This window comes from Chanodichthys erythropterus, chromosome 9 (genome assembly GCF_024489055.1).
Source record: "Chanodichthys erythropterus isolate Z2021 chromosome 9, ASM2448905v1, whole genome shotgun sequence".
In the NCBI taxonomy this organism is placed as follows: domain Eukaryota; kingdom Metazoa; phylum Chordata; class Actinopteri; order Cypriniformes; family Xenocyprididae; genus Chanodichthys; species Chanodichthys erythropterus.
This window is the reverse complement of record NC_090229.1, coordinates 5,520,256-5,664,434: the sequence shown is the minus strand read 5'-3', so window position 1 is coordinate 5,664,434 and position 144,179 is coordinate 5,520,256. Positions and strand designations below refer to the sequence as shown.

The 144,179-nt window shown below is 35.0% G+C and overlaps 1 protein-coding gene and 1 pseudogene across 1 annotated transcript; both read left to right on the top strand.

The window, feature by feature from the left end:
* Positions 1-12,641: 12,641 nt before the first annotated feature.
* Positions 12,642-12,758, top strand: LOC137027442 (5S ribosomal RNA; annotated as a pseudogene).
* A 15,753-nt stretch (positions 12,759-28,511) lies between these two features.
* Positions 28,512-96,784, top strand: lrrtm4l2 (leucine rich repeat transmembrane neuronal 4 like 2). Its single transcript, XM_067395605.1, has 4 exons — positions 28,512-28,594; positions 29,352-29,518; positions 62,170-63,770; positions 96,719-96,784. The coding sequence occupies exons 1-4, from the start codon at positions 28,512-28,514 to the stop codon at positions 96,782-96,784; spliced, it is 1,917 nt and encodes a 638-aa protein (XP_067251706.1).
* The last annotated feature ends 47,395 nt before the right edge of the window (positions 96,785-144,179 follow it).

The following is a 144,179-nucleotide window of genomic DNA, read 5'->3' as shown; positions in this document are numbered from 1 at the left end:
TTTCAGAAAACAAGACTTAATATTTTAAGTCATTTTGCTTCTCAAGCAAATGCATTCTGATTTAAGAATATTTAGTATTGGAAAACAAGACAAAATATTTATATTGGAAATAAGTTTATGTCCATGTCCATTTGTCAACTGTCCATCTATAAAGTGAACGGTATGGAAATGTATGGATCACTGTCCCAATAATTGTGTTTCCTGTGGGACAAGAATTCAAGCAATGACAACATGTGGGTGTATCAATTTGCCTTCAATTTGGGCTTTTCTTGCTCGCTGTAATGATCTGACAAAAGCCACATTGAACCCAAACTGAGACAGATTATACCGCGCTGATGCCAGACAACAAAGATTGTAAAAACACAAGAGGGTCTTTTCAATCCGGTTATGACAATGAATCTGCCAAGTCATTATCTGACATATGCCCAGAAAGCGTTCATAACGTTCAGCTACTGAAAGGGGGAAGAAAATGTCATTTGGAATGCTGAATGTTGGAATTATGTCTTGGGCTATAAGAACACAACATGTTTGTTATGAATTCCCACCTTGCTTTAATAGATATAAATTGCAAAATGAGTCCAATTTATTCTGCATCAAGGCAATACCAGAGGCTTTGGCATTCAGTGAAGTCATCGGGCAAATCAGATAATGCCAGTTTCGCCTGCAGAAACAACAGCGACAGATTTATTTTAATGGAGTACTTGAATGAACAGACTTTGCAATAAATGCAACAAAATAACACTTTATTGGTACTGTGAGCAGCTATAGACTATTACTGCAACTCTTCTGCAGAATCAAGAGAACTTGAAATGCTCTCGGTTAAGTTAGTTTAGCTGCGTTTATAGAACAAATCGAATTTTAAAGCACACAAACCTGTTTGAACAGAAAACCACATATATAATCTCCTCAATATCTCAAGTGCTTCTCCTACACAGCAAAGAGATTAAATGTACGACAAATGACTCTGCTGTTCCTCAGAAATCTTTAAGAAGACCTATTATGCCCTTTTACAGAGTCTTCTTTTTGTTTTTGGGCTCAACTGGAACAGGTTTTCAAACACCTTATTTTCAAATATTCTCCATTGTTGCAGCTCCTCTCTTCCCAGTCTGTCGGTAACACTCTGTTGAGTTCCTGTCTCTGTGAAGCCCCTCCTTCCAAAAAGCACAATGTGCTCTGATTGGTTGGCTGGACCAGTGTGTTGTGATTGGTTAACTGCTTTGATCATGTTTGGGAAATGTCATGCCCCTTATCATAACCGCAAGTTTCAACACAAGTCCTGCAAAGTGAAGCCAAAGCATCCCCAGGTGGTTGGTCCCAGTATAGCTCATAAACCCCACCCTCTCCATGTAATTTAATGGGACATGAGACAAAGTAAACAATTAAATTACACTTCAAATATATATATATATATATATATATATATTTTTTTTCCAAAAGATGGTTTCTGTGATTTTAGGCAGTTTATCACACTGATGCAAGTTCAAGACCTCAGGGAGTTAAAATTAGTTTGATTTTAGTTAGTTATTTGATGCTATAAAAACAGGGGTGTGACATCATGATTGACAGCTGTGATTGACAGCTTCTCTGAGCGAGTAGTCACTCAGGCACCAAATGACTTTTTTGGGGGATTTTCGTGAGGAGATTGGAGCTTTAACTTTAATTTCTACATTTCGAGACCTGTTTATTTCACACCGACATAAGTTGTTGAGCAGTGCAGTAAACCATACTAACCGATTCTGGGGGAGTGTGGGCGGAGCCTTGATAGCGCACGGCTCCACTTCATGCTCACTACTGCACAGAATTAGGTCCAGAGTTCACTACCCAAATCAGCACAAGATGTCAGCGCTATATTGGGACATTTTGCGTTGTGGTGAGAAATCGAGTCCCCCTGGAATCGGGTCTCCTTTAGGACCCATTGGTTCAACAGACTTTTAGAATTTTTAGTGCCTGATTATAATTCCTGCAAAATCATGTTATGATTTATATTGTTTAAAATGCATTATAATGACCATTAATGTCTTTTAAATGGTTCATTTTTTAGGCATGGTTCTGTTTCCAGATTGTTTTATTATGTAATACATTCATTTTATATTTCAAGCATGTTGTTTGTGCACTTAATGTAATAAACATCATACAATAGTTAAATAGGTTGTTATTAGTCAAGACATCATGATATCAACTTTTAAACAGGCATTACCGCCTGGATCCTAAAGCAGACCCGATTCCTTCGGGGGAGGACTCGATTTCTCATGACAGCAGCTTCACTTTTCACAATAGAAAAGAGTGGAGGTGCGTCGTCCATATTTTTTACAGTCTATACATAGTAATAGTATACATACTAACACAACTCTATTAGGTCACGCCCTTTTTGTTACGTATGCCGTGGGCTGGAATTATTTAAATGAGGAATATTGTTCATTCCCGGAGGAAAACTCAAAACATTTATATGTCTCAAAATCTGAATGTTAATTTAATCACACATGCTGTGTCTTCCATCTGAGAAAACAGTTTGCAGAATAAATTATTCCATTCTGATTTGAGATAAAACATTATGTACGGAGGTTTAGCTCCATTTTCTGTTGATTTTTCAGCACAGAGGAAACATTTCTGATTGAGACTGAACATTTAAGACCTCAACATGTTATCTTCTTTCATTCTGATCCCTAAAGCCGATGAAGTCATTTTCTGATCTGTTCCACTTCATTTGTGGCATAAATATAAAGCAATATCTGTGAAAGTTTCATTCATTCGTGTTATTGCAAATGTGATGTCTTAATTAACTTGATTAATCCAAATGCAGTTCTTTTCTACAAAACAAATTCCACCAAACAAGAACAAGCCATTTTTAAATTGATTGCAAAAGAGAGGAAGCTAGTTAGTGTCCTTCGAAAACTGATATTATTGTTTTTTGTTTGTTTGGTTGGTTAGTTTACTGAGGAAAGCATCACTAGTTTTATGAAAAGACATTTCCTCACACAACAATCGCATGACAACAGTTCAGGGATTCTGATCTGCTGTGAGTTTGATCTGAATTTTCTCTTGTGTCTTTTCTCCTCTGGCCAACATTTTCATCAGTTCCACTTAATGCCTTCGATATACTTGTGGAGCCGGATCAATTTGACCTCCATAAGCCAGCTGGATATGATTCCATTGACCCTGTCTCTCTGAAAAATTGTGTCTAATATGGTTTTTGTGGCAGCATCTCATTGCTGTAATCTCTTCTATGACATGACTGAAGGCCCCGGGGCCCTTTTCTGTTCTACCTTGACGAAGTTATCTGTCATTTTGCTCTTAATTCCAGTTGTTATGAATAAGTGCAGTGGTATCAGGGTAAAAGACCCCCAATCAAATTCAAGATCTGAATGACATCATTGTATGACTCTTGGCCCAGGGTTGGCGTACACTGAGAAAATCATTTAATTTGCATACACCATCAGAAATGCATTTTCATCCACCCTTCCTTGTGTCAAAATTAGTTTTGCATTTAAAGTAATACTCCAAAGCTCTATGCTGTGTCATGCCACAGAAAATAATTAACTTGTTCTTCAGTTTATATAAAGAAAAGAAAATGAATAGGCCAGACAAAACATTTTAATTAATATCAATTAAACTATAACCACAGAGGTCTCCCGAGCTTTTCCAACTCTCTCATCCCTGTCTCGACAGTCAGCTCAGGTCATTTTTTAAAATGGAGAAAGTCTGCCATCTGCTGTTTCATAAGAGGAACTGCAGCATTTTAAATTTTACTGTGTATCTGAAGTGGAGCATGTTTTAATTTTATAATGAAAGGCACTTTATGTAAAACCTAAACTGTATAATAGTGAAAAGTTTGGAATAATTAAGATTTAAATAATTATAATAATAATAATAATAATAATAATAATAATAATAATTTATTTAGCATATTAGAAAGGTTTCTGAAAGATCTTTTGATACTGAAGACTGGAGTAATAATGCTGATAATTCAGCTTTAATCACAGGAATAAATTACAGTTTAATTTAAAAAAAATAGAAAACAGTTATGTAAAATGTAACAATATTTCACAATATTACTGTTTTACTGCATTTTTGATCAAATAAATGTAGCCTTGTTTAGCATTAGAGACTTCATTCAAAAACATAATAATTAAAAATAATAATAACAAAAATAATGACCGCTAGTTTACATACTCGTTATTTATCTATACAGTAATTAGTCCTCAAAATTATGCAATAACACAGATTGAAGAAATGTTAAATCAAACATGTATCATAAAAAATAAAAGTAAAAAAAAAAGTCCATAAAAGTATCACATATGACTAGTGCGTGACAGTTTTCACTGTTCCCATTTAAACCCATTTATTTGGTGAAAGAAATTAGGTTTTTGAGCAAACTACTCCTTTGATAAACTGAGAATACTCTGATTGTAAAACAGATTATTGGTGCTGATTTAAAGGTACAGTACACTATGTAGCCTGTGTCAAAGTGGACGGAGCAACTTTTCTCTATTTACGTACATGACAAGACGCGCATGGGCGAGTGACGTATGTTGCAATTTCCAGAGAAAAGCATCCCTCCTGGTGTCATGAGGTATTGAAACCCCCCTAGGACCCAGACGGTAATGCCTGATCAAAAGTTGTTATCCTGGTGTCTTGACTAATTAAACATAGGTTACATTAAGTGCACAAACAACATGCTTGAAATGAATGCATATGTAATGCATAATAAAACAAACTGGAAACAGATATTGGAAGCAAAAAAAATATACCTAATATAAGCTAAGCCAGCAAACTAATCACGTAGATGTATATGCTAGTAAGCTAACAAAAAAAAAAAAATGAGAAAGGAGAAATGCTTGATTTCACAATCATTTTTTTGCAGGAATTATAATCAGGTGCTAAAAATACTACCCAATAAAAGTCTGTTGAACCAATGGGATCACTCTGGGTCCTAAAGGAGACCTGATTCCTGGGGGGGGACTCGATTTCTCACCACACCGCTTTAAAATATAAACACTTATACCAGGCTTACCATAGTGAATCAGGGTAAGACATAACACATTTGGGAAGAAGTATTGATGATGTATTGACTCATTATTTATTTATTTATTTATTACAAAAAAAGTCACAGTGTACCTTTAAACATAAAGGAGCTACTGACATTAAAGGTTCAGTACATGTAAATGACATACAGTGAGTCTCAAACTCCATTGTTTCCTCCTTCTTATGTAAATCTCATTTGTTTAAAAGACCTCAGAAGAACAGGCGAATCTCAACATAACACCGACTGTTACGTAACAGTCTGGATCATTAATATGCACGACCCCAATATTTGCATATGCCAGCCCATGTTCAAGGCATTACACAAGGGCAGCCAGTATTAACGTCTGGATCTGTGCACAGCTGAATCATCAGACTAGGTAAGCAAGCAAGAACAACAGTGAAAAATGGCAGATGGAGCGATAATAACTGACATGATCCATGATATCATGATATTTTTAGTGATATTTGTGAATTGTCTTTCTAAATGTTTCGTTAGCATGTTGCTAATGTACTGTTAAATGTGGTTGAAGTTACCATTGTTTATTAATTTTCATTATTAAACACTTGCAGTCTGTATAATTCATAAACACATATAGCCTCAAACTCATTCAGAATCAAATGTAAACATCCAAATAAATACTATACTCACAGGAATCGATGCATGCATGAAGTATGCATGACGAACATCTTGTAAAGATCCATTTGAGGGTTATATTAGCTGTGTGAACTTTGTTTATGCACTGTATAACTGCACTTATAGTCAAGCGTTCGGGAGGGCGGGGAGCGAGAGATTTAAAGGGGCCACAGCCTGAATCGGTGCATAGTTAATGATGCCCCAAAATAGGCAGTTAAAAAAATTAATTAAAAAAAAAATCTATGGAGTATTTTGAGCTGAAACTTCACAGACACATTCAGGAGACACCTTAGACTTATATTACATCTTTTGAAAAGATGTTCTACGGCACCTTTAAATTCTTGAGGGATGTGCTACTACCTCTATTATCCACCAGAGTGCACTAAACTCCAAAGTTTAAAAAGCTCATACTTAATAATCCACAGCAACAGCACTGAATATTTCAGATTAATTTATATTTATTTAGCTTATTTAATGAATAAATGTGGTAAATATACAATCAGGCTGTTTAGCTCCAAGAGAACATCAGTCCCTTGTCATAAACATATTAATCATGTGCATTTTGATTTTCCCAGCACAGAAAGCCTTTGCAAACAGCATGATTTTGTATGCCCTTTTAACTCAATAAGGACTGCAGAAATGAGATTGATCTAATTATTGCTGCACTCATTGATTTATTATTATTTTCACATTCAACACCATATTATTCAGCTGTACAATTAGAGGCATTACTTTCACAATTACATATAGCCTATATAAAATGTATCCAGTCTCTCTCAGTAATTACAGACACAATCCCTGTGGAATTACCAGAGGTTCAGTGTATCTCTCAAGGGCACAAAGATGATGTTTCAGAAATGTGGACAAACAACAACCCAACTGTCATTTTCTCTAGATTTACTTTTGATTATGGATAATTTAGGTTTAAATTTAACAACTAATCAAGGTTTAGATTATATATAATCCTTTATTCGCTCTACTATTATTAGGCAATGTTTTATCCACAGCAGCGTCTGATCCCTCTGAGCTATTGACATGAACAGAAGAACAGACTGTAACCTGAAACATCCTTTGAGAATGAAATACTGATTTCTTTCTTTCTGCCTTTTTTTCTTTCATTCTACGAGTGGCACAGTCATTTCAGCGCTGACACATCTCAACCTTTTAACCCTTTCTTTTCACAAGCAAAGAAAATGCCATATTGGATTTTCGACACCATCAAGGTTTCTCTTTTCATGCCATCTAATTTTCGCCCCAAGCTTTGATCAATTGTTATCACATTTCTTGATGATGAAATAGAAGTGAAGTTCACGTCGACCGCGCTGTTCAGACCACAAGCTCTTTGTAGAGCAACACTTTAAACTAACAACAGCTTCTGCTACTACAACTAACCCAACAATCATCTGCCAGCTTAAACCAGCCCCAAACTCACATAATGACAGCTGAATAGGACACAAACAACCCAGAACAACTTCTGTGCATTTTATGGAATTGCAAAAACCCGCTCCAACCTCACATTCATTGTAAACCTGAATAAGTTTGCAAAACTCAAAAAATGTGAGGTCATTATATCCTTTTTTTTAAGTTAAGCAGTTCAGTGTTTAAGTAGGCATATTTCAGTTTTGTACTCATACATTGTAATTGCACTTAACTTGAAATATTTGAGTAAGTTAATTCATACACCAGGAAAGGTCCACAAACCAGGACTCGAACTTGGGTCGCCCGAAACGCAATGGCGCTATATGTTGGCGCGCTGCCCATGCGGCTGTACCGCTGAACCACTGATTCGAAACAAAAGATTTGTAAAGCTTTGAAGCTTCATGAAGCAGTGTTTTGAAATCGCCCATCACTAGATATTGTTGAATAAAGTCGTTATTTTGTTTTTTATGGTGCACAAAAGTATTCTCATCGCTTTATAACATTAGGTTGAACCACTGTAGTCACATGAACTTTTAAATATAACTTTAGTACCTTTCTGAGCGTTTGAAAGTGTAAATTAACTTGCTTGCAATGCAGGCCTCACTGAGCCATTATTTGCATTATTTTCAACTATTTTCTGTTTGAAAACATTATAAAATGTAATTTATTTATGTGATCAAAGCTGAATTTTCAGCATCATTACTCCAGTCTTCATTGTCACATCCTTCAGCTGATTTGCTTCTCAAGAAACATTTCTGATTAATATCAATGTTGAAAAAAGATTTTGTGGAAACCATGATTTTTTTTCTGGATTCTTTGATTAATGAAACTTTAAAAGAACAGGATTTATTGGAAATAGAAATATTTTTTAATTATAAATGTCATTACTGTCACTTTTGTTCAGTTGAATGCATTCTTGCTTAATAAAAGTATTAATTTCTTTCTTTCTTTCTCTTTTCTTTCTTTCTCTCTTTCTTTCTTTCTTTCTTTCTTTCTTTCTTTCTTTCTTTCTTTCTTTCTAAATTAAATAAAATGAACACATTATGTAAATACTTTCATGTGGCACATTGAATAGCCTTTTTCCACAGGGAAAAAATGTGCAATCTTTATGATTAACTCAAGTCCTCAAATGTACTTGAAATGAACATATCTGTTAACCTCTTCATTAATTCTGACATTATATGGCTTATTTGGTTGAAAGCTGAGATTAAGGTGATCTCAGTCCAGATATACAAGCTTCATCTGATTCTCATAAATGTATAATTATAAACATAGGAAACGGAAACAACACCTATGCCCAGAACACCAAAACGGAACACCATCTGCCTTTGATTATAATTACCTCCATCATTCTCCATTTCTCCAAAAACACCTGACAGTGAAAACTTTCAGATTCATGAGGTAAACAGTCTGGATAATGAATGAGAGGTACATTGGAAAGCATGCCAATGTGAGAAAGTCAAAAATGCAAGCTTGTTAGGTTTGTAAGGGATTGGGATAAGGATGTGCGGAGATGAAAGAGTGGGAGCAAGCCGTGGGAATAACATTGGATACGAGCTCTACAGTACACAACATCACAGAGCTTTGTCAGGACACATTCTACAGTTTCAGCTGCACATTGGTTCACGCTATTAGCAAGTTGTTGTAGTTGTTTTCCCACTCACTTCTAGAAATGTCATACATTCAAGGTCTAATCAAGGGTTTTCTTGTGTCCGACTGATGTAAAGTTTTTCTTCTTCCTGATGGGTTTGGATGATTGCAACAGACTCTGATTGTAACAGCACAAATCTGTGTAGTGTAACCCCTCCGGTCCTACTCACCCCGCTCTGCGCGGGCCTCGAACCTGTCAGAATTGTGAGTTATAGTCAGGATTATGAGATATCAACTCAATTCTGAGAAAGAAGTCAGAATTGTGTGATAAAATTTCAGAATTGCGTGTTATAAAGTCAGAATTGCGAGTTAAGTCATTTTGCTTCTCAAGTAAATGTAATTTGAATTAAGTTTTTTTTTATTAATTATTTATTTTATTTTGCAGTGTGTGAATTGTGTTCAACACAGCAGTAATCTCTATGCATATCTTTGGTAATTAATTAATATAGAAAATAATTTTCCAAACTGCAACTGTGTAACTGTAACTTTCAAACTTCCCTTGCACTTACAACGTTTATGTGGCTGGACTTTGTGAATGTTAAGACATACACTGTAGCAAACCTATAGCGACAAGCTGACATGAGACTAGAGTGATGAAATCACTCACTAACCTTTTATATATTCATGTCATGACCTTGTAAAGTTGGTGAACCTGGGAAATGAACTGTTTACACAGAGAAAAACTTACCCACAGTAATGCATAACCATCTAAATAAGCAGTCTAGCCACTAAAAGGATCATTTAGACACTTACAGTACAGCTCAAATAACACATTTTTGTTTTGGAGGAATTCATAAGTGCTTTAAACAAAGTGCTGTTACAAAGTAATTATTTGGAATGTTGCCCTTAGACTTCCATTATAAGTGCATTACAAAAAAAACATGATTTTTGTTTGTTTTTACAATGATTCAAAATTTTCCGTGGTACCCGGCAGACATCCAGCATTTATGAACTTATGCATTGTTGCTTACCTTAATGTTTTCAATAAACAAATTTATAAGCAATTATGAAGCAGAGACTTTGTTTTTGTTTTTTTATAAGGCTTTGGTGGTATTTAAATGTCATCTGTCTATTTACATAAGCAGACGACACAAGTGATGAAATAAATAACTAAAAGTTCTCTCTCAGTTACCTGTAGAGAACACCTAAACATTATAGATAATGCATGTTCTGCGTCTAGTGGAATGTCTTCAGACAGATGAGGTTGTGAAAATTTCATCAGCCATTAGAACAGACATGAATGAATGCTTCTATATTCATGCAATATGCACACAAATAATTTCTGAATAAACCACATGATAATGTAGAGTGAGAATATTAGGGAACTCTTTTAAGTCACAAAAAGTAGCTCAAACAAAAATGGCAACGGTTACACTTTATTTTGATGGACCACTTTAGACATTCTGCTATAAGGTGTTGGAGTTAGAATAAGTTGACATATAGGCTACTTGAAAAGTTACTTATACACTCTAAAAACTGCTGGGTTAAATATGGACAAAACCAGGGATTGGGTTGTTTTCACCCAGCCATTTTTTTTTCAACAAATTTTGGATTTATTTTTTTAGCCAACAATATAGTAATACAGTAAAAGGCATGTTTTTGCTCACTCCCAAATAGGGGTAAATTTGTGGGGTATTTTAAGCTGAAACTTGACCAGACCAGAGACTTATATTACATCATATGAAAGAGGGCATAATAGGTGCCTTTTAACCCAACCTGCTGGGTTTGTCCATATTTTACCCAGCTTGGGTTTTTTTAACCCAGCATTTTTTAGAGTGTAGTCAGTAGAATGTCTTTTTGGAGGTGCTTTTTGAAGGTATCTTAATTGATTAGCATATCCTGTCATGCCATCTATAAATCGCTCATGTGGGAACTGTTATAAGATACGGAGCCAGCGAATATATGCTGCATGAAGATAAAACATGTATAGTTTAGTTTAATTACAGTTATAACTTATGTTGTCATCTTGCTTTTATGACATGCCATTTGTGTTGCAGTAACATGGCCTCACCCCTTTGTTGTGTGTTCTCAGGGGCGGGGTTTATGTAAATGTTAGGGTTAGTGATGTCCCCAACCCAGGAAGATGCTTGTTGTAGTCCCTACCAAGAACATATCTCACTTTGCATTGAACTTTGAGCATCTTAACTTTGCAGATGTTGTTTATGCTCAAACAGCAACATTACACACTAACTAAAGTTAAAAAAGTGAAATCATAATCAACCACAATCTACCCTTTAAGCTGCATCAATGGAAACCACAGCAAAACAAAGTTAAACTTACAGTTCTGCTAAATTATTATTTTTTTTTTTTCTTATACTTATTGTATTTTTTGTCTTCTTTTCCAGGAAAACTATCTAAACAATCTTAAAGCAAGATACATTTACTTTAGAAGCAAAATGTCTTGTTTTCTGAGAAACTGCTCAAAATTAAAACAATTTATGGTTAAAACAAGAACAAATATCTGCCGGTGGGGTCAGAGAAATAATCTTTGCTTTCCTTTGAATTAAGTTTATTTTACTGGCTCCATTGGCAGATATGTATTTTCTTATTTTAATCATAAACTCACATAGGCCTAATTTTGATCAAGACCTTATATAAATATATAAGTAATTTTGCTTCTCAAGTAAATGTACCTTGATTTAAGAATGTTTAGATATTTGTACTGGAAAACAAGACAAAAATACAAAGTAAGAAAATCTTTTCTTTCTTTCTTTTTTTTATCTGTACCTTCTTACATGCAACTTGGAACAAAATTCAAACTCACAAATAAAACACAAACAACAAACACAGCAGACTTTAAGCCACTAATCTTGCAAACTTTGTCAAATCCAGCAACTTGTTCCCACTAACTTTGTGAAACACGTTGCAAAAACTCTAAAATTTAAGTCACTGAACTTCTTACAATATTCTCTCAATATCATGTTTGCAATCATGCTCATATTGCTCTTGTGATGTTGCTTAATTATCTCATACAAGTTCTTTTTTGCAATCATATCTTGAATTTTCTGGAAATTTTGAATTAATTTTGGCCATTTGACATTTTTGAGAATATCCTGCATTCATTTCGAACCTGGCACCACAGTAACAGAAGAAATGACATTAGAAATAATTTACTAATTGCATTTTAAGCAGTAAGTTTTACATCAAATCACATTAATGATGTTAAAGGGTTAGTTCACCCAAAAATAAAAATTCTGTCATTTATTACTCACCCTACAGAAGCCCTGAACCGCAAGGTGAAAGAAAAAAAAAAAAAACTTGGTGGGTAGGGGGAAAAAAAGTAAAACGTATCTCGTAATTTTCACATATTAAGTTGTTATTTTAACATAATAAATAATTATTACGACAATATCTTGTTATTTCAAGATATTAAGCCGTTATTTCGACATAAGTCATTATTGTATTGTCATAATTGTCTTAAGATGGTTCTCGAGTACTACAACACTAGTGCCAAGAATCCCCAACATTAGAGTCTATAATAAAAGAGGAAGAAAAAGAGAGGGAAAAAACACCACTGACATTTTTTCTTGTCAAAATGAGTTTAAAATAAAACAAAATAATAAAATTAAATATTATTATGTCAAATAAATAAAGAGTGTTTTCTCATAAAAATGCATTCATTGAATCTTCCTCATCAGGGAAAAGAAACAAACATTCTGTGAGAACTGTGCAATTTCTGAGGCTGAAAAATATTGTCAAAGCTAAAAAAGGTAAGAAATAAAATAAGCCTCTGATGCCGTTGCTCTGAAATCTCATTCAGTACATTTCAAATGTCACACCAACCAATGATATCACTGCCATCAATCGGCATTGACCAACTATATCAGAATGTGATATGAGTTATGGTGAATGGGATTTTCAGCGAATATGACAACATTTCTGTTCTTCTTTGCACAATGCCATCAAATGACTTCAAACCAGCAGCCATATCACCCTGTAGCCCAAGACTGGTTGCCCACTGAAGCTAAGCAGGGCTGAGCCTGGTTAGTACCTGGATGGGAGACCTCCTGGGAAAACTAGGTTGCTGCTGGAAGAGGTGTTAGTGAGGCCAGCAGGGGGTGCTCACTCTGTGGTCTGTGTGGGTCCTAACACCCCAGTATAGTGATGGGGACACTATACTGACAAAAAGCACCGTCCTTCGGATGAGACGTTAAACCGAGGTCCTGACTCTCTGTGGTCATTAAAAATCCCAGGATGTCCTTCGAAAAGAGTAGGGGTGTAACCCCGACATCCTGGCCAAACTTGCCCATTGGCCTCTGTCCATCATGGCCTCCTAATCATCCCTATACACTGATTGGCTTCCTCACTCTGTCTCCTCTCTACCAATAAGCTGGTGTGTGGTGGGCGTACTGGCGCAATATGGCTGCCGTCGCATCATCCAGGTGGATGCTGCACATTGGTGGTGGTTGAGGAGATTCCCCCTTCAATATGTAAAGCGCTTTGAGTGCCCAGAAAAGCGCTATATAAAAATGTAAGGATTATTATATATATATATATATATATATATATATATATATTATAAATGGCTGTTGCACAGCAGTAACAAAATGGGGTTTGGAATGAAGTGAGGATGAGCTCTTTAAAACATACCTACAGTATAAATATCATGATATACTGTATGTCTCTCTCTCAGATCTACAGTACAGCTACTCACCCACATATGAAATTGTGAAGAGCACTCAAAGTCCTGTGCCTCTGATTTTAATGCTGAGATTTCAGAGCTTCTTAATTATGTTCCAGCGCACAGATTGCACTAATTCACATCATTGTGCTTGAATCAGCAACCGACTGCGATCGTCCTAGGCCTCTCAACCTTCATTTGCTGTTTCCTCTCCTGCAGGCTGTTTCTCTAATGGAACTAACGCAGTCCACTAATACAGAAATCACACTGCACAGACTACCAGATTTTCATTAGGGCTGTATCGCCTGAAATGTGAATACTTTTTGATTGCGTGGCTCAAATTCTGTTCGGCTGGAAAAGTTCTATGTGAAGTACAGATAGGGTAGATAGAAAGCAGCGTGTTTGACTTACTAAACAATGCAATCTTCAGCTAATCAACTGCTGATGTGCTTGATAGAAGTTCCATAACGAGCATATAAAATTATATATTATGATGCTTTTGCTATACTATACAGTAATTCATAACAGCCTTAGTCCCTTCAATGGCCATACTGTACAAAGCACACAAAAACAGCCAAATCGACAGGTTCAGCGTGATTGGCTGGCTTTGCACAACGTTGAAAACAAAGGCGCTTTGGAAACAAAAGACAATTCTGTGGTCAAACTCGAGAAAAATTAGTGACATCAAATCTTTGAAAGAAGCTCAGTTTTATTTAATACTTTTAGCTATAGATATCCATGAGCAGAACTGCATGTTTTTACTGTAAAAAAAAAAAAAAAGAAAAAAAAAAAAGTAGTTTTTTTACACAACTGTTCATAACCAAGTTACATTTACTCATTTAGAATGTGCTTTTAGAAAATTATAAATGAGGAATATCACAAGCAATACATCATAAGAGCCAATTTTTACATTACACTACAAATTCAAAGGCCCGTTTACATCAAGAAATGGTATCGGAACAATTTTCACTCAGAAATGGCAAAGAAATGTTAAATAACACATTGACACAAATTACTATGATATAATGTTGGGTTAAAAACAACCCAAGTTAGGTTAAAAATGGACATACCCATTGATTTGAATGTTTTAACCAAGTGGTTGGGTTAAATGTTTACCCAAACTGCTGGGTAGTTTTATTTAACCCAACTATTGTTTAAAAATTACTGTATGGCAGGCTTAAAATTAACCCAAAATAGGCTGGAAATTAAAAATCAAACACATAATCAAAAAAATGAACATTTATTAATAAGCTATTTAATAAATGTTTATTGTTTAATTATTATTCATTAAACATATTGATAAATGTTCATTTCCTACATACTTTGGGTTCATTTCAAGCAAGCAATACAATAATTTTTAAACAATAGTTATGAGTTAAACAAAACTACCCAGGTTGTGCAAAGATTTAACCCTAAGCCAACTTCTGGGTTTGTTCATTTTTAACCCAACTTGGATTGTTTTTAACCCAGCATTTTTTAGAATGTACTGTTGCTGAAGCATTTTTGGCCTTGACTCTATTAAAAATGTTTTTCTGTCTATTGTTCCATCTGTCTTTCCATCTATCAATCTTTCCATCCATCCATCCAAATTTCTCAACATTTGTTGACAGTTGTTTATATACTGTAGTGAAAGTTAAACAAAGTGATGTCAGGTCCGAGTGTGGGGATCACATGCACCAACAGGTTAAACTTGAAATTTTGAAGTAGAAAAAAATAATATTTTCTAAAATGTCCTTTAATAATCTTTGGTCCGGAGTTTCTGAATCAGATGCATTACGGTGTATACTGTAATGCAAATATTGGCACCAGGGAATCAAATAGATGCATAATATGAACACTGCACACTGAATTCCTTTTGAACATTATAGACTAGAACTCTCATCAGAGTTTTCTGCTGGAAAAAAATAAGACGGCAGCTATGATGGTGCCATGACAGCAGGTGCAGTTTTCAGATACAGACTGGCTGAGATGGACAAGACCAGCTGGACTGCATGAGTTGGAAGCACACCAGAGCTGCTCGCTAGTATGTTAGTATGATGATGCCATCTTCAGATCTTCGATCATTTACTGATCAGTCATGGCTTGCCTATTGCTCTGGGTGCTGGAAGGCAATAAGGTTATATTGAGGATTTGATGTAAAGCACATTGAATGCTCATTAACTGCATCCGATGTGTAATCTGATGTGTTGACTGTCAATAATAATAATGACTAAAAGCTGACAGTGGCTAATGAGAATATGGAAGGATATTCTGAATGTACTAAACATGTGGCCTTGACTCTATTAAAAATGTTTTTCTGTCTATTGTTCCATCTGTCTCTCCATCTATCAATCTTTCCATCCATCCATCCATCCATCCATCCATTTAGCAGATGCTTTGGTAACACTATTTTGATGGTTCACTTTAGATATTCTAGTAACTATAAGTAACTCTTTAACTAGCAGTCATTAAAATATTAGTAGACTGCCTGCTTAAAATCTGATGACACTTGTTGATGTTGATGTTCCACAACAGACATTCTACTGACTCTAAGTTACTTTGCAAGTACATGTTAACTTATTCTATTAACCCTAACAGTCTACTAATACTCTAATGACAGTTAGTTGACATGTAGTTGATAAATTACTTATAGTTAGTATAATGTCTACAGTGGACTATCCAAAGTTACTAAATGCATAAATTTAAAAAGGAAATATACTCATAATTTTTATATTACATTATCGTCCAGTTCTCTACAGTGGCATGAAAAAGTATGTGAACCCCTTGCAGAATCTGTGAAAATGAGAATTATTTGAATAAAATAAGAGGGATAATAAAAAATGCATGTTATTTTTTGTTAGTACTGTCCTGAGTAAGATATTTTACATAAAAGATGTTTGCATTTAGTTCACAAGACAAAACAATAGCTGAATTTATTAAAATAACCCCATTCATAAGTATGTGAACCAATAGGGGTGAAAACTTATTTTGATTTTTTTGACGCACCAAAAATATTCTCGTCACTTTATAATATTAATATTGAACCACTGTACTCACATGAACTGATTTAAATATGTTTTTAGTACATTAATGGATCTTGAGAGAGGAAGTGTCTTTGTCCCTATGCAGGCCTCAAGGAGCTATTGGATTTCAACTAAAATATCTTAATTTGTGTTCCAAAGATTAACAAAGGTTTTACGGGTGTGGAACGGCTTGAGAGTGAGTAATAAATGACAGAATTTTTAATTTCAAACTAACCCTTTAAGACCTGACGCACGGATCCATTATACTGTTTCACATGCATTTTCTTTCTCAACTGTTTAAAACATAACTGACTGTGTTTATGTGAATAGTCACCAAGACTGGCATTTTTTAATTATTTTGTGTGTATTTGACTGTTTAAGTGCAATAAGCAGTGAAAAAGGACTCCATTTATTACTGAGAGGCAGCTTTATGTGCACACACTTTGGGTTTGAGCACAAAATCTGCAGGAATGAGTAAAATTATGAGCAATATGAGTAATCCAACACTGAAATTCAAGCCCTGTAACACCAACAATATTCTTCCAAAGCAAATGAAACGAGTGAGTGAGGGGAGGCGAGTTTGTCTTTCGACTCGCTGTCAGAGAGAGCAGAGAGCAAGTGAAGCTGGTATGGTGAAGCGTTTCACATATTTCATATCGAAAAATGTATATTTTTGACAACACTACATTGCATAGTTTATTATTTCAGATGCCGTTTTAGAAGACTACAATTGAAAAATGTATGTATTATATATAAAATTCAACCCACCAAAGTGGCTAGTAGAAGTGACTGTTAAACACCACTGCTGAAGTACACTTGCATTTGGCAGGTTGCCGGGTGTTAATGTCAAGTCCTGTGTAACCTATATTATCGTTCAGCTCTAATATTCAAAATGTGACTGTAAAGTATGAAGATATTAATATATTATAAACATTAACATCATGATTGAAACAATATATTTTGTGAAACATGCTATACAAAATATATTATATTATTGAGTTGAATAGTTGAAAAATTTGGTCAAATTGGAAGAAACATCTGGTCATGTGATTTTAAAAACAGCTTTAACTGTGAAGTAACTTAATCATAATTACAAATGCATTTGCAAAGGTGAGTCACATTAGATTGATTGCCAATTAGTAATTACCATTAGTATCTGTCAGAAATAAAAGAGGTCTGACAATTAGCATTTAGATAAGCAAGCTTTCGAGTTCTACAGAAGACAAATAGTCTGAATAGAAAAACATGATTGAATAGCAGGTGCAGCGATCAGAAAAAAAAAAACAAAAAAAACACACTCTTTTATGGCTCAAGGAGAAGGTCTTCAAAATGATGTGTGCAATTTCTAACCATAGACAAGCTGTGTTCAATAAAAACAAACCATGGTCACGAACAGGTATAAACAGACAGGGTATTGTAGAAAACTAGGACTGAATCAGTACTGATATGTTTAGTATAAAAAAAAAGGTAAAAAAAAAAAAAAAAGACATACATGAACCACTTGGTTCTAATCCCAAAACAGAAAAGACATCTAACCATTAAGGAGCACAAAACCTGGAGCCCTGGGTAAAACGATAATGCATTTGAGTCATCCTATTTCCTATACCTCCATATGAGTTTAGGATTTGGAAGAAGCCATCATCACAAAATGCAGACTTTTTGTGCAAAAAGACACAAAAGAGAACTCAATTCAGTGCTTGACACACTTATCATTGAGGTACACTGTAAACCCTAATGCTCAAAATACTTAATTCGTTTGAGTTGACAAACTTAAATTAAACAAATTAGTTCAGTTAAATTAACAGTTATGAGTATTTAAAACTTTCTTTTACTTTTGAGTTCACAGCACTGACATATTTCAAGTAAACTAAACTGTTTTAGTTGCAGCAGATTTCTAATTCCCAGCATGCTTTGCATCAGACTGTCTAAATGTTGAAATAAAGTGTTATTTTGTGTGTTTTTGCATAAGATTAACATAGGGAGACATAAGTTAGTGTTTAATGTTGTGTTATGTTGGGATTGACAGGGGGTTCTGTTATGTTAGTTTTGTAGGGTTACCATTCTGGTGAAGAGTAGACCGTGTGGTTAGGTTGAGGATGGGCTGCAAAACTTTTAAGACCACATATACTGTATGTTGTTTGATTATATACATGCAAGTATATATTGACAGTCTCTTTGATAATTATAATAGCATGTGTTTTTTGCTAACTAACATTTAACCAAGATTTGAATGTGATGTTTATGTAAATTAACTATAGATACTTGAGTAGGGCGAGGCTGAGAACTGTGGGAGCGAAGGAATGCCAGTGATGTGATTGTTAATGAGAGACACCTGTGCACCACACTAGCATTGCTCCACTTCCATGGCTCTCGGCCCCGCCCCACTTGTCACAAAAAAATTAAGTTCTACTAACTTAAAAAAAATAAGTTAGTTAACTTAAATGTTTTGAGGTAATAAGTTTCCTCAAATGTTTTGAGTATTCTGAACTTATTGAGTTTTACAGTGTACTATTATAGTTTTTGTTTAAAATTTTGATTAGATTTGATTTTCAGTTTTTCTGCTTTCATTGTAATTTTAGTTAAAAGTTTTAGTAATTTTTTGTGTTTATGTCTTTTAGTTTTTGCTTTTAAATGTCTATATAGTTTTTTTTTTTTTTTTAGTTATGCTATTTTAGTACACCAGGTTAAGCTAAAGTTGGAAACTAGATTAAATAAAATAAGTTTACATTTTTTATATATTTATTTTATTTCAGTTAACTTTTATTTCAAGTAATGAAGTTTTTTTTTTTTTTATGGTTTTACGTTTAGTTAACTATAATAACCCTTATACCTGTAAAATATATAGAATAATGTGTCAAATAATGTTCTTAGTCTTTCCTTCTTAGTCTTTTCCTCTCCTGTGACAAGATACAGTAGTTTACTATGAATTAAATTAAATTAAATTAAATTAAATTAAATTAAATTAAATTAAATTAAATTAAATTAAATTAAATTAAATTAAATTAAATTAAATTAAATTAAATTAAATTAAATTAAATACAGTTTATTGTGTAAACAAAATAACAATAATAATGACCAGGAAAAAAAAATAAATAATAATTATAAACCATCCCAAAATACACTGTGACTCTTATTCTGAAATGTCTGCAGTCTGTAGCAGGCTGCTCATTTAAGTTCAGATGAGGGAGATAAAATTCTCTGTTCTTACAATCGTCTAAAACATACTACCATATAAACATTGTCATAATTCATCAACATTAGCCTATAAGCAATTGCTTGGCATAAATGTGTGCTATTTATTGATTGAGAAGCAGTGCTGCTGCGGGAGCCTAGAGCGCTCAACAATGTCGCTTTTTCCCGCAGTTAGATCATCAGGTTACACTTCAAATGTGTGCGTCTTCCACACAGGACAGCAATCCTGACTGGATGTCTTCCCAAATCATCCCTCTCTATCATTTTCGTCTTGTTGTCGAGTAGATTTTAGTCCTAGTTTTAGTCATTCGAAACAGATTTTTATTTAGTCATCGTCTCATTTTCGTCCGTGAAAAAATGTTGTTGACGAAAAATATGAAGAAATTATGTGTCAACAAAATTAACACTGCCTAATGCAAAGTATTACATTTATCCTTCAGCGTTTGTGCTACTGACATGAATCATACCTCCAATTATTTGGCCTGTTGAGGAGAGATGTGTCATTACTAACTATTCTAAGTGATTAGATATGCAAGAGTTAGAAAAAAGACGTGACTACTCTGAGTACATGACACTGAGCAAATCTTAAAGCATAATTGGATAAGTGCTGCCAATCATGTATGACCTTAGAAGACAAAACTACGGTTTGGAAAAGCCTTAATATGCTGTCATGGTAGACAGTAAATTTGTATGGTCTTTCAAACACACACACACACACACATTATGAGTTACCTGCGTTGAGTCCGACATAATGAATCCAAAAAACACGACACAGCGAATGCCGGTGCGGTGGTAAACACTCGTTTTCCAATACTCGTGCACGAGTTTTGGGGGGCTGTTCTTACGCATGCGCTCATTTCAGAAACTCAGTAACAGTCTTTGGATTCTCAGTCGACGAAAAAATCCTCTCTATCACCTTTAAATCAATATATTGTTTTATGTAAATAAGCAAGGAGGGTGATTCTCACATCATTTTGTTGCGAAAACTCAAAATCTAGTACTCAAAAGTCTTTAGTATGTGACAAATTTAGTATGTGGTTTATGTCATTTCAGTGACTTTGTATTTTTTATTTTTACTAACCACACAAACTTAGTTTGTGCTGAATACAGTGTAATAAGACTTTAGCTATTAAAATGGTTTAAATTGTAGTCAATAATTTTAATCTCATTTTACATCACCAAAATGATATATTTAAAAGATTTTTTCCTGTGAAAAAAAATTCTTCATGGTTTAAAATAGCTTGAATGTAACCCTATACCCTTGCCTCATTTAGTATATGCGGATCAATGAATATGCAAATTAGGCCCACCTCCACTCGCTCACGCCAGCTCAGAGATCCACTCGGTCAACTTACTGCAGGCTAAATGCTGCACAATGTCATCGCTCTTTACAACATCGGACACATAACGGCAATTCATATGATTAGCCTTTTGTTTGACTGCGTTATCAAATAGCTAATAATGTGTTGCTAATGTTACACAATGTTACACAAACCATGCTAAAACCCGCCGGCACGTTGATGTGATTGGTTACAAGATAGTTTGTGACCTCACAAACACCAGCGACACCACTTTTTTTCATTGCAGTTTTAAGGAGAAAATACACAGCAATGGTACTGACTTATGAATTTATATATGGTTTGTCTTAAAGCAAATTAAAAACAACATAAACAACATTTAAACTTGATTTTCACCACAGGGGGTCTTTAAGAAACTGAAATGTCAGCACATGTCAAAACATCTCCAAAAAAAACACCTCAGAATCCAGAGGGTCTAGTTTAGATTAGTTTAAAAATGAGTCCTATTGGTCTTTTATTTACTGCCATGATTAATTAAAAGGATGAATCATGCACAATAAGATCAAGAGCATGTCAATTTTAAATGTCACATTGAACAAGTAATTCCTAAAGTCAATATTTTGTGCTAAGGTCTTAACTTTAACTTAAGAAAGCATAAAAAGTATCTTACTAACTTAATTATAAAGATGTGTGCTCAAAGCTCACAAAATATTCTCACTTAACTCATTTTCACATCCTGAGATTGGTCCCTTTGTGAGATCCAGTCTGTTTTCATAGTATTTAACTCGTACACCTACATGAAGGACTCACAACCTACCATCTGCTACAAACTGTGAAAATAGTTAGGTTGAAACTTCACATAATTAGATATTGGGATGTCATCAAAATATGCTTCTGAGCCATTTCACCACAGAACGAGACCCTACCATCTGTGAGGATCACGTCACTTAACCAAAACTGTTCCAGGATAAAAGTTTAATTCCAACTCTATGAAGTGTATGATCTGGAAAATATAAATTATAGAGTGATCACCAGCTGAGCGGAGAACAGACCAAGTCCAAAAATCTCCCAAAAAATATGACGGTTGTCTTTGTTTCTGAAGCCTGTAATTTTCAAAACATTTCAATTATTGAGATCCAGGCTATTTTTCATTCTTTTACCATACAAAAAAACCCAATGCTCGTCACTTCGTCATTCACTTTACAATACATATGATCAATATATATATGAACTCAGGCAAAAATGTTGGATTTTTTCTTTTTGGTAACACCAGCTGCGGCTTGTTTGTAAGGGCAGAGCTCTACCAAAATATTCATCCAAAATACAGACCTCTATATAATTAATTATAAATGTGTTCAGTATTCTGTAACATTTTTTTTTTTTTTTTTTTTTTTAATGTTAAGCCTTCATGTGAGCAGGACATATTAAAATTTAAAGGGGTCATAAACTGCATGGTTTTATAACAGGGGTGGCAAATTCTGGTCCTGGATAGCCATAATCCTGTATAATTCAGCTACAACCCTGATAAAAACACACCTGCTGCACTGTAGTTTTCTAGTAACCCGTCAGACTTTGATTAGCTTGTTCAGGTGTGTTTGATTAGGGATGAACCAAAACTCTGCAGGACTGTGGCTCTCCAGGACTGACATTCGCCATCCGTTTTTTCCTGTGGTGCACTTATAATTTTAGTATGATTTTTGCATCCAAAAATGTCATAGCTTAGAAATAAACTTTTACAAACGTAAACATTTTTCCTACTCTGATTTTAGCGCTCTGTTTGAAGGGGCGTGTCTGCTGTGAGACCCACTGCTGTGATTGGCTAACACCTTTGCATATGAAATAACTAAGTATTATATGTGGAACTCTCTCAAAATCTTTTAGCACGTTTTCACTATAAGGTAAACTAATCATGCAACGAGCATTACATTTAGATCTATGACATTATATTTAGATTGTGGCATGAAAAGTTTCAGTGATGAGCATGTGGCCGATCGCAGACGTTTTGAGCGCATGAAGGCAATGATCTCGTCATTGCTACTCAATTTCTGCACTTTCACAAATGCTTTCAACATAACTAACAGTGCAAACTCAATGTAAATAAGAGATGCATTGATTATAATGGGAGTTTTGGCAAGAGCCCAGAACTCAGTCACTGATAAACTTGCGCCGTTTGATTGACAGCTCCAGCGATTGTAAGTTACGAGTTACAAAACCTTTGTGAATAACATTTGGAGACAATAAGGCAATTCTGTGCATGTGTACTTAAAGCCTGTCAATCGACATTAGAGCGCCACCCTCAGGCTGAATAACGCAACATCTGCCAAAAGTGTTCTGCTTACTTATATGTATGACTGTATACTTATATGTATTCACATTATATTGCAACTTTCTGTAAAGCGTCCTTGGGTTCCTGAAAGGCACTAAATAAATAAAACATATTATTATTATTATTATTATTATTATTCTGCGTGTGTTCAGCGATTAGAATATAACAATGTTTATCATAAACTAGCGCTAAGACCCAGAGTCTGCCCTACCTAAATTTACAGTCAGGAGCCGCTACTGGGTAACACTTTATTTCAATTGTCCACTTTAAACATTAGACTACTAACTACAGGCTTAACCCTTTAACTGCCCGCTCGACCAAATGGTAGAGCACATTTTGAGTCACTATATTTCACTGAGAGGAGTACCTAACTTAACTCAAGCTGATTGAGCCATCTCTACCATCTGGTTGAGGTATGTTATGCCACAAAAATCCACTAGATGTCAGAGTGTCAATCAACAGCACTTGTTACAACACTTCCTCAAACATGGATGTCAGAAACAAAGAAATCACTCCTGCCATGTGAACTGTTCTTGGTGAAAAGTTGCAAGGTAAGCAAATTTTTTTGACATATTACACTGTAAGAGCCCTAACTTTAAAAAATTATGTTACTTGGTGCCATGAGAAAACTTTAGTATGTTTCAAATAATTTTTCAAAAACATGCTCAACCAAACGGTTGATTTGTCACTTAAAGGTAAATGCAGAAATGTTTTCAGATCATCCATTTCTGCAGTCAGAATGGACTATTTGCTGAGAAATATAAACTTCTGATCATTATTAGCTATGAATATGACAGCTATTGTTATTTCTTCATGAATATGATGAGATAATTTCTTAAACATGTATTTTTTGCCACTTTTGCATATTTTTTTGATGTAAATATAATGAATTCACTGAATTAATGTGTGGAAATCATAATTATCAGAGGCAATTACTTCTTAAATGACATGCTGGTGAACTAACATTACTAAAATTGTAAGAGATTGTTACTTATTTGTTTGTTGTTGCTTTTTTTACAGTTACTAAATGGATGTCAACCATTTCTATGGTATGAGAACATGCACTCTTTCAGGCCCTTGTCCCAGAAAACCCCCCAGATTCTGATGCTGATCTCAGTGATGTTGATGACCCAATAGAGGATCCAGATTCTCACCCTGTCTGAGAAGAGAAATGTTCATATGTCAAAAAAAAAAAAGAGAAATCCTGTTGCACTACCACACGTGATGGCGTTTCTTGAATCATAAAAGCCTAAAATGCCATTATATTACTATCTTTTGCTATTTTGTGTTTAGTTTTTGAATGCAGAAAGAATGTAATATCTTTATTTTTGTTACTTTTAGTTATTTGTGTTATTTATTTTTGTTTATTGTTAAAAAAACAAGAAAACATGTAATTTTCTGTCATAAAATTAAAATCTGAAATATTTTATAGAATATTTCAATAAATAAACAAGATTCAATATATAAAACTATTTTATTTTGATTATGTTTTAAATAAATTAGTATTATAGTTCATATTTTCTGAATTTCATAGTATGTGTATGAATTTTTTTATTTTACCTTTAAGTGCCATCTCAACCATTTGGTAGAGGCCGATATTTTAAAAATTATGGGATGTATTGAAAAAAAAAATACAGTGAGTGTGGTAAATAGTGATATAATGAGATAAAAAATGCAAACAAAATTTTTTCAAATGCTTTTTTCTTGGTGGGGCAGTTTTAAGTAGCCTAACTTTGCAACTACATGTCAACTGGCAGTCATTAGAGTATTAGTAGACTGTCTGCTTAATATCTGCTTTATTTTGATGGTGCCCAACAGACATTCTATTGACTATGAGTAACTTATTTCTACTAACCCTACAGCCTACTAATACTCTACTGAGAGTTAATTTGCATGTACTTGCAAAGTTACTTATACAGTAGCTAGAATGTCCAAATTGGACTACTGAAATAAAGTCTAACCAAGGAAGTTACTTACAAGTGACTTAAATGGGAGGACAAAGGTTGTTTGGGACATCAAACATCATCATGTCGAACAGGTAAACTCATTTACTCACTATTACAGCCTCGATGCATTTTTGATCGTGCAAATTGCAATGCTTTCAATTTGTAGATTTTATAGATTGAACGAGTTGTTGGGTTCTTAGTGGTGGTGACGATGAAGTCACGCAACTCTAACTTTAGCTTTTTACTTCTGCTGATTTGTATTTAGGCTTCAGAAAGTGGTTAATTTAATTAATGTGTAAGAATCATAAACTTTTGTTTGTCACAGATTTTCTGCAATGATCCAAAATCCAATCGAATTATCCTACTGATTCTGAAGAATAAGTCTGAATTGTAAGTCTGATCACTTAGAACAGCACACCTTTCCTCAACAAGCCCCACAATGAGGTATCTTTCATCTCCATAGCACAAACAGTGTGCATCAAAGTGTGATACTTAATGGTTAGTATGAGCGATAGTAAATGATGGTTGCTTTAGCAAGCATCAAATGAGTGCATAATAAACGTCAACATTTTAGATGCTGAAGGCATTCTAAATCATCTTTGCTTTGATGCATGACAGATCAACTTCTCGGGCTGGAGAAACAGAACATATTTCACAATTCAACTGTCAAGAGAAAATTAAATGAGTTTGCTTGCTGTCAGAGTTTCCAACGAGGTTCTACACGGTTTATTTGATTAAATCCAAGAGTTTCTTTTCCAATACGAGTCTGAGAACTCCTCTGCTTAATGTTTAAGAATAGTTGTCAGTTCAGACTGGGCTGCTGAATAAATCATCATGATACAAGGACACAACCACAACTTTGTTTTACAAGGTAGAATGATTCCATATGTTATCACAGAGACTCCATATGCTGCAGTACCTTTATGCAATGTAATGCACAATACCAGTTTGTGAACCTCTGAACCTTATCTCAATTGACATTTCTGTGTTTTCGTATGAGGAAAAAATGAAAGTTTACACTTTATTTCAATATTCCATGTTAGACACTAAACTAAACTATAAGTAACTTTGCAACTAACTCTAATAATGTGCAACTATATGTCAGTTAACTCAAAGTATTAGTGGACTGTTAGGTTAGGGTTTGTAATTGTGTTCACCTACGCTGATAGAAAGCAATCCAAGGGACTTGTGCAGAAATCCTGTTCATGTATGAGCAAATGTATTAAAGTTTTATCATCATCAAGGTGATATGAAGCAGGGCGTGCCGAGAGCCATGAGCGATTGCAAACCCAGGTGAAAAAAGTACACTTCCATAATGTATTTAAAGTGCTCTATTTTCGTGCACTAATTTTGTACGTAATATACAAAAAATGTCTTCTTTAGCACCTCTTAAGATAATCTTAAGAACATCTAAATATACTTAACTGTGCTATTTGAGACACCATGGATACAAGTGGTAACTAAATACATTTTTTTAACACAACGATAGTATTTTAAAAGCAAATTTTAGTTCATATTTCATGGTGCCTCAAAATAGCATAGTTGAGTACACTAGATGTCCTTGAGATTATCTTAAGAAGTACTAAAGAAGAATTTTTATTATTTATTATTAAAGAAATGCTGATTTCTCTGGATTTAAACATTTTTGGAAACATTTGAGATAATGTAAGCAACAAAATATGTGACCCTGTACCACAAAACCAATCATAAGTCGCATTTGTAGCAATAGCCAACAATACATTGTATGGGTCAAAATTATTGATTTTTCTTTTATGCCAAAAATCATTAGAATATTAAGTAAAGATCTTGTTCCATGAAGATATTTTGTAAATTTCCTACCGTAAATATATATAAAAAATATTTTTGTGAGTGGATATGCATTGCTAAGTACTTCATTTGGACAACTTTAAAGGCGATTTTCTCAATATTATGATTTTTTTGCACCCTCAGATTCCAGATTTTCAAAAAGTTGTATCAAATATTATCATATCCTAACAAAACATACATCAATGGAATGCTTATTTATTCAGGTGATGTATAAATCTCAATTTCAAAAAAATGGACCCTGGTTTTGTGGTCCAGGGTCACATATATAACATTTTTCTAGTGGTGTTTGAATATTTTCAACTAAAAATCTTAACTTAAAACATATTGTGCCTTTAACCAGCGATTTTTCTTGACAAGCGATTTTTCTGTAAATTGCTTGCATTCAGAAGCTCTTGCAATATATAAGCCATGACCGAAAGCCCCACACCTGCAGCAACTCTCCACAGCGATAAGCTGGCCAGTTCAACCCCTCTCAAGCACTCCATCAGAGGATGGACAGAGTCAGCTGCCAGCTTCTTCAGATAGCAGTTCAACAGACCTGAAGTCAGAGAACAACACAGCTGTGCTCTCAGCTGTTCTCCAAAATCTCCCTGCATAACAGATCTTCAAAGACTGCCGTGTGCCGAGATATGATTAGTCTTGACAAACACTTCACTTTTCCAAGTCTCAGTAGAGCAAAAAAGGAGGTGGAGTTGTCTTTGCAGTAATTGCTTACTTTATTTGTGTGCTTCAAATGGTGATACAGACATGTTGGTAATGCAATGAGAGGTTTGCACTACTTGACACTGAGGTTTAAGTTAAAAAGCATGATGTTAATTAAAGTGAAGTATTTCAGATATTACTCTATGCTGAACACAGACTATTCAAATGCTAAATCATAAAGTCTTTCATGCATAAAGGCACTGTGAAAGGTACAAATGCATGAGGTTAGACTTCACGTGTAGGTTCGCCACTCAAGTTCTTATTCATAAAGGAAAAGAACAAAAAAATGTAGGCAATATTTCAAACAGTGATTTTTCTGTAAATTGCTTGCATTCAGAAGCTCTTGCAATATATAAGCCGTGACCGAAGCATTCCTCTGAATGTTGTCTGTTTGCAAAGAAAATCAAAGATGCCATGCGTTTATATAACTGCAATCCATTTTACCCTTTTCCTTAACACCTTTAATTTTGTTTTGTAAGAAGTGGAGGGTTTTTTCCCCCAGTTCTCTAATACAACCTAGTGGAGAAATCACTGCCATCAACATCAATTTCCCTCTTATAAACGTGAAAAGGATCGACAGTATTGACCTCAAGCATTGATTGTGGTTTCATACAGTAGCCTGCCACATACAGTATTTATTCCTTACCCTCTACGTATAACACATAACAAGTAAAAGCTTGTCGAATGCAGAAGGAAGGAAGGTGAAGGCATGCAATCATTGCCCAGATAAATGCCACCGGCTGACACCAGTGAAATATGGGCGTCATTACGAGCGCATGGACAAACGTGATTGGGCAGTGAATGTTTACGGCCACCCGAGATGACCTTCGTACCCTATTATCTCTCGGCCCTTACTGACAGCCTTGTAGAACATGGAGGCGCTGATGAGAATTGCCACTCAACGGGTCATAGCCTACTTCAGGAAAAACCCATCAGTCTTGTGGATAGGACACAGGTAAGAGGCACGCAGAGAGCGGCGCACGAGAAACATGAGTCACTCTGCCTCGACACGCCAGCCTGGTGCCGCCCGCTGCTCTGAGCTGTCTCGATTGGCACTGCCTCTGCCCCATGTGCCTCAGAGAACACAGCCAGGCAGGCGTGTGGAATAATGAACAACAGGCCTGTCACTGTTTCGGGACCTTAAATTAGCATTAGCGGAAAGGGCTTTCTCTCTCTCTCTCTATCTCTCTCACACACACACAAACACACTACGACTCTCACCGACTCCAAAGTGATGACTCAAGAGATGGCTGGTGTTACACCTAATTTACATGACTTGAACGAAATGATGGAACCCCCATTCCTTTTATAAATAACAGTGTGGCACAATGCAGTCCGCTGTCTTGCATGTTTACATTTTGACTCTTGGATTGTAGTCAAAGTGTCTTGGCTGAAATTATTTTTAGGCATTGAGGAGAAGTGCTGGAAACACATAAACTGACAGCATGAAGAATTTCTGGCCAGTGAAAAATAACAGAGATGATGTATCTGTCCTCTGAAACGGGTTCAATATTGTCCTAAATTTGAACGCAGGTAATTGAAGGAGATTCAGATTTTTAGATTTACTAAAGAAATTGTGAGTGATGCTTAAAGGGGAGTACACTGCTATTTCATGTATTCTTATTTACACTGTTAAAGAGTTGGATTCTCATGCTAAACATGGCCAAAGTTTCAAAACATGAGTTGGATGTATCTCTTCCAAATCCTCACAGGATTCGGACTGTTTTTTCGAGTATCAGCCTGAGTGATGTCAACAAGTTCGGAATTCCTTGTACGGGACCTTCTCCTAGAAGGACACACATCGACCTGAGCGAGAGAGCACGAGCACGCCCATCAATGCGTGTTCGGCTTTACCGAAGTCATCGGCAGCGCTGCACAGGTCACAGGATTGCACGAAATCAACAATGTCAACAAAGAACTGTGTTTTTGATTGTGAGGGAAAGGTAACCTTGCTTCCCAAAGAACCCAGCATTAAGTGGAGCTGAGAGATTTGTGCTCACGCATTACATTGATGCGCTCTCGATGTTTGTTATTAAAATAACCATAGAAACTGATAGTTGCAATCACTTTGTGTTGTTTAAAATGAATGGAGAATATCTGGTGGCTGCTCGAGCCCTCAGGATCGGCGCTTATGGTTTCATAAACAAGGCCCAGTTCTACACTGGATTTACAGATCATTTGAAACTGAAAGATGGAGCGGTCACAGCGATAATGATCCCGGTCATGAGTCGGAACCACAGGTGGTGAGTAAAACTGCTTCAAATGTCTGTTTTGTTGGCAATAGCATCTAAGTGCATATAATGTATGCAACACGAACATAGTGAATTCATAAATTCATTATTCATCATTCACACGATATATTCATTATAGTGATTCAAAAGTTATCCAGGGATAATGCAATGGTGTATTGTGTGTGTTTAAATACATTTGTTTAGCTGCAGACGATCGCTATGCAAAAGCTGCGCTTGCTCGTCACCCTTTAGCTCTGCTCACACGGCACGGCTCCAGGCGCTCGGCTGTTTTCGGAAATACTCGGTACAGTGTGTGTATCTTTTATAAATATGATTAAACTAAAGGCTTTTTGGCGATATGAAGGATGCACCACTACTCTATGAGACTGGCAGAAACTGTGTGTGATACCCCCCCTTTAAAGGGTTAGTTCACCCATAAATTTAAATGATGTTATTAATTACTCACCCTAATGTTGTTCCAAACCTGTAAGACCATCTTTGGAACACAAATTAAGATATTTTTGATGAAATCTGAGAGCTTTCTGACCCCTCAATGTAATCACCACTTCCAAGGTCTAGAAAGGTAGTAAAGACATTGTTAAAATAGTCCATGTGACTGGTTTAACCTTAATGTTACAAAGCAACGAAAATACTTTTAGTGCACAAAAAAAAAAAAAAGACAATAATTTTCTTCTTTTCTTTTACAATACTGGTGCACTAATATAACAATATATAACAAATGCACAGATAATCATGTTTTAATGTATGACTCATGAAGAACTAAACCATTAATTAATAATAAATAGTCTATATGTAGTTATGTGGTTGCTAGGATGTTTTGGGTGGTTGCTATGTTAAAAGAGTTAACCCTTAAGTCTTTGCGATGTTCTGACAGATATACAGCCACCATGTAGAGTTGCACGATTCCAGATAACTTGAGAATCACGATTCCTTTTTTCTTTTCTTTTTTAAATAGAGATTGCAAAATTCTCCCATGATTCTGAACAAACAAATAAACAAATAAAAGTGGTTCTGGCAAAATATTAATTGTGGCAAATATTAATTTAAATGAATGATTTAAAACAAATGGTTTGAATGAATGATTTAATGACTCACTCATAAATACTTCACTTGTTTCATTACTGGATTAATCAGTGTATTTTAAAGGAATCTAACAATAGTCAAGCGATTTTTGTCATTTGCACAGGGGAAAACTGTGTATTGATATGCTTGTGACCGGGCTCAGACATACAGTGACAATAACAGCACCATACATAATCAATTGGTAAATATGAACGTACACAAATGTAGACAAAGTGGAGGGCACTGAGATATTAAAGTTATGTGCTATTCCACAGGTAGAACAATAAACGCAGACAGAGCAATAAATACAAATAAGTGGCAGTAACAGATTCAATAAAGGGTAAATAGTGTTAAGGGTATTAAGCAGTCCTGAGGTACTGAGATAAGAATGCTGAGGTACATCGGTGTCCAAAATGCCAGTGTAAAATGTCGCAGAGCTACATGAAAGAATATAAAAAGAATCTCTTGAATGAATGATTCAGTGGCAAATACATGTTTTTAAGGATTAGTTCACTTCTGAATGAAAATTTCCTGATAATCTACTCACCCCCATGTCATCCAAGATGTTTGTGTCTTTCTTTCTTCATTCGAAAAGAAATGAAGGTTTTTGAGGAAAATATTCCAGGATTGTTCTCCATATAGTGGACTTCACTGGGGTTCAACGGGTTGAAGGTCCAAATGTCAGTTTCAGTGCAGCTTCAAAGAGCTCTACATGATCCCAGACGAGGAATAAGAGTCTTATCTATAGAAACCATAGGAACTCCACTATATGGAGAAGAGTCCTGGCATGTTTTCCTCAAAAACCTTCATTTCTTTTCAACTGAAGAAAGACATGAACATCTTGGATGACATGGGGATTAGTAAATTATTAGGAAATTTTCATTCAGAAGTGAACTAATCCTTTAAGTCACTTAACATCGATACAATCATTATTTGAAGCGCCGAGTTACTTTCAAAAGGTGATTTGCTCTATTTTGATCACTACCGTAGGCATCAGTGTTAATCTCCAAACTGTAAACTTTTATCCCAGTACTTCTGTGATAATTTGAATATTTGTAAATAATGATACTGTGTGGTTGAAAAGACTGTTTGTGAAGCTGTTTAATACCTAAACATGACAGCGGCTCTCTCTGGCTCAGCGGCAGCACCAACACAGATCTGAATGTTTGCTGTGATTTTGTCAAAGGTTTAATAGACACAGGAGAATCGTTGTCATTTAGGAATATGTTCGAATAGAGATTGTGATATTTTAATGATTATTCGTGCAGCTCTACCATAAGACTGTGTCTAAACAACTAATCTGACCAACTAAAAATTAGCCAAAGGTAATCAGTCTTAATTTTCAGATCCATATAAGACCAATCTATTTTATATATAACTGGTGACTAGTCTAAGCCGTTTATGCAACTGTACACTTAGATGTGACTCAAGTGAAGTCGATCTTTCAAAATCATTTTGTGGGATTCTTTCACCTGTAGTATAGGTAAAACCCACTTGCTTAGTAACTAAATGAGAAATTAAAAGGATAGTTCAACCAAAAAATATATACATTTTCTTTTCTTTCACAGAAGTAAGGGTAAATGCCTGAATTTTGAACTATCCTTTAACTGTATTAGAGCAGTATGTATCTCATGCATGATCTCAATGTATTCTCTCTTTTAAAGGATAAATAATTTAAACGTACAAGCTTGTAATAATGAAGGCGAGAAATATGAAATAAATTATGAATTATTTGCCGAGCTCAGTTGGTGTTTTAAAGCTGAGTTTATGAAGGACAGTGATATGGTACTATAACAAGCAATTATAGGACATTAAACTCAAGATTCGATGGATTCTCAGTGAGTGAGGACCTTTTTTTAATCAGTACGTTATTTTTACATTTGCTCTGCAAATGCGCTGTGAAGCCTTTGAAGAACCTTCTTGGTTCTATAGATTATACAATTTCAGCACGCTTGGAAAAACCATCTAGTGGTGACAATAAAGCAGCTTACATCATATAGGGAAACTTTAGAAAATGTCAATCCATTTCACTGAGATTCATACCTGCAGTGTTAGAATTCATCGTCAGTGTGTATGTGCAGCATGCTACTGTATGCTGGAGGGCTTACAATAAGGTAATTGACTAGTTTGCAAAATCATAAGATATCAAATGAGTTGGTTCATACAAAACAGATGCAAAATGTAAAGAAAAAAAATCTTTTCTAGTATGTGAAAAGGTGCCAATTTTGTGTGCGCTGGTTGATTGACCAGGTGGATGAAGTTCTTTGCCTGCATAACTCGCATAATTCACGTGGGTGGAATTTGCTGGCTTGAGCCGTGGCCATTGAAAGCATGTCATAGATGTGGTACACAGACATTAGAATGAAATCAAAAGAGAGACTTTTGTCAGATGGCATTTTACATCAGAACATGCATGCACCCTTAGACTCCATCTTGTGTTGTATCTTTTTTAATATCAAAGTCACGAAATATCCATCTAGTTTGAATTACATTGTGAATTTATGTTCAGGATGAAATCATGCAAACGGACTCGTCTCCCTCTTCGTCAGAGATCAGAGCTTCACGTATTTATTTTCCACTATGACAATGACATATATTATTCATACTATTCAAATCTCACAAGCAAGCTCAACAAGTAAAACCTTCATATTCGAATTTTCCATGTTTGTGTCCGTAAAGATGTTTGACGCAGTCTTTGTAATGGGGTTATACATCATTCTTGGCAATGCATTCCAACAGAGCAATCTATCACACAGAATTACGCTGCTGTATTATTTACAAACATATGATTTAAAAGTCTAAATTCCACCCAGAAGCCTGGCAGTTCTGTTTGTGCCATATAATTGTCCACGAGTGAAGCAAACAGAAACTTGGAGGGAATTTGCACAAGCTTCTTTATGGAATAATTGTCTAAAACTAATGCATTTTCTCTTTTAACATTTCTCTCTTAAAACTCAATGTCCATTCCATACACAGTCTTTACCTGGAGGAAGGAAACCTCAAAGAAATGGAATGATCAAATTCAGGAAGCTGAGCAGGACTTTAGCCAGAGGGACAAGTTCATGGTCAGGCTCAAGTTCCATAATCGGAATATTATTCAAGCCACAATGATGATCTCGGTGACATGAAATATGAGGTGCCAAGAGGTGAACGTATGAGCTCTAAATCATGAAAGGGGGTTTTCAAAGTACAGTTTATGAAACAATGCCTAAATAGCACTGTTCAGATCAGTCTGTTTAATAAAAAGAGTCTCATTTACTTGTTTTATTAATTATAAAGACTATAGATATTTTTATGGTTTCTGAAGAAAATGTTGTAGCACTGAGTTTCCATTATCATTCACTATGATATTCTGTAAATCTATAGGATTACAATTACATGAAATGTATAGACTATTTTAAACTGACTGTTTAAAAAAGAAAGCTGCCAGTATTTTTTTTTAATCACATGACCAATGCTATTTTCATCCTCTGATTCATCATCTTATAAAGGGTTTAAGCTCAGATAATCAGTGAATCGCTCTATATCAATTCATAAATTCTCATTAAACACCCACCCAGTGTGTTAGATGGCATCATCCTTCAGTGGAATTCATTTATAATATGATCTACAGCTGACAACACAAAGGAACAAGGCCTTTGAATTAAATAAGTGCTTGTATGAGCAGCCAAGAATAAACATGCCAGTATTAAATCCCTACCGACTTACATTGATATCTATGGAAGCTCATTTATGCCACTGAATAAAAATGGTAATTGCGACTTTTTATCTCACAATTCTCACTTTTTTTTCTCACATTTGTGAGTTGTAAAGTCAGAATTGTGTGATATAAAGTCGCAATTACGTGTTAGAATTGTGTGATATAAACTTGCAATTCTGAGAAAAAAAATCCCTCAGAATTGGACTTTATGACTCACAATTGCAAGTTTATACCTCACAATTACAAGAGAAAAAAATAAGAGTTGTGAGAAAAAAGTCAGAATTGCTAGTTTATATCTCGCAATTCTAAATTTATAGCTCGCAATCACAAGTCAATTATGAGAAAAGAAGTCCGAATTTTGAGAAAAAAGTCAGAGTTGCGGGATATAAACTATAAAATCTCACAATTCTGACTTTATTTCTCGCAATTGCGAGTTTATATCTCAAAATTCTGACTTTATTTCTGACAATATCTCACAATTCTATTTCTCGCAATTGCGAGTTTATATCTCAAAATTCTGACTTTATATCTCACAATTCTGACTTTATTTCTCACAATTGTGAGTTTATTTCTCACAATTCTGACTTAATATCTCACAATTCTGACTTTATTTCTCACAATTGTGAGTTTATTTCTCACAATTCTGACTACTTCTTGCAATTCTGACTTTTTAACTCGCAATTCTGACTTTATTTATCGCAATTGTGAGTTTATATCATGCAATTTTGACTATTTCTCGCAAATCTGACATTATGGCTCGCAATTGTGAGTCAATTATGAGAAAAGAAGTCAGAATTGTAAGATGTAAACTCACAATTGTGAGAAAAACAGACAGAATTGTGAGATAAAAAGTCCCAATAACTTATATATATATATATATTAGTGGTGAAAATAAGCTAGATATCACATAGACCTGAGTGTTGGCTGGGCTAATAAGTGACCTCCCCAGCAACCACATAGCAACACACTAATAGATCTCAGTAGCAAGCATGAAGCATTGCCTCAGAAACCTCCGCAGCACCCTAGCACTGCAGTGGTGAGTTTTGCACAGGTAAGCACCACTCATATATTCTTCAGAAAATGTAAAAAAACTAGTTTTTGGGTTATGGCTGTTAACTCTGATTTTATTACCTTCCACCACTCCAACAACTAAAATAGTCTAAAACATTTAGCAGTACATTAAATATCTGTATTGTGCAAAATCATTTGCTGGAATCTCTTTTTCTCTTCAAAACTCTGAAATCAAAGGAAATGTTCATCTAAGTAATCCAAAGCACTTCAATACAGCTGGAACATTTCTCAGAATGCACTTAAAAGTTAATAACAATTCAGTTCTGAATGTTTAACGCACTCTGGATTGCACCCAGTTGCTATTTCTATCCTTTATCTACCCTCTTATATCCTCTATCTTAAAGTTCAAATAAATGCTATTCTTTTGAACTTTCTATTAATTAAGGAATCCTAGAAAAAAGGCCAGTCCATAAAAATAGGGCCGGGTGTACTGTTAATATAAAGGCATTTTCCATTTACCGGTATTTAGAATTTTGCATGGCAGATAATTAACAATACCGTTTCCCTTTTTCTACAGATTTTGATTGCTTCAACAAGACATTGTGCTACTTTTGAATCACATGCATTTCAAGTTCAAAGCAAGACAAAAAGATGATGCTTGGAGATGCTATTCTTTCTCTAAGTGATTAGATGAACGTTTTTATGCCTGAGGGCCAAAATATCATACAGAATATCATAGAGACTTGAAAATGGGCTCTACTGACCTAGTCTAGCGAACAACCACTTAGCAACCAACTAAAACACCCTAGCAACCCTATAGCAAAGTGCTAAAAACCACTCACAATACTTCAGCATCATGGTGGCGAGTTCTGCACGGGCACACTGTTATAGATTATCTAGATTATTATTCTTTAACGTTCACTCCATCTTCCTTCTTACCTCTCGTCTTACCTCTGATTTTGCACATTTGAGCTAGTAAAAGATAGCCATCGCAACATATCTGCTTACTTCAGTTCATTTGAACTTTAAAACGTTTCTCTGATCAGAGACTAAATCGGGAGCTGCTGTAATGGGTTTTACAGCCATGCACTGAATGTGAAAATACACCCCCTGTGAGAGAGTCCGAGTACGAGGAGGAACACTGAGCTTGTTCACATTGGCTAACAAATGCGTCTATTCATTACATCAGCATGCAGAAGGGCTCAGATACAGCCCAGATTCTGCTCAGATACACACACACACACACACACACACACACACACACACACACACACACACACACACACACACACACACACACACACACACACAGTATGTACGCAAAGATGGTGTGTCTCCTGCTTTCATGGACTAATTTTTGTGTCCACATCATATCATGTGCTGTCTAATTTTTTAGATTTTTGTTGTTGTTGTTGTTGTTGTTGTTGTTGTTTGTATTATGAACACATACTGCAACTTTCAGACATCAAAACTCATTGTTATGATCAAAAGCATTTATTGAAAGTATAGCTGCAAAAATGGCATATTTAGTGCACCATTCTGACGTCAGACAGATGAATACATTAAAGGGGCTATATGTAGAATTCAGAAACCCTTGTTAGTAGCGACACCGGTGGCTGTTAAGTGAACTGCAGCCGGCAACTTATTGCTCGTGCTCGCACTTGTCCACACATAACGTACAAGACACTGATCCAAGGCCCTGATATACTCACGGTAAAAGTTGGAAATACATTTGCAGCGACAGTTTAAACATTTAGTTCAGAGAGCAAATTAGAACACATTTCAGTGCTGATTGTTGTGTGAATCTGTTACATTCAAAGACAGCATTTATGCATGGAGTTTTCTGCTGCTGTGCCTTTAAGACATCTATTTAACTCTAATGGTCAGCGAAAGGGTGGAAAATGGTCATAAACTATACTATGGATGTTTTGGCACACACAAAAAACTTCTGACATTATAAGTAAAGAAATGCATGACATTACCCCTTTAAAAGATAATGCCACCTCATTAATCTCCTCGACTCTGCCATGATTGGGAATTTCTGGCACGTTGTGCCACCCATAGAAGGCTAAAGCGATGCCACAGGGCACAGCTCCTATTGAGACTCAAAATTAAAACACCGGCCTCCCTCTGCCTGTGGATTTATGAGGAAGATTTCAAAGCTCAATAACTGTGTGCAAATGGCCAAACTCTCAAACTATTCTGCTTTATAGCATCATTTTAGCAGAGCTTGTGTGGTGTGACTGTACAGCCAGGCCTGTTCATGCAGCTCAGCTTTATCATTAATTCATTACCTGACCTTTCGGAGGGGTAGTTAGTTGCTCTGGGACGGTTCTAGGTTGCTACTTGCTACTCCTTTGAATTTAGGTCAGTATTTTCAGAAATCACGCTATGTCAGCAAAATGCAGAGGAAGTAAATTATGGTGGTTCAATCTATAAAGTACTTTATTTTAAAACTTGAACCACCACCTTAATATATATTAGATGTGTGACCCGTTTAAGTAAATAAAGTAACGTCGATGGCCGGGTGCGTGTGCGTCGCTTACCTGGGGAACACATGGCACCAGGATGCACTATGGGAAGAAGGCAAGCCGGCCGAGGCAGTGTGATGCTTTGGGAATCCTTGGGTCCTGCCATCCATGTGGATGTTACTTTGACACGTACCACCTACCTAAGCATAATTGCAGACCATGTACACCCTTTCATGGAAACGGTATTCCCTGGTTGCTGTGGACTCTTTCAGCAGGATAATGCTTCTGACACAAAGCACAAATGGTTCAGGAATGGTTTGAGGAGCACAACAACGAGTTTGAGGTGTTGATTTGGCCTCCAAATTCCCCAGATCTCAATCCAATCGAGCATCTGTGGGATGTGCTGAACAAACAAGTCCGATCCATGGAGGCTCCACCTCACAACTTACAGGACTTAAAGGATCTTCTGCTAACATCTTGGTGTCAGATCCCACAGCACGCCTTCAGGGGTCTAGAGGAGTCCAAAATCAAATAAAGACAACATATATTAATAATTTATTTTTAAATAAATATTACATAATGTATACACACTTTCTAAAAAAGTTTAGACACCATACATATTTTTTTCTGATTATTATTGTAAATATGTACATTAAATCTTTCTGTTAACAACACAACACAAAATTATTGGCCATTCATTAATGATTTCTTAGTCACAATGTGAAAACTGCAATGCAACACATTGCCTTTATGTGGGTTATTGCTTAGTTATTTTTCACCAAGGCTGAAATTAGCACTGTAGTTTTACACTGTTACACAGTTCTGACAGTGCAAATCACATTATAAGCTGTAGAGTAATGCCATGGTTCAGCACACTGTCATCTTATGTATAGTTACATGAAAAAGAGCTGAACCTATAGCCATCAGAGATACATAACATGTGTCTGAGAGACAGTACATGATGATGTGGTATTACTTACACTTTCAGTTCAGTCACAGAGCACCGCTCATATTAACCTACTCTTAAAGGTCAAACGACAAAGTAAAGATAAAACCACTAGACTGACATCTAACCTGGAAGAAATGGCCAAAAAAAGTCCACAAAGGCATTACGGGTTTGAGTTCAATTCCCATACCTCCAATTTCAGAACTTCACGAGTCGTTATTTGCTTTCAGTGGAGATTCTGAGTGAGCTTTTCTGAGAGTCTCATATGTGGGCGGACGGCAGTGAGCCGAAGAGGAGCCGCAAATACAACAGAACTGTGAAAAGCCCTGAAATCTGCACATGCACTTTCTAAAGAAGTTTGACATTCTGCTCCCGATGGTTACCTCAGAGAGGAAAAACAAGAGAATCACACTGGATTCAATCCATCAATGTGATGAAATCAATCACTGAAGGTGAAGTGTGCAATTTCTGCACCACTGGTGGCAACAAACAAACTTGGAACAACTCTGAAGAAATGTAAGTGGTGTTTGCCCATGCAAAAAGGACAAACAAAGATTCCAGTGTGTTGTATGCAGTTGCTAAGGTGTTCTGGGTGGTTGCTAGGTGAAGCGCATCCCAAGCCTACAGAATAGTCTAGTCTCCAGACATGGCTTCATTGCAAGTCTGTGAGAGTTACAGTGTTAATAACAATAACAAAAATGTTTTCAGAGACAAGACATACTCAGACCAGGCTTTCTCATTTGATTGACAGCTAGAATTAGCTGCCAGTGTGTATATATATATATGTCCTTGAGCAACGCTTCAGTTCATCAATTTAAATAAAAGATGGCAAACAGATGAAGACCATTTGATAGTCATCATTTCAGAGCAGTCCAGAAATCAAAGCATTTCAGCTGCAAGTGTGTTGTTGATGGGGTGAGCTATTGTACCATTTCATATTATGATTACAATAGCAAGAGCTGCATGCTAGAACATAACTTATTAATTTGTTCATGCTATACAAACAAACACGCCAGAGTGTTGCTGTATTGCACGCTCATAAAGGACATGACACATCAAGCGAGGCTGTCATCCACTCATTTCACAATATCCATGCAATGTATTCAAAAGGTTCTCCTCTTCCCCACCGCAACACAAGAGCAATGCTAGAATCCCTGTGAATGCATTAATGATCCCGTGGTTCGTTTAAAGCATATTGACAGAGACATTCACTGAAAGGTTAGCAAATACTGCATTGTTCTGATCAAACAGTTTGCCATTTACAACCTCACCAAAATATAGACTCACAAAAGCTGTATAAAGATATTCTATTCAAATGATGTTAGCTTTACTTCCAGGTTTGTGGGTTGACTTTGGAAAAATCTACAAGTTATAATCAATTAGCATATGCAAATCAATCCCAGGCTTGTTATTGCAAAATTACGTCCTTCATGCAAGTTCTGTGACATTTTCAAAGTGAAATGTCCAGTGAGTGGCACTAAAAGCAGGTTCAGTTTTATCTGGAACAGACAAACTCGGATTTGGCGATGTTAACTGAGCAGTAGGTTAATGAAAAGGTTCATCAAGTCCTCATGAAATCAAAATTGAAGGTTTTTTTTTTTTTTGCTTTGTTTTTGATATGTTAGCCTTACTGTTATCTATAAGCTAGTGTGCTCCAAACCAATGACAAATTTGCATTTAGAAGATATAAGCATTTAAAACATAGTCTTTCACTTCTGCCAATATGGATCAATAATTTCAATGACATCACACTGCATTTCAGCTTTTCAGATTTTCTGTCCAATCAAATGCTCTCTAGAATCTAAAGAGTCACGCTCCCTATTATAAATAGATGCTGAAGCTACAGCTAAAATTGGTCACTTATTCACTCATTTACTATTGTCTACAAGGGGATAGGAAATGATTTAGACAGTGTAAATATGCTTTCCATTGGGGTGAATGAAATGTGGTTTCACGTTAGTGTCATGTGAACCGCTGCACACAGTCTGATCCATCTATTTTAAAGCGAAATGGAGGAGAATAGGAGGATAAACAGTTAGAGATGAGAAGGAAACTAAAGCTTTACTGAGCTCAACGGCCCTGGCTGAGCTGTGACAAAAAACAAAACGCTATTGCCTATTTTTCCCTAAGGGGAGGAGCTGTTCGGTATGTCCTGTCTTCCTGTTTCAGTGGAAATGGCGTTAACACATTGAATAATGCTGTGCGTTTCAAGGCACTTCAGTGGGCCTTTAAAGCTCTATCGTGTTTGAAAACTACACTAAACCTTACCTTAAACCTAACCGATGGTGTTAGCAAAAGCAAACATGAGATAAAAACACATTTGCTGAAGAAACCATGACATTTTAGCTTTTATACATATTTTTCCTAACAAGAATATAGCGTTTTAGATTATGGGCACTTCCGGTTCGGGGAAGTTCCACTCAAAAAAAAAAAAAAAAAAAAAAAAAAAAAATGAAACAAATCATTTCAAATCATAAGGTTGCGTAAAGAATAATTGATGATGGCCCAGTGAATTATTAGAAAAATAATGCACACCCAAGGTGTATAATACCAATTATACAATAACAAGTATGATTATAGCAAGAGCTCTTTCAGTCGCTGAATTTTTTTCTTTCTTTTTTCTCTTTAACCTTTGAATTCTGCTGTAACAGTATGAACACAAACAAATCAGCTCTTCCGATTTAACTGACAATATATCCCATGTATAATTCACTGGAATGCATAAGAATCTCTTGATTTCTCTCCAAATCCTCACATCTCTTTCCAGGTTTGTTTTCACAAGGATGCTTTAAAATGTAATTGTCTCCCCTTTGCACTACTAATCTCTATTAGCAGTGTTTACTATTGTTTCTGTCAAAATTACAACTTTGAAATATTATCACTCAATGTTCCAGTTAATGAACATTTAAGGCAACGTGCAATACAGACATTACAGTGATATTCAATACGTCTGTATTGATGTGGAAATAATCTTTTATGGGGTTTTAATCATGGTCTGTTGTAGTAATTTGTTAATGCTTTTACACGTTTAAATTTACATTTATTAGTTGAAGCATGAGTTGAATAATGTCATCTCATTGTACCCAGTTTTTGAAAATGCATATTGCGTTCATAGAGCGAACCTTTTACGATGTTTACATCCAGAGTTGTGAATTTAACTTTTGCGCAAAATTGAAATATTGTATTAAAACATTTGCGAATAAAGCTCCGTTTCCATCCAGTGATAAAGTAGATCAAATTTTTATCTGAATCAATTGAGCGTATACGTTTTTTATGCTGATTTTTAAAATTTTGCTGTTTCCATCTAGCGTTTCTTTATGCAATATCCCAAAATGCGTATAAAAATATCTGGATGAAAACATAGCTACTTATAGTTTAAAGTTTAACTGAAGTTACTCCCATAATTTGCATCATGGATAACAACTCTTATCACAAATGCAATGCTGTACCAGTAGAGCTGCTGAACAAGTTTACTATAGCTATGTTTTCATTCACCTATTTTTATGCACATTTTGGGATATTGCATAAAAAACGCTGGATGGAAACGCATACATTCTAAAAATGCGCATAAAAACGTATGTGCTTAATTGAGGCAGATACATTTTTTTATGCGATACAAAAACGTGTGCATAATGGAAACGCATTTACCGAATAAATTCCTTGATGCGCATCAAAAAAGGCGTGTGACTTTGCGATGGGATGGAATAATTGGACTAACCAGTGCACCGATCTCGTTGCACAGAATCGGAAATGCCTGAGCAAAGTCTGTCAACAAAGTGGTTCAGTAGGTATAATGACCTCTCAGAACTGTCTTACACGACTGCGTCCCCAAACAGCAGACATTTGTCTCCGAAACCAAGATAACATGACTGAATTTATTGCATTTTATGCACACTCTGATGTGCAAGTATAAAAAAAATATTACATAGAGTGGTTTCCCCTAATTTTCTTGGTGATATTTAGCACCAGTTTATCAGGAAGTGACGATTTTGCTCTCTTCGACTCACTAGATGGAAACGCTGCTTTATTCCTAAATGTTTTATGATATTCCAATTTTGTGCATAAGTTAAATTCGCAACTTTGGATTGAAACATAATTTCCGTCAGAAAAGTCCAAACATCAAAATGCATTAGTTTACAAATCATGCACTGTGGTAAAAAGTGTGTCGAAGTCATAACATAGCAAGGAACTGCATGAAAGTACGTTTTTATTAATCAATAATATGCGTATGTAAAAGTTGTTGGGGTTTTACAGCACAAGTGTTCAATTCAACTGCAAACTGCACTGTAAAGGAATGAAAAAGTTTCCATCATTGATTGTTATTTTCCTGTTTATGAAGCTGCTTTGAAACAATCTATATTGTATAAAGGGATACTTTATAAATTGACCTGGCTTGTTTTGCTCTCCAATAGGCCAAAAGCATAAATCACACATTGTCTCAGCAAAAGAGTTTGTTCTACACCCTTAACCTTCAGTATCAAACTTAAGTTCATAACTCATCCCACATCTTTTATGCTATAAGCATGAATTATTCCTCAAATCATGCAGCTATTACTTTTCTAAGCAATCAGATATGCAGCTTATGGATAATAAACAGCTGAAAGTGCATTAAACGGATTGGATACGAGTCATATCTAGAGACTAGAATAGATACTGACCTAGCAACAACAAGAAACCCTAGCAACCGCATAGCAACCTGTCAAAACCACACAAGGCACCTAGCATGGCGAGCACCGGTGCTTGAACTAACATAACCTTATTCTTTCACTCTTCAAAATTTCTCACCGTCTGAAATCACAGAAGACTGGTCATTTAAGTCATCCAAAACACTTCATTAAAATATATCTTAGCTTAATATTACATTTATATCAGCTACAGAGATGAGTCAAGAGAGCTGTATGGGGTGATGTGGAGTGGTCGGTGAGTCAGTACTGAGAGTCGCGGTATGAGACGGTGAAAGGAAGTCTTTGAATCAGGTGCATTTCAAGGTTGAAGTGGGTCTGACAGACATTCATTTGAGATTAAGAATAAAACCTGAGGGTGAAAGAACAATGTCACACTGCTGGTGGACTCATAAAACACTCTCCTCTACATTTTTGAGGAAATTGTTTGATGTCTTCTTTTTTTAGATGTGTTACAAAACTTTAAAATTGTGCAAAATTTTCAAACGCCTCAAGACAAACTTCTGAATGATTTTAAACTCTAAATGTGGACTGGTCAACCTGAATGGGAATGAGTAATGTATGTTTGATTTTCTTACCTACAAAGATACAGTAAAATAAGATCTTTCTTTCCTGCCCCAACTAACCAAAAAAGAAGTCATTGTCAATGCTTCATTTATTCTGTAAATCAAATCACATCAAATACCGCTTTCATTTCTCAATTGTTTATTCTTAGCAGAAATAACATCAAATGTAGAGCAAAGGCAGTTCATACCAAACACAATAACTAATAATTGTTCTAATTCTATGAGAATAGCAACCATAACGATAACGACCCAGAGGAATGAAATTGTTGGAATCACTCAAAGAATGATCATTTTACGATAAAACGATAAAAACATTGACAGGCAATCAGAATCCACCCGAGTTTAAAAAGCGTGCGCATTTAAAGCAGAAAACACCATAACTGCGAGCGTGCTTGTAATAAACAGAATGTTCTCATCTGTTGGGGTGGAAGCTAATATAGTTATCATTATAGTTATGTTTGTGTGTGTGTGTGTGTGTGTGTGTGTGTGTGTGTGTGTGTGTGTGTGTGTGTGTGTGTGTGTGTGTGTGTGTGTGTGTGTGTGTGTGTGTGTGTGTGTGTGTGTGTGTGTGTGTGTGTGTGTGTGTGTGTGTGTGTGTGTGTGTGTGTGTGTGTGTGTGTGTGTGTGTGTGAACAGCCTTAAGTCTTCTGCTTTTCATTTGTTCCTCTGGTAACACTTTACAATAAGGTTCATTAGTTAAACATTAGTTAATGGATTAACTAACATGACCTAACCAGGAACAATACATGTGTTACTGTATTTACTAATCTTCATTAACGTTAGTTAATGAAAATACAGTTGTTCATTGTTTGTTCATGTTAGTTCACAGTGCATTAACTAATGTTAACAAGATTCTAATAATATATTAGTAAATGTTGAAATTAACATTAACAAAGATTAATAAATGCTGTATAAGTGCAGTTCATTATTAGTTCATGTTAACTAATGTTAACTAATCACCCTTACTGTAAAGTGTTACCGTTTCTCTTGAGAAAAAGACAACAGTAATCTCACGTGTCTCCTCTAGAGTTTCAGAAGAGATCTCAATAATGCCACTATACACTGTAATATATATATAAACTATTATTTATATAAAATTCAATCATATGTGATGTGTCCTACAGGGCCTGGGAATCTCCTTTTATTGTTTTTCATTTTAAATGATATGGTAATTCATAGTTTTTACTGCCAAAAAAAAAAAAAAAAAAAAAACACACATTTGACAGTAATTTTACTTTAAAATACATATAATGTATATATGGTATAACTTACAGTTAACCAATTAAGGTTTATACTGTAGAATTTTTATGGTCTTTTTCTGTAAAAAAAAAAAAAAGACATTTATATGCTCAAATATTCCAATATACCAAAGTCTGTGATTGAAAGTCAGAGATCGTACAGTTCTCAGTTAATATCCATGTAAATTTTACAGCACTGCACGCTTGTGTGTCAACAAGGTCTGTTTTGAGACTTAAAAACCATTTTGCATGAAGTTGAGAACTCTTGAGTTATGCACGAGCAATCTCTAAGCAATAAAATTTTCCTTTTTGGTAAATGGTTTGTACGTCTTCCACTTTGATATGTATTTTTAATTTTTTTTTTCCCAGAGAGGATGGTGGAACAAATTATTTATTTTCAGTGACAGCACAATATGCTTAAGGTGTCACAATAACTAAGCAATATGTCTTTCTTTTGGGACTGAGCCCAGAGTGCTGTCTAAAGTGAGAAATACGACGCTTTCCTTCAGATTATTCAATTAAAATGCAATTGTAATTTATATACATTTACATGGATTTATTCCACATCAGTGCCGTATATAACATGGCTGTGTGGCCATAATGTGGAAAAACATCACGAATATTGACAATAAAGTTCTCCAATCTCACATGGCCTGAATGAATCAACCGTACACTCTGGGTTGTTTTTTTCCACCCAAACACTGGGCTGAGCCAGTCAATTTCATGGGTTATTTTTTTCCATGGGTGGGTAATTTTTGTGTAACCCAGCTGTTGGGTTAGAGGCTGGTCAATCTCATTGACAGTTGAAACAATACACCCTTCCCCACCCGCAACAACCTGATGAAACAACCCAGCTATTGGGTTCAGTGTTGCCAAGTCTGCAGTTTTCCCGCAGAATTTGGCTACTTTAAAGGGATAGTTCACCCAAAAATGAAAATTGGATGTTTATCGGCTTACCCCCAGGGCATCCAAGATGTAGGTGACTTTGTTTCTTGAGTAGAACACAAATTATGTGTTTTTAACTCCAACTGTTGCGGTCTGTCAGTTGTATAATGCATGTCAATGGGAACTTTGTCTATAAGAGTAAAAAAAACATGCACAGACAAATCCAAATTAAACCCTGCAGCTCGTGACGACACATTTATATCCTAAGACACAAAATTATCCATTCTTGCGAGAAACCAAACAGTATTTATATCATTCTTTACCTCTAAAACACCACTATGTCCAACTGCCCTCCACATCTGGTTAGTGAGGGCTGAACGCGCTCTGACAACGGAAGTGATGTCTCGCACTGACTTCCGTCATCAGAACGTGTTTTTTTAGAAACAAAGACGCCTACATCTTGAATGCCCTGTCGTGTAAGCAGATAAACATCAAATTTTCATTTTTGGGTGAACTATGCCTTTAAAACTGTTGCTGTGGGTTGTTTTTCATGTCTGCGGGTTGAAGCGACCCCAAATAACATGATATTTAGCCCCTGGAATGCAAATTTTACCAGGGGAACCCCACAAAAAATGTGGATATTACCCTCCAGTATGCGATTTTTACAGAGGGACCCTCCAAAACTTGATTGGACTTGTTTTGGGCTGGTTTTGTGTAGCAATTGGACAGATTTTGTTGTGAAAACCTGGCAACCCTGGATGGGTTACACAGACCGTGGGCTTTTTGCATCCTCGTCAGGAGAGAGCAGATGACGATGCCGCTGAATTGGTGCTTTACTTCGGTAAAATAAAGGTTTGTATACATTTTATATCATCTAAAAAGTCTTTCCAGTGCTTTAAATCATTTTATTCAATGCAACCCTCTGCGCTTACAACAGGAATATATAAACACTGTAAAAAATGACCATGATTTTAACAGTAAAAGACTGTAAAAATGCTGCGGTGAAAAACTGTCAATTGGTTTACAGAAAGTTTCCGTACTATATATGGTAAATAACTGTAATAGATCTAACGGTACATTTGATGTAATTTTACGGTAATATACCATTAAATTCACAGTTTTTGGAAGGGAAAAATAACAATCCATTGTAAAATTTACAGTGAAAAAACATAAATTGACATTCCCACAATTCCCTGCGTGACACTTCACATTTTATATTTTTTCGTTGAAATAACTGTTTCTTCTTAGTTTTTCTCATTTTTTTTTCTAACCCAGCATAGAATGAAGTCTCAATACTTAGAACACATGTAATTCCAAATACTCTAAACAACTTGAATTCACTGGAGGTTGACTGGAGTTCATAGGTTCACCATGCCATTTTGAGACAAAAGCCATCTTGTTTCAGAATAGCTCGGCCTGTTACGCAGTCAGAGAGTGGTTTTACTGATAAATTGCATCTTGTCATTTTCTGAGCACTATTCCCCATTCATTGAGATTGAAAGAGATTATCGATTAGGTAAATGTTTTAAGGGTTTCATGATGTGAACCACAAAGAAGAACAAAAGCAAATTTGGAACAGGGCGTCTCTCATTTCTGTCCTTTCAGAACAAACCGAGTGAGGAAAAACTTGCTAAACACTCACAAGTGCCACATGAGGTCTTCAATCGATCCAAAAGACTCATTCCTGAGGTTCCATTCTCTCTTTCCTTTTGCCTGCCAGCAACTAAAAGCTTTCTCATCTCACGCTCGTTCCAGACTCGTGGCCCTATTCCTGCAGCAGTATCAGCCGCGGCCCGGCGGCTCGCCTGTCTTCTGAACCATTTCTTAATTACTTTCAGACGAGACCTGACAGAGAGCGCTCCCTCTGATTAACTGGACACAGCGAAAGTTAATACCTCCAGCTGCATTCATAAAGTCCATGAGGGGAGTTCTGGAGCATTGCATTGATATTGTTCTCCATGTTTTTCCATAGCTTTCCGCCATCTTGAATGAAGTGCACTCTTGTGCTCCCAGTGGGTCATTTTATGGCAAATCAGAGTTGTTTAAGTGGGTGAAATTAAAATACACGGTACACCCGCAGTCTATGCTGGAAGAGACTTTCAGAACGTACATTAACAAAAGGGAAACAACCTCCTGAATATCTTCATGCAGTGATTAAAGAGTGTTCATAAAGTCCAGCTGAGAAAAGTCTTCAAACAACTGTTGCACACAGGTATTGTTGCACAAGTTATACCAAAAAAGGGATAATTCATCATTTCCTCATTTATCCTCAGAGATTTTTAAAAAATCTCTCAATGTTTTTTGGTTACACATTATTTTGATAGTCCACTTTAGACAATCTACTAACGATAAGTAACTTTGAAACTACAATTAACAATATATTCATAGAATTGATTAATCTAGTTATTACTCATTTAATGTTAATTCCTGCAGTACATTTTGTTGAATTGAAAGTTGATGAAAAAGAATGAATTAATTTTTTTTTACAAATATGTCATACAGCTGATGAGCCAAGAAGAGTCTTTAAGCAAATACTAAAATACATAATGAAATAATGTGTATTACTTTAATAATTATTGCACAGTAGCACTTCAGACGACCTAATTTTGATTTCCCAAGTCTAGGTCCTTTTCTGATGCTGTTCACTCCCTCCTTTCCTATAAATTCATATCTTTAGTCAATTGTCCTATCCAATTAAAAGCCAAAAAAAGACATCAACAGCCTAGAGTTAAAATATGTAGAGAGAAACTGGCAGAAAAATAAAAGGTTATTGAACATCCAAAAATGCACTTCTCAGGCAGACAGGGAACTTTTGTGTTACAGAAACTGACCCTGACCTCTCCTATTTAACGGTTTGAGGTTTCATTATGGTTGTATAACGTCATACATTTTAAATGCTATGCATTCAGTCAGCCTCAGTAATCTTATGGAGTTGAGGTGGCGTTTACAATATTGTTTTTGACATTAAAAGGTCAATACACACACACACACACACACACACACACACCCCTGCCATATACTGTATACACACAAACACAAAACACACACAAAACCTTAGAGTATAACATGAAGACGCTTGATAAAGCAGAATAAAGTATGTATAAATGTCATGTCTTTCTCCAAGGATACCTTATTCCTGAATCAAAGACTTTTTAAGGGGCTACAGATTATTAATTCATGCTCACTCTATAGAGACGCACTAAAAAATGTTTAAGAGGCTTATTGAACAGGGGAAATAAACAGTAAGATGTGTTAACACTCCAGTAAATACCAAAGACGCATGAATAAAGCCCATACGAGTCTGTCGCCACAGGTAAAAAGAACTAAATGCTTTTAGAATCAATTCTCAATGTCAGTCATTGTCAAGAAAAAAAAACCTATAACCATAAAACCCGAATAAATCATGCACTGACAGCAGTAATTATGCAAGCGAACATTTTTTTTAGTGGTTTTACTGGCACATAGCTCATTTAAGTAATTACCCAGAGGTCAAAGCAGACAGTCTTGCATAAGCCAGGGCAAGTCGTTTTTTGAGATTTGGTCTTGTATTTTCCAGCGCTAATGTGATCAGAAGCGTCGGGATAAAAGTTATAGCTTATGGTCTGCAGAGCTGTCGGAGTGCACTCTTTCAGATTACAATATCAGCTCAGCGTGTTAAAGGTAGAGCTCATCTCTGCCTTTTCTTTAGGCACAAAAAAGAGTGGCTATAAAGATGAAAAATGGCATGAAAAGTAGCTTAGCTGTTAAGTCGGTGCTGGACTCTTTACAAAACTTCGCTGAGAAGAAAATTGATATCAAAATGACTGCTTCAAAATGTCATGCTTCATGATAAACGACCAGATAAATCTTTAAAACCCTTTCACGGCAGCGCCACGTTTCTTTTCAGTGACTATTAGGAAAATAAACTTCTTTTAGACGTTCCCGACTTTATAACCTTTACGCTATATTCCAAATATTGATGCTGTTTTCATTTTGAAACTCAGGAAGTGTTGTTGTGCTAGGAAACTTTGACTTTCCCCTCCAAAGAATCCTCCGGGAGCTACACACAGAGCGCTGTGTACTTCGGCTGTTGAAATGGGATGTATTTTTCACACAACCTGACATTTAAAAAACATATTCTTTAGGGATTCAGTACCCAGTACATTCTGTCCTGTTAATTTTGTGATTGACATGTATTAGTGCCTTTAATGTGAGGTTAGGACAAACAATTAAGCCAAAAATCAGCACTGTATTTTTAGATTAATCATTTTACACATATATATTTAGGGCTACTTGAAGCTACCTGAAAAATATGAACTAGTTTAAATTCAAAGGCATTTTAAATTACCCTAACCAAGAGTAAAGCAAGTAACTTGCCCCACACTGGACATCCTGTAAATGATCCCTCAAATCACGCTGAGAGGTTTATTCATTTCACTTTTGTAAACAACTGGACTAAAATGGGTGAAAAAAAAAAAAAACTCTTACATTGGAGGAGGCATCTGAGTATTTCCTAAATAACAGAATATCATATACATGCACAGTAAATTCAGAATGTCTGATCTGTGCCAAAAGGTATTGATGGTAAAAATCTATTAATAACAAGTAACCATATTTGGTCAGTGATGATATTAGTCAATCACTTTTCTTTATGATGATGATGATGATGATGATGAAAAATATATCACCTGATCACCTCCATTTCTGGCTTCCTTTTTGAAAAATTATGTTTTGGTAAACACTGTTACAATGACATACAAATCCAAGAATCAAGCTGACAAACTAAAGGAAACTCGGATCACCATTATGGTGACATTTTCAATAAAACATCAACATAAAAAAACATTAAACAAAACAAGGTGGAGCTCTGTCAATACAATTCAGAATTTAGGAAATGGCTCCCTTGCAATTAAAGTGTTTAAGACATGTTTAGACATTTATTTCTCCAAATTACATTTGACAGACTTTAAGCATGCCAATTAATATTATTACAAATTATCAGCCACACTGTTTTCAGATATAATAAACTTTATAACCAACCAAATTTGTTAAATTAAGTTAATTATATGCATATAGCCCACGTCTCCGGGGTTGTGTGTTGTGGCCAATTTAAACATTTCAATTGCAAGGAAGCCATTTCCTAATTTCTAAATTTTATCCACATTGACAGAGCATTGCTATGTGAAGAATATACACATTTCTTGTATATCTGATATGACGAGAGCTCTTTCAAGAACTTGGACTTTTCACAATTCTATTTCTGTTTCAACTCTATATACTGTTTACAATCCGTAATTCAAATTTGGGAAGTAAAAAGGAATGTAAAAGACATTTCATAAATGTTCCATTTACAAGGCAATTAAATTCTCAATCAATCATAGTAAAATCATATAATACTTCAATGATAGCTGCTGTCACTGTACTGATGATGATTGGTGATGAGCGGCATATGGTAAAATGATGCGCTTAAAAAGTTTAAGGGAGTTTATGAGGGTATTTTAGACTAGTTTTAAAGAATAAAATACATAGTAAATCTGTGTTTTCAGCAAGAAACTGAGGGGAAAATGAGCAAATAATGCACTAACGATAATGATTATGTATTTTCTCCCATACAGCTCTCTTACTGAACTTTATAGAACTCCTCTCATGGTCAATTAGAAAGCAAGCAAGCCTTTAAATCTAACAGCTGAGGACATAATACTGTAAACGTACAGGTTACACAACCATCATTTGATTTATACATCTATTATTATCTCTGCGACTGCACAGAGGTAATTCAATGTTTAATGAAGAAACTCAAGGGGTTGAGAATGAGTGTTCTGTATTAAATATACAACACGCATGCTCGGCCAGGACAAAGATATCACAGATCGTAATCAGATGAGTCATGGTATTATGACCTTTAAAAGTCATTTTAAACACATATTGCTCTGTATCAGTGCTGATTCTGGTCCAAACCAATGGAGCTGCTAATCTGTGATTAGCTGGTGAGTCAACAGCAACTCCTGACTTTGGCTGATGATGAGAGAATTACAACATAATTACATTTGACATTAATTAGAGATCACGAGAGCATCGCCTACTGTCTGCCAACAACTTTAATTTATTCAAAGGGTGATTCCAATGAAGCATTAAATAGTCAAAACAGTCCTCGAGGCACAGCAAATCGTTATAAAACTATTTCACTTTTGCATTGATGAGCGATGGTTTCCTTTCTAAACTTCTGCAGGGCAAACTTTAAAATCATATACTGTCATATAAAACTTCTGATATTTATAGTGCCCTCTGTGGAATCAATGAGAAATGGGTGCTTATTGTGCACAGACTGTCATCATTTACTCACCCTCTTCCAAACCCACGTGACTTTCGTTTTTGTTTGGTGGAAAACAAAAGGAGATGACTCTTTTGATGAACTCCATCAAGCTTTAAAATGGCAAAAGCGCCATGAAGATATCATAAAAGCAGTCCATGCTAATATTCCAAAGTCTTCAGCTTCTGTAAAATATCATAAAGACCTAAAGAGACGATGCAGATTTTGTGAATATCGTGAAACCTGAATAATGTTCTTCTGTCTGTTTTACAGACGGCACTGGAAGAGATGTGAGGTACTGTAAGATCAATGAGACCTCATTTACATGTCGTTCACTGTGTCCATCAAAACTTTGATATTTTAAACTTTGATTCAGCAACGGAGGGATCAGGCTTTTAACTTCCCCATGAAATGGTTTGACAAACTTTGTTTTCTTTCTTATAATGATCTCTATCCTGAAACAAGACGTCAGGATGAAAAACGTCTAAGACCTTGTCTTCTTTTCAAATAATCATTTGGTCACAGCCTGGCTAGTTGGTGGCAGGTGGACATTTTCATTGTAGAAAGTCAATGTCATATTCCGAAAATAAAACCGATCACTTATGTATAGTCTAAATTATGCAAGGGTTATGGAAACTCATCGACTCAAGTGATAAACCTACTGTATGTATCTGCTAAAAAGTGTTTTAGAGTAAGAAAAAAAGAACAAACAATTAAAGGGAAAAAAAAACAATCAAATAAGACCACAAAACATCTTGGCGAATAGTAATTATTGAATTAAAAGTAAAACATTATGACATACTAAGCCATAATGATGAGATGAAACATCAAAACTATGACTTAAAACTCTATGGCATAAGTTGAAATAACATTAAACGGACAAAATTCAGTTTCTGACATTAAAACTCAAAATTATGCCATACTTTAGCTATAATTATGAGATTCAAATTTCAAAATTATGATGTTTTGTAATAATCATGTCTTTTTAAGCTATAATTTCGATTCAGTATGTCAATTTCTACTTTGGCATTATTGCAACTTCATCTTTCATCTCATAATTATGACTTATATGACATAATTTGGATTTTTATGTGATAATCATGATTTATAACAGCCTGATTTTTTCTCTTATTTTTCTCTTATGTGGCAGAAATGAGCTTCCATATAGATATAAGTGCTGCTGGATATTACAGAAGTCTAACAAGATGGACAGTGATATTAAGTTTATATGGAAAAATATGTAATTACCATATCAAATTAAAAAATTCTCAATAAGGTTTTCAAATCAATCAGTAAAATCAAATGATATGAACCCCTATGTTAAAAGACAATTGTTGTGATTATATATATATATATATATATATATATATATATATATATATATATATATATATATATATATATATATATATATAATAAACATATTTCAGCCAATATAGGCTATAAATAACACAACAGAGGATAAGACTGACTCATGAAAACGTACAGTTCCTCTGTAGTGCCAATACTGTACAAGTTAACAATAGAGACTGATAAATCAACACTTGTTTGAGTTGAGAACATGCAGCCTATAAGCCACCAGCACAGATCTTCAATCATTAAACCACTAAACCACATCCACCCCCAGACGTGTGACGTGTGATCGCTGCTGCCCATCCGCGACGCTCCTGAAACGCTCGCAGCGCAACACTGTAACCGGTGGATGCAACACGTCCCTCAGACTCTCTGGTGCTGAAGCTGCGCGCATCCGGAAGATTCCAGCATCCCGCAACCTTTCTCATCTACAGTATGGATCATGATGCCTTTTATCGCCTGATGAAACTTCCCTTCGCTTTAATCATCACGAATTTAATATTCGTGGGGATCGGTAACCTGAGATACTAACGGTTTCTAGCTATGACTGGCGCGCAATTGCGCTCAATAAACTGACGCTTTCATTTAGTTGCACTTCAGCTTCACCAAAAAGCGCGGACAGATTTCTGGAGTGAATTGCTTGATAAACGCACAACTGGAGCAGAACCAGTGCCATGGGTAAGAACATAAATCAAAGAAACATTTCTGTTGGTTTGCTAAATGACCACGTTCGCGCATTTAAGTGCGTAATGCCATGGCATATTCGTAGCGCATGCAAACCATTGAACTTGAATCATCTGTTGCAAATGAGATAATTGTGTGTTTTTTTATTGATTATGGATTTGTGCGTGTGTTTTTTGCATGCATTTTGATGGTCAATCAATGTATCCATTCCTGATTTCAGTCATGATCTGTTCATTCATCACTAGACGTTTACGCAAACACCTTTTAATTTATAGTGAAATACGGAGCTAAAATGTAAAAGAGTGAATGCTTCTGGACTTTTACATATGAGACTTTATACAGAGCGAGCTTTATAATGCGATTTTTAAGATATGTATGAGAAATGTATTAAGAAAAGAATCTCTTTTCTTGTTTCTGGTACAGTCTTTTTTTTTCAGTTTTGTATTTTTCTAATTAATAATGGACACTGATCAAAAGGGGGGGAAAAATACTTTCTTTTCTTAACTGAGAACGGTGTTGCCCACAGTAACGAGTGCAGCAGTAGATGTTGCACATTATAGGAAAATGTCGCCTTTTTGCCATCACTAGTTTTTTTTTTGTTTTTGTTTTTTTGTAAATGATCCGAAGGCAAAAGGGTGACATGATCTATATTCATATACATTGTAACCTAAGAAACAGATAATTGTCCATATAGTATCAGTGTTTAAAGCTGCAAGCAAGCATAATAATACTAATTATAAAGAATGACCACAATGTTTCTTTTTGCACACCCTATCAAATGCTTAGAAATGCTTTATGATAGGTCTGAGTCAAATGGAAGCGTTTTACAGTGTTGGAATTGGTCTCTTGCTGGCAGTCCATTGGAACATGATAGACCTTTCGCTCTCTGGGCTGCACTCAGCAGTTGCTAGGCTTCACAATGCTAAATTTCCTTGTGCTTGACACTGAGGTCCAAAATGGTCTCAATCATCATTTGAATCAGTGGCCATGTTACAATCAATTAAGGCTGTGCATTAGAGAGCGCCTCCATCTGTGGACACTGCTGATTCTTTATGCTGCTTCTGAGTAAGGTATAAACAGGAGCACGTCCTGCAGTCCTGTGCCGGAAACGCTGGTTTGAATCCTGCTCGTTGTGGTGCCAGTTGGGGTACATGTGGTAAATAAGGTTTTGAACATTGTGACATTCTTTAAAGGCACAATATGTACGATTTTTGGATTAAAAATATCCAAAAACCACTAGAACAGTGTAATACTGTATATTTCGTTGACTTGTGTACTTACATAATCCCAGATGTGTCCAAGAATGTTTAAATCCAGAGAAATAAGCAATTTTAACCAGGACATGGACCGTGTCCGTGCGTCGCCAATCAATGACATCATACCTGTGTTAACCTCGATTTTTAATTTTTGAATCTCATTTTCTTGATTATATTAATATGATATTCTAATATCGATCTAACAGCCGCCAAACGAACGCTCAGAGTAATGCTATAACATCATTTTCAATACTCAAATGTATCTAATATGATAAACAGCGTTGCTTTACCCCACATATGCTTGACTGAAGCAGAAGCAGCGACTGTGTCATAATAAAAGTCCCGCTGCTGTCGAGACGTGTGTCGCACTCGTCTTTCATTAGCAATCACTCCAGCGCCTCGTTCAGCTCCTACAACACTCGCCCTGCTCTGCTTCATACTACAGTAACATTAATAATCGCATCTATGAACATTATGTTTACCCAAGTCCCGTCGGATTCTTTTGCATCAGCTGTGAGATGAAGACGACAACTCCCATGATTCCACACTGAATCTCTGTGTCATCACGCTACACATTTGTCTTGAATAGGCGACCTCTGGTGGCGAAAAACTACATATTGTGCCTTTAATCTATATTTTAGAAATAGTATGAATACTGCTTAAAACCAATTTGTATGGCTGAAGCATGATCAGCTTGAGCTAAACCTGTTATTAAAAGTTATTTCAACCAAAAATGAAAAGGTTCTCCTACAGAAACTACACGTGAAAACCAGAGAATTATACACTCTAAAAAATGCTGGGTTAAAAACAACCCAAGTTGGGTTGAAAATGGACAAACCCAGCGATTGGGTTGTTTTAACCCAACTGTTGGGTTAAATGTTTGTCCAACCTGCTGGGTAGTTTTATTTAACCCAACTATTGTTTGAAAATGACTATATGGCTGACTTTAAATGAATCTAAAATGAAATTAAAATGTTCATTTATTAAACACATTAATAAATGTTCATTTTCAAGATATTTTGGGCTCATTTTAAGTAAGCAATACTGTAATTTTTAAACAATAGTTGAGTTAAGTAAACCTACCCAGCAGGTTGGGCAAACATTTAACCCAACTGCTGGGTTAAAACAACCCAATCGCAGGGTTTGTCCATTTTCAACCCAACTTGGGTTGTTTTTACCCAGCATATATCAAGTATCCTTGGCATAATGTGTGGAACTGCTATAATGATAAATGAAGAAATTCTTTAACAAATACTCATTATCACTGGAACCATTTTGAGTCTCAGAGCTAAACAGTATAAAATTAAGTATGTTGACTTGAATAATACATTTTCAAACCACAGATATGTTAATGTGAGCAAGCACTTAACATATGCCAGTATAACTATGAGAAAACACCAGCTGATAACTGCATGCTCTATCAAGATTAATCTAATTCAATATTATTTACAAAATGCATTATCTTAAGGACTCCAGGGCAAAGAGGGGTTTCGTCCATATGGCACAAGTCCAACCACATTAGGAATATTCTGAAATTCCAGTCATGCACACCAAACTAGCTTTAATAGAGTATTAAAATAGGCACAACTGGTTATGTTGCCCAGACTGTACATGCAGCCACAATACACTTAAAAACATTCTTTATTTAATACATGAGGTATATTATTAGTAGTATTAGCATGAAGGATTCATCCATGATTGTTTCAAATTAATAATCTTTCAGAAGAGCTAAGGTGACTAGGCATCCCATTTTCCCTTTTTGAATCAATTTAGACTTAGAATAATGCTAACCAAAAGTTAATCTGTTAAAGGATTAGTCCACGTTTAAATTAAAATCTCCTGATAATTTACTCACCTCCATGTCATCCAAGATGTTCATGTCCTTCTTTCTTCAGTCGAAAAGAAATTAAGGTTTTTGATGAAAACATTCCAGGATTTTTCTCCTTATAGTGGACTTCAATGGTCTCCAAACGGTTGAAGGTCAAAATTACAGTTTCAGTGCAGCTTCAAAGGGCTTTAAACAAAACCAGACGAGGAATAAGGGTCTTATCTAGTGAAACGATCGGCCATTTTCATCCAAGAAGTACATGGACATCTTGGATGACATGGGGGTGAGTAAATTACCAGGAAATTTTCATTTGAAAGCGGTCTAATCCTTTAAGCATAGAGTAGTTTTAAGTTACTGTTATAGGTAAAACTGCCTATTTAATTATAAAATGAACAATGAAAGCAAATAATGATGGATTTGAAACAGCAGTTTAACTGGGATAAGCAGAGATGCTCAGGAGAGTGAACTTGACCTCCACGCCTCCACGTTTCAGTCCTCAAAAGCCTCCTCAAAAGGGAGTGTTTCAGGAGGGATGTAGTCCTCCACATCCTACTGCAAACTCACATTCACAACTCTATTCTGCTACGAAACTCCCACATTAAACCATCAAATCAATTCTGATGGATAAAATCATTTTCTTGTGTAGCATTGGATATCCTGTTTCACTAAATAAACACACACGCACTATGAAAACAAAATTCTTTGTTTATAGTTTCATGGTGGGAAAAAAGTAATTTACATTACATTCAGCGTATATATTCTACCTGGGATTTGAACCTTTAACCTTGACCTTGCTAGCACCAGTTGAGCTATGGTAATTGTACAGAGAACAGATGAGGTTGAATGCTTGTTAATGTCAGCCTCACCACTGACAAAAATAATGAAATTCTCAGAACCACAATATGTTTTCACCCTTTCCTCCGGCGAGGTTTAGTTTGCCCTCCACTATGTCTCTTGACAAGGCTTGTATTTCAATCAGATTATGACTGGATGACACACAATAGACTCAAATTAGGATTATCTACGCCCTTAAACAATAAACTGAGGACAGAGAGGAAAAACATTATAAAAAGTACAGCAATCTCCTTGCAGGGGCAGTCCATTGGGAAGGGTCCCTGTGGACTGACAGCCTGAAAAGAGAGAAAGAGAGAGAGAGAGAGAGAGAGAGAGAGAAAAAAAAAGAAAACTTAAATAAACCTCAATTGGAAAGTGTTGGCAACTCATTCGGTGGACTGGGAATTGAAGCTTGAGTGAAAGTTAATCTACCACAAAGCATGACATCAAGAAAGATCATTTAAAGTTTGAACTGGGGCTGTCAATTGATTTAAAATGTTAAAGGGGACCTATAATGCCCTTTCACAAGATGTAATATAAGTCTCTGGTGTGCCCAGAATGTGTCTGTGAAGTTTCAGCTTAAAATCCCCCACAGATCATTTATTATAGCTTGCTAAATTTGTCCCTATTTGGGTGTGAGCAAAAACACACCATTTTTGTGTTTGTCTCTTTAAATGCAAATGAGCTGCTGCTCCCGGCCCCCTTTCCAGAAGAGGGCGGAGCTTTAACAGCTAGCGTTTTCGGTTGCTCAACAACAACAAAGCTGGAGAATCTCACGCAGCCAAAATGAGGATTGTCAGTAACGGTGTTCAGCCTTACATTGTTCAAACCGGAGTCGACACTGATGGAGAGACTCAGGAAGAAGTTACAACTTTTAGAATGAAACTGGACGTTTCTGAATGGTTAGTGGATACATTTCTGTAGTTGCTGTGGAGTTGATTCAACTCATCCACTAGCATGTGCCGTCAGGTTCATCTTTTGTGCAAATCCTGCATTGAATTGACCCTCGTTTGTGAAGCAGTCCGGCGTAAAATGACGGCATGGCAACAACACTCTACTACAACAACTCTTCCTCTTCTCTGAAGCAGCCCAACATGGCCCGCCCCCTTTGTGGCGGCGTTTATGTAAATTTTGAGGTTTGTGATGTCACCAACCCGGGAAGAAGCTTGTTGTAGTCCCTACCAGCCGTTTGTTGTAGTCCTTAAAAAGTGATCGTAACTTTGCAGCAACATTGCACAATAACTAAAGTTAAAAAATTAAAATCAAAATCAAGGATTGAATTAATTGACAGCCTTAGTTTAAACACAAATGCATATTATATAGAGTAACTCTTGACCTTTCTCCATCCGGTGCATTTCTGGTGTTATTGGTTGTTGTTTTGTCCTTTAGATAAAAAGACGTCAGTCTCTGCTAGCACCGAAGATGTAAATACCCTTGTGTACCTGAAGAAACTGATAAATGTGGCTTGTCTGACACATTTGCTTTATTTGGTTTGTTACCCTGCTACATTATTTCTCAAACCCTCACTGCATTCATCTTATTTCTTAATCATCTCTTGCTGAGTCTGGCCCGGGTATTACTCTCCATGTCAGGGTAATGGAACAGTGCAGGATTCATTTGAAATATCAACTTGTCTTTTTGCCAGAGGAGATGGCAGCTCTCGTTCTCTCACACTCGTCTCCTCATCCTGATGTCGAAAGCCCTGTTAATGGCCTTCTGAACCACAGAAACATGAACATGAATGTCCTTGAATGTCAATTAGTTTTCCTTGAGCTTCCAAAAAAAAGAGGTCTGTTAAAAAGTGGTGGCGACACAGGTGAAAAGTTCAGAGGTTCTACATTCAATTATTCATATACAGTTATCTTGTGCATCATCAGATCAGAACTATGTGAGACATTGAGTAAAGATAGACAGGGAACAACAAGAAGCGACAAGATGAAACGGTGCTTAACAACACAATTTTTTATGAATCATGACCATTAAATTCATGATTGTGTATTGAGGAAGTAAATAGATCAATTTCTAAGAAAATCAAAAAATACAAATAATATGTAGCATGTGGACAGTCAAGAAAGTAAACATAAGGCTTTAAAACTCTCCCTCCATGCACATCGGGTGGCTATGCTTTTAAAAACAGCCTTATCTGCTCTTGATTTTAAACAGTTAAGTGAGAGGAAAACATTAAGCAAATCAGCTCTGTAAATCTTTAGCCTCTAATGACTCTCAAAGGTTTAATTTGCTCATTGATTTCTTTAACAGCCAGACCTGGAGATTGATTGCAGAGGTTCACATGCAGCATGAAGTTTTTTCCTGTTGTACCAATTTAATAACAAGCAAGAGAAAATGTTCCAATGAGTTGCTCATGAAATACCCTAGAGAAAAACCTATCCGTATCACAGTGAGAGTGCAGCTCTCGTCGAATATTTTGTCCCTGATTAAGAGAATGTGCAGTATTAATGGGTCATATAATTATTTTTAAAATGTTGCCTTCTGAGGCAGCTATATAAGCCAGTAGGGAATACAAACAGCCAACTTGGTTGTTGGAAGAATAACCACATTCTTATGGGTCTTTATCCATTAAGGTCATGTCGCTAATGATCTCTGCTGAAAAGGGAAGCAACGTCCTCTCAATACCATCTCTCTGTTCCAGTTACTAGTCAGCAGGAGATGGGTGACTGGCCTTTAGTCACAGAAATATATTTACTGCCCCAATAGGACACTATTATATAAAATTGATGAGTGTTTAAACCGTCTGGTATGCCCCATTGCTGTTGCACATCTCTTCTTGTTAAAGCATCAACGCAAAGCAGCAGAACAGCAGGGATCTTATTTGTCATGTGTTCCTTGCTAATGATACAAGCAAACTTTGAGACGGATGACCCTAATGTTGCCTTTCTCTCGCTCTTAATTCAGCATGACGCCTATGCATTCAGTGTTTGGCTGCTTTGAGCCACGTAGATTGTGAAGGCATGCAATTTTTAATCTCCAACATCAGTTAAATCTTTCAAGGGGGTGTACAAGGAACAACGGAGTGCTCTGTGCATATGTTAGACGTATGCTGATTAGCTCCGCTCTGATAAGTGGAGCTCATTGATATTTCCATTCATTTAAAACACTCTCTTCGCTTCCCACTCGCTTCCATTTTGGCTGAAACCCGGGTACATTAAAAGGTGTAGTGCTAAATGATGGATAATTCCACTCGAATCCTCATATTCAAATTGAGGGTCCCCAGTGCGTTTTTTAGATTTCATGCATTATGTCTTAATAGCTTGAAAACACTCGCCACACACTACCGGATGTTCTCCATCCATCACAGTCATGAATCGTTTTCCTTGATGATAAAGGTGAGGCTGTGCATAATGGATGTGCTGCGCACACACACTCTGTCACCTGCGAACCTGTGCTCTCCAGGGTGAATACTAAAACTGACCTCAAATGTTGTCTGTCTGTGTTCTGTCTGTGTCTCTCCACAGGGCCCTTACTCTGGGAAGGGCGCCTGTCATGTTTTCTTCTCCATGCTTCTGTTCTCCTGCTGCTCAGCAAGGGGGAGCGGATGTGCCCTGTGAGTTGCCGCTGCGAAGGCAAGATTGTTTACTGCGAGTCTGGCGCCTTTCAAGACGTCCCGGAGAACATCTCTCTGGGGTGCCAGGGACTATCCCTGCGGTACAACAGCCTCCTGTTGTTGCTACCTTACCAGTTTGCTCACCTCAACCAGCTGGTCTGGCTCTACCTGGACCACAATTCAATCAGCGTAGTGGATAGACTGGCCTTCCAGGGACTACGGCGGCTAAAGGAACTAATCCTAAGCTCTAACAAGATCGTGCAGTTGCAAAACGGCACCTTTGAGACTGTCCCAAACCTGCGCAACCTTGACCTGTCCTACAATCAGCTGCAGGACTTGATACCGGGGCAATTCCATGGACTTCGCAAGCTTCAGAATCTTCACCTGCGATCAAACAACATCAAAAACATCCCTGTCCGTACATTCATGGAATGTCGGAGCCTGGAGTTTCTAGATTTGGGTTACAATCGCCTACGGACTATCACTCGTACGACCTTCCTGGGACTGCTCAGGCTGACAGAACTCCACCTTGAACACAATCAGTTTTCCAGGATTAACTTTTTCCTATTTCCACGCCTCTTAAATCTACAGGCTCTTTATCTGCAATGGAATCGCATACGGACAGTCGTCCAAGGTTCGCCTTGGACTTGGCACACTTTACAGAAGCTGGATCTATCAGGCAACGAGATTCAAATTTTGGATCCTGCTATTTTTAGGTGTTTGCCCAACTTGCATACGCTCAATCTGGAGTCTAACAAGATCAGTAATGTGTCCCAGGAAGTGGTTTCATCATGGATCTCCATTAGCACGATCAACCTGGCAGGAAACATATGGGACTGCAGCTCTAGTATCTGCCCTCTGTTGTCTTGGCTGAGAAACTTCAGGGGAACTAGAGATGCCAGCATTATTTGCAGCACTCCCAAATCGCTTCAGGGAGAAAGAGTCATGGAGGCAGTGAGGAACAACTCAGTGTGTGAGGAGATATTCACTGTGGAACCTACCACGGAATTAACCCTTCTTTTGACTACTACTACGACAACTCTTTATGTGACAAAGCCACCCACAACCACCACTACAACCCCACACACCACAACTAGGCGGCTTTCCCAAGTAACTCACATACAAAGACTCACCCCAAAGGTTTTATTCCCTGTTCAGTCTGAGAAAGAATTCCTAGTGACGCCTAGCAGCCTACCCTTCACCCCCGAACCTGAGTTTGAGCATATGACCTTCCACAAGATCATCGCTGGCAGCGTTGCCCTATTTCTCTCGGTGTCATTAATCCTATTAGTGATTTACGTGTCGTGGCGGCGATACCCCAACAGCATGAGGCAACTCCAGCAGCACTCCATCCGACGCAAGCGCAGGAAAAAGACTCGAGAGCCTGAACATAACATCAACTCTCAACTGCAAGAGTATTATCTAAGCTACAACCATGCCAATGTAGAGACGATGGACTCTTTGGTTAACGGGGCGTGCACCTGCACCATCTCGGGCTCCAGAGAGTGCGAGGTATGACCTACCACTAAAAAAACGCATTCTCTGCACCGGGGAGTCAGAGGTAAAGTTTTTTTAAGAGCATGACTGCCCATAAAATTCTCTTCTCTTTGCCCTGTTGTTACTTTGAAATGCTCACATATATTTCACCTAAAAGGAATAGTTCACCTAAAAACAAAAATGCTCTCATTATTTATTCACCAAATCATTCCAAGCATGCATGCTGTTACAGTTTTTTCATATATCCCCAAAGGAGAATCTCGACGCAAAGATTTTTTTTCATACAATAATATTTAAGTGACACTCCATGTCAACTCCCTTCCCCTTATGTAATTAGCATAAATGTAGTCCATTTGACTTGTGCACTATATTCCAACTCTTCTAAAGCTTTAGCTTGAGGAGTGCACAAGTCATATCAACAATTTGTATGGTTTTGCCATTTTTATGGCTTAACAGACATGGCCACTATGACTGGTCCCTGAGTTAAAAAAATAAATAAATAAATAATTAAAAAAAAAAAAGGTACCCTCTGCACGTTCTGCAGAAAAATGACAGCATACAGGTTTAGAAAATTGTAAATAATGACAAAATGGTCCATTTGGGGGAGTGCTTGAGGGGATGGAGGGGGGGTGTTGGACCCCTTCAAAGATTTATACTGTAAACAGTCCACACTTCCCTTATGATCAACACTGCACAGGATGTTAGTCACTATTAGTGAAACGATGAAAGAAGTAGATCAGTGGTGGTTCACAGCAACTGTAAAGGATTGACGCTGCTCACTGAGAATTAAATATCTTATCGTGGCAGGTAACTGAGCAGCATTTAAGAAAGTCTCAATCTGCAAGGAGCCAAAGTGAAACAGGATGTTAGAGATCAGATCAATCAAGTTATATATATATGGCCACTAATATAAATATATATTTATATATACAGTATATAAAATTAGGGGTGTAACAGTACACAAACATGATGGTTTGGTACATACCTTGATATTCAAGTCATAGTTCGGTACGGGTGTGGTACAGCAGGGAGTTGAAAACTAAACATAAAATTGCTTATTTTTTCTTCTATTTTATTAAACAGGGGTTTATTGAAAAAAATGTGTCTCTCTCTTTAAATAAACTCAATTATAATTAACAGTTTCTTTGGGATAAAAAAAATATCTCTCTCAGCTAATGCTGTAAATTATACACAGGGAGACCTTTCTTGCACATTACTATAATATTAAAAAAGGTTACAATCAACAACAGAGCCTTAACTATTACATTCAGTTACTATTTATTAACACTCAATAAACAAAACAAAAAAATAAAAACATCAATTGCACATAAGGCAGGTTTTGCATTAATTTCTAAATCTAATTATAAAATTATTACTCCAATTCATTTTTGAATTCATTTACACAGTCACGGTCATAACTTGTTTTCATGACAAATTTAAACATTAAATAATTAAGACATTACTAACAGGTAAAGTAAATATAAGGAATATATAAGCTAATTTAGTTTTTCATTTCTCGTTAACTAACGTGCTGTGGACACTAAATGACTTGAGGTAAATGTAATGCTACATGAGATATTATTCTTAAGCTACTTTATTGATGTCGCTCCGCGGTTGAAACACCGGTTGAGAGATTACACGAATATCTAGATCGCCTGTTCTTCTTCTTCTGTACCTTTTCCTGTTGTGGCAGTTAGCAAACAGCGTTGCATTACCGCACACCCCTTATCTGGATTGGAGTGTAAATCGCTTGTGACTGACTGTATTCGTTGTCTGACTGTAGGCACCGAACTGTGATGTCTATATATAAACAACAGGATTCAGTCACATATGGAAAGTCATATTACTTATTATAACTGATAAATAAATGACTAAGACTCACTGGTTTTAAGTGAACTATTCCTTCAAGTTGAAGTTGATGGAGCTGTGTCACAGTGGGTAGTGCATGTGCTCATAAGGACACAGGTTTCTACACTGACAACTGATGTGGAAAAGTTGTAAACAAGTTCATCCTTTGACCATCATAGTAGTTCATTCAATTTTTCAACCCTTGAGTACTTTTAAATTGGCCCTATAATTTTCTCTTGATGGTCTCCCTCAATTAAACCTAATTCATAGCTAACAATCCCAGCAGAGCTCTGTCATCTTTAGTTGCCTTACAGAAACTAAGCATTTTTGACACGAAACAACACTCACAATGACATTATTGTGAGTCACTATTATAAACCTTGTGTTTATCATGGAACAAGAAGGAACTGAAATAAAGTTCAGTAATTATGTACTTAAATTACGGAGCTTTATTTTACAAAGCATTCTTTTTTTTCTAGATGCATTATGCTGCATGACTACATTCTTTGCCCTTTACCAGTACCAGCTGTTGGAAATCAATGTACATACTCATGTTTTCCAACACCTTCAATTATTACAGTCTTTTAACTCCTGCTTGGGGCTGCTACAGTACATCATTCATTTGATCACTACTTTGAAGCTCTGCATTGTAATGGGTCATTGTGTATTCAGTTTTGACATTTAATGAGCGGGAGTGCTCATTTATGCGTGTTATTATTTATCTTTTTGTCAAATTGACCTGGCTCTAGTTTAGTCTCTGTTATTATTTTGGGTGAAGCAAAGTAATGAAAAGTTCCCTCATAAAAGCTTTTAGAAACCTAACCAAAAACTGCATGTCATTTTTGATGGGGAAGACATACGCCCTAATTGTAACTAATTTCACTTTCTGTCCCACCTCGAGAGAAAAGCACAGCAATTGTAGGTCACACTGGTTGATCTGTGCACAATCTATCAAATCCTCACTGTACTGTATCTTTCAACACTTTTCTGCCTCAGTCTCAACTGAGCGACCATATTGATAGGGTCACAGAAAGTAGGGGGGTAAAATGCAAATTATAAAAATAGGCTTATCAATTTAACATATAAATTTAGTGTAATTAATAAGTAATGCAATTTATCATGCCTCCTAATACTCAAGTGAATTCTGTAATGAGGGATTTTTTTATTATGGAAATTCAAGCCTGAAGTATCTCAGTCTGCAGTCAGTCCAGACCCGTCTGCTACTATTAAATCCTACATAAATAGCTGCTAAGAAATAATTGCTTTGGACTTTAGGTCAGGGTTGAACGTTATTTTGACGATCCACTTTAGACACTCTACTAACAAGTAACTTTACAACTACATGTCAACTAACTCTCATTAGAGTATTAGTAGACTGTAGTAGACTGTTAGGTTAGGGATTGGGTTAGTTGAATAATTTGACCGTCACAATAAAGTGTTAGCGGATACTAAGCAGACAGTCTACTGATACACTAATGATTAGTTGACATAGTTGCAAAGTTACTTATTGTTAGGAGAATGTCAAAAGTGGTCCATTGTTTTGAAATTCAACAATTATTTTAATTTGAAGATTTTTCAATCAGTTCTGAATAATTTCATGAATTAATTGGCATATCATAATTTGATTAAATGAATTGCCATGCTTAAATTTGATTCACAGCCCTAATTAAATGCAACGAACCACATAATTGTGCATAGTTAATGCAGGACAATAAATAGGTTTGTTAAAAGGAAGGAGAAAACACTTCCCTTTTCAATCAAAATTATTCTATTTTGGTGCAATTTCATATGTGTATTACAATCCAGCCAAATTAGATGCTAATATGGCCAGAAGCTTGACATGAAAACCACAAATACACTAAAATTACACTCTAGAAAATGCTGGGTTAAAAGTAACCCAAGTTGAGAAGGGTTGAAAATGGACAAACCCAGCGACTGGGTTGTTCTAAAGCAGCGGTTGGGTTAAATGTTTGCCCAACCTGCTATTGTTTAAAAATCCCTATATAACTGGCTTAAAATGAACCCAAAATAGGTTGGAAATTAAAAATCCGACACATAATTACTAAAGGCAACAATAATAATCAAAAGGTGAACATTTATTAATAAGCAATTTAATAAATGTTTATTGTTTAATTATTATTCATTAAACTTATTATAATAAATGTCCATTTATTAAATATTTAATAAATGCTAATTTCCAGCATATTTTGGGTTCATTTTAATCAAGCAATACAGTAATTTTTAAACAATAGTTGGGTTAAATGAAACTACCTAGCAGGTTGGGCAAACATTTAACCCATTCGCTGGGTTAAAACAACCCAAACACTAGGGTTTGTCCATTTTCAACCCAACTTGTTTTTTTGATTTTTTGTTTTTTAACCCAGCATTTTGTACACATTACCAGGTAAATGTCTGCAGAGAGCATAAAACCATTGCAAATCAGAAGATATTTAGAAACCAAAACAGCAAATTGTCCTATTCCTATCCCATTCTTGATGTCAAATGCAGGGAAAACAGCTGAGATCCACTGCCTTTACTTGTGTCACCTTAATGATGAAAGCGATGCTACTGGCTTGTCTCCAAAGTGCTGATGTGTGACATTCAGAGAATGTCACATTTTACTGTACTTGATAATTCCATAAAGATGTCAATCATTTCCCCACCAGTCTCGAAAGCTCCCAAATTATAGAAATATAGAGTGTGGCATATGCAGTGTGGCATTTAGAGCTTATATTACCCTCTCATGGATCAATAAACTGCATCATTCATCCATACAAACATTTTGGTCTAAAACATATCTGGTTTTTAGGAGGCTTGGATATTTTAGGACCAGTACTAAAGAAATTGAAGGCAGAATACATTTTGCATGTGGGTAAACATCATATTCACATGCTGTTCATGTGCTACTTTTTCAGTAGATCTCCCTTACGGTTGACAGTTCCCAAAGAAAAAGCAGCTGTTGGTCGTTTATGTTTTGATTCATTAAGACAACTGGTGGAACAGGCATCTTGAATTTGCAAAGGCAATAGTCGTGGCATAACCACTGTATATCAAGCTCTATTTTAACCTGCACTTCAGTACTGTGACTAACTTCTCCAATCTTCTGGTGACCCTATAATCAAGATTGTTTTTCTAGTATGTCAATGGCACTTCCACCTTGGTTTCACACTTCAAATCTCAGCATGAAATTGCTCATTTTTAGTTCTTAAGTGGATGCTTGCTTGTCTCTGCTGCAGATAAGGATGCTTTGCCTCCAGAACCATAACGTGAAGTGAACTTGGAGTTGTAATTTTGAGCTTATTTTTTAGACTGAATGCACATCTCTTCAGGTCCAAATCCAGCCAGTGTATTTCAAAGTACATACACAGATGGTCGTCATACCATGATTTTTATTGAAACAAATCAGGGTTTTCCAGTATATGTGTAGGTGATTAGAGGTTAGATAGAGTCCCTGTGTGAATCTCATAAAGCCAATCAAGAACATGTCTGAGTCACAAAAAAATAAGAAATAATAATTTGCATAAAGAAAATTAAGCATATTTGCATTATGAAATTATTTTCATTACAATTAACCATATTTCTACACTTTACCATTCTGAAATTTTAATATATATATATATATATATATATATATATATATATATATATATATATATATATATATATATATATATATATATATATATATATTTCCATTATTCCCATTACTGTAATTTGTCGTGTCTAATATTATATTTTAATGAGCATAAATTAAAGACAGTACTACAAATCAAGACCTTATAACATACAGTGAATATTTTTTCATTACCACAATAAGAATATGTGTGTAAAAAATGGCTGAATTATACAAAAAAGGCATAATTTTTTTCATGCAAAACAAATTCTTATTTATAAATAGTTTGGGTAAATTGCTCTAGAACGTTATTAATTACTAGTTACTAATTACATATTCAACAGTGTAATTAGATTAGTGTACTAATTACTCTCTATCAAATAAAAAGTATTGCATTAATTATCACTAATTACTTTGCAAATCCCATCTCAACCTCGACCAGTTGAATAACACAAGGATAGACATGAAAATGGTCTTTTAATTCTGTTGAGTAAATAATATAAAATTGCATAAATTATTCTTGAACTGACCAAAACCTACTTTATTTGTGCGTCACTGCCTATGAAGAATGCCAGAGTATGGATGCACATAAACTAATAAAGATCATCAAAATTAAAGAGAAAATGAGAGTGGATGCCAATGAACTAATACAGCTGTATTTGGTCAAAATCTGGCTTTCTTAGACCAGATCGTCTAGGATGAATCCAGCTAATTATTCTTTTTAATTAAACACGTGCCTTCCTTATATCTAAAGTGTTTTATGTCAATGGCTCTGCTCGCAATAAGCACTGTTAGAATTGAATGGAGAAAATAAGCATGTCTCTGCCACCTGTAAGGATGCGTTAAATCCGACAAAGTGGTTTAATAAAGGGCCGTTTGATCTTGTGAAATAAGAAATTTTAGTACACCTACATTTTACAGTTCCAGTACTTTTACATGGGAAAATATAAATATGGCCTACTGCCCAAACGAAATAAAGGTTCATCATTTTTACTGTACCAATGTTTTTTTCATGAACCTTTAAACGTGGCACTATGACAGTGCACATTCTTGGATGCCACAAATGGACATAAGTCCTTGAAAAATGACGCATTTCCCTGATGAAAGCCACATTTTGAGCACTTTTTACTGTATCAGCCTTATTTTTTTATTTTTTTTTTAACTTGGCAAAAAGAACAATGCACACAACTATTCATATCCCGGCCGTCACAGAGAATGCTTTAAAGCAGACAGACTTAAGGCCGTGATATAAACTGCCCTACAAAAGCTTTTACTTTTGCAAAGGTCCCTTTAGGAGCTCCGTACATTACACCCAAATATGGAAGCTTTTTTCTGCCACTGAATAAAAATTATTTATCTCACAATTCTGACTTTTATAATTCTAAGTTATAAAGTCAGAATTGCGAGATATAAAGTCAGAATTCTGTGATATAAAGTCAGAATTGCGTGATATAAAGTCAGAATTGTGTGATATAAAGTCAGAATTGTGTGATATAAAGTCAGAATTGTGTGATATAAAGTCAGAATTGTGAAATATAAAGTTGGAATTGTGTGATATAAGTCAGAATTGTGAGATATAAAGTCAGAATTATGAGATATAAAGTCAGAATTGCATGATATAAAGTCAGAATTGCAAGATATAAAGTCAGAATTGTGAGATATAAAGTCAGAATTGCATGATATAAAGTCAGAATTGCAAGATATAAAGTCAGAATTATGAGATATAAAGTCAGAATTACATGATATAAAGTCAGAATTGCATGATATAAAGTCAGAATTGCAAGATATAAAGTCAGAATTGTGAGATATAAAGTCAGAATTGCGTGATATAAAGTCAGAATTGTGAGATATAAAGTCAGGATTGCGTGAGATAAAGTCAGAATTGTGAGATATAAAGTCAGAATTGTGTGATATAAAGTCAGAATTGTGTGATATAAAGTCAGAATTGTGAGATATAAAGTCAGAATTGCATGATATAAAGTCAGAATTGTGTGATATAAAGTCAGAATTGTGTGATATAAAGTCAGAATTGCGAAATATAAAGTTGGAATTGTGTGATATAAAGTCAGAATTGTGAGATATAAAGTCAGAATTGTGTGATATAAAGTCAGAATTGTGAGATATAAAGTCAGAATTCTGTGATATAAAGTCAGAATTGCATGATATAAAGTCAGAATTGTGTGATATAAAGTCAGAATTGTGAGATATAAAGTCAGAATTCTGTGATATAAAGTCAGAATTGCATGATATAAAGTCAGAATTGTGTGATATAAAGTCAGAATTGTGTGATATAAAGTCAGAATTGTGTGATATAAAGTCAGAATTTTGAAATATAAAGTTCGAATTGTGTGATATAAGTCAGAATTGTGAGATATAAAGTCAGAATTATGAGATATAAAGTCAGAATTGCATGATATAAAATCAGAATTGCAAGATATAAAGTCAGAATTGTGAGATATAAAGTCAGAATTGCATGATATAAAGTCAGAATTGCAAGATATAAAGTCAGAATTATGAGATATAAAGTCAGAATTACATGATATAAAGTCAGAATTGCATGATATAAAGTCAGAATTGCAAGATATAAAGTCAGAATTGTGAGATATAAAGTCAGAATTGCGTGATATAAAGTCAGAATTGTGAGATATAAAGTCAGGATTGCGTGAGATAAAGTCAGAATTGTGAGATATAAAGTCAGAATTGCATGATATAAAGTCAGAATTGTGTGATATAAAGTCAGAATTGTGTGATATAAAGTCAGAATTGCGAAATATAAAGTTGGAATTGTGTGATATAAAGTCAGAATTGTGAGATATAAAGTCAGAATTGTGAGTTATAAAGTCAGAATTGTGAGTTATAAAGTCAGAATTGCATGATATACAGTCAGAATTGCATGATATAAAGTCAGAATTGCAAGATATAAAGTCAGAATTGCATGATATAAAGTCAGAATTGTGAGATATAAAGTCAGAATTGTGAGATATAAAGTCAGAATTTTGTGATATAAAGTAAGAATTGTGAGATATAAAGTCAGAATTGTGAAATATAAAGTTGGAATTGTGTGATATAAAGTCAGAATTGTGAGATATAAAGTCAGAATTGTGAGATATAAAGTCAGAATTGTGAGTTATAAAGTCAGAATTGTTAGTTATAAAGTCAGAATTGCATGATATAAAGTCAGAATTGCATGATATAAAGTCAGAATTGTGAGATATAAAGTCAGAATTGTGAGTTATAAAGTCAGAATTGTTAGTTATAAAGTCAGAATTGCATGATATAAAGTCAGAATTGTGAGATATAAAGTCAGAATTGTGAGTTATAAAGTCAGAATTGTTAGTTATAAAGTCAGAATTGCATGATATAAAGTCAGAATTGCATGATATAAAGTCAGAATTGTGAGATATAAAGTCAGAATTGTGAGTTATAAAGTCAGAATTGTTAGTTATAAAGTCAGAATTGCATGATATAAAGTCAGAATTGTGAGATATAAAGTCAGAATTGTGAGTTATAAAGTCAGAATTGTTAGTTATAAAGTCAGAATTGCATGATATAAAGTCAGAATTGCAAGATATAAAGTCAGGATTGCGTGATAAGTCAGAATTCTGAAATATAAAGTCAGAATTGCGTGAGATAAAGTCAGAATTGTGAGATATAAAGTCAGAATTGTGAGATATAAAGTCAGAATTGTGAGATATAAAGTCAGGATTGCGTGATAAGTCAGAATTCTGAAATATAAAGTCAGAATTGCGTGAGATAAAGTCAGAATTTTGTGATATAAAGTCAGAATTGCATGATATAAAGTCAGAATTGTGAGATATAAAGTCAGGATTGCGTGAAATAAAATCAAAATTGCGTGAGATAAAGTCAGAATTGCATGATAAGTCAGAATTGTGTGATATAAAGTCAGAATTGCGTGATAACGCAGAATTGCGTGATAAGTCAGAATTCTGAAATATAAAGTCAGAATTGTGAGATAAAAAGTCAGAATTGTGTGATATAAAGTCAGAATGTGAAATATAAAGTTGGAATTGTGTGATATAAAGTCAGAATTGCGTGATAAGTCAGAATTGTGAGATATAAAGTCAGAATTTTGTGATATAAAGTCAGAATTGCATGATATAAAGTCAGAATTGTGAGATATAAAGTCAGAATTGTGAGTTATAAAGTCAGAATTGCAAGATATAAAGTCAGAATTGCAAGATATAAAGTCAGAATTGCAAGATATAAAGTCAGAATTGCATGATATAAAATCAGAATTGCAAGATATAAAGTCAGAATTGTGAGATATAAAGTCAGGATTGCGTGATAAGTCAGAATTCTGAAATATAAAGTCAGAATTGCGTGAGATAAAGTCAGAATTGTGAGATATAAAGTCAGAATTTTGTGATATAAAGTCAGAATTGCGTGAGATAAAGTCAGAATTGTGAGATATAAAGTCAGGATTGCGTGATAAGTCAGAATTCTGAAATATAAAGTCAGAATTGCGTGAGATAAAGTCAGAATTGTGTGATATAAAGTCAGAATTGTGAAATATAAAGTTGGAATTGTGTGATATAAAGTCAGAATTGTGAGATATAAAGTCAGAATTGTGAGTTATAAAGTCAGAATTGTTAGTTATAAAGTCAGAATTGCATGATATAAAGTCAGAATTGCATGATATAAAGTCAGAATTGTGAGATATAAAGTCAGAATTGTGAGTTATAAAGTCAGAATTGTTAGTTATAAAGTCAGAATTGCATGATATAAAGTCAGAATTGCATGATATAAAGTCAGAATTGTGAGATATAAAGTCAGAATTGTGAGTTATAAAGTCAGAATTGTTAGTTATAAAGTCAGAATTGCATGATATAAAGTCAGAATTGCATGATATAAAGTCAGAATTGTGAGATATAAAGTCAGAATTGTGAGTTATAAAGTCAGAATTGTTAGTTATAAAGTCAGAATTGCATGATATAAAGTCAGAATTGCATGATATAAAGTCAGAATTGCATGATATAAAGTCAGAATTGCAAGATATAAAGTCAGAATTGCATGATATAAAGTCAGAATTGTGAGATATAAAGTCAGGATTGCGTGATAAGTCAGAATTCTGAAATATAAAGTCAGAATTGCGTGAGATAAAGTCAGAATTGTGAGATATAAAGTCAGAATTGTGAGATATAAAGTCAGAATTGTGAGATATAAAGTCAGGATTGCGTGATAAGTCAGAATTGCGAGATATAAAGTCAGAATTGCGTGAGATAAAGTCAGAATTTTGTGATATAAAGTCAGAATTGCATGATATAAAGTCAGAATTGTGAGATATAAAGTCAGGATTGCGTGAAATAAAATCAGAATTGCGTGAGATAAAGTCAGAATTGCATGATAAGTCAGAATTGTGTGATATAAAGTCAGAATTGCGTGATAACGCAGAATTGCGTGATAAGTCAGAATTCTGAAATATAAAGTCAGAATTGTGTGATATAAAGTCAGAATTGTGTGATATAAAGTCAGAATTGCGTGATAAGTCAGAATTGTGAGATATAAAGTCAGAATTTTGTGATATAAAGTCAGAATTGCATGATATAAAGTCAGAATTGTGAGATATAAAGTCAGAATTGTGAGTTATAAAGTCAGAATTGCAAGATATAAAGTCAGAATTGCAAGATATAAAGTCAGAATTGCAAGATATAAAGTCAGAATTGCATGATATAAAATCAGAATTGCAAGATATAAAGTCAGAATTGTGAGATATAAAGTCAGGATTGCGTGATAAGTCAGAATTCTGAAATATAAAGTCAGAATTGCGTGAGATAAAGTCAGAATTGTGAGATATAAAGTCAGAATTTTGTGATATAAAGTCAGAATTGTGTGATATAAAGTCAGAATTGTGAAATATAAAGTTGGAATTGTGTGATATAAAGTCAGAATTGTGAGATATAAAGTCAGAATTGTGAGATATAAAGTCAGAATTGCATGATATAAAGTCAGAATTGCAAGATATAAAGTCAGAATTGCGTGAGATAAAGTCAGAATTGTGAGATATAAAGTCAGGATTGCGTAATAAGTCAGAATTCTGAAATATAAAGTCAGAATTGCGTGAGATAAAGTCAGAATTGTGTGATATAAAGTCAGAATTGTGTGATATAAAGTCAGAATTGGGAAATATAAAGTTGGAATTGTGAGATATAAAGTCAGAATTGTGAGTTATAAAGTCAGAATTGCATGATATAAAGTCAGAATTGCATGATATAAAGTCAGAATTGCATGATATAAAGTCAGAATTGCAAGATATAAAGTCAGAATTGCATGATATAAAGTCAGAATTGTGAGATATAAAGTCAGGATTGCGTGAGATAAAGTCAGAATTGTGAGATATAAAGTCAGAATTTTGTGATATAAAGTCAGAATTGCATGATATAAAGTCAGAATTGCATGATATAAAGTCAGAATTGCATGATATAAAGTCAGAATTGCAAGATATAAAGTCAGAATTGCAAGATATAAAGTCAGAATTGCATGATATAAAGTCAGAATTCTGAAATATAAAGTCAGAATTGCGTGAGATAAAGTCAGAATTGTGAGATATAAAGTCAGAATTTTGTGATATAAAGTCAGAATTGTGTGATATAAAGTCAGAATGTGAAATATAAAGTTGGAATTGTGTGATATAAAGTCAGAATTGTGAGATATAAAGTCAGAATTGTGAGATATAAAGTCAGAATTGTGAGATATAAAGTCAGAATTGCAAGATATAAAGTCAGAATTGCATGATATAAAGTCAGAATTGCAAGATATAAAGTCAGAATTGCGTGAGATAAAGTCAGAATTGTGAGATATAAAGTCAGAATTGCATGATATAAAGTCAGAATTGCAAGATATAAAGTCAGAATTGCGTGAGATAAAGTCAGAATTGTGAGATATAAAGTCAGAATTGCGAGATATAATGTCAGAATTGCGTGATAAGTCAGAATTGCATGATATAAAGTCAGAATTATGAGATATAAAGTCAGAATTGTGTGATATAAAGTCAGAATTGCGTGAGATAAAGTCAGAATTGTGAGATATAAAGTCAGGATTGCGTGAAATAAAATCAGAATTGCGTGATAAGTCAGAATTGCATGATAAGTCAGAATTGTGTGATATAAAGTCAGAATTGCGTGATAACTCAGAATTGCGTGATAAGTCAGAATTCTGAAATATAAAGTCAGAATTGTGAGATATAAAGTCAGAATTGTGAGATATAAAGTCAGAATTGTGAGATATAAAGTCAGAATTGCGTGATATAAAGTCAGAATTGCGAGATAAAGTCAGAATTGTGATATATAAAGTCAGAATTGTGTGATAAAGTCAGAATTGTGAGATAAAGTCAGAATTGTGAGATATAAAGTCAGAATTGCGTGATATAAAGTCAGAATTGCGTGATATAAAGTCAGAATTGCGAGATATAAAGTCAGAATTGCGAGATATAAAGTCAGAATTGCGTGATATAAAGTCAGAATTGCGAGATATAAAGTCAGAATTGCGTGATATAAAGACAGAATTGCGAGATATAAAGTCAGAATTGTGATATATAAAGTCAGAATTGCGAGATATAAAGTCAGAATTGCGTGATATAACCCTCTGGAGTCTGAGGCTGATTTGGGGCCTGGAGAAGTTTTGACATGCTCTGACATTTGTGCTTTTTTCAGTTCTTCATAAACATATTAATGGAAAAAGTGTCATTACACTGTATTCAGCACAAACTAGGCTACAATAATATGTGAGGAACATGTATGTACATGTTTGCGTTTTTGAAGGAATAACATTTATGCGTGGTTATTGAAAAAACAAAAAACTTAAGTCACTGAAATAAGGCCAAAAAAAGTATAGTAAATCTGTGTTCACAAGACTTTTGGGTATTGGAGGTTGTAGACTAGAATTTTTTCTTCAGAATTATGTAAAAATTATGCTGCCTACTCCTTCATATAAAACAATATATTCATTTAGTTTTTGTAAGACACTTTTTGCTAAGAAACACAGTATGCGAGGAGGCGTGAATCACCACTGAAAATGGGCCATTCTCACCTGAGAAGACAAAAGAATTGGATAGTAATGAGCTGAAATGACTTGCATATTAATGAGGCATTTCAGTCAGGTAGGCTGTGAAAAAAAACCTTCTGTGATGTCTCAAGCTCATTATGATATATGAAACATACAGAAAAATATTATTACAATATAAAGTAATGGTTTTATATTATACTTTAAAATATAATGTATTTCTGTGATGCAAAGAGTCTGAATATAGGCTTTTAGTTTAAAAGCATGCACATTTGGAGAAATATTGGATTCTAATATTCTTATGTCAATTTTCTATACAGAGGAGTTATTTTTATTTAATATTCACTGTCATTACTATGAGCGCTGGTGTTTTCAATTCATCCTTGAAGTCGGAGGGCGCTCTGTGCATTTTAGTCCACAAATTCATCTAAAAGAAGAAGAAGCTATTCCATGAATGGAGTTTCCAATTCATACAGCAGCAGGAGGGCGCTAAAGAAACAAAAACTCATCTAAAATTCATCCATAGAAGAAAAGTAAACAGGAAGTAACTGCATGTCTTCTAGAGATCGCTAACCATGACTTTTACATCCATATAAACACTTTTCAAGACAATAAAAACACGATTGAGATAATAAATGCATGTATTGCCTCTGAATTTGCGTCTGAATAGCGCTGGCTCCGTGGGCGTGGCCGCATTAGCGGATAATGAGCTGAATCACAGTCTTCTGACATGGCTCTCTTTTCATACAGATTACATAAACAAAGAAGGTTTGTTTTCGATTTGACTTACATGATTTAAAACCTGACATCTTAACGTTTTTTTAGACATAAGTTTAATTTTTCTGTGATTAGTATTCACTAAGTTACAGTTCATTTTCTGAGAACTATCAGATTGGATTTCGTTCAGAGGGAGAGGAGAGATCACGCATCATGTTAGTTTTCTTTATTTTACAAAAAGCACAACATTTTGTTTTTACTTTGAGTGTATATAAATAAAAGAAGACATTCTATAGTTTAAATTGATATATTACTTATGTCTCTATGACAAAAAATGACGGAGTATTTGAAGTCTGTTTTGCTGCAATGTGAAAAAAAAAACTGCAAAACGCGCCGACGCGTTTTTAGACCTCAGAGTCAGAATTGTGATATATAAAGTCAGAATTGCGAGATATAAAGTCAAAATTGTGATATATAAAGTCAAAATTGTGATATATAAAGTCAGAATTGAGAGATATAAAGTCAGAATTGCGTGATATAAAGTCAGAATTGCGAGATATAAAGTCAGAATTGTGAAATATAAAGTAAGAATTGCATGATATAAAGTCAGAATTGAGTGATATAAAGTCAAAATTGCGAGATATAAAGTCAGAATTGCGTGATATAAAGTCAGAATTGTGATATATAAAGTCAGAATTGTTATATATAAAGTCAGAATTGTGAGATATAAAGTCAGAATTGCATGATTTAAACTTGCAATTGTTTATTTTTTTCACAGAATTGTGAGTTATATCTTGCAATTCTGAATTTATAACATGCAATTGTGAGTTATAAAGTCAGAATTGTGAGATTTAAAGTCAGAATTGCGAGATATAAAGTCAGAATTGCGTGATATAAAGTCAGAATTGCGAGATATAAAGTCAGAATTGCGAGATATAAAGTCAGAATTGTGAAATATAAAGTAAGAATTGCATGATATAAAGTCAGAATTGAGTGATATAAAGTCAAAATTGCGAGATATAAAGTCAGAATTGTGAGATATAAAGTCAGAATTGCATGATTTAAACTTGCAATTGTTTATTTTTTTCACAGAATTGTGAGTTATATCTTGCAATTCTGAATTTATAACATGCAATTGTGAGTTATAAAGTCAGAATTGTGAGATTTAAAGTCAGAATTGCGAGATATAAAGTCAGAATTGCGTGATATAAAGTCAGAATTGCGAGATATAAAGTCAGAATTGCGAGATATAAAGTCAGAATTGTGAGATATAAAGTCAGAATTGCATGATATAAAGTCAGAATTGCGAGATATAAAGTCAGAATTGCGTGATATAAAGTCAGAATTGCGTGATATAAAGTCAGAATTGCGAGATATAGTCAGAATTGCATGATATAAAGTCAGAATTGCGAGATATAAAGTCAGAATTGCAAGATATAAAGTCAGAATTGCATGATATAAAGTCAGAATTGCAAGATATAAAGTCAGAATTGCATGATATAAAGTCAGAATTGCGAGTTATAAAGTCAGAATTGCGAGATATAAAGTCAGAATTGCATGATATAAAGTCAGAATTGCGAGATGTAAAGTCAAAATTGTGAGATATAAAGTCAGAATTGCATGATATAAAGTCAGAATTGCGAGATATAAAGTCAGAATTGCGTGATATAAAGTCAGAATTGCGAGATATAAAGTCAGAATTGCATGATATAAAGTCAGAATTGCGAGTTATAAAGTCAGAATTGCGAGATATAAAGTCAAAATTGCGAGATATAAAGTCAGAATTGCATGATATAAAGTCAGAATTGCGTGATATAAAGTCAGAATTGCGAGTTATAAAGTCAGAATTGCGAGATATAAAGTCAGAATTGCATGATATAAAGTCAGAATTGCGAGATATAAAGTCAGAATTGCATGATATAAAGTCAGAATTGCGTGATATAAAGTCAGAATTGCGAGATATAAAGTCAGAATTGCATGATATAAAGTCAGAATTGCGTGATATAAAGTCAGAATTGCGAGTTATAAAGTCAGAATTGCGAGATATAAAGTCAGAATTGCATGATATAAAGTCAGAATTGCGAGATGTAAAGTCAAAATTGTGAGATATAAAGTCAGAATTGCATGATATAAAGTCAGAATTGCAAGATATAAAGTCAGAATTGCATGATATAAAGTCAGAATTGCGAGATATAAAGTCAGAATTGTGAAATATAAAGTAAGAATTGCATGATATAAAGTCAGAATTGAGTGATATAAAGTCAAAATTGCGAGATATAAAGTCAGAATTGCGTGATATAAAGTCAGAATTGTGATATAAAGTCAGAATTGTTATATATAAAGTCAGAATTGTGAGATATAAAGTCAGAATTGCATGATTTAAACTTGCAATTGTTTATTTTTTTCACAGAATTGTGAGTTATATCTTGCAATTCTGAATTTATAACATGCAATTGTGAGTTATAAAGTCAGAATTGTGAGATTTAAAGTCAGAATTGCGAGATATAAAGTCAGAATTGCGTGATATAAAGTCAGAATTGCGAGATATAAAGTCAGAATTGCGAGATATAAAGTCAGAATTGCATGATATAAAGTCAGAATTGCGAGATATAAAGTCAGAATTGCGTGATATAAAGTCAGAATTGCGTGATATAAAGTCAGAATTGCGAGATATAGTCAGAATTGCATGATATAAAGTCAGAATTGCGAGATATAAAGTCAGAATTGCAAGATATAAAGTCAGAATTGCATGATATAAAGTCAGAATTGCAAGATATAAAGTCAGAATTGCATGATATAAAGTCAGAATTGCGAGTTATAAAGTCAGAATTGCGAGATATAAAGTCAGAATTGCATGATATAAAGTCAGAATTGCGAGATGTAAAGTCAAAATTGTGAGATATAAAGTCAGAATTGCATGATATAAAGTCAGAATTGCGAGATATAAAGTCAGAATTGCGTGATATAAAGTCAGAATTGCGAGATATAAAGTCAGAATTGCATGATATAAAGTCAGAATTGCGTGATATAAAGTCAGAATTGCGAGTTATAAAGTCAGAATTGCGAGATATAAAGTCAAAATTGCGAGATATAAAGTCAGAATTGCATGATATAAAGTCAGAATTGCGTGATATAAAGTCAGAATTGCGAGTTATAAAGTCAGAATTGCGAGATATAAAGTCAGAATTGCATGATATAAAGTCAGAATTGCGAGATATAAAGTCAGAATTGCATGATATAAAGTCAGAATTGCGTGATATAAAGTCAGAATTGCGAGATATAAAGTCAGAATTGCATGATATAAAGTCAGAATTGCGTGATATAAAGTCAGAATTGCGAGTTATAAAGTCAGAATTGCGAGATATAAAGTCAGAATTGCATGATATAAAGTCAGAATTGCGAGATGTAAAGTCAAAATTGTGAGATATAAAGTCAGAATTGCATGATATAAAGTCAGAATTGCAAGATATAAAGTCAGAATTGCATGATATAAAGTCAGAATTGCGAGTTATAAAGTCAGAATTGCGAGATATAAAGTCAGAATTGCATGATATAAAGTCAGAATTGTGAGATATAAAGTCAGAATTGCATGATATAAAGTCAGAATTGTGAGATATAAAGTCAGAATTGTGAGATGTAAAGTCAGAATTGCGAGATATAAAGTCAGAATTGCATGATATAAAGTCAGAATTGCGAGATGTAAAGTCAAAATTGTGAGATATAAAGTCAGAATTGCATGATATAAAGTCAGAATTGCAAGATATAAAGTCAGAATTGCATGATATAAAGTCAGAATTGCGAGATATAAAGTCAGAATTGCATGATATAAAGTCAGAATTGTGAGATATAAAGTCAGAATTGCATGATATAAAGTCAGAATTGTGAGATATAAAGTCAGAATTGCATGATATAAAGTCAGAATTGCATGATATAAAGTCAGAATTGTGAGATATAAAGTCAGAATTGCGTGATATAAAGTCAGAATTGCGAGATATAAAGTCAGAATTGCGTGATATAAAGTCAGAATTGCGAGATATAAAGTCAGAATTGCGAGTTACTAAGTCAGAATTGCGAGTTATAATTGTGAGATATAAAGTCAGAATTGCAAGATATAAAGTCAGAATTGTTATATATAAAGTCAAAATTGTGAGATATAAAGTCAGAATTGCATGATATAAAGTCAGAATTGCAAGATATAAAGTCAGAATTGCATGATATAAAGTCAGAATTGCGAGATATAAAGTCAGAATTGTGAAATATAAAGTAAGAATTGCATGATATAAAGTCAGAATTGAGTGATATAAAGTCAAAATTGCGAGATATAAAGTCAGAATTGCGTGATATAAAGTCAGAATTGTGATATAAAGTCAGAATTGTTATATATAAAGTCAGAATTGTGAGATATAAAGTCAGAATTGCATGATTTAAACTTGCAATTGTTTATTTTTTTCACAGAATTGTGAGTTATATCTTGCAATTCTGAATTTATAACATGCAATTGTGAGTTATAAAGTCAGAATTGTGAGATTTAAAGTCAGAATTGCGAGATATAAAGTCAGAATTGCGTGATATAAAGTCAGAATTGCGAGATATAAAGTCAGAATTGCGAGATATAAAGTCAGAATTGCATGATATAAAGTCAGAATTGCGAGATATAAAGTCAGAATTGCGTGATATAAAGTCAGAATTGCGTGATATAAAGTCAGAATTGCGAGATAGTCAGAATTGCATGATATAAAGTCAGAATTGCGAGATATAAAGTCAGAATTGCAAGATATAAAGTCAGAATTGCATGATATAAAGTCAGAATTGCAAGATATAAAGTCAGAATTGCATGATATAAAGTCAGAATTGCGAGTTATAAAGTCAGAATTGCGAGATATAAAGTCAGAATTGCATGATATAAAGTCAGAATTGCGAGATGTAAAGTCAAAATTGTGAGATATAAAGTCAGAATTGCATGATATAAAGTCAGAATTGCGAGATATAAAGTCAGAATTGCGTGATATAAAGTCAGAATTGCGAGATATAAAGTCAGAATTGCATGATATAAAGTCAGAATTGCGTGATATAAAGTCAGAATTGCGAGTTATAAAGTCAGAATTGCGAGATATAAAGTCAAAATTGCGAGATATAAAGTCAGAATTGCATGATATAAAGTCAGAATTGCGTGATATAAAGTCAGAATTGCGAGTTATAAAGTCAGAATTGCGAGATATAAAGTCAGAATTGCATGATATAAAGTCAGAATTGCGAGATATAAAGTCAGAATTGCATGATATAAAGTCAGAATTGCGTGATATAAAGTCAGAATTGCGAGATATAAAGTCAGAATTGCATGATATAAAGTCAGAATTGCGTGATATAAAGTCAGAATTGCGAGTTATAAAGTCAGAATTGCGAGATATAAAGTCAGAATTGCATGATATAAAGTCAGAATTGCGAGATGTAAAGTCAAAATTGTGAGATATAAAGTCAGAATTGCATGATATAAAGTCAGAATTGCAAGATATAAAGTCAGAATTGCATGATATAAAGTCAGAATTGCGAGTTATAAAGTCAGAATTGCGAGATATAAAGTCAGAATTGCATGATATAAAGTCAGAATTGTGAGATATAAAGTCAGAATTGTGAGATATAAAGTCAGAATTGTGAGATGTAAAGTCAGAATTGCGAGATATAAAGTCAGAATTGCATGATATAAAGTCAGAATTGCGAGATGTAAAGTCAAAATTGTGAGATATAAAGTCAGAATTGCATGATATAAAGTCAGAATTGCAAGATATAAAGTCAGAATTGCATGATATAAAGTCAGAATTGCGAGATATAAAGTCAGAATTGCATGATATAAAGTCAGAATTGTGAGATATAAAGTCAGAATTGCATGATATAAAGTCAGAATTGTGAGATATAAAGTCAGAATTGCATGATATAAAGTCAGAATTGTGAGATATAAAGTCAGAATTGCATGATATAAAGTCAGAATTGTGAGATATAAAGTCAGAATTGCGAGATATAAAGTCAGAATTGCGAGATATAAAGTCAGAATTGCGTGATATAAAGTCAGAATTGCGAGATATAAAGTCAGAATTGCGAGTTACTAAGTCAGAATTGCGAGTTATAATTGTGAGATATAAAGTCAGAATTGCAAGATATAAAGTCAGAATTGCGAGATATAAAGTCAGAATTGTGAGATGTAAAGTCAGAATTGCGAGATATAAAGTCAGAATTGCATGATATAAAGTCAGAATTGTGAGATATAAAGTCAGAATTGCATGATATAAAGTCAGAATTGTGAGATATAAAGTCAGAATTGCATGATATAAAGTCAGAATTGCATGATATAAAGTCAGAATTGCATGATATAAAGTCAGAATTGTGAGATATAAAGTCAGAATTGCATGATATAAAGTCAGAATTGTGAGATATAAAGTCAGAATTGTGAGATATAAAGTCAGAATTGTGAGATATAAAGTCAGAATTGCATGATATAAAGTCAGAATTGTGAGATATAAAGTCAGAATTGCATGATATAAAGTCAGAATTGTGAGATGTAAAGTCAAAATTGTGAGATGTAAAGTCAAAATTGTGAGTTATAAAGTCAGAATTGCATGATTTAAACTTGCAATTGCTTCTTATTTTTTTCACAGAATTGTGAGTTATATCTTGCAATTCTGAATTTATAACATGCAATTGTGAGTTATAAAGTCAGAATTGTGAGATTTAAACTCACAATTCTGAGGAAAAAAATGTCTTTTTCCCCTCACAATTGGACATGATAACACGCAATTCTCCCTTTATAACTCACAGTTGTGAGTTTACATCTTGCAAATCTGAGAAATACGTCAGCATTGTGAGATATAAATTTGCAATTGCGAGAAAAAAATTGCAGTTAACTTTTTTTATTGTTTATTTCATGGTGGAAACAACACTGTTTATAAAATATATATTTTAAAATAATTATTTTCAAATCCTAGCAATATTGATCAAAACTGGGAAGCTGTGTGAACAGGCATACTTTGTGTGATTGTGACTCATGTTGATCATTTAGTCAACAACACTATCAATGAACTGATAACTCCATCACTTCCTGCAACAAAACAGGCCTAATAATAATCACTCTAAATTTGCACTCAGAATTAAAATGCATGCAGCTCTTCCCATGAGTAAGCCAAGGACGATGTTTACACAGACGTCATGTTTATTAGCAATCTTAAATCAACAGTCTAAATGGGTGAGATAAAAGATGAAGTGCATTAATAGACTGCATGCAGTTGGCACATTTTTCTGAGCCTGCAGCGTTTTCCGAGGGAGAATGCGGTGCTTGTTTTGTGTCAGGAGCAGACTGCAGATCATGGTGAAGATGCTAATATTATGTTTATGTGCATTACATAGGAAATGGATTGTGCTGCAAGGTGAAGAGTGATTTGTTTCATGAGCTTTGAATAATCAAATCATATAGATCAATGCGAATTAAAGTGTTTCTGTATCAAGATTTCATATTTGAAAAGTAATACTGTAAAATCTGCAGTTGGGTTTGGTGACTCATAACTGCCACATAAAATGTGTAGTATATTCTGAGGAATATTAAGTGGCTTCACACAAAAAAATATCAACCTGTGGAGGAAGCCATTCATATGACCTCAGAGTATTGCATATTGTGTGTGAGGAGAATATAATATTACAGATAATCCAACACTGAGCTTCAATCCTCCCTCCTGAGACTCTCATTCTTTGCATAAGATGCACATCCCTTGTTTTCACTTGGATCAAAAGCAATGCATAAGTCAACATGATATCCAAACTGACATTTACTTTCTTAATATTATAAAGTCTAATATGAATCATAAAAATGATAATTAAAAAAAAAAAAAAAGTGCATTCAGAGGTTTGGGGTTAGTAAGAGTTATTAATATTTTTGAAAAGTCTCTTCTGCTCACCAAGGCTGCATTTTTTAATATAAAAAATATAATAAAATTGTGAAATGTTATTACAACTTAAATAACTGTTTTGTATTTTAATATATTTTAAAATGTAATTTATTCCTGTGATTCAAAGCTAAATTTCCAGTATCATTACTCCAGTCTTCAGTTTCACATGATCCTTCAGAAATCACTCTAATATGATGACTTGATACTCAAGAAAAAAATCTGATTATTAATGTTGAAAGGAGTTCATATTTTTGTGGAAACCATGATACTTTTTAAAAAGTAATTTCAAAAGAACAGCATTTATTTGAAATATATATTTTTCAGATTTGATAAGTTTAATAAATCATTTCTGAATAAAAGTGTTAATTTTTCTCACTAACCCCAAACGTTTGAATGGTATTGTACATTAGCCATTATAAAAATCAATTAACATGCAGCTGATGTCATCAAGCTCTCTTATTTTTCAACCCCTCCTCCATCCGTCATATAGAGACCATTGAACATATTCCCAAAGATTGTTGGAGCAAGTTACTTTTAAAAGTAATGCATTATAATATTGTGTTACTCCCTTAAAAAAGTAACTAATTCCATTATTTGGTTACTTTTTATATAAAGTAATGTGTTACATCAGTTTTGCATTACTTTTTTGTTTTTTAATTTAAAAAATATATATATATTTGGCAAATGTAAAGGCCCTTTCACACCAGAAGTGAAATGAATAAGCCTCAGGCTGAAGGAAATGCAAATTCACGCCTGTACAGTAGAGGGCGCAGCTCAAACCTTTCAGCTGTGCTGCCATTTTGGATGTCAGAAGAAAGTTCAACACTTTTACTTGAGCGATTAAAAAAGAAAAAGAAACATGAATGTGAGGCTTAACGCAAGTCAGTTTTGCTTATTCTTATGGTTGAATTGGATCATCAAAAGGTATTGCAGGTTTGTGTATACAAATATAAAAAGTTTGCATTTCACTGTTTTCTTCCTTTTGAAGAATACTGAATCTGTTTTTGTGCAAGTGCGATGAATAAATGCATGCTCACATTCAGTCTAGAACTACAATAAGCATCATGTTTACACTGCCTTACTTATGCTGCGTTCACGCCATGTCGTAATTACTGTAGTCTCAAGATGACGACGCGTGACGTTCTATTCTGAGCCCTCCGAAAATTCTCATCTTAAAGTACATGGTGTAATTACAAGCTCTATGAGAACATGAACACTTTTACAAATTAAAATCTTGTAATTACGGTAGTTACAACATGGCCTGTACGCACCTTTACTCCGGATTTCTCTCAACATGGGGACAGGAGCATGGTGTCAGTCAATAAATGGGAAAACAAAGTAACTTGCATTACTTATTTGAAAAAGTAACTTAGATATTTTGTTGTAAATTTAAAAGTAAAGCATTGTGTTACTTCTAATGTGTTACCACCACATAGAAAGCCTACGTTCACACTGTCAGTCCAAATCCGTTTATTTGTGTATCCAAATGGAATCTGATCTCAAATTTTTGACTGTCCACACTGTGTATCGCAACCGTTCAGATCCGATTAGTGTGCCCTTGCCGCTCTTTCTTTTTTCCGGATTATCTGCATTGGTGTAATAAGGCGGGACACAAGGTGAGATCCATTTGCAAGCTTTAATTAAGCAGAGTTCGTGGTCAGACAGGCAATGGCAGCACAACAGCAAACAGGTATGGCAGAGAGCAGGCAGAATCGTAGTCGAGGAACAGGCAATGGGTCAGGGCTGGCAGATAACAATCACAAATCCAGGAAACAATAAACAGTCCAAAGAGCAGGCAGCAGAATATCATACACGGGGAATAAACAGGATCAGAAACAAGCAGACAGACGGGAAATAAAGATTAGAATTGTTACAGGAGTAAACAAGACCTCGAAAAGTATGACAGGATGTGAGTGGCTTAAATAGTCAGGATAATGTGCTGCAGCTGAGTGTGGTGATTACTGATTGGTGAAGTGAGTGCAGGTGATTGCCAGGGAGGATTGTGGGAAATGTAGTCCGGGAATGACCGGGGACGTGACAATTGGTTTCTGTTGTTGCGTTGGTAGGTATACCCCAAAAACAACAACAACCGCAACATGGAGGGGTTTGCAATACAGATGTTGTCTTATTTACAACATGACAATGTGTAAATAAGACAACGTACAAGACTGGTATGAGTGGCTTTATTCCGCGCTTGTCTCCACCGGTTTCAAAATATGCATCCGTCATATTGTCATTTTCTGTTCGTACGGCACTTTGTAATAACACAGTCTTGTTCCTGCACCGACTTTCAGCATGTTTCTTATAACAACGTGATGTTTACATTTTACGTGGCGTGAGAAAGTCACATAAAGACCAGTTAGACTGAAGCAGATTTCCAGAAATGCGATTTGAATAGGATTTCAAACCACATATGAATGTAGCTCAAAACGGATTTGTAAAAATCACATTTCATGTGATTCTTTGCAATTCACACTTGCTAAATCTGATCGGGTTTCAATAGGATATGCACGAAAATCGGATTTGGACTGACAGTCTAAACGTAGCCTGAGACACCTTCCAGGGTCAACATATTTTGTTTCTCCTCCTGTCCAAACATATAATCTCTACCCCTAAACCTAACCCTACCCATACATTATCCTCTAAAATCACAGTGAAATGATAGGTGAAAAAGCACCTAACCCCGACTGTAAGCCTAAACTTGACATAAACTGTAAACTTGTCCCTCAAATCTAATCGTTTGATCGGAATGTTGTTCCAGGATCAACAAAGATGTTGGTTCAGGAACACGTTGCACTTGGTGAAATCTTGGTGAAAAACTGTTCCTGAAGGTTAAAATCAGATTGCAACAAGTCACATCCAGACTCCCATTATAGCTTTTTTCTGCCTAGGAACCACAAACGTAGAAGCAAGAGACCTCAAAAATGACAAACCACAGGTTGTTTTCACGTTCTGATTAAGGCTGTTTTATCTGAAATAGTTCATACCACAATAATAGACCAATCATTTAATTGCTGTAATTGCACAGCAATTCATAATTTGCATTTTTTTTTTCTGTCTAAAAGTAGTTTGTGATTATCTCACAGAATCAAGCCTAGAAATAAGCAGTTCTGCTCATGGATATCTAGTTAACTTTCCAACAACTGTGTCAAACAGAACACAGGAGGATCTTACACATGTTTGATGCACTAATCTGGCAAACGTCTCCAGTTACTAAACTAAGATGAGGGAACCGAAATCGAAAGGCAACTTTTGCCAATGTACTCATTGTATCAACGCTGAGTTGTTATTTACTTGCTGTAGCTCTCGTTTCTCCTGTCCTACTGATATAACGCAACCATTTCTGTTTCTTCTCCTCCATTTCCCTCCATCAGTTAAAGATAGACACAGCTCCATATCTGCTGAAAGCTGCTGCCCTCTCACCATATGCACATACCGTCTGCCTGCGCGCACACACACACACTCTCACAGTACAACAGAAGAGGTGCAGAGCTTGAGGGATGGTTGAGCTCAGAGGTTAGAGGAAGTCCTCCCTTATTAGAGAAATCCATTGGCACAATCGCTTCATTACTGCCCTTGCGGTCTCCTCTCTATCTCAACACACTTTAAGGAGTGAGAGAGGAAATTAAAGTGAGCAGAGAAGCATGGAGCAGAATCCATCTTGGATTAAAGGTGCAGATTAAAAACAAACTGTGCGGCAGGATGTTAAGGCTATTTATATCACACACCGTGATGAGACTTCATCAGAGAAAGGAAGAATTTGCCTGAACCCTCGACCCAGTGGCTAATTAAACAGAAGGGTAATTCTCATGCAGTTCCTTCAGAGTTCTCTTCTAGTTTTCTTTCTTCCATGGAACACAATTGAGGTTTTGTTCTGAATGTCTGATATGTTCTTTTCCATACAATCAAAGGATGCCGTAGAACATAATAGTGTTCTGTTGCTTTAAATTCTCAGAGCATAAAGTTATTTTAGCTTGTTTCTATGTATGTGTGTGTTATGGCAAAGAAATTTTTAATTATGCTTGATAAGTAAAGACACATTTTGTTAAAGAGAACCGTTCATCATTCAACGGATGCTATCAAGCTCCATAAGAAGGCAAAAATACATTATATTTCCATATACTACTGTACATTTCATCACTTTAATTGCATGAAAAAGAGCAGCTAGGACAAAGTGTTTTTGCACTCCACTGAAGAAATAAGGATTTTATGAGAAAAAATTTGGGTGAACTACTACTTTAGAGCTAAAACACACATTACCAGGTTACGGCTTCGGCTCATGGCGAACTTCTTTTTCATTCTTCACTTAGGGGTAAAAGTTTTGACAGTATTAAACAGCATCAGTGTCTCTTTCAATTAGAATTACAACTTTAGTTTCTACTATAAAGGACGTCTGACCTTGATGGACTGAGCCAGTGTTGCCAACTATTTTCAAAGGAAAGTAGCTAAAGCCTGAACAAAAAGCCGCTAAAGTTCGCTAGATGACGTCATGTATCAATTAGCATATCCATGACGTCATCACGTCGTACTTGCATTCTGCCTAACGCAGCAGATAAGCGATCCAATGTCATGTGACATTTGGAAAGTTACTGAGGTTTGTCAAAAAAAGTCACTAGATTTGTCGCTAGGCACTTTTTTGTGGGAAAAAAAAAGCAGAAAAAAAGAAAAAACTTTTCTGGGAAGTTTTTTCGCTTTGGCAAACTGTTTAGAACTCCCTAAACAAGTTTCGTTTTTTTGCCTGATTTTGTTCTAAATGATGTCACACCAGTTCTACAATTTCGCTTAAGTACATCAGAGCTATTAACCTACCAAAATGTGAGGAATAAAAGCACACTATGTTGAACACTGTGACTGCAAAAAAAGTAGTGGAAAAACTCAAACTTGAGGCAAACAGCTTCAGGACTTGGGGAAATTTTTTTTTATCAACTTAAAGTTGGCCTATGCTTTCAACAAACATAAAATAAGAAGCTCTATAACAATAAACATTCTTTACTTGTGGATCAAAATTCAATATTCCCTGAATTTTAAGTTAAGCTGAATATTTACAGTACATAATAGTGATGTGGAACTTTGTTTGTTTATCTAACTTGTGTATTAGTTTATTAAGCAAACTGAAATGTTGCAGAGTTGGAGATATACCTGAATTCTAAATGATCATCTTAATTAGCAGAAACTTCACAGAAGAGAACACTAATCACTCTAATGGTGACGAAACACAAAGGCCTGGTTTCACAGACTTAGACTAAGGCTTTAGTTCAATTAGGACATTTAAGTATCTTTTATAAACATGCCTTAGAAAAAATCATTACTGGTGTTGGCAGTGACATATTTTTAGATATATCAGTGCAAGCTGCTTTCAGTTTAAACATGCATTTTAGTCCAGAACTAGACTTAAACCAGGGGTACAACTTTTACAATAAAATTCATGTTAATTCTGAATATATGTCCCCATGCTTTGGCCAAAATCACAAATTATTCATCTGCATCATTGGTGATCAAGCAGAGCATAGACAGCAGCTTTTAATATTTCAAGTTGCTCATGCAAAATGACCTAAAAAGAGGAAAATTGAAAAAAAATAAATAAATAAATAAATAAATAGTATTCACACTCGATATTTCACTCAACCTTCAAAATAGAGTTTGTCTGGTAAACTTGTTTTTTTTTTTGTGTTTTTTGTTTTTTACAGTATAACCTACAATAAAAACAATAGACATATTACTAATACAACTGCACTGTAAAATATTAAAATGATATTTTATTATGTAATTTTATAAATGATTTATTAATAATAATAAAAATAAATACAACTGTATAATGAAATTAATGATATATTGTATTATTATTATTATTATTATTATTATTATTATTTAATTATTAATTATTAATGTTTATTTTCCTGAGATAGAAATTACTACTGTAATACATCTGCACTGTAAAATAAATTTAAAAGGATAATAAATAGTAACAATAATACTAATTATTAATTACTATTATTATTATTATTATTATTATTATTATTAAAACTATATAATACAAATATTATATTATTATTAAAATTGTAGAATAAAAGTATTATTCCTAATAATAATAATAATATTTGTGGTATTGAATATTGATATTTTTCAAGGTAGTGTATGGAAGTTCCAGTAGCATGCCAACACTACAGCACAGTATGCTAGTATTCCCTTTCAAAAAATAGCCAGCTTCTAAATCCAAACAGCACTGAAGAAACAGAACTGCAGTCTAATCAGCCAGTAAAAGAGTATTTCCTGCTGAGAGCTTTGAATATACATCTTTAAAAGGTCAAAATTCTCTCTCAGTTATCAGCACGCCTGCAATTGTGGAACTTCTTTAACTTGATTCTGTTATTCACAGCTAACAAGCTGTTCCACATTTTGCCTTCTTTCATAAAGGGGGAACTTAAAACTGCAGTTAAACTTTTTCCCCTCTGAAAATGTCAGAGTAGTGTGCTCATGTCTCCCTGAAGATGCTTATGTTTTTTCTTTTTTTCTTTTTTTTTCAGCAATTACCAACATCTGACATATAAAAGTCATTCTCCTGCTAGTAATAGAGACAATTTTACAGATCCAAACCCTTACGACCCCTCTGGGTGTGCATTTGCATACTGCCATCACAGCCGTCAAAAAGTAAATTGTCGCATGACCTACATGCTCATTTCACTCCACAGTTTTCCCCATTTCCATGTTACCTGATTGGAGAATTAGTGAGTCCTGTGGGTGGGCGTGTAAATGCCGTGTGCACATACATGCAATCACCTCTGGGGATCTGATTCTAATTGGAATAATGTAAAAATAAACTAGTTACACGATTGGCTTGTGCACTATATACAGGTCTTCTGAAACTACACAATGCTGTGATCATATGGCTTCATTTTTGAGTTTTAGAGAGGAAGATTATAAATCTTTTCCTTGCACATGCCGTCATTTGACTTCAAAAGAACTGGAGTATAGAGCATGAAAGTAACTGAAGAGCATTAGCATAAAAGAGCCATATTTACCAATTTAATGATGTCAAATTTGGCAATTATGAACACTGATGGCGTAACAAAGAACTGATTGAAGATTCTTCTAAATTTATTTTGGATGTCCATGGACAATCAAAGCAAGCAGGTTTGAAATTAATTTGGTCAGTAGATGTTATATAGCTTACAAAATAATGCATTTTTCCCTAAGGAATTTTCTGAGAAACGTCTGATGCATGTTGACATATAAAATGACTAATAATTATATACATAAAAAGATTATGCAAGACTCTTGGAGTTATGAAAGATAAGCTTCAACCTTTCTGGGTCTTTCTACTGTTTGATTCACTTCATCCATCTGCCACATTATATGAAATGTGTTCAAACCTAGCCAAGTGTTGATGTTGACATTTTTATTTGTCATCATAAGAATTTATGTGGCCCATCAGTTAATTTGCTTCACCGCATGACTCATGATTCTATTGTACAGGCAGAGAGGTGGAGTGGCCATCAAGATTTATACACGCGCATGTTTATGTGTTGCAGTGTTTGGCTCGCTTCTCTTGGAGCTGCTGTCCTCTGTTCACAAGGGCTGATAAATCAAGGACAAGTTTGCATACAAACACATGCAGGTGTTAACACGCTTGAGCGCTGACGTGAGTGGAAAGGGCAGTTAGGCAACAGAGGTGCGTTTATAACAATCCAGAGCTGGTATTATGATAATAATTGCTATTCTGTACAGAAATTAGTACCTCTGATGGACAGCCTTATTTAGAATCACTGAGGAAGGCTAAAATCAATGAAGGTGAGCACTATCAGTCTGGAAATTTGTATTGCAGGACTGATGAGGTGCAAATTAAAAAGCCATTAGTGAAGCAACTCTCACCATGGTGAAAAGAGACCCTGGGTTAGTGGTTATCTCATCCAAAAACAACAGAAAACACAGATAGATAGATAGATAGATAGATAGATAGATAGATAGATAGATAGATAGATAGATAGATAGATAGATAGATAGATAGATAGATAGATAGATAGATAGATAGATAGATAGATAGATAGATAGATAGATAGATAGATAGATAGATAGATAGATAGATAGATAGAAAGAATAGTTGAACGAGAATGATAGGAAAATATATAGAAATGAACAAACTACAGATAGATAGATAGATAGATAGATAGATAGATAGATAGATAGATAGATAGATAGATAGATAGATAGATAGATAGATAGATAGATAGATAGATAGATAGATAGATAGATAGATAGATAGATAGAATAGTTGAACGAGAATGATAGGAAAATATATAGAAATGAACAAACTACAGATAGATAGATAGATAGATAGATAGATAGATAGATAGATAGATAGATAGATAGATAGATAGATAGATAGATAGATAGATAGATAGATAGATAGATAGAGAGATATAAAGAAATATAGAATTAATAGTTGAACGAGAATGATAGGAAAATATATAGAAATGAACAAACTACAGATAGATAGATAGATAGATAGATAGATAGATAGATAGATAGATAGATAGATAGATAGATAGATAGATAGATAGATAGATAGATAGATAGATAGATAGATAGATAGATAGATAGATAGATAGATAGAATAGTTGAACGAGAATGAAAGGAAAATATATAGAAATGAACAAACTACAGATAGATAGATAGATAGATAGATAGATAGATAGATAGATAGATAGATAGATAGATAGATAGATAGATAGATAGATAGATAGATAGATAGATAGATAGCAGAACGAACGATCAAAAGATGATAGATAGATAGATAGATAGATAGATAGATAGATAGATAGATAGATAGATAGATAGATAGATAGATAGATAGATAGATAGATAGATAGATAGATAGATAGATAGATAGATAGATAGATAGATAGATAGATAGATAGATAGATAGATAGATAGATAGATAGATAGATAGCAGAACGAACGATCAAAAGATGATAGATAGATAGATAGATAGATAGATAGATAGATAGATAGATAGATAGATAGATAGATAGATAGATAGATAGATAGATAGATAGATAGATAGATAGAATAGTTGAACGAGAATGAAAGGAAAATATATAGAAATGAACAAACTACAGATAGATAGATAGATAGATAGATAGATAGATAGATAGATAGATAGATAGATAGATAGATAGATAGATAGATAGATAGATAGATAGATAGATAGATAGATAGATAGCAGAACGAACGATCAAAAGATGATAGATAGATAGATAGATAGATAGATAGATAGATAGATAGATAGATAGATAGATAGATAGATAGATAGATAGATAGATAGATAGCAGAACGAACGATCAAAAGATGATAGATAGATAGATAGATAGATAGATAGATAGATAGATAGATAGATAGATAGATAGATAGATAGATAGATAGATAGATAGATAGATAGATAGATAGATAGATAGATAGCAGAACGAACGATCAAAAGATGATAGATAGATAGATAGATAGATAGATAGATAGATAGATAGATAGATAGATAGATAGATAGATAGATAGATAGATAGATAGATAGATAGATAGATAGATAGATAGATAGATAGATAGATAGAAAGCACAACCACCTTCTTACCTTTTTTCATGTCAATGGCTATTTACAGTGAGAGCAACTGTAACTGTTCAACCGAGTGAGATTGCAGTAGATACCGTTTGCACCTAATGTAAACAGCAACACAAAGTATCCGTTTTAGAAAAAGTGCAAATAGAGATTTAGTCACACAGTGGAAGTTGATGCTGTTGTTCTTAGTACTTTGTCAAAGCAATGGTGGGTGGAGTGAACACAGCTTTATCACTAATTCAAGGCCAGTTATTTATACTTTCTGTAAATAGACTTTAACTTTCCTAATTAGTTTGATCATGTCAACATATTCTGCTTATTATGCAAGCATGTTTCCTGCACATAATGTTTTTGAATTGCCTATACAGTCAATATAATAACACTAGAAACAAAGTACGCCTTCCTCTCCATGTTCAGCTCAAACATGGATACCGAATCCCACTTGGTCCACTTTTCGAGACGTGAAAGATGATTTATTCAGAAGCTCAATAATTACAACTCTGTGGAGCCCTGCGATTGTGAGATTAGACCCCTACTGTTTTTGTGTCTTCACACAGAATGAATATCATATATTCAACTAACTCTGCAAAATAAAAGCAGCATGTAAACTCCTCCGTTTGGCACATAATTACACAAAAAGATTGCGTTGACTGGATGAAAGCACATTTTAACCAGGGAAGATATGTAGCACTGCAGATGATTTGTATGCATGCGGTAACTCGCATTTAATGCAAAACAACCAATCATGCATGGCTTCTATACCAGAAGGGACTGTTTTAATGCTTAATTATGATTTTAAACATGAAGAGCTGTTTGCCGCACAGCACAGGTTAGTCTGTACATGAAGATGAGCGGATGTGAAACGTGTGAATTAAGTGAACCGTTCGCCTCACGAACACACCATTTAAAAGATAATTGGACAAATACATGCTTTTAAAAATGTTTCTTGCTGCAGGAAGAAAGATACCAAATATATAGTTCTGACAGTTAATTGATTGCTCAGCGAGAGTCTAAGACAGCTAAGCTCGATTAAAAGCAAAGGATTGTTTGCACAAGAAACATCATCTTGGGAACGCTATCAAATTAAACACATTTGAAAGCTAATTTGTCTGGCTGCATTGAGTCTGGGTGTAAACAACATGCTTAATGCATTCCAATTGTGTTGGAAAAGTGCCCACTACAATGCTATATTTGTCATGTAAACCTTATTCTTTCTCGGTTGTTTTTACAGAATGCATACGCGTATCCCAGACCGCTACCGGGGACTTGGATGGGAGACATACCCACAATTCACTGAGGGGGCCCGTGAGAAAACGCACCACTGCCCATTACGATTTGCATTGGCTCAGATAAAGCCTTTCCTGGATATTGCTTCAGCGCTGAGAATTTTCCAACACAAAAGCAGCAGAATCTGAAAAGAATTAGGCGGGATGGGCGGCACACATCCTCAACCCCTCGTTTTGGACCCTTTTAATAGTGGAGCAAGTGGATACGGCATCAATTTGTCACCCAGTCCTCGAGCAAAACCGGTTTGGTAGTCACTTCGACCAACAATAAACATCCCCCACAATGGGGCTGGCAAAACACGCAAAGGCAAATCTCTCCATAATGAACCAGCAAAATGTTTCTCGACGCTGCCATTGTTGCTGTATGATAGCTACTGCCTGCTCTCCCCACGGAATCGACACCTACCGTCCCTACGTCCTCCAACCTCCCGTCCTGTTCATCCCTTTGTGTTGTGTAGTGATGTATTCATGCCGAACCACTGGAAACGTCTCTCTTGTGATCAGTGGACAGTAATTGCTCGATTGAGCACAACCCACGAGGATGTTTCCAAGGACCGCATGACAACAGAAGATATTTCTGACTGCTGTGAAAACATAATGAAAAAAGCCTGTTTGTAAGGACTGTAACCTCACCAAAAGTTCCCACTGTGATTTGATTTCAACCCTGGCTGAACGTGGACTCACCACAGGAGAGTTGAATTGTGGGTATAGTATGTGTGTTGTGGATGTGTTTTGTTTTTTCTGTTCCGTTTAAACCTGGAATTTCCATGCTTTCCCTGGATTGTCCTTTCTCTTTGTTCAGACCGAAAATTTAGCTGACTATTTTTGTATGAGCACCGTATCATCCTTACGTGATTAATCAAAGAGAGATCGACTTTAAAAACTCTGAGATACCTTCACATATTTGAAACACTTGCATCTGGATGCCTTCTTGTCGCCCGACATCTACAGCCACTGATCAAACCATCAACAAACCGGATATTTTCTAGAACAACCACAACTGTCATTATTTTGTGCTGCAAACTTTGCATAGCGTAAAACAGTGGTTCTCAACTGATCGGGGTCATAGACAATAAACAATAAATTGCAGCTAACCATATAATCATGCATAGTCAGGAGAGCAAAATAAATGTTTTGTTTTTGGCGTCAAAGGTGTGTGCAATCAAACTCCACAGTATTTTGGCACACGATCATCTACTAGACAAAATATGCAGCCAAATTAGAGAGGGTGCATGACATAGTCCTCAAAAACCATGAACAGAACTACTGAATTGAAAATATGACCCAGACTACGTTAAATACGGGTTCACAGGGTTTGCATTGACCACAATGTGTTTTATATGATGAATTATTTGTGTGATGAGAGCATCATACTTTACAAACCAAAATTGTTAGCTTTTGTCACGTTAATAATTTAGCATATTGGCTGGACTTTGCATTTCTCTGAAATATTACTACATTTTAAAGTTTGAATTTAAGGACATTTTTTACTTACTTTTTGTACGATAAACAATTTAGATATCACTTCGGGTCACCACTTGATTTCCAATGTAAAATCCGGGTCCTGTTGAGAACCACTGACACAAAACCTTTCTAAGATTTACACACTTACTACCATACAACAACCTATGGAAGCTTGTTTCCGCCATGGAATGAAAAAGAAAAAAAAAAGGTAATTGCGACTTTTCTCACAATTCTGACTTTATTCTCAGAATTCCGAGATATAGTCGCAATTGCGTGATACAAATTCAGAATTGTGAGATATAAACTGACAATTGCCTGACAAGTCAAGAATTAATAAAGTAAATACTAATTATTTTGTGGTGGAAACAAGCTTCCACAACAACCATCTACATTCACCACACTAGTATTTCCCTTCTCTGCAGATTTACAGGACATTACCATTCAAAAGTTTGGGGTCTTTTTTTAAAAGAATTTAACACTTTTATTCAGCAAGGGCACATTTTATTGATCAAACAAATACATTAAAGACATATATAATGTTATAAAAGATCTCCATTTCAAAAATATTAAGTAGCAAGGCTGTTTAAATGTAATAAATTACATTTTAAAATATACTCAAATAGCAAACAGTTATTTTAAATTGCAATAATATTTCAAAATATTGCAGTGTTTACTGTATTTTGATCAAATAAACACAGCCCTGCGTAAGAGACTTCTATCAAAAAACATCAAACTTCTGAATGGTATCTGGTACATCTGAAACAAGCCACATGTAACAAGCATGTCTGTGCAACAGGTGGATAAACCTATATAATAATGCAGATAAGTGTAACCAGTACATCAGTGAATGAATGGAAATGGACAGAAAGCCACTGGAAGTATTCTGCACAGGCACTGCCATCTGGCCAAAAGCCCCATTAAATGTTTGTATAATCATTATTATTACATCCATCATAATTGGTTAATGTATATGAAGCTGTGGCTTTAGCAAGTAAGTTGCTGAATGAGAATGAAACCTGCCAAAGCAAAACAAAAGGTTATTGGTCATAGTTATTGGCTAAAATTTGAGTTGGAGGTATACTAACTAGAAAATGTGATGCTTGCACATGCAAAACTGGCCAAAAAGGTGTACTAAATGGTTTTAGTGCATTGCTATGGTGTTCTGGGTTATTGCACCATCATAAAAGGCCCACATGCAAGCCTCTGTGATGTTCGGATCTCTAGATTAAAAGCTTGAGTCCTTTCTTCTATATCTGTGGGAATGTTTTGCCTGTTTTATCACCTGCCAGGCAGAAATCATAAGTCAGATAACTTAGAAAAGTAATAGCACATCTCTCCTCAACAAGCCACATGATTTGCGGTATCATGTCCAAAGTAAAAACGTTGCGAATGAACTACAAATGGATGAGTCACGCACTAAAATAGCTCTTAATTCTGAGCAATAGTGATAGTTATGTTTGCCTATGCAAACTCCACTGAGAAAATGTGTAAAGCAAACCACTGAATGGTGTGCTATCATGTGTCCTTTAGTGAGAAATGCCCACCCTTGAAGTCTTATGTTATCAGATCCTCTTAGGGAGAACTGCATCTGCCAAGAACACACAATCTATCAATGTCACTGGCGGGACGGTCTGACTGTGGGGGTTTCTATGCAATTTACTTACGAACATTTCACATCCTCTTGAAGAACAAGCCAAATATTTCACAGATCTCAGATTAAGAGAATGGCTCTCCCCCGATTTACTGAATCGTCAGAGGTATAATATAAAAAAAGAAATAAAAACATGTGCTTAAAGGGATAGTTCAAAAATGTCAATTCTGTCATCAGTTACTCACTCTCATGTCTTTCCAATCCAAACCTGTAAAACTTTCATTTAACTTTGGATCACAAATGAAGATATTTTAATGAAATCTGATATTTCTGTCCCTCCATTGACAGCTACGCCACTACCACTTTGATGCTTCAAAAAGTTCATAAAGAGATCATAAAACTAATCCATATGAACGGAGTGGTTTAGTCCAAATTTTCTTAAGAGACACAATCGCTTTATATGATGAACATTTAATTTAGGCTTTTATTCACATATAAAAATTGATCAGCGAACATAAACAGAAGCTCAACCAAACCTGCTTGATGCACCAGAACAAACCTACTGCAGAAGCTCAAACATGATGTGTAACACGAGAAAGAACCTCATTGGTTCTCGCGGAAGTTCAAATGTGATGCGTAACACGAGAATGAACCTCACTGGTTCTTGCAGAAGTTTAAATGTGATGCGTAACACGAGAAAGAACCTCATTGGTTCTTACAGAAGCTCAAATGTGATGCGTAACACAAGAATGAACCTCACTGGTTCTTACAGAAGTTTAAATGTGATGCGTAACACAAGAATGAACCTCACTGGTTCTTACAGAAGTTTAAATGTGATGCGTAACACGAGAAAGAATCTCATTGGTTCTTACAGAAGCTCAAATGTGATGCGTAACACAAGAATGAACCTCACTGGTTCTTACAGAAGTTTAAATGTGATGCGTAACACGAGAATGGACCTCATTGGTTCTTGCGAAAGCTCAAACATGATGCGTAACACGAGAATGAACCTCATTGGTTCTTACAGAAGTTTAAATGTGATGCGTAACACGAGAATGAACCTCACTGGTTCTTACAGAAGTTTAAATGTGATGCGTAACACGAGAAAGAACCTCATTGGTTCTTACAGAAGCTCAAATGTGATGCGTAACACAAGAATGAACCTCACTGGTTCTTACAGAAGTTTAAATGTGATGCGTAACACGAGAATGGACCTCATTGGTTCTTGCGAAAGCTCAAACATGATGCGTAACACGAGAATGAACCTCATTGGTTCTTACAGAAGTTTAAATGTGATGCGTAACACGAGAATGAACCTCATTGGTTCTTACAGAAGTTTAAATGTGATGCGTAACACGAGAATGGACCTCACTGGTTCTTACAGAAGTTTAAATGTGATGCGTAACATGAGAATGGACCTCACTGGTTCTCACGGAAGCTCAAATGTGATGCGTAACAAAAGAATTAACTCTCATAAAGCGATTGTGTCTCTTCAGAAAACTAAACTACTCAATTCATATGTATTAGTTTTATGATCTCTTTATGAACTTTGTGAAGCATCAAAGTAGTTGCGTAGCTGTCAATGGAGGGACAGAACGCTCTCAGATTTCATCAAAAATACCTTTATTTGTGTTGGGTTTGGAATGACATGAGGGTGAGTAATTAATGACATATTTTTCACTTTTGGGTGAACTAACCCTTTAATCATGCCTCTCAATCTAAAGCGTGATGAAGTCTCTTCATACCTCCTTTTAGTCCGATTAAAAAGATCTTTTCTATAGTTCACGGAGGCTATTCACATGTTGATCGCTCAATACCAATGCATATTCTGCTACCCATCCACTTCTCAGAAAGTACAACGACCTTCAGTTTCTAAAGCAAAACTAGGCTGATGATGAAAACACGGCTGATGCAATTCGCTTCTCTAAGAGACGTCTATTAGCTGAACATATTCAAGGTTCTGTGCTATTATGACTGCTCTAAAGTAGACAGACAGTAAAGGTGTAACTATTGATTTGCATGTGTGAAAAGGGTCAAGGACAAATTGGCCAGTTTTGCTCTCTCAAGTAACCCTCACATTTTATTAATTTAAGGACATGTGTTTCGTGTGAAAATGAGGATTCTTTATGTTTTTAAAATAGAAATGCTGTGATGTTATATTCTATGGATTTGTCTCTATAAACGGTTATTCTAAATTCAGCGGCATCAGAAAACTCCATTTGTTGATGTTTTGAATTGCAATATATGTGAGAAACTCTTAACCCAAAATTGTACCTATTGCTAATAGGTCCAAAATTTCACAATTAAACAATGAAAACCTGGGATTATTTCACCCCTTAAAACCTGGAAAAAAGAGAGAAGCTCTTTGGTATGTGCCATGCTAATTTCTTGTTTCAATAGGGATTAAAACACTCTTATTCCTAGATCATTAATGCAACCAAATGGCACTGACCTTAAATCCATGGTCATTTTTCAGGTCACCTTTTTAATTAAACTTTCCACTCAATTTGTCATGCTGATAATGTCATTTGCACTGAAAAATATTTACCAAATTGATCTAAAAATGCAAAATAGAAACTCTTTGTAGTGTTAGATTTTGGATCCCAATAAAAAGTAAGTGATGCACAACTATGGACTATATGGACATTAAAACCCGGAGACAGATGGAATGGTTGGAGGTTAACTGCACTGACAATCTGAATCTGTGCTTGTGAATGTTTGTACGAAGGTTAAACTGCTCCTCCTGTACTTTAATACCAGAAACATCATGCATGAGTTAAAGGAAAACAGTCACCCATGTCATATGCAACACTCACAGGATTCACAATGACAGAAGAGACATTTGAAAGCGAGGACAGTTTCAAGGAAAGTTTCTGGGTTCAAGATAAATTAAAGTCTATCGACAACTTCTGTGACATGATCTCAACCACAGAAAGGCATTGATTTGTACAAATGATGAATTTTAACCAATCTGGCTCATTCAAATAGGAACTGCTTCTCCAAAAAGGACAAAAAGTAACATAAAAATGGTCAATCTGATTTGTGCACTTTCTATTTCAGTTCCTCTATTGCTTTTGGATCCGGTACATTGTTATCATGGCTTCAGAGAGGACTTTGAATGTTGGGATTTTGCACACAATCTAGCCCATATCTCGTATGGATTGATTTTTTTGTTGTTGTTGTCATTTTTGGAGCTCAATAGTGCCAGTTCTGATTCACTCATGGGAAAATGAAAAACAAATATTCCTTATTATGTTCCAAGGAAGAATAAACATATATGTTTATGACAAATTGCTTGTGAGGTTCTTCTATAGTAAGTTGTTTTAGTGACAAAATCTGACGTCTTTCCACTTTCATCCAACGTTTTCTTTCATAACATAATCTTGGATAGCAAGGTAGCTATAACAGAATTAATCTTTCCCCCTGGAAATGTGTAATTTGTGCACAGTGAGCAGCAGTACTGACCCTGGTTAACAACATCAGACCAGTTTGATCTTGTTTACATTGATGCACTTAAAATGGAAATCATTCTGAAGGTTTGATGAGTGTTATATTGGATATAAATTTGTACAGAAAAAGTCAGAAGGTGTCTTTAAATCACATTTCTCATTAACACATAACATGGATAACACATTCCCCTGGTTTCACAGACATGGCTTAAGCTAGTCCTAGACTAAAATGCATGTTTGAACTGTTTTAACTGAAAGCAACTTGCACTGACATATCTTAATATGTCAGAGCCATTGTTTTCTCTCAAGATGCACACCAGTAAAGTTTTTTTTCTTTTTTTTCTGTAGGGCACATTTATAAAAGCTACTTAAATGCCCTAATTGAACTAAGGTCTAATCCTGGCTTAGTCTAAGCCGTGTCTATGAAACCGGGCCATTATGTCTTGTCACCATACTTTCAAAATGGTGTACTTTACAGTTTAACCTTGTTCAATGCCTTAGCCGACAGCGTACTACTGTAAGTGCATTAAGGTAAATGCACTGTGTGCCTGTTTTTACAAACTGATGGTTTGAGGTTGAAATGATTTTCTCTGGTAAATCAACAGCATGTCACAGATGTTGTCCATTTAGCTTTGCTTACTGGACCTGGAACATTCCTTCATTAAGAATCCATTACAAATACACATCTAGCACACTGTGATCAACTCTGCTTCTGTATGTTCACCATTCTCTGTGATAGTCTACACCTGGCTGTGCCTTGCAGTGTGCATTTCATACAAATATCACCAAAAAAATAAAACACACACACACACACACACACACACACAAAAACAAGATCATAACGCTTGTCATGTTCATGTGTACAGACTTAACTCCCGGACCAGAGGTAAAAGATATGTTGATATTTGTATTTTTATCTGTATCCTCAGTATGTATGTTGCTCCCTTTATTTAGAAAAATAAAAGTAATACTTTTCCTGAAAGACTGTGATTTGTCAATGTTAAAAACATGAGCTGGTGACTGAAAGGTTGTAGGTTTGAATCCTGCAGGACAATAACATTACACTTATATTAAAATGTGCTTATATAAAACAAATAATAATAATAAAAAAAAAAAAATGTATTCCAAACCCAAATGCAGTTTCTCATGAAATTTTTCATGTTTTATCCATTGTCATCTAATTTTTACCCTTAAGATGTCTTAAAATGCACATTCTGTACATAGATCAGGGGAACAAAAGGTACATACAGACACACATAACTGAAATATTTATAAATAAATGAAAACAAAAACAATAGATTGAACGAATGAACAATAGCTCGAACAAATGATAAATCAATGAACGAATGATAGATCGAATGAATGAAGGATAGAAATAAAATATAGAATAAGAAATGTTTTTATAGATAGAACGATAGATTAAACGAATGATAGATCAAACAAACGAATGAAAGAAATAAAATATAATAGATTGTTTACATAGATTGAACGATAGATTGAACAAACGATCGATCGAATAAACGAATGATAGATTGAACGAATGAAGGATAGAAAAAATATAGAATAGGAAATATTTTTATAGATAGAATGATAGATTAAACGAATGATAGATCAAACAAACGAATGAAAGAAATAAAATATAGAATAAGAAATATTTTTATAGATAGAATGATAGATCGAATGAATGATATATCGAATTAAAGAATGATAGATCGAACGAATGAAGGATAGAAATAAAATATAGAATAGGAAATGGATTGTTTACATAGATTGAACGAAAGATTGAACGAACAATAGATCAAATGATTGAACAAAAGCTCAAAAGAAAGAAGATATAAAATATAGAATGGGAAATATTTTTATAGATACAATGATAGATCGAATGAACGATAGATAGAACGAATGAAGGATAGAAATAAAATATAGAATAAGAAATATTTTTATAGATATAATGATAGATCGAATGACTGATATCAAATGAACGATAGATCGAACTAATAAAGGATATAAATAAAATATAGAATAGGAAATAGATTGTTTACATAGATCGAACGATGAATTGAACAAACGATAGATCAAATGAACGAACAACAGATTGAATGATTGAACAAAAGCTTTTGAGCTTAGAAGATATAAATATAGAATAGGAAATATTTTTATAGATAGAATGATAGATCGAATGAACGATATATCGAACCAACGAATGATAGATCGAACAAATGAAGAATAGAAATAAAATATTGAATAAGAAATATTTTTATAGATAGAACAATAGATTTAACAAATGAAGGATAGAAATAAAATACAGAATAGGACATTTTTTATATAGTAGAATGATAGATCGAATGAGCGAATGATAGCTCAAACAAAAGAATGAACGAACGAATGATAGATCTAACAAAAGATAGATCGAAATGAACGAACAATAGATCAAACAGACAAACAAACGATAGATTGAATGAACGAAAGATAGATAGAACGAACAATAGATCGAACGAATGATAGATCGATTGAAGGAACGAAGAAACAAAGGAAGAAAGCAAGGAACGATTGATCGATCGATAGATTGGACCACTATTCTCTCTAGCCTAACTGCAATACACTTTGTACAAAAAAAAGGAGTCTGCTAAATGACTACTTACAGCATAAAGGAGTGCTGCATTAATATGTAAGCCTAATATTAAAGTTTAATCAGAACAACTGGCATCCAATCAGTCCCATTCTGTATTTCATAATAGCACAGGACAGAAGCAATTGTTTCTCCATTCTTCCTCTGCAGGGTGAGATCTCTCTCTCTCTCTCTCTCTCTCTCTCTCTCTCTCTGCTGTGCTCCCTGTCGGTTTCTCCTCTGACGGTGAGGCTGGAGTTACGGGCGCAATGGTGTGTGAATAATGGATTGCCAAGCTGTCGTTGTCACTGGCTCGCATCCTTAAGAGAGGACACTAATGCGCTTTTAATTACGAGTGTCATTATAGAGACATATGAGTGACACAGTTGCAGTCATTCCAACATCTTCCTCTTAATCTGCAGGGCTAGCGGTTTAGTTTCTTAGTGGATTAAGCAGTAATGAAGTCATGAACTGCGCCGATTTCTGCTGAATGTGAATGTTCTCGCAACATGCGCTTAAAGGAACCTAAAGGAGGTAATGGAGTCTTGATAGAGCACATGTTGACCTTGTTTATATCACAAGTGGTTACCAATGCAGATCTTTATTTCACATCCCACCAATATATAGAACCGGTCAAAAGTTTGGAATAATTAATATTTTTTGTATTGTTTCTGAAAGTCTCACCAAGAATAAACCGAACAGACAGGAGTCACCTGTTCCTTACGTTGCTACAGCAAGAATCTAATTATTCGGCTCACGCAAATGATTTGCCTGTGCCTGATTTTGCTGTGCAGACAAATTATTTTTACAGTGTACATCGGAAGTGAAGGGTGGAATTAAACCGTCGTGTATTAGTTAAATACCTCCCACGCTTCATCTGAGATGATGGGCCCTGCTCTGCTGATTCATTTAATTTTGTTGCAGAAAGATTTCATTTGTACAAGCACCTCACATGAAGTGTCACTCATTTAATCCTGCTCTTGCAGTTATCGTCATAAGAGACCTGATGCAGAGTAAATACACTTTGAAACTCTTGGGGATTTAACCAAAATCAAACAAGTCTCATAATGTAAGGGATGAGAGAATAAAGCATGTTTTTCTGTGTTGCAGAAATGAATCAGCTCTTATTTTCCATCTATAGGCGACAGCGACAATGAAAATGGTCTTTTTTTAAGCAAGTGAAATTCACATAAAGAATTTATTTTACTAGTGGTTAGGTAAAAGTATATGTGTTTGTATATGCAGTTCTGAAAGCTAAGACATTTGTCTCTCAGAGTTTTATATTCATTTTCCATATTCTAGTAATAAAGTATGTTTACGAGCTGATTGATTAATAAAATCTAAAGGGGACCTATTATGCCCCTTTTCACAAGATGTAATATAAGTCTCTGGTGTCTCCAGAATGTGAAGTTTCAGCTCAAAATACCCCACAGATCATTTATTATAGACCCTTTTACAGCCCACGTGATCAAATAGTTGCGCGCGCATTTTGGCAACAGAAGTGGTGTTGTTGCCTATTGGTTTTAAGGTGTTAGCAACTCTGAAAGTTTTTCAGGGCTCTCAAGTGTAACGCACTGAGCGTGACAGTCACTCATTTCGGTCTTTTGTCACGCACTCCCGCCACACATTGTATTTCTCACGCAGAAAAACTATTTTTCATATATTTAATATGCTGCTGCGCCGGGCAGGAATCAAGCGCGTCTCCCCTGGAGTAGCCTGCCACTTATCAACCAATCAAAAAAAGAAAGAGGCTACACAGTAGCCAATCAGAAAATAGCACTATTGTATCTGGGTAAGATTTAACGCAACAACCAATGAAAAAAAAGCATATCCTGGAATTGTTCACCATCATCCTCGTTCAGCCACAGAGGAAAACACTGGAGCTCTGAGCATCAGTCATGATCTCCTATTTTAATGTTACAACAAATTCACAGCTTGTTTGACACAAACAATGACAACTTGACTGCTGTTAGAGAATGTTTCCCAGATAATGTAACTGATAGAGTGTCTAAACTTAGTCAACAGTTTTACAGCCTGTTCACTGAAAACACCTGCTCAGTAGTCTAGACCTAGTTATATTTTCGTTACCCTTTCCAGAAGAGGGTGGAGCTTTAACAGCTCTCGCTTCAGTTGCTCAGCAACAACAAAGCTGGAGAATCTCACGCAGCCAAAATGAGGATTGTCAGTAACGGTGTTCAAACCGGAGTCGACACTGATGGAGAGACTCAGGAAGAAGTTACAACTTTTAGAATGAAACTGGACGTTTCTGAATGGTTAGTGGATAAATTTATGTAGTTGCTGTGGAGTTGATTCAACTCTACATGTGCCGTCATGTTAATCTTTTGTGCAAATCCAGCGTTGAATTGATCCTCGTTTGAAGCAGTCCGGCATAAAATGACAGCATTTACAACATTTGCAACTGTTCCTCTTCTCTAAAGCAGCCCAACATGGCCTCACACCCTTTGTTGCATGTTCTCGGGGGCGGGGTTTATGTCAATTTTGGGGTTTGTGATGTCACTAAACCAGGAAGCAGCTTGTTGTAGTCCCTACAAGCCATTTGTTGTAGTCTTTAAAAAGCAATTTCTGCAAAAGAAAATATCTCCCTTTGCATTGAACTTTGAGTGTCGTAACTTTGCAGATGTTGTTTATGGTCAAACAGCAACATTACACACTAACTAAAGTTAAAAAAGTGAAATCATAATCTGATATCTGATGTTTAATAGAGGCCAGAACTTGCTGAATCCACTTCACAACACAATTATCTGCCTCCAATTATCCTATCCAAACTCTTGTCTGACAGCTTTCCCTCCAAAGCTAAATCCATAAAATGATCCCATGATGGGAACCCCAAAAAGTCCTATATATGAAATGCCTGACAGAACCCTTTAATGGGATATTTCACCCAAAAATGAAAATTCTCTCATCATTTACTCACCCTCGTGTCATTGTTTTGTCATTGTTTTGCACATTTTGGAAAAGTAATAATGCAGAAATAGTATGAGAAGTATGGTATTAAGCTTTCAAACATCACCAGACTCTCCCAATCAGTTTCAGGCCTTTTGACAAAAATAAAATAAATTGCAGCTTTGAAAAAAGAATTAAGCATATCAGCATGCAAATGCAGTCTCTCCATGCACTCAAGCATGCAGTTTCCAATTATGCTTATCAAATCCTTTGTGTCTATGCAGCACAGTCTTATATGACTAAAAGGCATGGCTGTACAATAGTTTTGTGGCTAAATCAAATGTAGTATTTCTGGCGGAAACGCATTGTGGCTAAATCAAATCAGCGCTCATTTATCATACCGTTATCTGATATCCAGTTTAATAGAGGCCAAAACTTGCTGAATCCACTTTATAACGCAATTATCCGCCTCCCAAACTCTTTTCTGACAGCTTTCCCTCCTTTAATTGAAAAGGAGGGAAAATCTGTGCTGAAAACAGTTTTGGTGTCCTGAAGGGAAACTCGTGTAATTGCAGCAAAGCTTTAAAAATGATGTTTATTGTGTCCTCTCGTGGATTTTTCTCCCCTGCACAGGATGATTTTGAGAAATATCTCAATCTATTATGAACTTATTTAATGTCGGATTGTAAACAACATTTACTCATTAAATGGGGGTTAAACAGTTTGATGTGGATGCTCTTGGGATTCTTTGGTTAATTTACACTAATCACAAATCAGTCCCACTGGTTACCCTCTTAAAAATAAAGGTTCTGTATTGGCATTGATGGTTCAAAAAAAAGCTGGGTTAAAAACAACCCAATTTGGGTTGAAAATGATTAAACCCAGCAATTGGGTTGTTTTAACCCAGTATTTTGGTTAAATGTTTGACCAACCTGTTGGGTAGTTTAAATTAACTCAACTATTGTTTAGAAATAACTATATGGCTGACTTAAAATGAACCCAAAATGGAAATTTAAAATCAGACACATAATTACTAGAAGCCACAATAATAATCAAAAGGTGAACATTTATCAATCAGCAATTTAATAAATGTTTATTGTTTAATTATTATTTACTAAAACAAGCAATACAGTGATTTTTAAACAATAGTTGAGTTAAATAAAATTAGCCAGCAGGTTGGGTCAAACATTTAACCTAACTGCTGGGTTAACACAACCCAATTGCTGGGTTTGTCCATTTTCAGTCCAACTTGGGTTGTTTTTAACCCAGCATTTTTAGAGTGTTCCATGAAGAGCCTTTAACATCCATGGAAACTTTCCATGGCACTAGTGTTGTTTTTGGTGGCCTGTTTTAATTTTAGTTTTAGTCTAGTCTTTGTGTCAAGAGGTCATTTTAGTTTTTATTAGTTTTAGTCAAGTTCATACTCTTTTTAGTCTTGTCAAGTTTCAGTCGACAAAAACTGATGACATTTTAGTCTTATTTTAGTCAATGAAAATTTTATTTTAGTCTCTTTTTAGTAATGCAATTCTATTTAACCCAATAGTTAGTACCTAGTTAGTACCAATAATAGTACCTAGTAGTATAGACGAAACTAAAATTTTCTTTTAGCCAAACCCATTTTAAACAAGGTTATCTTATTATATTGTTACCTACATTATATAGATAATACCTTATAATGCCTTGAGATGTCTCTTAACCCTTTAAGACCTGAAGGCTTTTTTAGAGGTTTTTTTTTTTTTTTTTTTTTCTGAGCAACAAACACAAAAGTAAAGACTCATAACTCCAAAACTGTAGCAAGGTGAGTCAAAAAGTAGGTATCGTTTAATAGAACGCTTTTAAAATTTTTAGAAAATATTAATTACATTTGGATATTTTCATGCTGAAATATATTATATATATAATATATATATGCTCTCCTACATGTTAGCTTGCCTGGAAAATCGCCATTGAATCAATTAGATTTCTAGGGCGGAGCAAATCCGAGCAAACAGGAAGCGGAGTAAACCAATCACAAAAGGGCGGATATGACGTTAGCAAAGTGACAAGAGAGTCAACAGCGAAAAGTAAATAAACTGCTGGGGTTTTAATGACTTAATGTGTTTTTGGTCATTTAAAACTGAATTCACGGCTGAACAGAACAAACTCTCGGGTCTCGCGTGCGCAATCTTTGTTGATATTGAAGGGACTTTCGGCGCACTAGAGTGACGCTGTTTGCGTCACTGAAATACACAAATCTGATTGCACGGTACGGTTTGGAGTTGACTCGAGGTGTGACGGAGGGCGGACTGACCAGACTGATATATCTTGTAAAAGATATATCATTCTGGACTTGCCAGGCAACATGTTAGCTGCATCTGGTTTAAATTTTTTGGTGATAAAGTGTTATTCATTTTTTCGCAGCTAGATGGCCCCCACAGGCGGTAAACTCTGGTTTAGAGGCTCTTCTCAACACTCGTTGGGAGTTTTTCAAAATGGTTGGATGCATTAAAAAGCTGAGTTTCTAAGATTTAAGATGATACCTATTTTGTGTTATTTCACGTTGGAAAATGGACATGGATGGGTTTGGGATCATTGGATACCCACTGAGAGACATGTTTTTAGCCAAGTATGTTAAATCGTTCCATGAGTAATATCATTGTGAATAACGCAATATTTTGTTGATTTTGGATTCATTTTAATCGTAAGAATCTGCTTTAAATAATGATGTGCATTTTCTATGATCTGTGCATTTTTCATTAAGTTATGAGCACGTGAAATCTACATATTTACCTAAATATCGGTCCCTTTCTCTATGTCAGAGGAAGTGACGTCGCCTGCGTCTGCGCAGTGCGATCTGATGCAGCCCCTGAAGTGAGACACAGGAAACAGAAATACTGCAAAATAATAATAATAATAACGCCACGAAACGAGACGAAATAATTTTATAACATTTCGTCTCGTCTCGTTTTGGTAAATGAAAATGAAGAGACATTTTAGCAGTTTTTATTTTGTAAACCACATTTAGTCTCGTTTTTATTCGTCAACAATATTGCATTATACATTTAATTATCGTCGTCACATGACCAGCATTTACGTTGCGTCCAAGTGGCAACCTCCCCCAGTTTCTCGTGAAGCCAATACGGAAGTAATTTAAACTGTGATTCATCGACTGGCTGCTAGGGACAGGCTGCAAAAGGGAGCAGAATCTCATTGACCATTTGAAGTTTACAGCAGAAAAAAACATGTTTACACTCTGGTTCAAAGTTTTGGTCTATACTGCTATTTTTGCCCTTCATGACAACTCTGAGGGGGGTGAATTTTTTTATAACTCATCCGTTTAAGTTATATTAAGCCTTAAAGTTCTGCATAATTAAGGGCGTGGTCACTTGAGTGACAGGTGGATTGCCGCTGCTGTCTGTGAGCCATCACTTTACCTCAGCAGCTCATTTCAGCCAGTGAATTTGGCATCTCGGCCGTATTTGTGGCTTTTTTCTGGATTATTTTATACAATATAAGGCTTGCTGCATACTCGAGACAGATGTCAGTCTGTGTACATGTGCTAGCATGCGGAACACACGCTGTGGGATCGTCGTGGCATTGGCTAAAAGTTTTGTTCCTGAGATTTACTACAATGACAATACCAGGAGGATATACAACAGCACTGCTTGGATATAACTAAAACCGCTGCACTATTTTGAAAAATTATACTTTGTATACGTGCTCATTAGTTTACTTTATACAGATATCTGGTACCTATATATGTACGTATAGAGTTTTACATTATAAACGATGCTCAGATTGCATCCTTTCTTGAAGGACGATGATGGAGAGCAAATCATTCCGAAGATATGTAATGCAAACGATGGATAATATATAAAGATTTCATGGATTTAACACTTTCATGAACAAAAAGTTGTTTTTTTTATGTATTGAAATGGACATTTTACCCAAGTGCAACGGATTGGATTCATCTCGCGATCTCTATTTCATTAAAGGTATGAAGTCCCAGTTGATTTTTTTGTGTTATTTGCACATCCCACACAAATTAATTAGCTACTGGTGTTACACTGTTAGCCCGGATAAGTTGAATTTACTTAAAAAATTTGAGGAAACTGGTTGCCCTAAAAAAATGAAGTAATGATTAAGTAATGTGAACTTAATAATTCAAGTTCATTTAACTTAAAATGTTTTGTAATATTAATTACTTTGTAGTTATTACAACTAGTATATTTAAGTTCAATGTACTAAGCAAGTTAACTTGCCACCAATCAAAATTCATCCATGCCTCCCATCATGCATTGCTGCATGAATAAATTATGAGCTGAATTGTCTTAGTAATTTTCTTTATTCTCACTATTTAAATTTTGCTGTTTTTCTGTGACTTTTTAGCAGCTTGTTTTCTAATGTTCAGAGTTGATCTGTTTATCAGAACATGTTGCTTGTCACCGTCGTTGAGATTCACAGGCTGATTCTTGATGTCTGTATGTGCCTAAAATATAATTTTTTTTTTTTTTGTGATAAGAACAACTTAAAAAAAAAAAAATTGTATTATAAAAGTTGATCCTCCGCTGTAGAATCACAGTGCTTCTGTAATCAATAATGTAAATCTAACTCAGAGATTGGACCCTAAATGAGTTCAGTGATTAAGATCAAATAATGATTATGTGAAAACATAACCAACATCACCTGATCATCTTTTAACTTGGCTTGTCTGGTTGGTTTTATTGCAGTTAAAACTGACCAAACAAAATCTAATATTAAAAAGTTAAGGGTCAAGAGCTCAACTAAAACAAACCCTGACCCTCGATGATGGTAACTTAAAAATTGTGATTTTCTCCTTTGGTGAAAAACTATAAAAAGGTAAATGTTAGGAAAAAAATGTCTGTAGAACAGCCAAAACAAATGTTCCAACTGCTCATCAACAGCTCCTTCAATTCACACACACCACAACAAAATGGCGTCATTACCTGCCACAAACCAGTGTGAAGGAGGCGTGGTCAGGAGAAAAACTTCATAATTTAAGTGCATTTAACTTACATTTATTAACACATTCAAATACACCCACAAATTAGTAGAATTTACTTATATTTTATAAGTAATGCAACCAAACTTAAATATTTTAAGTATATTGTAATTATATTTTTAAGTAAATATAAAATCCGGGCTAAGAGTGTAGAGCATCTATAATGTTATCTTAAAAAAAACACCGTAGATTGACAGTAAACCTTTAGTACTTTCCAATGATATTGTTATCTTTATTAATATTTTAGATAATATCTAAGATAGATAGCTAGGCGGGCGTGGTTTCAGCAACAAGTCGCATGGGCTTCAACTACGTCCCGCCTCTTTGCCCATTTTCAGTTATCCGGGAGTGACGTGCGGTGACGCGCTGCTAAGATGGCCGCAGCTTCATTTACGCTTCAAAACTGCTGTTCAGTACTCTATGGGTGACGTCACGGACACCACGTCCATATTTTTTTACAGTCTATGGTTGCACCTCATCTCATTTTCATCACGTGATAAAGGTCCGTTGATGACGATATTTAGTCATAATTTTCGTTGACGAAAGCAACACTACATGGCACAGGAGATTCTTCAGTGGAAAAAGATTCTTCATATCATTAAAATTTTCTTTGCACAAAGAATTTTTTTAAGAACTGATCACTGAAAGGTTTTCTGAGGGACCAAAAATGGACAATCTATGGCATCGCTGCATGTGAAAACCTCCATTTGGAACCTTTATTTTTAAGACAGTTATACATTAAAAAACTATCTTTGGTATTTTGCACTATAAATCTTACAGTTGCACATTCTCAACATCCTCACTGCTGTTTTTCTGGTGTTCCTGTCAATGGTGGCGTCGCCCATAATGCCCTTTTCCAAAAGCTTTTTACTTGTCAAAGATTGTGCTGTGACACAGTGCCGTTTACCCAACATTACAACAGACATCAGCCCTGACATTTCAGTAACTTTTGCTGGCTTATCCTCCAACACACATCATGTGCTTCGGTCCTGAGCTTTATAAATGTCTTGTGCGATTTATTTTTAGAAACAGGCAAACCACAAACCTACAGGATCCAGCAAATGTTTGCTTTATTCCTTATATTGATTATGTATACTCCTATTCCTTTTTCCTCTTGTTTGTATACAAACCTAGCATATAGTGTGGCTAAAACCATATTAAATGGCAAAATATGTTGTCAATAACTGCACTTAAAAAGGTTTGTGCTACAAGTGAATTTGGTCAATGCAACATACATATTCCAATGTAGAAGAAGAAATAATGCTTTTAATAGAATATTTTTAAAAATGTTTCTTATGCTCATCAAGGCTGCATGTATTTGCATTCATTTACAATACAGTAAAAACAGTAATATTGTGAAATAGTACTATTTTATATTGTAAAATGTAATTTATTCCTGTGATCAAAGCTGAATTTTCATCATCATTACAGTTTTCAGTGTCACATGATCCTTCAGAAATCATTCTAATATGCTGATTTGCTGCTTTAAAAAAAAGAGAAAGAGAAAGAGAGAGAGAAAAATACATTTTTCCCTCGCAGATGAAAGATGATTGTAATTGCAGCGTTGTGAGTTACAGGTTTCCTGGGTATACATGTAAGCGTTTTATTTTATTCATATTTTGACAGAATTCTTTTCAGGCTTTCTTTCTCTCTCTCTCTCTCTCTCTCTCTCTCTCTCTCTCTCTCTCTATCACTCGCTCATAAATAATTACATTTTCAAGAAGAAAAAAAAGGGTAATCCAAAATTACTATGCTCAGATATGTGCAAAGGTATTCTGATTGCTATATATTTGCTGGTATTTGCTCACTGGTGAGAGAGAGAGTGTGTAGTTTTAACTGTAAAATATTGTAAAAATGCAACGAAAAAAAAACAAAGCTTTGTTGAATTTACTGGTTTACATTTTAATTTCTTGTTTGTAAATTACAGCTGTATACTGTATATTTTACAGTTTGTTCTGTAAATGTGTTTACAGTTTTCTGTATTTAAAAAAAAATAAAAATCTGGCAACCACAGCTGCATGATTTATTATTTTTATGTATTTATTTATTTTTTTATATAGTGTGATTATTATCAATAGTGAAAACAGCTGCTTCATATTTTTGTGGAAACCGTAAAAAAAAAGTAATAATAAATTCTCAGGAAACTGATGAATAGAAAATGGACAGCATTTATTTGAAATAGAAATTCTGTAACATTATAAATGTCTTTACTGTCACTTTCAATCAATTTAATGCATCCTTGCTGAATAAAAGATTAATTTTCTTTCATAAGACATTTTTGAATGGTAATGTAAGGCCAATATCATCATGCCTCCTGCATTTAATATGTAGGTCTAATCTTTGGTTGTAAAAATGACACTAAAACAATTTAAAATATATATAATCCAGTTTATACAGAATCCCCTCAACCCCATCTGCTTCTCCTGATAAATGGATGTGTGTGTTTGAGGTCCGGAGCATTCCATGGGTTTCAACTGTATCGCTACAGTACATTATTTGTTCTGGAAAACAATACAAAAATACTGATTTTTTTTAAGATTTTTTTTTTTTTACTGTCATTACCGCAATGTTGAGAATCTTTCCCTAAAACCCTAAAATATTGTTATGCTAAATGGCCAGTAGCATCCCAAGCCTTCCATAGTCTTGCAGGTAAACTGAGAGAAACTCAGAGGCTCATAGTGCTGGAGTGTTTCCCTTGCTATCCTTACAGTTAGTGACAATTACAACGTGGCCCTAAGGAAATCTCTCTGTGGGAAACTGTGCTGACGACAATCTGCCCACAGAAGCCTCACAGCCGACACTCAAATTAGTCTGACTCTAGAATTAGCTGAATTTGACCTTTTTTTCTGGCTAAGCAGAAAGGTTTCATGGCTGCCCGACCAATGAGCTCCCTAGAGACAAGCAAAAGATCACTTTGTGTCAGTAACAGGCAAATAGTGTTCCTGCGATTTTTCAGCCCAAACCTGTCAATTTGTGAAGGTGTGCATGTCTGCTTTAGAGGGGAAAAAGGATGACAAGGGAACATGGAATTCTGCTACAATCTGCCTCAGCTGGCAGCGTTTTCACATGTGAATCATCGTGCATTGTTAAACCGCCAGTGTTGTGATCATGATATGTACATAATTTGATGAAACACTATTTCAAACAAACATCCATTTATCAAGGTGAATGACATGTGATCAACAACGCGTGGCTCTAATGACACAGCATGAGTAACAAGTGATGTGCTACCACATCTCCCAACTGTTCCCTTAACATCAACATGAATTGGCAAAGACAATACTAATGGTTGTTAAAATTAAATTAACACTTGATAATAAATACAGCAAAGAAGCAATAATTTGATCAAAAGTGACAGTTAAGACTTTTTACAAAAAGCAGCACAACAGCTTTAAACATTAATAATAATAAATAAATAATTTTTGAGCATCAAATCAGACACTGAAGACTACAGCTGAAAATTCAGCTTTGCATTTAAAATATATTCAAATAGAAATCAGTTCTGTAAACCCGAATGAAATGAAGTTGGGCTAACTCAAAAAAAATTGAGGTTATCAGTTATATCAGATTTTTTTAGTTATGATGTTCCCGGTTTTAAGTAAGCAGAACTATCAAGTTTTGAGTTTGTAGTACACGATTGTTAATTGCTCCTAATTTGGTGTACTGAGTTTGCTAACTCATACATTTTGATAGCAATTAACATAAAATATTTAGTTAAATAACTTTTTTTATTATAGTTATTTACCTTTATGTAAACCCTAATAAGATGTCAGAACTCAAAAAGTTGAATGAGAATTAAAGTTAAGAAACTTAAAGTTTATGTAAGATTTTCTATTTTGTACTCATACATTTTTATTGTTCTTAACTTGAAGTACACCATTTCATTCATTTAACTTAAAATTATCTCAATGTAAATATTTTGCTAGCTATAACAAACTAATTCGGAAAATTCTAACTTGTTAATTTGCTAACATGTTAACAACAGCATGGTATAACACTTTCTGAATGAGTACAGCAACTTCAAACATGTAACTTACCTGCTCTCAAACCAAACTTGTCACCATGATGGTAACTCTCCAAAAACCCACATTAACAGAAACTCCTCTAAATTAGCATAAAAAAACATTAATCACTACTAAATCTCCCTTACCATTAATCCTGCACACACAAAAAATAAAATAATAATTGTTATATATATATATATATATATATATATATATATATATATATATATATATATATATATATATATATATATATATATATATATATATATATAACAATTAATTTTAGCATTTACTCTCCCTTTCAAGTGCCATGGGCAAAGCATGCTGGGAAATAAAAATCCCAGCCCAATTTCAGTTAAATTTAAGTTAGTCCAAATTAAAAGAAATGAGTTCATACAACTCAAAACAATGAAACTTTTCAGTTTACTTCAATCATGTCAGTGCGGTGAAGTAAAAGAAGAACAAAGTTCTAAATACTCATAACATTTAATTTAACTGAACTAATCTGTTTAATTTAAGTTTGTCCTACACAAACCAATTAAGTATTTTCAGCATTAGGGTTTACAAGTGTGTAATAATATTTCACAATATTACAGTTTTTACTGTGTTTTTAATCAAATAAATTCAGATTTGGTGAGCAGAAGAGACTTGAACAGTAGTAGGTTTCAATACATCGTTCATGCCATGAAAGCATTAAAAACTTTTCTAGAAAAAATAAATAAATTGTTTTCTCTGATTGCAGTTTGATTAAGATGTTTAATTAAAGACATTGTGTGAATGAACTGTTCGTATCTGCAGGCAAAACCACATTGAAAGAATATTTATGGATTAACTTTGCCTTCCTTACAGACGTTTATTGCATTTTTCCCTCACAGATGAAAGATGATTGTAATTGCAGCGTTGTGAATTACAGGTTTCCTGGGTATACATGTGCGTTTTATTTTATTCATATTTTGACAGAATTCTTTTCAGGCTTTCTCTCTCTCTCTCTGTCACTCTCTCATACTATTCAATTTTCATGCATCCCATCTCAAAAGTGTGTAATTTCTGTGCCACTTGCGACACCAAATGGGACTGCAATAAATAAATAAATAAAAAATTAAATTTTCAAGAAAAAAAAGGGTAATCCCAAACTACTATGCTCAGATATGTGCTAAGGTATTCTAATTGCCATGTTGCTATATATTTGCAGGTATTTGCTCACTGGTGCATCTCAAGTTCACGCACAAGTCTTTATGATATTCAGATCTCTAGTTATGGCTTGGGTCAATGAAAATCATGTGCAAAATTGTTAAGCATAGCAATGATAGGCCAATAATGATGCCTGGCTCAGCACCACTAGTGAACCATCTAACAAACAAGATCAATGTTACTGTGTCAGGCCACTCAAACAAACAGATTAAAGGTGCCCTAGAATCAGAATTTGAATTTACCTCGGCATAGTTAAATAACAAGAGTTCAGTACATGGAAATGACATACAGTGAGACTCAAACCCCATTGTTTCCTCCTTTTTATGTAAATCTCATTTGTTTAAAAGACTTCCGGAAAACACGCAGATCTCAACATAACACAGACTGTTACGTAACAGTCGGGATCATTAATATGTACGCCCCCAATATTTGCATATGCCAGCCCATGTTCAAGGCATTAGACAAGGAAAGGCAGTATTAACGTCTGGATCTGTGCACAGACAAGGTAAGCAAGCAAGAACAACAGCGAAAAATGGCAGATGGAGCAATAATAACTGACATGATCCATGATATTATGATATTTTTAGTGATATTCGTAAATTGTCTTTCTAAATGTTTCATTAGCATGTTGCTAATATACTGTTAAATGTGGTTAAAGTTACCATAGTTTCTTACTGTATTCACGGAGACGAGAGTCGTAGCTATTTTCATTTTTAAACACGTGCAGTCTGTATAATTCATAAACACAACTTCATTCTTTATAAATCTCTCCAACAGTGTGTAATGTTAGCTTTAGCCACAGAGCATAGCCTCAAACTCACACAAAATCAAACGTAAACATCTAAATAAATACTTTTCTCACATAATTCGAAGCATGCATACAGCATGCATGACGAACATCTTGTAAAGATCCATTTGAGGGTTATATTAGCTGTGTGAACTGTGTTTATGCAATATATATATAGTCGAGAGCTCGTGGGGCAGAGGAAACGCATCTCTTAAAGGGGCCGTGCTGAAAAAAATCAGTGAATAGTTAATGATGCCCCAAAATAGGCAGCTAAAAAAATTAATTAAAAAAAATCTATGGGGTATTTTGAGCTGAAACTTCACAGACACATTCAGGGGACACCTTAGACTTATATTACATCTTGTAAAAAAAACAATCTAGGGCACCTTTAAGTCTCTGAAAGTGTCACAGAACAACAGTGTTAAACTCTTCATAAAGTCAAACTACCACTGGATAATACACCGATCAGACATAACATTATGAGCACTGACAGGTGAAGTGAATAACACTGATTATCTCTTCATCACGGCACCTGTCAGTGGGTGGGATATATTAGGCAGCAAGTGAACATTTTGTCCTCAAAGTTGATGTGTTAGAAGCAGGAAAAATGGGCAAGCGTAAGGATTTGAGATAGTTTGACAAGAGCCAAATTGTGATGGATAGACGACTGGGTCAGATCATCTCCTAAACTGCAGCTCTTGTGGGGTGTTCCCGGTCTGCAGTGGTCCGTATCTATCAAAAGTGCTCCAAGGAAGGAACAGTGGTGAACTGGTGACAGGTGAACTCATTGATTCACGAAGGCTGGTCCGTGTGGTCCGATCCAACAGACGAGCTCCTGTAGCTCAAATTGCTCCAGAAGTTAATGCTGGTTCTGATAGAAAGGTGTCAGAATACACAGTGCATCAGTTTGTTGCGTACGGAGCTGCATAGCTGCAGACCAGTCAGGGTGCCCATGCTGACCCCTGTCCACCGCCGAAAGAGCCAACAGTGAGCATCAGAACTGGACCACGGAGCAATGGAAGAAGGTGGCCTGGTCTGATGAATCACATCACGTGGATGGCCGGGTGCGTCGCTAACCTGGGGAACACACAGCACCAGGATGCACTATGGGAAGAAGGCAAGCCGGCGGAGGCAGTGTGATGCTTTGGGCAATGTTCTGCTGGGAAACCTTTGCTAACATCTTGGTGTCAGATCCCACAGCACACCTTCAGGAGTCTAGAGGAGTCCATGCCTCGACGGATCAGGGCTGTTTTGGCAGAAAATGGGGGATCAACACAATATTAGGAAGGTGGTCATAATGTTATGCCTAATCGGTGTATACAGTAGTTGGCTCTAAACTAAAAAGTGGAACAGGATAAATTATTTAACATCAAAACAAAATATCACAGAGCACCTTGCTAACATGCATTCATCATACTGAAAATACTCATCAATAGATTGAAATAGCCTAAGACTGCATATAAACATCAATATAATACTCGTTAGCAGAATTCTAATGGTTCTGACTCATTAGCAGTGTTGCAACTCAATCTACTCTCTTCATCCTCTCCAGGGTTTTGATCTTCTAGAAAGACTGTGCATTTCTTAAGTGAACTGTATGGATTACAATAATATTACAGTGAGCGATGCAGCATCGCTTCAGCTTTTCATCTCACAGAAAATACTCAAACGCAGACTTGATGACTCACTTGCATTGTCTGGGTCTCTAGATACAAGCCTTTTTGCAGACTTTATGGGACAGTCAGGAGAAATGACTGCAATTTTAAAGAAATTATTCCCTGATCTCGGTCCCTTCCCTGCGATCAAAACCACAAAGGCTGCACTGTCAAATGCTTTTGATTTTTCACAGATATCTGGCACAGACTGGATCTTGCTGATGGTGTATAAACAACAAGAACAATGTGGGATAAATGAGGTCGGATTTTTTGCCATCCGACTTGGACAACTGACTAAAAACGAGCAATAACAATCATGATATTTTCCAGATATCACTTCTGATTATAATATATCATAATAATTGTAATCATCCCTATTTTTAATATAATATAATATACTGTATAAGCAATATCATACGAGTAACCGGATGATATCACTCTCTATCAGCACGTTTAAACATTATCTACATAACAGCCAGCAGCAAATTCCCGAAGGACTGGCCGAGATGAAGATGTTCTATGTGGGTACATGAGCTCTGAATGATGACGGCCTGAAGCTCATATCTCCGAAGGAGTCTAAACAAATTTTCAAATAGGCACTATGTTTACATATAAATCGCATAATCGCACTACATTCTCGCCTAAAAAACTCTTAAAACTATATTCCGTGACACAATAACAGTACTATCTGTAAAAAATATGGTGGGTTTGCTCATCCACCATGACACTCGCTGTGAGAATGCTGAAAGCAGAGTGATTCAAACGGTGAAACGGTTCCCGTGGTGGTACTTGTAGAATATTGCATGGCTGGAAAGACCTCTCAGCTTCGAGATCAGATTTGAGAACCAGAATGAACAATACAATACAATACAATACAATACAATACAATACAATACAATACAATACAATACAATACAATACAATACAATACAATACAATACAATACAATACAATACAATACAATACAATACAATACAATACAATACAATAAAATACAATGCAATATAATATAATATAATATAATATAATATAATATAATATAATATAATATAATATAATATAATATAATATAATATAATATAATAATGTTAAAAATGCTGAAGTTTTTGGTGATTAATAATTTTGTGGAAAGCGCTTGGGGTAAATAAGATTTAAATAAAAAAATAATAAAACTTTTATTCAGCAAGGATGCATTAAATTAATTAAAAGTCACAGTAAAGACATTATTTTATAATAAAATACAAGATTTAATTAAAGTAAATGCTGTTCTATTGAACTTCCAATTCATCAAAGAATCCTGAAAAAAATATGAAGCAGCACAACTGTTTTCAACATTGTTAATAATCAAAAATGTTTCAGCAAATCATCATATTAGAATGATTTCTGAAGGATCATTTGACACTGAAGACTGGAGTAATGATGCTGAAAATTCAGTTTTGATCACAGGAATAAATTACATTTTAAAATATATTAAAATAGAAAACAGTTCTTTTATATTTAAAAAAATATATATATATTAAAAAAAATACTGTTTTTACTGTATCTTTAACAAATAAAAGGCAGCGGTAACACTTTAGAATACTGATCCTTCATTAATGAATAAGTACACAGGAACAAATGAATAATGCATTATTAACACTCTAGTAACTACTATTAACTAACAAACTCTGATGAATTAATTAGTAAGTAATAGTACTCAAATGAAGGTAGTAGTTCACTATTAACTAATCAGTAACTACTATTATTTTCATTCCTCCCAGAGAACTACTAAGAACTACTATATACAGGTTCATAATTAACATGAATGATGCATAATGTATAATTAATTCTAAAGTAAAGGTCTTGGTAACCCACTAGTAATGACTGAAGTATTACTAAATCCTTAAGAAGGAATTACTAATTACTTGGATCAGTATTCTAAAGTGAAAAACATGATAACTCTCTAATAACTACTGAAGTCTTTGTAAACTTTTGATGTTTTTGTATGTTTTTGTACAGTAATTCATTATGATATATTTGGTAACACTTGAGTAATTACTAGTGGGTTACTATGATCTTCACTTTAGAATACTGATCCAAATAAGAAGTAGTTACTTTAGAGTTATATAGTAACTCTTGAGTTATTACTATCCAATACTTTACAAAAACCTCAAAAGTTTACAATGACTTCAGTAGTTACTAGAGAGTTATCATGTTTCTCACTTTAGAATACTGATCCAAAATATTAGTAATTCCTTCTTAAGTATTTGGTAATACTTCTGTCATTGCTAGTGAATTACCATGAACTTCACTTTAGAATTAATTATACATTACGCATTATTCACATTAATTATGAACATGTATATAGTAGTTTTCTGGAAGGTATGAAAAAAAACAGTAATTACTGATTAGCTAATAGTGAACTGTGCACCTTCAACTGAGCACTATTACTTACTAATTCATTCATCAGAGTTACTTATTAGTTAATAGTACAGTAGTTACTATAGTGTTAATAATGCATTACTATTTGTTCCTGTGTAGTTATTCATTAATGAAGGATCAGTATTCTAAAGTGTTACCAATGCAGCCTTGGTGAGAATAAGAGACTATAGTTGTCTAAACTGTATATTTTTGCTATATATGTTTTTTAATAAAAACGGTGGCCGTGTATGATGAAGTCCGACACAGACCAGGAGTGAGCAGCGTGACGATATTCAAGAATTACAGGACTAGCACTGCAAATTCACAAGAGCGGAAAGACTTGTGATGGAGTTGCGTGAAAGTGGACAGCTGTTGGCAGTCAAAGAGGAAAGAAAGACGCAATAAACAGAGGGATATGAGGAGAGATGAAACACACAAAGTGACTGATGGCAGAGAGCTGGTGAACAAAGCAAGAGCTCTACCTTAAATATTAGGAGTCTCTTGATGCACCTTTTCCACACAGTGGAGACTTGAAGTGCCTGATCTGATTATAAGAGAAATATAGCCACTGAGGGAGAGAAGACTAGTGCAGCACTTATAATTTATTCACTTTCTATTAAATTTGAACTTTCTATTATATTTTAATAGACATCAGACGAATTCCAAATGGCATTTTTTGCACCCTTGAAGGGCTCTGCAAGAGGACGACATTATTCGTAATGCTGTGAGCATCTAAACCAAATGGTCACGTCAAGGAAGCAAGTTTGCCATTTGCAATCACATGACCCTAGGCATGTCTTCAACTACTCATTTTGAAAGCTAATTTATTCAAAATCTTGTGTGCGATTGTAATACCCTCAAGGACTTAAGAACTACGAGCAGAAAATATTCCTTGAATATTTTCATTTTGTTTTTAATCAAAAACAACATGAAGAAATTTGAAAAAGTTGAATTAAAAACAAATAGCCAATATCTGACAGACATTGGGTCTCTTTCACTAATAATTGCATGGATTATTTCGTATTTTAATGCACAGGAGAACTTTAAAAAGATATATATGAAAAAAAAAAACCATATGCACATGCATTTGGTAAACGCATTAATGAATTTGGAGTATTCTACATAAATGAGACCATGCACAGGAATTAATTATGTTTTAAAATATATTTCAAAAGAAAACAGTTACATTAAAGGGCACCCCTTTCACAAGATGTAATATAAGTCTCTGGTGTCCCCTGAATGTGTCTGTGAAGTTTCAGCTCGAAATACCCCACAGATTCGTAACAAAGCACTGTTCGCCAGAGGAGAACTGGCCCCCCGACTAAATGTCACCTGTTGGAGTTTGGGTTCCTTGCCGCTTTCGCCTTTGGCTTGCTTAGTTGGGGACACTTGACATTTGACTTGACATTTGATATTCAACAGTTTTCTTGACATTTATTCAACAGTGCTTTGATCTGCCTGCATTGACACTATTCTTGAAGAGCTGCTGTGCAGCAAAAATTATGTACCAGTTATCAATGTAAAGCTGCTTTGGCACAATCTGCATTTTAAAAAGCGCTATATAAATAAAGGTGACTTGACTTGACTTGACAAATAATTTATTATAGCTTTTCAAATTTGCCCCTATTTGGGTGTGAGCAAAAACACACCGTTGTTGTGTGTGTCCCTTTAAATGCAAATGAGCTGCTGCTCCCACCCCTTTCCAGAAGAGGGCGGAGCTTTAACAGCTCAACAACAACAAAGCTGGAGAATCTCACGCAGCCAAAATGAGGATTGTCAGTAACGGTGTTCAGCCTTACATTGTTCAAACCGGAGTCGACACTGATGGAGAGACTCAGGAAGAAGTTACAACTTTTAGACGTTTCTGAAGCTTGTTGTAGTCCTTACCAGCCATTTGTTGTAGTCTTTAAAAAGCAATTTCTGCAAAAGAAAATATCTTCCTTTTGCATTGTACGTTGAGCGTTGTAACTTTGCAGATGTTGTTTATGCTCAAACAGCAACATTACACACTAAGTTAAAAAAGTGAAATCATATTCAAGGAGACCCCTATTACTATTTTTCCTATATTTTAATCAAATAAATGCAGCCTTGGTAAGCATAAGATATAAATATAAATATAAATAAAAGTGCACTCAAAAAAATAACTCTTTGAACGAACATAAAAAAAATCATGGAAAGGATTTCCACATGATTAAGTTGCTTTATTTCAGCATTATGCAATTCTGTTATTCCAATTTAATGTACTTACGTTGGGTCAACTTAATTTATTAAGGTTAATTAAACTTATTTACTATGGTTAGGCACAGCTTAATTTAATAGTGTCAGCCCAACTAATTTGCAATGTTTTGGAAAATAAATAAAAAGCAATAAATAAATAAATAAAAATAAACTTTTCATATACATTGATTTTTACAATTAATTCTTCTTGTTTAATTTTGTGATTTACATAACTTTTGTGATGTTCTGTGTCAGAAATCTAGATGTGATACTGGATCTACACTATATTGCCTTAACCAAAAACATTGTAAAGCCTAAATTGATCATAAGTCCATTGGTGGCAATGGTTTTACAATCAACATAGGCGTACAATGCTTTTGGGAAATACAACCCAGAACACTACCACAGTGATTACTTTCTTATTAAAGTCATTTGAAAGTTTGTTAGCAGGTCCTCAACCCAAGCACAAGTGCAACAATTCACCACAATATAACCCCAAAACTATTAATTAACAGAAACTTTTAAATACCAACATAATAGAACAGTAAACATTAAAAAGTCTTTCCATTTTCCCATCTTCCTAAAAACTGCTTAAAATAACACTTTATTTCAACATTTACACTCCTAGTTCAGCCCCTTTGCAAAGCATGATGGGAAGTGAAAATCCTGTTTGATTGAGTCCTGGTTGGGTTTACTTAATTGAAACATGTTATTCCAATATGAAAACATCAAGTTAAGTCAAAGAGTAATCGTTTCAAGTCAGTTTAACATGAATCGATCACATTTAAACCAGAAACCTGATACAATGGTGTTGAGTCAAAATAAATTGTTTAAATAAACTGAACAGCATCAAAAAATCTTTTTTTTGAGTGTAGTATAATTCAGCCACCAATGCTCTAGCACTCGATCGATTGTCTTTCTATCCATGTGGGTATTCATATTATATTTATATTTCTTACATCACCTGGTCTTTTCAAAACTGATACACATCTTACCTAGAATTCCCATACTGTATGCAAATTTAACACTATTTCCACGATGAATGCAGTAAAGCAAATTTTTCTGTTGAATGCTTTCTAGCTAAGTATGTGTCTCAAACCACCTCCTGAGTGATCGGAAATCACTATACGTCTCAAATGTGTCTTAGGGGGCAGTTTCACCTATACTTTTCATGATCTGATGGCTATCTGATCAGTAAAAAAAAACGTATGTGAAGTGAAGTGTAAAGACCCCTTAATTTCCAAACTGTTTCCTGACAGGCTCATTTCACAGATCAGTTGTGTTCTTTGTGGGTCACAGATGAAAGCAACTGCACACCTATATCAGAGTGAAACCCTGTTCTAGAAGAAACTATGGAGGTTGAGCTTATTTGTCCGTTTTGGACTTATAGAAATTACTTTTTTTTTTTAGTTAAGTTTTATTTTATTTTGATAGTCCACTAGACACTACTAACTAAAAGTAACTTTGCAAATAAATGTCAACTAAATCTCATAAGAGTATTAGTAGGGTTAGGTGTTAGGGTTTTGGTTAGTAGAATAAGTTGACATGTAAGTTAGTAGAATGTCTGTTGGGAGCATCAGAATAAAGTGTTAGCGGATATGTTGTTTGTTTGTTTTTACTGGCAATAAATGGCATTTGTACCATATGTCCATTCCTGCAGCCTGTCATCCTCTTCGGCCAGCTGTACAGTGACTGTCAGTGTGAACAGTTCTTTATCTTTGTGCACATGGAGTAAAGTACCTTTATATTTACACTCATCAATACTTTTCATCCAATAAATCTTAGTGACTGAGTCACACAAACACTTGGACCAAATCAGCAGAGCAGCAACGATCATAAATATGCAGAAAAATAATCATCATAAATCCCCTGCACTGAAGCTTGCCGGATTTTAATATTACTTGTCTTTTGGCCTGAAACTAAACCAGGCCATTGAAGTGAAAAGTAATCCATTTGGAGGAAAATCTTGCGTTGTGGGTCTTTAAATTGCTTTACCAACAAATCGTCCTTTCCAGCACATCTAAGTGAGTTGCCCTCTTCGACCTTATAAATTACGTTTTCAGTTGGCTTACTTAAAAACGGGATTAGGACTGACACACATTCTTCTGGGTTAAGCCGGCTGTAATCTCTGTTGATAAGATAGAAAAGACTGCCATGTCCAAACTTCTGAATATCTCGTGAGGAAAACCAGTTCACTGGCGTTCTGCTCGTGCCACTGCACAGCTCGAATTAGACTTACTACACAGTCCATTTCTTCTACTGTATGCTTCAAATTACCCAATATGGGCTCAATAGTTATTCTGAATGTCCTATTTAATAATTAAATGGAGTAAATATCTAATCACACTGTAAAAAATAACCATGATTTTAACAGTAAAAGACTGTAAAAATGCTGCGGTGAAAAACTGTCAATTGGTTTACAGAAAGTTTCCGTACTATATATGGTGAATAACTGTAATAGATCTAACGGTACATTTGATGTAATTTTACGGTAAAATACTGTTAAATTCACAGGTTTTGGAAGTGAAAAATAACAATTCATTGTAAAATTTACAGTGAAAAACTGTAAATTGACATTCCCACAATTCCCTGCATGACACTTCACATTTGATATATTTTCATTGAAATAACTCTGTTTCTTCTTAGTTTTTCTCTTTTTTTTTTTTATCAGTTATGTACATTAGGGTTTTATGTTACATCTAATGTTGTTAAATTAATGTTTATTGCATTTTTTAAATTTTATGCATGTTACCATGATGGTGTTTAGTGTGTGAATGACACTGTGTGCACCTTCTATATATTAGTATTGTCCTCCTCAGCTTGTAGAAAAGCTGCTTGTGATGAACTCTGATTCATCATGTGACTCTTATCACCACTGTGTTTGGTGACTGTCAGTGTATTATAAAAGGTACAAAACAGATATTAGTACTTCATTAGGTTGGTAAATTAACATTATATCAGATAATGAAATACGTTATTTTACCGTAAATTTAACAGACTTTATTTTATGTTGCTACTGTTTTTTTTACGGTAAAGTTCTGGCAACCACAGTTGCTGGTTTTTTACAGTAAATTTTACTGGGATTTTTTTTACAGTGCAGTCTTAGTTCTGTTTTAAATAAACAAAACTGTAATGTAAGAATAGATTGATAAACTATTATTGAAATGAATCGTTTATCATTAAAAAAAATAATTAATTAATTAAAGTCAGTTCAGGACCAAATTTTTCAAAACAAAGATAATGATCAGGCCATTTATGAATAAATAGTAATAAATAAATACAAAAAATAAGTATGAAATAAATAAAATAAATTAATGCAAGAATAAATTAATAAATTATAATGGAAATTAATAATTTAGTAAAAAAAAATGAATGAAATTAAATTCAGGAGCAAATTTTAAAAAACTTAAATAGATAGTCATGCCATTTATGATTAAATACATAATAAATACAACAAATATGAAATAAATACAAAAAAAATGAATAAATGAAATAAATAAAACTAATCAATAAATTAAAGTCAATTCAGGACCAAAATTTTCAAAACTTAAAGAGATAATGATCAGCCCATTTATTAATAAATACATAAAAAATACAACAAATACAAAATAAATACAAAATAAATAAATATGAATAAAATAAAACTAATGCAAAAATAAATTAATAAATCATTATTGAAATGAATAATTTATCATAATGTTTTAAAATAAAAATCAATCAATTACAGATAATTCAGGACCAAAATTTTAAAAACGTAAAGAGATAATGAGCAGGCCATTTATTAATAAATATGTAATAAATAAACAACATAAATATGAAATGAATACAAACAAATACATATAGAATAAATAAAAATAATGCTAAAATACATTTTGTATAAAAAAATAATAATTGAAGTAAATTCAGGAGCAAATTTTTCATAACCTAAAAAGATAATAATTGGGCTATTTATAAATAAATATGGAATAAATTAATATGAAATAATTAAATACAAATTAAATAAATACAGAATAAAAAATATGGAATAAATAAACACAAAAAACATAAATACATAAAAACATAAATACATTTAAAAATATATCCTATTGGGTCTTTTACTCATTTTTCCAGGTTTTCAATCCATTCCAAGTCACACTGAAGCTTTATTCACACAGACAATGTATTCAATGGCAATGCAGTGTAGCAACCTCAAGATGGAGAGAGTTAAGGCTTTTCACTCGTGGCCTTCAAACAACACAAAAGCATTCAATATTTGCTATGAGCCATGTGATATTTGAGGAGCTAATCTTGTCACGAGTTTCCATGGAAGTTTCTTATTGCTACATATCGAAAAGCAATCTGTTTTATATGAGCTGAAACGTTCTCCAGAAAACACCAGCTGTGCAAGTTGGAATTATATTTGGGGAAAGAAGTAATCATTCTCAAGAAAGAACCCTTGATTATTTGGCTGTTCCAAAAACTTGCGGCATAAATCATTTTTTAAAAACAAAGGATTGCCCAAATGATTTCCCAAAACAGCAGTTGTGCTGCTAGAGTGCATTTTTCAGATACTAACTCATCTTAGATAAGCAAACCAAATCTTAAAATAATCACTTTCAGAAGGAAACCAGTCACGAGGAAAAGAAAGTATGGCTAAAGTGCTTTTAGTCGTTGTATTAAATGATGTGCAACCAAGAGGTACAGCGCTCTGTGTGTTCAACCATCAGCCCTGGATCGTTATATTCAGCCTCTGCAACAACAGAAGCTCTTCAATTTAATCAATAGCGCTATTCGGACAGAGAATGCTGGGTAAATGTGTGTTTCACAGACATACTTTATGATTGTAATACTGTCCTGGAATGAAAAAAAAAAAAAAAAAAGAGGCATTATAGGTCCCCTTTAAAATATGTTCGGAAATTAGAATAGAAAATACTTAAAGGGGTCATATAATGCCACTTTCACAAGATGTAAAATAAGTCTCTGGTGTCTCCAGAATGTGTCTGTGAAGTTTCAGCTCAAAATACCCCACAGATAATTTTTTATAGAATGTTAAATTTGTCACATTTTGAGGGTGAGCAAAAACACTCAATTTTTGTGTCCCCCCTTAAATGCAAATGAGCTGCAGCTCTCAAGAAGAGGGTGGAGTTTCAAGAGCTTCAAGTGTTAGCAGCTCTGATTACCTCACACAGACTCACTTAAAGATGCCATAAAATGCTTTTTCTTCACAAGATGCAATATAAGTCCTGAATGTGTCTGTGAAGTTTCAGCTCAAAATACCCCATAGATTTTTTTTTTATTATTCATTTTTTAACTGCCTATTTTGGGGCATCATTAAATATGCGACTCTATAATACATTTTCTAATGCCTTGAACATGGGCTGGCATATGCAAATATTGGGGCGTACATATTAATGATCCCGACTGTTACGTAACAGTCGGTGTTGTGATTCACCTGTTCTTCGGAGGTCTTTTAAACAAATGAGATTTACATAAGAAGGAGGAAACAATGGAGTTTGAAACTCAGTGTATGTCATTTCCATGTACTGAACGCTTGTTATTCAACTATGCCAAGGTAAATTCCCTTTAATTTCTAATAATATTTCACAATATTACTGTTTTTCTGTATTTCTGATCAATTAAACGCAGCCACAGGATCATAAGAGATTAAAGATCTTACCAATCTCAGACACACACACACTTCCGTTACAGTCAAACAACATTAATAACTACAGTTTAAATTTTCCCAATTCCTCCCCAATCATGAAATCATAGACATCCTCTGTTGTAACTCAAACATCATTTAGAAAATGAATGCCATCTGAATATAGGGTTATTGGTTCCTATTTTCCATGACAGACTCTCAGAAGAGAAGGTTTAATATGCAGCGATTACATGACCCAAAACAGAGCAACTTTAGCATCATTAGCTGTGTGTGAATGCCGATAGAGAACTTGTCTGGGAATTACAGTCACTGTGAATCAAAACAGAGATGAAAACAGCAGTCAACACTGTTGGTCTGATTATGCAGATGAGAAGCAGAGATCTTCTCAGTATTCAAAAACCTCATCGGCAGGTCACCAGCGAGCTGTCACCACCTCCATATTGGGCCGTCAGTAGAGCATTCCCTTGAAATGTTTTCTAACAGACTGTCAAACAGTAAAGCTATTCTCATCAATCTAGACAGCCAAGCACAACAGACGAAAATGCTTATCACTGAGGAACTGTGGAGGGGGTACGTTATATCGTTGTAAAGGAAATGGGAAATTTGTAAAAGGAAAGACAGGGGAGATGGGGGAATCGGTGATGCTCATGAATGTTGATCTGTGAAGAAATTAGTACAGCGCTTTTTGGCATTTTTCTAATGCATGCAATTATTACTAAAGAATACAGCACTGTTTACATGAAATGCTTTCACACTTACAGCCATTTGCGTATACTTAAGAGTATTTTAGATGGCATGTATCAAAGGGCCCATTGACGAAATGCCAGCAAATCAGTTCAGTCAATTATCAGACTTTAGACGATACTGTATATTTCTGGAAAAGATTTTATTGTAATGAATCTGTAAGATTAACCCTAAGCCGACTGTATCATATGTGACACATACATTTCTAAGGTCTCTAAACAATCAACATGATCAAAACTTGGCTGTAAAAAAACTATTCAAACTACTATGTCTTCTGTCATCTGATTGAAAGTTTATACTTGTTATACTTAAGAATGGTTGTGAGGGAGCATGAAGAATCGTTTACATGAATTAAATTCAGTGTTAGTCTTTGGGATGTGCTGGAGGAGACTTTACAGAGTGCTCACCTCTTGCATTGTCAACACAAGATCTTGACCAAAAATGAAAATAAATGTTGTGATGTTTCAATCAAAAGGTGCATCAATTTTCGGTCAAGATCTTGTATTGACAATGCAAGAGGTGAACACTCTGTAAAGTCTCCTCCAGCACATCCCAAAGACTAACACTGAGGTTAAGGTCAGGACTTAAGGCACGTTCACACCAAGAAAAAAACTATATTTTTTTCACACCAATGAATGATAACGGTCTGTGGTTTCAAAGTGTGTACAACATGTTTTTGCTGTTCTTGTTGCATTTACATGGCTTTAACCAGCAGATGTCCTCAGAATGCTCTGTTTGGAGTGAATAGCTAGTGTAATTGATCTAATCTAACAGTGAATTTAACTGATGAAGTTAATATAGTGGAATAAAAACAACACCTAGTCTTTTTCACTGCAACTTCAGAAGAAGCAAGACAATGTTGTCGAAACTAGCACTGGATATCTGAGGTAATTTTATTTATTTAAAATTATTTATAATGATCTCATCGTTAATACTTCTCACCATTATTCCAAGGGTATGACCAATTGTTTTCCATATTTCCATTTTCTTTAAAGTATCCATGAAAAGGGGGTTTGACTTGTCAAACAGTGGTGGATTTTTCTGGACCTCGGCAGTTAACTTCATCGCAATGTTGTCTGCCATTTTAAAAGCACGACCCCTTAGATTAGAATGGATTCTGATTGGCTGTCAGTGTTTTATCGTTCAACAGCTGGAAAAAAAAATCGTTCTGAAAGTGATCCCAGGGATTTCGTTTCTCTATATCGTTATCGTTATGGCTGTGGTGCGGACTGCTATTCTTTTATATTCAGAATGATTTTTAGAACTATATCTTTATCGTTATCTTTATAGTTACTGTTCTTGGTGTGAACGAGCCTTTAGAGGTGCCAGTTCATGTGTGAAAATGATTATTCATGCTCCCTCACAACCATTCTTACACAATTTTAACCCTGGTGAATCTTGACATTATCATCCTGTAATATGGTCATGATACGTCTTCCTTCATGGTTGTTTAGGAAATGAGAAGCTACACACTCCATCGTTTAGGGTAAAAAAAAAATAAAAAAAAAACGTTGGCAAACATATAACATGCTAGAAACATAATAATCACTGCAATAATGATCCAGTCATAAATATTTGCCTATTAAAATCCAAACAGTGACTTACACTACCGCTCAAAAGTTTGGGATCGGTAAAATTTTTAATGTTTTTAAAAGAAGTTTCAGTAAAAACAGTAATATTGTGAAATATTATTACAATTAAAAATGACTGTTTTTTATTTGAAAATATTTTAAAATGTAATTTATTCTTGTGTTGGCAAAGCTGAATTTTCAGCATCGTTAATCCAGTCTTCAGTGTCACATGATCCTTCAGAAATCATTCTAATATGATGATCTGCTGCTCAAAAAACATTTAATGTGTACAATTGTACAAAACATTTGTGTACAATATTTTTTTTTCAGGATTCTTTGATGAATAGAAAGTTAAAAAGAATCTGAAATCTAATCTTTTGTAACATTATAAATGTCTTTACTGTCACTTTTGATTGATTTAATGCATCCTTGCTGAATAAAAGTATTAATTTCTTTAATTTCTTTTCAAAAAAATAAAAATAAAAATTCTTACTGACCCCAAACTTTTGAACGGAAGTGTAAAATGTTACAAAAGCTTTGTATTTCAGATAAATGCTGTTCTTTTGAACTTTCTATTCATCAAGGAATTCTGAAAAACACACAACTGTTTTCAACATTGAAAATAATAACAAATGTTTCTTGAGGAACTAATCATCATATTATAATGATTTCTGAAGGATAATGTGACACTGAAGACTGGAGTAATGATGCTGAAAATTCAGATTTGCCAACACGAGAATAAATTACTTTGTAAAATATATTCAAATAGAAAACAGTTATTTTAAGTTGTAATAATTTTTCACAATATTACTGTTTTTACTGTATTTTTAATTACATAAATTAAGCCTTGGTGAGCAGACAAAACTTCTTTTAAAAACATTAAAAATCTTACCGATCCCAAACTTTTGAGCGGTAGTGTATTACAAGTACAGAGACTGATCATAAAACTAAGCATTTAAATATCATCTTACCAAGACATATGATTAGGAGATATAGAGTGACAACTGATATTTAAATGCATTTTATGCAAGTAGTCTGCTATACTGTTATAAAGATCTCACTGATTTAAATGACAAGCTATCAGAATTTCATCTTACTTTTTGGCCATGTTAACTTCAGCAACTGCATCAAATTGCATATTTTGCTCAGTTTGGGAATAAAATTTAGGTGTTTTTCCCCCCACTTTGATTATGAGCTTCATATTCTCACTTTATCATACTATGCGAGTCATAAAAACCTAATCCATAATACTCAACTCTTTTATAATACTCAAACTTTTTTAGATTTTCTTTTTAATATTTTGTCTAAAGGTTCAATATACTGTTCCAGTTTTACTATTATTTCATATGTCAGGCTTTACTGAGTTAATGATTTGTTCTTCAAGCACTTACACAGTTATACAACACCATCGTATGCAAAATAATTTCTCATTAAATTCATTTAATTCACACGCACATAAAGACTTAAAGGGAACCCCTGGTGTTAAGACTCGTATGGCTTAATATAACATAAATTACGTCTCTTACTGAAATATGTAGTAGAAAACCCATGAAAGATTTACGTTATTTAAAAAAATCCATGACATATTTGGTCAATGGGGGATGCCATTTTGTTTAGGTGCACAGAGCGTTGTATGTCAATGACGTCAAATGGTTGCACTCGGTGAGCTACTGACACTACCCTGTTGCTATTTTTCCCGCAACACAACTTGGAATATAATATACGATGCCACATTGTGCAGTTTTTGATTGTAATTTCCAGTCAAATGGCAACAAGAGAAGCGATGCAAGTCTTCACTGCTTTACTAGCGATAAGAGGAGAAAAGAATGGGAAGTTGTGAAGAATGTGGACAAGTAAAACTTCCTAAAGATCCACGTCTTTGTTCTTTTTCATGGGTTTTCTACTACATATTTCAGTAAGAGACATCATTTATGTTAAATTAAGCCATATAAGTCTTAATACCAGATAATAATAATAATATCAGACACCCTCTACTAAAAACATTTTCTTACATTATTTCCACCATTTGTTCCTCATTAAAATTATTCACTTTCAAAGAAGACTTGATAAATTGATATCCCCAATTATAATCATCAATATTAAAAGGCTAAACAGAGGCCAAAGCGACATAAGCAAATGTAATCCAAAACAGCTGTAGGCTGTTAAAGCTATTTTTCTGCAAAGCTCAATTCCTCGGAGCCGGTCCAGAACCAGTAAATCAGCTTTATGAAACAGGCACCTGTGCTGGACAAATACGATAAGTGCGGTGCCGGCCGTAAACACTGGCAGAACGGCACTGTGGGGATTAAAACTGTTCACAGGAGAACCTTCAGGGGAGCTGAACACAAGTGGCTGTTTTTCTGACAATGAACCCTCTTCAAAAGCAGGAGAAGACTAATGATTCTCTTCTGGAGAGTCTTTTAAAAATATGCCTGCTTATGTTCTAGTGCTATTCTAATTCTGTGAATGCCGTCCTACAGAAAATGACATTTGCAACTCGAAATTATAATGTCATCACCACCCAAGATGTGTTGAACGATTCCTACAATATGTAATCTAATTAATTTTGAATTGAGATAGAAAAAGTCATGCAAAAAAATCAAGGTTTTCAAATTGTGCAAGTTATTCTCTCCATCTCTTTGTGTCTTACACATCTCTCTCAGTAACTATTCAGCCTGTAAGAAGTATCTGATCTTTTGATAAAAGTCCCTTTCAGAAAATGTTAAGAAACCTTTTTTTTTTCTTCTACATAAAATTACACATTTATAAGTAATTTAGAACTAAAATGTCTCAGAATGATTCATTCAGTGTTTCAAATATCCAAGTTAATGAGATTCTGCCCACCTTTAAATTAATATTATATTATATTATATTATATTATATTATATTATATTATATTATATTATATTATATTATATTATATTATATTATATTATATTATATTATATTATATTATATTATATATTATATTATATATTATTTTCCCCCAAGGTTTTTCCCACATTTAAATATTATTTTTTATATTATAATAATATAGTAAAATTAATTAATAATATTATTAATATATATGGGCCATACACATGAGGAGTGTCATTATATGTATATTATATGTGTGTGTGTGTAAGGGTTGGTAAAAATTTCTTGAATAGAATAGAATAGAATAGAATAGAATAGAATAGAATAGAATAGAATAGAATAGAATAGAATATTTAAAGATAGGCACAAGGTGAATTCTCAAATACAGTAGGTGAACATATATAGCTTAATAGTATCTGCACAGTGACAAAAAAAAAAAGGTAATTTTAAAGACCGAACACTCCTTGGGTGTATGGCCCATCTTCATCGCCTCATTGAGGGTGACATCCTTCCCTTACAAGACAAATATGCACCCGTATTCCAGCTTCAATCAAACCTCAACATCCTTTCCTGGCAAGTCTTCAAATGCTTTCAACCTCCCTGCCGATGGAACTGGTCATTTATTTCTTTTCACCCCTGTTCTGTTGTTTACCAGTAATTTGGACATCTGTCAAGGTGGTGGGTTTGCCATCCCTCTGATGTCATTAGTGAGCCCTTTTTTGCCAAATCAACTAAGACAGATAGGGTTATCAGTAGAGCCCTGGCTGCAGATCAAATCCAGTCCTGTTTGGCTGCTGTTCCTCCTTTTGCAAGCGAGGACAATTACTATTCGATGAAGAGCCCAGCACTGACTTTCACAGAGACCAGCATCTTCAAGCAGATCTAGTAGTATAATATAGTAAAAACCATTTAAGAAGGCTTGTGTGTATTTGAAAATAAAAGTATGCAAGAGTTCCCATTTCAAGATTTTAGACTGTAGGTTATCTGCTATAGGACTACTGCCTACATAGACAGCTGCCTTCGAGGGAAGCATCCAAACCCAAATGGAATGTGTGACTAATTTGAACACTGCATAGGGAGCAACTTTATGCAACATCAAATTATTCTCTTTAGTGTACGGCAGTTTTGACTCACTGCTGATTTTAATACAACCAAGCTTGTTCAGCTTATTGCAATGCATTCTGGGATTGCACACTCTGGGAACGATAAAAAAGCTACCTTAGAGTTTGGCAAGGCATCTTATAGGAGCATAATTAAGTTTAAAATTATCTTTTGGAACAGGCTTCACGGCAGGAGTGTCTGTGAGGTCTTAAAATGCTGCCTGTGGAGGAAGCTCACTAGGTCTTTCTACACTAATGATGTCTGTACCCGGCTTGAGTCCTCTCATTACCAGATGTCATGCATGGATCAGTCATATATTTAAAAATAATAATAATAATAATAATAATAAAATAAAATATTAAAATAATAATAATAAAAAAATCATAGCACAGAATTTATCACTTTATGAACGAGGCAACTTTCATCAGTTTCAAAACTATAAAGATTTATATATGCTAAATGATGCTGAAAATTCAACCTTGCCATCACAGGAATAAATCACATTTTAAAATATTCAAAGAGAAAGCATGTTTTAAATTGTCATATTTCACAATATTACTGTTTTTACTGAATTTTTGATCAAATGAATGCAGTCTTGGTGATCTTAAGAGACTTGCTTCAAAAACACTTAAAAAATCTTAACATCCCCAAACTTTTGAATAGTGTATGCTCAAATATGAGTTCATGCACACAAAAACACTTATGTTGGTTTTCTTTCCTTAAAAACAAGTTGACACACCAATTTTCAACACAGCATATACACACTCACAGTAAGATACACTACACAAATTTGTACAATGATCTCACTTGTTGCCAAGCATATTTGCTTTTTGCAGGTTTATAGGCAGGTTTTCACTTTTTTCAGGCTGAAAAATGACTAAAATGACTACAGACACATTAACATTGCAATGATAAAACCTGAGAGGTAGAGAATAAAGGAAGAGAAAGAGAGAAAGTGTGGCGTTAGAGAAGCCACATGGAATAAAGAGCCAATGGCCCAGAACAGACAGAACAATTTCACTGAAAACTTGAGTCTTTAACCCATTTGCAGAGGAAGGAATACTCAGGTAAAGAGGAGATGAATTCAAGTGCAACACTGAGCACTGCTTACAATCTTTTTTCATGCTTTCCCTGAATGTGTGACTAAACCAAACTACAGACATTCCAGCTGACCAATCAGCACAATACAGCTGCCCCCACAAAACTAATGTTGGAAGCATAAACACCTCAGATAATAGGCTTTAAAGGCCAATTCACACTGCAGCGTCAGACGCCGACCAACGAGGACAATCCCCAGAATACAGTCCACGACCCAACAAACATGTTCAGTCTGTGAAAACAATCGCCAACCAATGGCAAGAGGGAGTTCTGGCCAGTCAAAGATGGCTTCACAGCAGGAAATCTGACCGGCTGCAACTCGGGAAGCAAGCTGCCCCTGGGCTTGGGACTCCAGGTTCAAGAGGGGTCCCTTGGAAGGGGTATGACCCAGGAGTCTGGAGCCTCGGGGTGGCTCGCTACTGGAGTTACAGCTGGTCAAAGTCCTATCTCTGACCAGTTATAACCTGGAACCAAGCTGCCCCTGGGCCCAGGTGGGGTCCCTAGAAACCCCAGGAGTCTGGAGCCCCGGGGCAGCTTGGTTCCAGAGCTACAGCTAGAAATCGACCAATATATCGATTTACCAATATTTTCCCCGATATTTAAACATTTTACCATAATCGGATATCGGTTTTGTAATATCGGATTTACCATCTGAGGGGAGACGAGACAACGGCATGCACAGGTAAAGTAACCTATACTTACCTGCTTTGCTGTAATTACTGAACTTTATTTAACATAACAGCCTTTAATGCACAAATTAGACGTGATATATAAATGCCTGAAATGTTGCTAGTTTATGCAGCTTGAGAAATAGAGACAAGCTCACAGAGCCACACAAGATGATCAGTCATGTCCTGTCACAATAAAGATGAAACTTCACATGAATTAAATAATACAGCCACGAATGAGCACATGTTGGAAATAAAAGTGCTGAATTTAATTCTCTCTCTGTTATCTATGCTTATCATTAGTCTTGTGAAGTCATCTGCATTTTGCTGTTCATTCAGTGGGTTGATGCTCAGAAAATGCTCCACGGCCACCGCATGTAACTTTTAACAAGATTCACTCGTTTAAAACACTGTAATTATATAAACATTTACTATACAACAATTAATTCGCTAATAAACATCCAAGTAAACATAACTCTATGGAAAAGAATTATTTATTATCTCCGTGAGCGACTGCAGTTTAAGTAGGCTATAGTTCTGTGTAAATGCATAGATAAACAGTGCTTTGTCAGCAGATATTTCATAATCTAGAATGACAAAAACATTATTATTAATTCTGTTTTAACATACCAGTTGAGAAATGCAATAAAATATGTTTTGTTTGTTATATTCCAATATTCCAGACAATATTATTCAGTTATTATCCAGTGAATTATGCTTCACTCTTTACTTTAGCCTATTAAACAGCTTAAAAATCTACTTAAACTGTAGTTTAAAATGAAGTTTACATTTGTGCAAAGTTGATATGACTCCTGTCTTTAATTTATTTTCTCCATTTAACAACATTAGACAATCTACATATATTTTGCTTATTGTTAACATTAGTGTTCCTGCTGATGCTTTTTATAAATAAAATTATTTTTGTAATATGAAGATTAAAATTAACATGAAAGACAAATTTTCAACAAAAACAGTTTAGTAAAAGTGCACTTTTTTTTTTTTTTTTTTTGCACTTTCAAAGAGGTCCCCGGGGCTCAGCACTTCAGAGTCAGGCGGGGCTCTGTAGAAACCTGTCTGACCCCGGAGGTTGGAGCCCTGGTGTGGCTTGGTTCCAGGGTTACAGTCGGTCAAAATTTCCAATTTTGTAGAGCTATAACTCTGGAGCCAAGCCGCCCCAGGACTCGGGACTCCGTGGTTAGGAAGTGGCCCAAGGGACCTTGCAGATCCTGGTGTCTGGAGCAGCGTATGGTGCAAAAAATGTTTGGGGGGGGCGCAAAAAAAAACAACAATTTAGAAATGCAGAAATGAATAGGCTAATTGTTGAATAACCATTTAACAAGTGATATAATGATGTAGCATTACTGCTTATCTAAAACAGGGAAAATTCAGTATTTAAAGCATGCCATAGGGCTGGGATCTAAAAAAAAAAAATCTGTATTTAATAAAAAAAACTGTTATTTCACATCCTGCGCAATATTGTCCTTGAAACAATGTTCATATTGAAGGCTATAAAAACAAACATGAATGTAACCTTGTACTATATGCTATATTATTTGCAAAAAAGGGGTCAAATCACATTAGGCCTAGGCTATATTCTAAAATTTTAAATGTTTTTTAAAGCAGAAGTTAAATACACTAAACTAAAAATGAAATTAAATAAAAACAAAAGAACAGACTAATTATTAGGCTATTTTGATTACTCTACAACAGTCACTTTACACAGTTACTGCTATCGTACAAATACAATTTAGTTGTAGGTTCGAAATTCTACATATGGCATAATTATTATGTTCGCCAAAAAAATAAAAACAAATTTTTAACAACAAATATTTTTAACAAAATGTATTTTACTCAGATTGAACTCCGTATGTTTGGCGCGCATGCGCGCGGCGGCGCTCGGTCATGGATGTTTTTGCTTGCTGAAGGCTCGTCCACGCCTGACTGCAAAATGGAAATATTTTCTCGACTTTCTAATATTTACAGATGGAGAATATGTCTGTGAAATGTAAGTTATGCACTGAGGAAATTATTGGATGTCACTTCAGCTTAAAAAAAATATTAATAGAGGTATGTTCGATTCCACCAATCGCTGCACAAGTTAAGGTTACGTATGATGACGAAAGCAGTGCGAGCCCTCCCGGAACCCATAGAGATTGCATTGCAGTGCCTGCAGTTTGAAAAAAAAGTTCTTTGAATGTAAGTCTATGGGAGCACTCGGGGCAAATCTCCGCCAGACTGAAATGCCCGTACTCCACAGAGCGTGACTCGACGTTGATTGGACTACATCCAGAGGCAGAACAAACAGCCTAGCAGTGACAGATAGCGTAACTCTGTGGTTGAATGTGATCTGTCCCTTTCTCACTTTTGGTGGTGTGTCGCCCAATTGCCCTAATGAAGAAACCGCCCCTGGTCTGGAGCTCCGAGGTAGCTCAGTTCTGGAGTATTAGCTGGACAAACTTCCACAGGAAGTGGTCTTATCTCAGTCATGGGAGGTCCCCGGGGCTCGGGACTCCGTGGTTAGGAAGTGGCCCAAAGGACCTTGCAGATCCTGGAGTCTGGAGCTCAGAGGCAGCTCGGTTCTGGAGTATTAGCCGGATAAATTTCCACAGGATAAGGTCATATCCTGGTCCTGGGAGGTCCCCAGGGCTCGGGACTCCAAGGTCAGGAAGAGCCATAGGGACCTCTCAGATCCTGGAGTCTGGAACTCCAAGGCAGCTCAGTTCCAGAATCCCGAGGTGGCTCAGTTCCAGAGTATTAGCCAGTCAAATTTCCACAAGAAGGGGTCATCTCTCAGTCCCAGGGGGTCCCCGGGGCAAACTGATCTGACAAAAACCGACGTAGCACAGTGTGAATTGGCCTTCTGACTATGACCAGCCTGACTGGTTTGAGAGAGACTCTGCATGAAATCAGCTCCTTAATGAATAACTAGAAAGTAAAAGAATGGCCAATGAATCCAAATGAAGAGTTCAGTGCTTAATTGGAAGCATAGTCTAAATTCAAGGTCTTGTGAACTGAGCCGGATTTAATTAATAAACTCAAGTTAATTGCAATCACATTTCAACAACATAAGTGTTTAGAACAGTAATGCAAAAAAGATGTCCAAGCACATTTGAACAAAGACATGCATTTTCATGCTGTTAAGAACATCTCGACATGCACATATGATCATATACGCACATTAAACATACTCATGCAATGCGTGCAGCTCTCCACAAGCTCACACTGTGACAAGCAAATCCAGGTGTGTTTTGTGAGGCGTCACTTCTTCATTAGCCTTCTTCAGTTTAATGAACGCCTACAGTTTTTTGACTATTCTGACTCAGACTTTCAGAAGCCCCAAAGGCCAAATTACCATTGTACAGTCACAGCATGATCAAGCAAATTCCCTGCCGATCGATGCCGCATAATTACGTGTCATCTCCCATTCTACAGAATTAGCTCCGTTGGCTCATGTCCCCTCTTCCTGTCTGCCTCTTTCTCATCACACATTGTTCTGCAGCAGAAGAACATCAAGGTTTGATCAGGTCCGATGCGGGTGCAGCAGCAGCTCTACAGCAAACCTACTAATAGGCATCCTGCCGAGCTGTCATTGCATCCATCTATGGATGGCAAAGATAAATTACTCTGCTTATTAAGAAACTCACACTGCAGACTAAAAAGTAGCAGCTACAATGCAATATGACTTCTCCCTGAACAAAAGGCACATTACACAGAGCATAGACTCAGTTCTACTGGTCAAATCATGTGGAATGTAATGAAAAAAGCATGCCTATTAAGGTGACTGTGCCTTTGCCAAAGTCTTTGTTTCACATTTTCTTGTTTTAGAAGTCCAATTCAAGATTTCATTACTCAGAAGAGTGGCCTTCAGACCATTCAGGGAATTTCAGAAGAAAACCACAGAGCAACCTTCTCCGCTTCAGTAACAAAGGTGCAAATAAACAAAAGCACAGCACTCCGTGAAATCAATCAGGGAGCCAACAGGTGGCGGCAGTCCAATCCAAAATTTGCATTCAATGGCACAATGAGAAACATAACCTCGGCCTCGCTTTCTAAAGACTCCATTAGCATTTGAGTGAAAGCAGTCATGGGATGAGAAGCACAGCTTTTCCCCATGTGTTTTACCTTATGTGGCCTCAATAACTCAAGTTAAAACACTTTCACGCTGACGAAATCACACTCAAAAGAGATGCAGTAGCCAATTTAAAGGTGCACCATCCATGTTTCACTTCTAAAAAACAGAGGAGTACTGCTGACAAACCAGTTTAAAATGATTGAGACTCTTTTATTGTGTGATTACACTGTATGTTGTTTAGTAAATCCTGCAAATTCACAAAGAGAAGACATTTGACCAAGTAGGGATTCAAAATGTTACATAATGTTCTCTTGGCTTAATATAAAAAACACAAACTTGTTTCCTGCGTGTCCTAAATAACAAGAAAACATAAGAATGTT

Bases quoted from the DNA above. Each gene is read 5' to 3' on its own strand.
- lrrtm4l2 (XM_067395605.1), top strand. From the start codon at position 28,512: ATGGAGGCGCTGATGAGAATTGCCACTCAACGGGTCATAGCCTACTTC. The intron at 28,595-29,351 runs GTAAGAGGCACG...AAATCCTCACAG, and splicing joins GTCTTGTGGATAGGACACAG to GATTCGGACTGTTTTTTCGA. The intron at 63,771-96,718 runs GTATGACCTACC...TTGTTTTTACAG, and splicing joins CGGGCTCCAGAGAGTGCGAG to AATGCATACGCGTATCCCAG.